Source organism: Phyllopteryx taeniolatus, chromosome 18 (genome assembly GCF_024500385.1).
Source record: "Phyllopteryx taeniolatus isolate TA_2022b chromosome 18, UOR_Ptae_1.2, whole genome shotgun sequence".
NCBI classification, from domain to species: Eukaryota; Metazoa; Chordata; class Actinopteri; order Syngnathiformes; family Syngnathidae; genus Phyllopteryx; species Phyllopteryx taeniolatus.
In genome coordinates, this window is record NC_084519.1 from 4,178,436 (window position 1) to 4,322,614 (window position 144,179).

The following is a 144,179-nucleotide window of genomic DNA, read 5'->3' on the forward strand; positions in this document are numbered from 1 at the left end:
AATTAGAAATTAACTCATCAGAGGGACAGCCAAGGTTGGACTTTTTGAAGACAAAGTTAGAGAGAGCAGACTTAGATGGTTTGGACACATCCAGAAGAGAGATAGTGAGTATATTGGTAGACGGGTAATGAGGATGGAGCTACCAGGCAAGAGAGCTAGAGGAAGACCAAAGAGAAGGTTGATGGATGTCGTGAGGGAAGACATAAGGGCAGTTGGTGTTCGAGAGGAGGATGCAGGAGATAGGCTGACATGGAAAAGGATGAGACGCTGTGGCGACCCCTAACGGGACAAGCTCAAAGGAAAAGAAGAAGTCTCTGTATTTGCCATAATAGTTTTTATTCAGTACGGAATTTTTTTCCCTTGTGATTTCCATTTCAGTTTTTGGTTTTATTCATGTTTTTATGTTGGAAGCAGGGGCGATTCTAGGATCAGAGGTTTTGAGGTGCTGAGCTGCCAAGCGGGCAAGATAAATGTCTGTTTTGTATATTTTAATGCAATTTCATTTCCACCTTGGCTTTAATATTAATATATTACATGACACAACTGCTAGCGTCTCTCATTCCATTTCCAACATAGCACAGTGGCGCTGTCTCTGACCACCTGCAACATTTCCTAGCTAGAAATAAAATGTCATATAGCTCCTACCGAACAACATGTTATGTTGTTAGTAAATTATGATTAAATGCAGCAAAAAGGAGAAATGGTAATGATAGTAGTGTGTTAGTATTGAGTCATTGAAGTTAAGAAACGTTCCACATATCCTGGTTTAAGCCATTGCCTTGACACACATAACTGTATATCACTATAAGGTGGCACATTGTAGATGGCACGCTATGAGCACAGTCAGGAATAAGTCGGAGGGACTGTGTGGGCTTAACCATTTTTGAGGCAAAGGGGTGCTGTATTTTTGTTTTTAAAATATATTTCAACCAAGTACTGAATGGTTAAACACTTTTCAAGCTTGTTTGGGGTGCTTGAGCATCCCGGAAAATGCCTATGCCTGATCTGAAGCATTGTTGTCATTTGTATGTCACTGTCCTTTTTAGTTTATTCATGGTTTAAATGATGTCTGTGTATGTGTGAGCTGCCAACTCACTGCAACCAAACCTATCCTTGGGTACAAATAAAGTTACCTCACCTACCTGGGCCTCCCCCCAGTGGGACGTGTCCGGAACATCTCACCAGGGAGGCGTCCAGGGGGCATCCTAACCAGATGCCCGACCCACCTCATCTGGCTCCTCTCAATCCGGAGGAGCAGCGGCTCGACTCTGAGACCTTGCCGGATGACCAAGTTTCTCACTCTATCTTTAAGAGCGAACACCCTGCGGCGAAAACTCATTTGGCCGCTTGTATCTGTAAGCTTGTTTTTTCAGTCACGACCCACAGCTGGTGACCATAGGTGAGGGTATCAACGTAGTTCGACTAGTAAATTGAGAGCTTCCCCTTTCGGCTCAGCTCTTTCTTCACCATGTCTGACCAATACACAGTCTGCATTACTGCAGATGCTGCACCAATCCACCTGTCGATCGCCTGCTCCATGCTTTCCTCACTCATGAACAAGACCCAGAGATACTTGAACTCCCCACGTGGGGCAGAATCTATTCCCTGTCCCCTGCCTCCCCCGGGATGTGGGCAAAGTTCTGCTGGAGGTGGCAGTTAAGCTCCTTCTGACAGGGGATTCTGCCAGACGGTCCCAAAAAACCCTAACAATACGTTTGAGTCTGCCGGCATCTTCCCCACCATCGGAGCAAACTCACCACCAAGTGGTGATTGGTGACACCTCAGCCCCTCTATTCACCTGAGTTTCCAAGACATGTGGCTGCAAGTCACAAACAGATGAAACGTCCACAAAATCGATTATCGAACTGGGAGCCTGGGGTGTCCTGGTGCCAAGTGCACGTGGACACTCTTATGTCGGAACATGGTGTTCATTATGGACAATCAATGATGAGCACAGAAGTCCAATAACAGAACACCACTTGAGTTCTGGTCGGGTAAGGGTGGGGTTCTAGGGGGGGTCGGCCAACCACACCCCTCCAGGTCTCACCTTCATTGCCCACGTGAGCATTGAAGTCCCCCAGCAGAGGGAGGGAGTCCCCAGCAGTAGTGCTCTCCAGCACCACTTCCAAGGACTCCAAAACAGGTGGGTACTCTGAACTGCTGTTTGGTGCATAGGCATAAACAACAGTCAGGACCCATCACCACACCCGAAGGTGGAGGGCATCTACCTTCGCATCCACCGGGCTAAACCCAAGTGTACAGGCAACGAGCCGAGGGGCAATAAGTATACCCACACCTGCTGGGTGCCTCTCACCGTGGGCAACTCCAGAGTGGAAGAGAGTTCAACCCTTCTCAAGCTGTGTGGAGGTCAGCCCAACTATATCTAGTTGGAACTTCTCAACCTTGCACACCAGCTCGGGCTCCTTCCCTGCCAGAGAGGTGACATTCCATGTCCTCAGAGCTAGCTTCTGTAGCCGGAGATCAGAGCACCAAGGTCCCTGTCTGTCCCTATGTTTGTGTGTTTTCATGGAAAAGGAATATTAAGCAATAAAAGAAAAATTCTATACATCCAAAAATGTATTTCGCATCTTCAGAAAACATGTTTGCAAATCATGAAACTTAATTTCGGACAACAGGAAAGACATTTTGGCATTAAAATTTTGAAAAGTATTACCTTCAGAACATTTTTTTTTCTTTTCAAAAATTATGCCGTTCTGATGCATAACAAATGCCAATAATTCAAAATCTTCTATCAGTAAAATTAATTGATTTTCAAAAGGAAATTCAGTGGGCCATGTCTTTACTGTTATTGATCAAATGACCCGTATATTCACTGTAGTCAGTCTAATTGATGCAAGTGTGCAAAACTGAATTATTTAATCAGACATAATTTAGGTATAATACCAATGCAGTGGTTTGATGGCCTCAGCTTTGTGCTACCCATTGTCACAAGATGAGATGAAATATCAGTTCATCGTGCAGCATTTAGCGATGAATTGTATGGCTGCAAACAGAACTGAAAGGTCTGCAGCTTGTTCAAGGTCGAAATGATTGAATGAAACACTCTGTCGTCACTTAACTTTTATTGCTTCTGTAAAAGAAGAATAATAAAAAAATGTCACATATCATTACACACACACACACACACACACACAGTATTGTCTCACACAGCCTGGCTGTTAAACATTTTATTACCCAATATATGTATCTTTACCAATATCAATGAACTACAATGTATAGACAAATAGTCTATGAACTCCTGGTAATTCTTCTGTTGTAAAAATTTACAACTGAATGAACATTTTAGCAAGCGAGCAGACGCAGCTGTGCATGTTGCTAGGCGGACTGTTGGGGTCTGACATCTCCCCACTGACAGTAAAAAAAAAAGAAAAATAATAATAAAAAAAAATAATAATAAAATAATAAAAATAAAAAATACAAAAATTAAAGCATTACAAAAAAAAAAAAAAAACTATCAATGAACTATACACAAATATATTGCATATAAACTTGAAATAACAGTTTGAGGCTTAATGAGTTGTAATAGCTGGCAAGGAGCATGCTAGGAGCTGGAGGGCTTAAACAAATATAGTAATAGTTTGTGCTGCTGGTGTTTGTCTTTAACATAAACCAGAGAGAGAGAGAGAGAGAGAGAGAGAGAGGGAGAGAGAGAGAGAGAGGGAGAGAGAGAGAGGGGGAGAGAGAGAGAGAGAGAGAGAGAGAGAAATGACGCATGAAAGTTTCCTCCAGTTTTCCGGCGCCCGAGGAGGAGAGTTACCAGCACTGCTACAGTTCCAACTATTGAGCAGCAGTTAAAAGTTAAAATGGACTTGACTGTCCTCAGAGGAGCTTCTCATCTTATGTCGCCATCGCTACTCAGCTGCCGATAACGGCAGTTTCTTTTTTCTTCTTTTTTTATTGTTGGTTTGTCCTTCTTGGATTAACTATACAACGAGGGACGACTGACAGGCAGCTACATCGGACTCAAGGATGGAGACGTTGTTTTACCTGCTCGCCCTCGCCTTGGCCCGGCTGTCTTGGGGTCTCGGATACGCGGAGCCCGCCGTCCACAGTGGCCAGAGGGCGGCTAGCAGACACAGGTAGGACCACACACAAGCTGTTTGTACTTCAGAGCGATTGATGGTGCATGTGGCCCCCAAGGTTCAAGTTTCTCCACAGTGGCTTGAGTGACTTATTTAGCCATACCCTATAATAATAATAATAATAATAATAATAATAATGATAATGATGATATAATAATAATAACAATACATTTGTGATTGATACTGTCAGAATAAAATATGAATTAAACAATATGGTTGGCAGTAATGTACTGTATCTGACATGGGGCAAATTATTATGTCCCTCTCATGGAGCTAAATCAGTGTTTCCCAATGTTGATCGAGACAAGGCACATATTTTCCCTTTCGAAAATGCTCACAGCACACCACCAAGCAAAAATTTCTCAAAAATGATGTATGCTGAAACAATGATCTCATCTCAGTTTACTCACAAATGTATTTAGTGTGAAATGTGTGCCTTTTTAGTTGAACAGAGGTATTTTGTTGTATGAATGTCAACAGGTGGAGCCTCAGGTTAATTGTTCTTACCGTCTACCATCTTGTGGAAGAGCATTTAATTGTTTTGCCTGTCACTATACGTTACAGGCTTACATGGGTGAACAAGGAAACACTATTTGTAGTAAATAAACAATCTACATAATAATCTTCAGAACAATTAAGTAAAACTGGCTAATTTTCCATGGCACACCCACCGATCTCTCGTTACACACAAACATCCATCCATCCATTCATTTTCAGAGCCGCTTATCCTCACAAGGGTCGCGGGAGTGCTGGAGCCTATCCCAGCCATCTTCGGGCAGGAGGAGTACACACTGAACTGGTTGCCAGCCAATCGCAGGGCACACATAAACAAACAACCATTCGCACTCACATTCACACCTACGGGGAATTTAGAGTCTTCAATTAACCTACCATGCATGTTTTTTGGGATGTGGGAGGAAAACGGAGTGCCCGGAGAAAACCCACGCAGGCACAGGAAGAACATGCAAACTCCACACAGGCGGGGCCGGGGATTGATCTCCGGTCCTCAGAACTGTGAGGCAGACGCTGTAACCAGTCATCTACTGTGCCGTCTGCACACAAACAGATCCTATTAAACTGAAATTATTATGTAGTTTCCAGTCTATTGTAGCACTGCAGTACATACATACAACCCCAATTCCAATGAAGTTGGGACATTGTGTTAAACATAAATAAAAACAGAATACAATGATTTGGAAATCATGTTTGACCTATATTTAATTGAATACACTACAAAGACAAGATATTTAATGTTCAAACTGAGAAACTTTATTGTTTTTAGCAAATAATTATTAACTTAGAATTTTATGGGTGCCACACGTTCCAAAAAAGCTGGGACAGGGTCATGTTTACCACTGTGTTTATCACCTTTTCAATAAACGTTTGGGAATTGAGGACACTAATTGTTGAAACTTTGTAGGTGGAATTCTTTCCCATTCTTGCTTGATGTACAGCTTCAGCTGTTCAACAGTCCGGGGTCGTATTTTACGCTTCATAATGCACCACACATTTTCAATGGGAGACAGATCTGGACTGCACGCAGGCCAGTCTAGTACCAGCACTCTTTTACTACGAAGCCACGCTGTTGTTACACGTGCAGAATGTGGTTGGCATTGTCTTGCTGAAATAAGCAGGGGCGTCCATGAAAAAGACATTGCTTGGATGGCAGCATATGTTTCTCCAAAACCTGTATGTACCTTTCAGCATTAATGGTGCCTTCACAGATGTGTAAGTTACCCATGCCATTGGCACTAACACAGTCCCATACCATCACAGATGCTGGCTTTTGAAATTTGCATCCATAACAGTCCGGATGGTTCTTTTCCTCATTGGCCCGGGGGACACGACGTCCACAATTTCTAAAAACAATTTGAAATGTGGACTCGTCGGACCACAGAACACTTTTCCACTTTGCATCGGTCCATCTTAGATGAGCTCGGGCCCAGAGAAGCCGACGGCGTTTCTGGGTATTGTTGATAAATGGGTTTTGCTTTGCATAGTAGAGTTTTAAGTTGCACTTACGGATGTAGCGCCGAACTGTATTTACTGACATTGGTTTTCTGAAGTGTTCCTGAGCCTACGTGGTGATATCCTTTACACGTTGATGTCGGTTTTTGATGCAGTGATCGAAGGTCACGGGCATTCAATGTTGGTTTTTGGTCTTGCTGCTTACATGCAGTGATTTCTCCAGATTCTCTGAACCTTTTGATGATATTATGGACCGTAGATGATGAAATCCCTAAATGCCTTGCAATTGTACATTGAGGAATATTGTCCTTAAACTGTTCGACTATTTTCTCACGCACTTGTTCACAAAGAGGTGAACCTCGCCCCATCTTTGCTTGTGAATGACTGAGCAATTCAGGGAAGCTCCTTTTATACCCAATCATGGCACCCACCTGTTCACCTGTGGGATGTTCCAAACAGGTGTTTGAGGAGCATTCCTCAACTTTCTCAGTCTTTTTTGCCACCTGTCCCAGCTTTTTTGGAACGTGTTGCAGACATAAAATTCGAAGTTAATGATTATTTATTAAAAACAATAAAGTTTATCAGTTTGAACATGAAATATCTTGTCTTTGTAGTGTATTCAATTAAATATAGGTTGAACATGATTTGCAAATCATTTTATTGTTTTTATTTATGTTTAACACAACGTCCCACCTTCATTGGAATTGGGGTTGTACATACATACATACATAATACAGTATGTATACTGTATGTAATGAGCTCTGGTGGGGAATCACACAAATAAATACTTAAGTGTAAAGTCATTTTTTATCATAATAGACTAATTACACCCACTTACATAATTCAAATAAATTGATAAAAATATTATTTATAATAGAGTGATGGCACAAACTACCTACCATCTGTTGGAAAATTACGGGTGCTTGTTTGCTTTCAAACACAGCTTGTAGTAAACATTGGCGACGTCTCGCCATTACAGTTTCATCTACGATCCCAGCGCGCTCATACTGGTCGTTGGAGACTTCAATCTTGCTCCTCTCTCTCATCAACTATGGTCGTTGGAGACTTCAATCTTGCGCCTCTCTCTCATCTACTAACAGCTTCACATGACGTGCAACAAGATGGAATAAAACTCTGCACTTCCTATATAATAAATGCCAATGTAAATGGAGCTCTTGTATGTTTTAATTCAAAAAGAATATTTTATTTCGTTATTTATGATTGTATTCATATTTTAATTCATGTCTTTTATGTTTTATGTACAGCAGTTTGTTACAGCTGCGGTTGTTCTGAGAGGGCTCTAGAAATAAAGTTATTGAGCTATTGGTATTGAAATGAGTTCATAGTCTTGAAACAACTTCATAGCCTTAAAACCCACCAAAGCAGGCATTGAAGAAAGAAATATGGCATCAATGCTTAATTCTCAGGAAATATCATCCATTCATCCATCCATCTTTCCATCCGTTTTGCATGCTGCTTATCCTGTTCAGTACTATGGGCAAGCTGGAGTCTAACCCTGCTGACTTAAGGTGAAAGGCAGGACTGATCACTATATCACTCACTCACAGAGCTGACAAATACAATTCACACCATCCATCCACTTTCTATACTGCTTCCTGTTGATATCATCTTCAATTAACCTAACATGCATGTTTTTTTGACTGAGTTCCAAGAGTGAATCCAGCGCAGGGAGAATATACCAACTCCACAAAGAAACTCCTTGGTGAAATTCAAACCTGGATCCCATCAGCTGGAGTGTGAAGTGCTCACCTGTCTGCCCCTGTGGTACAAAATGCCAACTTGCTGATTCATTTTTATTTACCCTAATGCTCAGGGGAGTCAGTGTGAATGTGAGAGTGAATGGTTGTCTTTCTCTGTATATACCATGCGAATGACGGGAGACCAGTCCAGGGTGTAGTCCGCCTTTCGAAGTCAGCTGGGATAGTCTTCAGCTCTCTGTGACCCTGGACAGGATAAGTGGAATAGAAAATGGCTGGATAATACACAGCGGTGCGTGATCCAGGGGACCCAGTGGAGACTTTTTATAGGGGTCATATCACTGAAATGGGCACGGTGGACAACTGCCTCACAGTTCTGGGGACCGGGGTTCAAATTCCGGCCCTGCCTGTGTGGAGTTTGCATGTTCTCCCCGTGCCTGGGGGTTTTCTCCAGGCACTCCGGTTTCTTCCCACATCCCAAAAACATGCGTGGTAGGTTGATTGGAGACTCTAAATTGCCCATAGGTGTGCATGTGAGTGTGAATGATTGCATTTCTATGTGCCCTACGATTGGCTGGTGACCGGTTCAGGGTGTACCCCTCCTCCCACCCGAAGATAGCTGAGATAGGCTCCAGCATGCCCGCGACCCTCGTGAGAAGCGGCTCAGAAAATGGATGGATGGATGTATCTTTTTTTCCCTCTAAATTAGCCGTCACTACGGCTCCCAAGAAAGTGAAAGTGCAAGTGACTGTGCTTTTCGGAAGCTCTGGAAAGTGTCGCGGGTTTTGTGGCATCCGGTGAGCTTTTCGCTGGCAGGGCTGGGCACATGTCAATGCTGGGGGAGTCATTCTATTTACATTCATTTATAATGGGAAAATTTTGGGTTCACAAACATTCCAGTTCACGAACAGTCTTGAAACAATTTATGGTATGTTTTTGAACCGAGGTGCTAATGAAATTCTATTTCTAACAGTGCAGCTTAGTGTTTATCTCAACAATTTCTTTTTTAATTCCATGGAAATACAGTGAAAACCTTGATAAAATGGACCCCGATTTAACGGATATCGGATAAAACAGACTGAACAATGTATCCAAGCATAGTTTCCATTTGTCACTTAAAATGTCGTTGATAAACTCTGTAACTTCCAGAATTGGCGGCTGTTGTTTACTGGCATTGTGGGACAATGCAGGCAGTGAATGGGACTGATGTATTTCCTGGTCACAGATATACAATATGACTAGATCCAATTCCAAAAGACGTGCCTCCCGTGCCTCCCGTGGCTACGTGGCGACCATGTTGAATGTAGGGCATTGACGTGGCGGCCATGTGATGAGGGTTCTAGCTATTGTCTACAATACATAGAGTGCCATGCAGAAAGAGAGCGGCATTGCTGCGGTGTTAACTCTGATAAATACAAAACATTGAGTCTGGAACATGCTGTTTTTGGTACAGTAATGTTTTTTTGGGGGGTTTTGTGCCACGCCGTTCGTCTTTGGCATTGGATTTGGAACTAGGAAGCACACTAATTTATTTACAATAACTTTGTACTGTACGTGTCGTTTTAGGCCACAAAAAACAACAACTACAAAACAATAATGTTGCACTGTACAGTAATATGGGTGCATTTGGCCTTATTAGTCCGATCTATCGATGTTCCACTGTAATTACAATTTTGCAGTGGCTATGGAATGTAGTTAGGCTCACACATATATGTTTTTTTGTTTTGCTGTTGAAGCCAAATAGTAATTGAGCTTAAGGTTCGGTGTGAGGACGGGAAGTCTTGGAAGTGACCTGCACATGTAGTGTGTGTGTATGTTAATGAATGAATGGCTTAATTTAACTGAGGCAGTCAAGGATTATACCGTACTACAAGTATATTCATGTGTGCGTATTTGGTAATAAAACGTATACATTCACCACAACAAAATGACAGTTTCCAGCATTACATGTGGTCTACAGCTGTGTTCATGCTTACCATATGTTTGCACTTAGTGTGTATATATGTGTGTGTCTGTACAAGCAAAGCATCAGGAGGTTGAGCTCCCGCAATATTAGCTTCTATTAGGTTTCTCTCGCCACATCATAGGAGTCAGCTGCTGCTGTTTTAACTTACTCAGTGATGCTACATGGTTGGTTGGCCTCCTTCCACAATAGCAAAATGTGTTTTTCAGGTGACTTGGAGACTCAAACCTTCCTGTAGTGAATATGAGTGCTTGTCTTTAGCTATACAGTAAGCATTGAGGAATGATGATATGAAAGGGTGAATGAAATGTTTGTGAAATCGTGAGAAAACAATGGAGATGGAGCAGGAAAAGGGAACCAGACACTAGTGCTACTACGACACTACTACTATGTTCACACTGCAGGTCAATTCAATTTTTTTTGCCCAATGTGACATGTACAGTATCTAATTTTTACATGTCAATGTGAACAGTACAATTCCGATTTTTTCATATCCGACCCAGGCCTCTTTCCTATGTGGATAAGAATCAGATATGTATCCAATGCGAGTGCAGTTAGGACGCTTACGTCGCGCTTATCCGACAAATACTGTCATCAAAAGGTGACAAATGTCACAATTGTTTGACAAAACAGATACACCACAAAAGCAACGGTGGACAAAGGAGCAGAAAACAATCATTGGCGAAAAGAGGATGCTTTAGAATTGATAAATAGAAAATGTTGGCTCTGGTTTGACAAAATCCTTGAAATTACCAAAAGTGCGTCATGATGTGACCTACACGAGGGGCCATATTTATTTCCATTAATACGGCGTCTCGTGTCTGTGTGCACGCGAATGCGACGTCCTTTTTTGTGCGCATGCGTGTGACGTCACAGACTCGTTCCATCCACAATACCATTCACATTTGTTTTGTAAGGTGAACGACTACATAAAAATATTGCATTTAACAAAAAAATCAGAATTGGGCATCACATGCAAAGTGAACATAACCTAAGATTACACTGCCAGTCCTAATGTTTAACTCAGATTTTAATTTTTTTGAGTCATTGCTCAGTTTGTGTCAGTGGGTTTCAATGACATTTTTCACATAATAAAACAGTAAGTAAGTAGTAGGACACAGCCGGAATACATAAAAAGTACAAAACCAATTTCCATTGTAGAAGAGTCCACCACCCAAAATCATAATAGCGCTGCTGGCCTGTTCGTCATCCTCCATGAACCTGCTAAATAACAAACAGAGGGACAAACTACACAGAAAATATATGCTATAATACCCACCCCCCCACCCCCCACCACCCCCCCCACACACACACACACACACACACTTATGTTAATAGTTGGTCTGCGTTGTACTGATTGATATACTCGTTTGATATGGTGACTATAGCATTGCTAAAACAAATCTAGTGATGGCATAAGAGTCATACACACTTCTATTGTACTGTAGCTCATACAGCAGAATAATATCCACTGAGTATTCTGGAACTTTTTGGAGCATACAATGAGGAGGAAAACAAAAAGCAATATTAAAAGTGTCTGCGGCTGGAGTACACAAGTCTGTGTTTTTCCCATTTTGTGTCGGGACACCTACGGACGTTGAGTTTATTTAATCAACCCGACATGCATTTGTTTGGAACGTGGCAGGAAACGGCAGCACCCATAGAAAAACGCTGTGCTGCCTTCTTCACAATCAAGACAAAAAAAATAAAAAAAAATTGTTGTGAAATGCCCAATAGTAATTTTGTGATTGTAAATAAACTTGCATTGGAGTCGCTTTGTGATAAATTAGGCAGACTGAGGTCCCAATGCAAACTATCTAACGTGTATCATATTTAGGAAGAAAAGGTAGAAGTGGACCAAATCTGATTTCTGCAGTTTGTGTTCACACTCCCAAGAAAATGCAACCGCAAAATAGAGCCTAAGAGATGAGCAAAGCATAGATAAACATTTGATCTTAGTGAGTCAGAATACAGAAGACCAAGTAGAACCCGAGGGTATGATAGGACCAAAAGAAAAATGTTGGGAAAATATTTATTAGAAGACAGGCAGGCATGACCGGAGATGCTGGAAAATTTTGTAAAATAAAAGAAAGGTCACACAGTAACAGAAAAGACTAGTCAGGACCCATCTTAGTGAAACCAGTAGGCCATGAGGGGTCTGCATGGCTGAGTCACTATGAACAAAATACACCACACGTACACTAAGATGAGAGAAAAGAATGCAATGCAGGTTGACCCACTGACATCTGTTTGAACTCAAATGATTTGTTTTGACAGATGTGTGTAGTAGGCTGTAAGTGCTAACAGTACTTGAATAAAGTGAAGATGTCCAGCAGGCGTCTGACAGGACATCTTCTTGTCAGTGCCACGGTGATGAGGTGTGCGGGTGGAGCTGCGGGATTGTTGGAATCCAGCTGTAAGAAGCCTGCTGTTCTGTTTTTGGTTCACGGACACTCATGCAAAGTAAAACGTTAGCGCACCACCAGAGGCCAGTAATTTGTAACAAGGATCCGTATAGGTTTTCATGCTGATCAACTATACACTAAACAGACTTACTATATATTATAATGATACAAAGAGAGGAAACAGATGAGAATAAAGAGAGGGTGCATATTTGAGAGGCTGTTGACTCTTCTCATGCATTTCGGTAACACAAAGACAAAGACATTTATACAGTACTACGTCAAAAGATGTACTGTACATGACAGCGACGTGGCGTAAATGTCTTTTGCGGAGCAGATCGGCGAATTATGACATTAAAGCTGATCAGCCGATCGGCTTAAAATGCTAATTATCGGGTGAGACCGATCAGGCCGATCAGATCAGTTTTAAGTCTAAAGAATATCGAATTAAAAATGTTCGCGTTCGATTGGAAGCGAACGAACTCATGTATCTTATCCTGACAGGAGCTGGAATGAATGAAGTCATCCGGCCACGTCCTTGTTTACTCCCAGCGCGTTTTGACTTACTGCGCATGTGCAGGTGTACAGTGCCCACTGTAAGCCCTAATGTATAATATGTAACATATCATGGAGCCGTCTCCGCTGAGACAAGAATCTGCGCAGAACGAAGCGTCCCATGAGGAGAAGCTGCATGAATGTTCATGGCAGACTGCGACCGCGGCAGATGAATTGGATAAAGTCATGCAAGAGTCATTCTACACATTGTGGTAGATGATTGACGAGAGGTACCGCTAGCTAGCAGCGAAGCTAACTAGCTGGTAGTAGACAAGCTTTTGCAAGGCAGTGTGGAGGACGCATTTTTCGGCACCGAGACCTGCTTTAACAGACCTTGGCCACGACGAGGGATCATGATAATTAAAATAAGCCATTTTAAACTAACAAGAAGCCTTTTGGCAAATGCTTTTTACAGATAGTTTTCAAATATTCAAATTGGATTTTTCATTTGTTGGAGTATTATTTTGGATTAATACAAGGAGTAGGAGATCGAATTGATTCAATCATCGCTCGCCAAAGACAGTACAAATACGGATTGGAATTTTAGGGGGCGAGTCCGAGCACGGGTATTTACCGAGGTTATGCCACCTGACCTTCTCACCGAAAAATGCTTCATGGCGTTCTGATGTATATGGTCCATTGCCTATCGATGCCAGAATATGTTGGCAAAGGAGTACTTTTGTCGAAATGAAGCGTTCTTGGCATCAATATGCCACCAGATGGCGCCAATAACTGCGAATAGTTGAGTTTTTCAATGAATAACGGAGCAGTGGTTCTTAAAAACATTTTTTTTTAAATCAGTGAATAGGTGAATTTGCAAATGCCAGATCAAAAATGAGCAGATCTCCACTCCACTGTACTTTTAAACTGTAGCAAGCTTTTTGACAACTAGGGTTGGTTTGCCTCAATTTTGCGTGAATCCGTCTCGTATCCATGAACAACAGGTGTAACCATTAGTCACAACCCTTGTGTTACTGTTAGGTAAGACTTTAGCAGCCATCTAAAATCAGCCATTTTTATCCATAACATTGTAGCTGCAGCATGACAGTGTTTGTGTGGGTTGATCTATTTTGCATGTCTTGCTGCAAATGTCAACATATAAGCAACTCCTCTGGCAAATATTATTCTGCTCATTTTTACATTAGCATTAAAACAGGACTTCAGAACATTCAGCGATGTGCGCTAGCCAGTCTCTTGAAAATGTGCAATTGACTGGCAGTCAGTCCAGGATGTAGCTTTGACAGGCTCCATTTACCGTCAGGAGCACAAGTGGTATTGAAAATGGTTTACAAGTAAGCCACATACAGTATGCACTCATCTGGCACTTCATTAAGCACACCTACACGAGCTAATGGTATCCAAAATATTAGAAACACACTTTTTGTATTGTGCAGTACAGTTATACACCACTATAAAGTATGTTTAAAGCTGAATTTTTGATACAGCTATTAAATTGGATGTCATTTGATTCTCCAGGTGTACGTATTAATTTTCCCTGTAAGTTGTGTAATGTACATCTATACCATTCTATGCATCAGTGCCTTGGTCTGTAAATCTTAACTTACAAATACCACAGTGCAATGTTGTGTGCTATTTTACTGACTAGTACAAGCGGGGCAGCATACCAGGAGGCACCGAAATGTTACCAGGCAATTTGAGTGTAATAGGATTTTCCTGTTCTTGGCCAAACCTTGGAAAGTATCCAAATACAGTCTGTTTGATTTTCTGCTAATTAGGTCAGTTGACAAATCTCCTTTCTAGTGAAAATGTGGGAAAAGGATCCATTCCAGCCCCAGCGATTGTAAATGAATTAGCATAGCTCCCAGCACTCCCTGCATTTTGGGCCTCATCATTTGGCTTACCTTTATATTGCGTGAATGTGGATCACTTCCGTGTGAATGTTAGGGTTTACCAGACTGCAATATGTTGTCAAACATTTATGTTAAGGTTTTTCCATAAATGGTTAAGTTAAAGCAGTCGCACTCAACCGCCCACAAATGTCTCAATGCTGACATGTGTGGACAATGCTAAAGCAAATGGCAGTATCGTGGATCATCTCTGTATAGCTTAGTGACCGCCAGGCTAAACAATCAAAGAGAAGTTTACACAGTCATGCTGTCCCTACATTTTGGAACCGGTCCAAACAAAGAATGGTGTGTGTGCGCGCGCGTGTGTGTGTGTGTGCTCGCTTAAAACCACAGTGAAGAGATTGGAAGAATGTGTATTCTGCCATTATCGTCGCCCGCATGCAATCGCTCAAGCAGGAGTGAGTGCACTCAAGTGTATAGTTCTGTGTGTACAAGGATATATACAATTACGACACTGGGGGGATGCTTGACCCCGGGGGGTGGCGGGGGGGTCATAGTTCAAACACAGAGACACACCGCTTCTCAAGGAACTCATTGAAGTTGCTTTCAGTGCTTTCCCTTGAAGGCAAATGAAAGGACTCACAACAAAAGGGACCGCTTAGTGATTTCTTTCGGTATTAAGCCTCATTCCCCCATCTTTTCCATTTCATTTATGCTCCCACTTGCCCTGTGTCACTGTTGTCACTAAACATTCTAGCTTTATCCACAATTCTCCATGCAACAGGGCTCCAACAGAGAGACTGGTATGTGTGGGTTGAGAAGTCAGACTCTGACTGTGCCATGGTGTGCTCAGCCACAGTGCTTGGCTGCAGTTTAACAAGGAGGTGGATTTTATGGATGCTCAGACAGGTGCAATTGCTCGACACATGCTGAGTTATAGCCTTGTGAATACAAGTAAGATGTCTGTCTGAGGGACATTTCACAGATCAATGTCTGCGTGAGTGTTAATTGAGCTGTTTGAATGCATAGGAGAGAAGACGTGTTTTAATGCATTATTGTGGGTCGTTTTATGTGTTGACACATTTGTTATGATACATGGTATCAGATATATGTACGTGTTAAAAAAACGGTGAAAAATGGTAGATTGGCAAAATAAACTAAATCGTAATTAGGCCTCAGTCCTGCAGTGTAAATCCAACCTTTGTGCTCATTCTTGGCCTAAACGCATGGCCTCCAAATATTTTTTGTTCATTTAACCCCTTGTTTTATATAGCGATTTGCATTTAGTATTTTTAGATGACCAATTGTATGTTTACTACGCAAATGGGTAGTATTAGCCCCTTTCCCACTACATGGTAGTTACTCGCCTTGTGACTTACTCGCTTATTGATACATATCCAGAGGCAAAATCAGGTAATACAAGATGCTACAAGTAGTAGTAGCTGCTCAGTTGGAGTTCCAAAGGTGCTGTACCCTGTACAGTAGGGTGGCGTCAACCTGACATACAGTAGGCTCCCAACTAAACTTACTGTACGAATTAGGATATGCAGGCAGTGGTCTTACAGCACTCATCATTTTATTGTTCACAAAGGATATTTTTGAATTGTCTTTTGATTTCCCAGGATTCACTCCATAGAGGAAGTTACTCAAGGGAAAACTGTAGAAAAGCTATAATGTCTGAATGACCCTTACATTTTCAGAGTAGACGAGTTGCCTCTGATTAGTCTTTAAAGATAAGACTCTCTTTCACAGTACTGTGCAAAGGTCTTATATTTGTTATTTTAGAAACTCTATAAAGGCCTTATACTGTATAACTACAGTGGAGTGCAGTCCTCCCCTAAGGCTGAAATCATAACAAATGGGAAAATAATTATGGAGTGCTGTGTTTCTGTTCGTTTGGTTGTTACAAGGCTATTTTTTGGTTCATGGAGGATGACTAAAAGAAGCGTGATTTCATCACGATTATGGAGGCTGGACTGTTCCATTGGTGCCATAGTGACTGATAACAAATAAAGCCATGCCTGTATCTGAGCTCTTAGGCAAATCCTCACCAAAATTTAACGTTGTCTTCCTTAGAGCATGCACCATCCCCCGACAAAGTTTTGTGCAAATTTGTAATTCTGCTAGGAGAGTCTGTCCTTTTATTTGTGGTTCGTTTTGTGATTCAAAATTACTGCTACGAGAAAGGTCATTAAAAAAAACAAAGCTACATGTTGTCTAAAACATTCGCACAGTAGACAGCACTGTACTTGTAAACAAATATGTGCAGAATGTACACTATTTGTGGGCAATCATTTCCTGTGTGGCTGAGGCAATAAGGGAAACAGGGCGATCAGTGGCTGAATATGCCATTCACGGGCGAACACATGCACATAAGCACACACAAACAAACACACGCACACACCAAAATCCAGCATCCGCATAGAGTAGTGGAAGCGCAGAAACGCTACGAAAGGAACATAATAGACTGGATTTTGACTTTGGATATATCAATATTTCATGCAATATTAGAATTTAGGTAGTACCAGCAAATGTTGGTGGTCAGTGCTCCTGATGGTGTTTAGGCTAGCAGGGAAAGCCTTGCTGGTCCTGACTGCTGACCACTGTTTTAAGATTCTTTCGGGGACTTTCATCAGAGCGATTTCTTTCCAGCTTTTTGCATTAACGTTGTTTTACTGGATTACTGTATGGAATGCTTGACCTCACTCTGCTAAGAGGGAAAATAAGGCCAAATCTGTCACCAACAGCAACATGCACACATGCAGGAGTGCATGTAAACAAAGTTACTGTGCTTTCTTTCTAGCAGAGGCGGTACGCTAAATGCTCAGACACACATACAGACACACTAATTTAAAGTCAGCATCGCCTAAATGCTCCTCTTGTGAATTCGGCGCCGATAAAGGGCCATGATGGAAAGATGGAAAAATACACGTCAGGGAAAAGAGTGCTCCTGCAGACGCTACAAAGATGGAAAAAATTGTGTTTGTGTCTGCTAAATGAGAAAATAAAGATGATTATTCGTATGAAAAGCAGTGTCTGTTCTCCATCAAATGGGATAACAGTGTGAACCTGATGCTTATCTTCTGCCTTTGAGCCTGAGTCAGTAATACGGGATAATAGATTTCTAGAGGCGACTCACTGAATCACAATGACCAAAACACAGTGAAACTACAGAGGGACCAGACAGAGCACTATAGATTTATGGCAGCTGTCTTATTTTAGATGGTCCCCATTCCATTCATCTGTGTTCCATTTCAACTCCTGATGGAGAAATTTCCCCTCGAAGAAAGTCCAAAACGCACAAAGTGGAACCAACCACAGAACATGAGAACAAAGTTGAGCGGCAGCTGTGTTTGTGGTGGCTGACAAAAGCTGATTATTCCAGAAGCAAGGTGGCAAACTGCTGGCTCAATACATCATAGAGTACCACCACAGAATGTGAAATTAAAATGTAATACAACTACAGCGAATAGCAAGTGACAGGCAAGTGGATTACAGTGATAAGTGGCAAATCTTCTCAACTTGAATAGTTTCTGAGTCTAACAGTATATATAATCTCCCAGTAATCTGAAAATGACCCAGACAGCCCTACGAACTCTTTTCAAGTCTGTACAGTACATTCTTATTGCTGGTGGTGTAATTTATTCACGCATCGGCACAATGATATTCAGTACAGGAGTTATATCAAAAATTCTGCTTTTAAAGAGGCAATAATGATGAATCTTGAATCTGTGTTAATTTAACAAGATTGTGATATTTTTATTAGGGCCCCCACCGATATGAATTTTTTTTAATCAGCCAAATGAAAACATAATATATATATATATATATATATATATATATACATTTATAATTGTGGAAACATAACGAAAATTGGGTATTGTTGTTTGTTTGAATGTCATTATCTTCTTCTCTCTCACACACACACCAAATCAGCTGATTTTTTTTGCAAATTTCAATGTGTAAAAAAAAAAAAAAAGGGACGATTGTTGAAAAGCACCAATATAGCTGGATTAATTGGTCGGGCACACATTTTTTATCATAGTGGGAGCTGTTTCCAAATTGTTTACTCTCATGTAACAACATGACACGACTTATTAGAAACCGTTCTCAGTATGATGTAGTATGGTTCTACACCACTGCGAAACAAAACCACAATAATAAAAACATTGTTAAGAAAATAATTTGCTTCATAGCAGAAATATGTTTACAGGCGAGTCTGTAGGTTGTGTAAATATTTCAGTTGTGTTCAGTTGCACATATAATACAGTAGGGTTTTTGGAGGAATGAAATATGATGATGCTGTGGAGAGAAAGGGAGGACGTTGTCAGCAAGAAAGGTACAATTAAAGTGTGTGAAATGATCACTATGGCCTACTAGACCATATAATGACCAAGAAAATAGATCTGAATGTAGAATTTGGAATAATATGAAGTGGCTGATAAAAAGTGATTGAATGGTGTCTGTGTTAGTTCCAGACACAGATCATTAAATGGTTTGCTTCAATTGTTCACTTCCAAGAGGCAGTTCATTTCATTCAAATGCCTACAGGTTTGTGCCATAACACTTAGAAGTGGACTTGCTCATCACAGTGATGAAATGTAGCGATTAATGACCAACACTTTAACAGTAACAGAAACATTCTGTCCTACTGTAGCTACAAAAGAGTGTGATTAGGAGACAGAAGTATACTGGTGCCTTAAGATACGAGTGACTCGACTTAAGAGTCTTTCGAAATGCGAGCCGTCGTTTGGCCGATTTTTTTGCTTTGACTTGCGAGCAACTTTTTGGAGATAAAAGCGCTGTACGGTGGGAATGAACTGCACACAGCTCATTTCACAACAAGCAGCAGTTTGGCAGATAGTCAACAATTCTTCAAAAAGAGGCTTAAAGCTGTATCACGCCTTTCCCAGTTGAATTTCCATCTATCCATCCATTTTCTGAACCGCTTCTCCTCACTAGGGTCGTGGGCGTGCTGGAGCCTATCCCAGACATCATCGGGCAGGCGGCGGGGTACACCTTGAACCGGTTGCCAGCCAATCGCAGCCCAGTTGAATTTGTTTGGGTCAAATCAAACATAAAACCAATAGAATTACACAGGAGTTTAGTTTAACGCTAACAATTAATGCAGAATGCCATAGATGGGCTAACGGAGAGCATCTACAGTATGTGTCTGTGTTATAAGGCGATAAGCAATGCATATTTGAACACAATCACATCAACAAAACAATCAAAATATAGACAGACAATATAACAGTGTTTACAGGCATATATTCTTTATCGTCTGCGACAAACAACCATCATTACTACAGATTACTGAGTCACAGTGTAAATGAGATTATTTTTTTGTGTTTTGTCTCTATGACTATTATACTGACCCCCAGTGGCCAATTTATGCACACCAGATGGAGCCGCAATGAATTCATTGTTTAATTCTTTACTCTATTTTAATTATTGTAGTTATTAGCGTATGTTTTTATGAAGTACAATATTATAAAATGCTATTTTCCTAATTAAAAAGACGTGACATACCTGTGCGTAAATTTCACACAAGGGCCGAAGCCCGGATTTGAACCCTTATCTTAATACCCTTAATAGTCTCGCCACGCTGCACTATTTGCATATCTGTTGTTGACCAATAGTGGCCACTCATGCCAGAGTAGCATCTGCTCCATTTGCACACTGATTGAGGAGTATCTGCAACATTTGCACAATCAACATTGTCCCAGATTATCGCATGACTCGCTTGAAGTCTCGGCTCCCTTTGCACAATGGTCATTGCACCGGACTATTGCTATATTATTCATTCGAACTGCTCTAAGTGGTAGAGGACTCTGCATCTTTTTGCACAATTGTCAACATTTGTACCGGCATTACCAGATAACTAGCAACCTTTTATTGCTCAGTGTTTACTCACTGTTTTTGTCAATGTCTTTATGTCTCCAAAGTGTTCTCTGTCAATTGACAGCGTTAGTAGTCTGTTGTCGGACTAGAGTGGCTCCAATTCCAAACAAATTCCTTGTGTGTTTTTTGGACATACTTGGCAAATAAAGATGATTCTGATTCTTATTATAATACCACGAAAACACCGTGCTGCCAAAACACTTTTTTATTTTTAATATTCCTGTGCTATGGCCAAGTGTCCCAATACATTTGTCCATATTACATAACCAGAAAGCAGAGTATAAACCCAGATTGTAGCGCTAAGAATTTAATAGTGTTCTTTCCAATCCAATATCATCTGATAATAATATATAAAATATATAAAAATATGCTAAACCTTATGAAATCGACCATTACTTCTTTGCGTGTGTGTGTGTTTTCTGGAGAAGGCATACAATGGTATCCATTGTTGACTTAGCAAAGTTTTCTTGATCTGATCTGACATTTTCACTAGTGCCCCTCTTGAATGTACAAAATAATAAGCATGGCTTGAGATTTGATCTCAAATTTTTCGTTTTTCAGGGAAACAAAGACTAGCCTTGTCAGCAGACCTGACTGTGTGTTTATGGTAAATAGGGCCACTCATCATTTGTCATTTCCTTCAGCCTGTGTGTTTTTGTGTGTGGTATCATAGGAACTGGTGTGCATATGTGGTGACCCGCACTGTTAGCTGTGTGATGGAGGATGGCGTGGAGACATATATCAAACCAGACTACCAACGCTGTACCTGGGGCCAGTGTCCTCGAGTGGCGTGAGTATCTATTACTCATGTACTGTACACACACACACACACACGTTTGACCTCTGAGGTCAAACATGGAATCAATTACGGGATGCCAATTTTTCTCCTAGGAATTAACGGAAATAGAAGTAATCTTTTCCAGGGCCAAAACAGTTGCCACTATTAAACCTTTGTTCACTGTACTTGCATTTTTTTAAAAGTAGGATTTGAAAAGAAAGCAAGTAAGAAACTGATGATTTTTTTTTAGGATAAATGAACTTAAAAAAAAGAAAGTTACCTTATGCCACATAATATATATTGCATTTTCTTCTCTGAACATCCAGTGTTTAAGCTTGTACTTTTTTACAATAAATGTAGCAAGAAAGTCCCAAAAACCTGGAGAAAACAAAACAAAATACGTTAACCGTTAATGTGTGCTAAAGTGAGGTCTTGTTAGGTTAATTTAGGTACTTCACGATGACACCGATACAGCTATGACAATGTGTGGCAAAAAAGAAAAAGAAAAAAGCCCCAAAAAGCCAAGGAAAAAAGCAGAACACACACCAAGTGAAGCCTGATGATGGGTCTCTTGTGACACCATGCATGAACTCAAAATTTGTGGTGCTTTAGAGCAGGAGTGTCAAACACACTGTAGTTCAGGGTGCACTTACAGCCTAATTTGATGTCAAATGGTCCAGACTATTAAAAACAGCATATCATTAACAATAATTTGATGTTTTTCCCTTTGTTTAAATGCAAAATAATACTAGTACAATGGGAAAAATGTTCATATTTAATGAACTATCCTTTTACAAAACATTAGGAGCAGCCTAAGATTAACAAAAAAAATGAGCCATTATCTTCTGTTCATCATCTACATGTGTGCATTATACCAAAACTGATCACAGAGATTGTATATTAAGGCACAAAACTTAAAGTCACAGGTATTTTGGACCTGAAAAATATTGTATTAAAATTAAATCAAGCTATCCAGATCTAGGAATTATTTAAAACTCAATTTTCTACATTTAAAATTGAAAACCTAAATGGACTGCCGAACTGTATCTACAAACTGAAGTGAGAACCTATTTAAATGCTTAAGGAAGAAAATGATCACCTGCACAGTGAATGTACTCCTTTTATACATACATGAAAAAAATAAATTTTATGGCATTGCTGAACATTAAGATTCAACCAAACCTTACTCTCTTGGAGTGAAACTATTGATTTAACATTAAATTGGATGTTTAACTATTACCACAGCAAGGATTAATTTCTCAGAACTATAGTCTTTAGAATGCAAAGAGTGTCTGAAGCTAAATTTAGTCTGGAGTACTTAATTTTTGCTCAATGTACATGAAAAGCCGAACTGTGAACAAAGTGCTCTAAGACAAACTGCTGAGGGTGTTATTGCTGAGTTCCATGTTGGGAGCCAGATGCGACATTTCTCGTGTCATCAGAGGGTTCAGCGCAGCAATCACATCCACTGTTTTGAGTCAATTCCTAGCTCAGTAGACGACAGTGCACTCTCCATTTCACCCTCAAGAGAGCATGTCTGTGCCATTAATCGGAGCAACAAAGAAAAAAGAAAAGGGAAATAGACCATCTACCATACAGTAGCCTAACTGATTGTAGGTCAAATCAGTCACCGAAAGAACCACTCAATTGGTAGGCTCTGCTCATTTACAAATTAGTATGCTAGCCTTGAGGCTAAAGCTACCATGACAAAGGTTGAGGCATTGGGGACGGGAAGAGCTTCCAGAAGACTGGACCACTGCAGCCAAGGTGATCAGAGAAGCAGGTAGGAGAGTACTTGGTGTATCTTCTGGCAGGAAAGGAGAGAAGGAGACTTGGTGGTGGAACCTCACAGTACAGGAAATCATACAAGGAAAACGGTTAGCTAAGAAGAAGTGGGACACTGAGAGGACCGAAGAGAGGCGAAAGGAATACATTGAGATGCGACACAGGGCAAAGGTAGATGTGGCAAAGGCAAAACAAGAGGCATATGATGACATGTATGGCAAGTTGGACACTAAAGAAGGAGAAAAGGATCTATACAGGCTGGCCAGACAGAGGGATAGAGATGGGAAGGATGTGCAGCAGGTTAGGGTGATTAAGGATAGAGATGGAAATATGTTGACTGGTGCCAGCAGTGTGCTAGGTAGATGGAAAGAATACTTCGAGGAGTTGATGAATGAGGAAAATGATAGAGAAGGGAGAGTAGGAGAGGCAAGTGTGGTGGACCAGGAAGTGGCAATGATTAGTAAGGGGGAAGTTAGAAAGGCATTAAAGAGAATGAAAAATGGAAAGGCAGTTGGTCCTGATGACATTCCTGTGGAGGTATGGAAGCATCTAGGAGAGGTGGCTGTGGAGTTTTTGACCAGCTTGTTCAATAGAATTCTAGTGCGTGAGAAGATGCCTGAGGAATGGAGGAAAAGTGTACTGGTGCCCATTTTTAAGAACAAAGGTGATGTGCAGAGCTGTGGCAACTATAGAGGAATAAAGTTGATGAGCCACACAATGAAGTTATGGGAAAGAGTAGTGGAGGCTAGACTCAGGACAGAAGTGAGTATTTGCGAGCAACAGTATGGTTTCATGCCTAGAAAGAGTACCACAGATGCATTATTTGCCTTGAGGATGTTGATGGAAAAGTACAGAGAAGGTCAGAAGGAGCTACATTGTGTCTTTGTAGATCTAGAGAAAGCCTATGACAGAGTACCCAGAGAGGAACTGTGGTACTGCATGCGGAAGTCTGGAGTGGCAGAGAAGTATGTTAGAATAATACAGGACATGTACGAGGGCAGCAGAACAGCGGTGAGGTGTGCTGTCGGTGTGACAGAAGAATTTAAGGTGGACGTGGGACTGCATCAGGGATCAGCCCTGAGCCCCTTCCTTTTTGCAGTGGTGATGGATAGGCTGACAGATGAGGTTAGACTGGAATCCCCGTGGACCATGATGTTTGCAGATGACATTGTGATCTGCAGTGAAAGCAGGGAGCAACTGGAGGAACAGTTAGAAAGATGGAGGCATGCACTGGAAAGAAGAGGAATGAAGATTAGCCGAAGTAAAACAGAATATATGTGCATGAATGAGAGGGGTGGTGGGGGAAGAATGAGGCTACAGGGAGAAGAGATGGCAAGGGTAGAGGACTTTAAATACTTGGGGTCAACCGTCCAGAGCAATGGTGAGTGTGGTCAGGAAGTGAAGAAACGGGTCCAAGCAGGTTGGAACGGGTGGAGGAAAGTGTCAGGTGTGTTATGTGACAGAAGAGTCTCTGCTAGGATGAAGGGGAAAGTTTATAAAACAGTGGTGAGGCCAGCCATGATGTATGGATTAGAGACAGTGGCACTGAAGGGAAAACAGGAAGCAGAGCTGGAGGTGGCGGAAATGAAGATGTTGAGGTTCGCTCTCGGAGTGACCAGGTTGGATAAAATTAGAAATGAGCTCATCAGAGGGACAGCCAAGGTTCGATGTTTTGGAGACAAAGTTAGAGAGAGCAGACTTTAATGGTTTGGACACGTCCAGAGGAGAGAGAGTGAGTATATTGGTAGAAGGATGATGAGGATGGAGCTGCCAGGCAAGAGAGCTAGAAGAAGACCAAAGAGAAGGTTGATGGATGTCGTGAGGGAAGACATGAGGGCAGTTGGTGTTCGAGAGGATGATGCAGGAGATAGGCTCTCATGGAAAAGGATGACGCGCTGTGGCGACCCCTAACGGGACAAGCCGAAAGGCAAAGAAGAAGAAGATTTATCTTAAATTAATGAGACATCCATCCATCCATTTTCTACCACTTATCTGAGGTCAGGTCGCAGGGGCAGTAGCTTTAGCAGGGACGCCCAGACTTCCCTCACCCCAGCCACTTCCTTCAGCTCTTCCGGGGGGATCCTGAGGCGTTGCCAGGCCAGCCGAAAGACGTAGTCTCTCCAGCGTGTCCTGGGAACACCTCACCAGGGAGGCGTCCGGGAGGCATTCGAATCAGATGCCCCAGCCACCTCATCTGGCTCCTCTTGATGTGGAGCAGTGGCTCTACTCTGAGATCCTCCCAGATGACAGAGCTTCTCACCCTATCTCTAAGGGAGAGCCCGGACACCCTGCAGGGGAAACTCATTTCGGCCACTTGTATCCAGGATCTTGTTCTTTCGGTCACGACCGACAACCCGTGACCATAGGTGAGGGTAGGAACGTAGATCGACCGGTAAATCGAGAGCTTCACCTTTCGGCTTAGCTCCTTCGTTACAACGGACCGATACAAAGTCTGCATCACTGCGGACGCTCCACCGATCCGACTGTTGATCTCCCGTTACATTCTTCCCTCACTTGTGAACAAGACCCCAAAATACTTGAACTCCTGGAGAGGGCCCGCCACCCTTTTTCGACTGAGGACCACAGTCTCAGATTTGGAGGTGCTGATTCTCATCCCAGCCGCTTCACACTTGGCTGCGAACCGCTCCAGTGAGAGTTGGAGATCACGGCTTGATGAAGCCAATAGAAGCACATCATCTGCAAAGACCAGAGATGCAATACTGAGGCCACCAAACCGGACCCCTTCTACGCCTCAGCTGCGCCTTGAAATTCTGTCCATAAAAGTTATGAACAGAATCGCTGACAAAGGGCAGCCTTGGCGGAGTCCAACCCTCACCGGAAATTAAATAGACAGTCCCTCAATAATCATATTAACTATGTCTAAATTTCTACCACGTCTGTTTTTGAATCAACTTACCTGTTAAAATGGAAATTACAGCTGGCATTGGTCCCCCTGTCACAGCAGTTTACCTCATATAGGATCTTCTGTATGATGGACAATTTACACTACCGGGGTAGAGAAGGCGATCAAATCAAGAGACATATACACTTGTGAATATGAGACTTCTCGTACCAGCCCACAAGGAGACATTTATTCAGGCCATTTATCATGTTTTCTCAATCGCTTTCTCGATCAAATGACACGAAGGGTTTGTTGTCTCGTGTTTCCATCGTGAAACGGTTGAACTTTTGCCACCTGGAATAATGTGTGATGTCATGGCGAATTGCCTTATGTTATAACCACCTTTTATGTTTTTTTTTTTTTTTTTTTCACTTTCAAATAATTCCTGCAGGCCAGCCAGATTGACCAATTTTGGCCCACGGGGCGTATATTTGAAACTACTGCTTTGGAGGCAAAATTTTCCGGAAAATTTCAATTTGTACGACCACAGGGCGTTGCACTGTGCACACTCCAAACAAATATCTTGCTCATTAACTTCCTGGCTTTTATTGCATTGGCTTGTATTCATTCTGTCTGTTGGCACCATCTCGCCTCTTCCTGTTTGAGGATACTCCTTTCACTCAGTGCTGTTTTATTTTCGAGCCATCTTTCAGGAGAATCTGGTCAGAGGTGCTCACTTGTGGTTATCCTGGTGTGTTGCCAGAATGTCGCTATGTGCATGCTCACACCGCAAGGGTTTGAGTTCAGTGATGAAGTGCTGAATTCGAAACCACACATGCTGTTGACACGTGTGTTGACCAGGGAATATCCGGTGACCTGAAGTAAGGAACAAATTGACTGTAGATTGGAGGGATTTGATGATTTTCTCCAAATACAGACAGTGAGAAAACATTCACCAAGCTCTCTTGATGTTTTTGCACTGTTGAAGTAATAACCATGTTGTTGTGGACCTTGGCTTCACCCCTTGATACTTGTGCCTGCCTGAATCATCTGCTTAAACCTTGACTATGACAAGAATGGAGCAGACAAGAGGTCCAGCCATTGCCATCTAGTCTGGAGCACTGGAAAACAATCTCAATCTAGCTCTCCTGTCCTTTTCTTTTTATAATTGTTCTTCCGCCTGCCACCTCTCTTAACTCTTTTTATATTTCCTCTGAGAGCATGTTGAATCCCTTTTTCTCACGCTCCCAGTGCAGCGAGCTGGAAGATGAAGATCTTTTCCATGGCGTAGCAAAGGCTGTGCATATGATACTTTGAGTGCCGCCTGTGAAGAGGCTTAAAAAGGGAGCAACCTGCTAAACAATTACAGTCGACGCTCGTTAATGTGCCTGAGTCGCTGCCATAAACCTTATTGTGACTTCTGTCCAATGCTGGCCTCATTATTGCCTGGTTATTGAGACGTGTATGGCCCTCAATCGCAAGTCTGAATGACACATTAATGAGCGGGAGAACTGGCCAAGATAAGCCTTCTACTTTCTCCTACCAGCAAGACATTGACTTTTAGTAGTGGCTAAATATAGCTGATTTCTTGGAGAATAAAACAGGACTAGCAGGCAATGTTTACAACTCTGAACTCTGAACGGTTCCACCTGTCATCTCATGTGTATATAGAGAGAACACATCACTCTTATACTGTTCTGTGCCAAAAAACCTTGCGTATTTTTATTATTCCCACTGATTTAACGATGTTTAACAGCAGTCATCTCTCAACTTATTTAAACACAATACACAATGTGTGGCTCGTACGGGTGGAGTGAGCTGTTATTAGCCTCAATCCAAACACTTATCGGTTCTCCTATTATGAACAAGAAAATCAAAGGCGAGCGAGCGGTTAAGTGTTCCAAGTGATGTCATCACGTTAAATGTCCAAATGGATTGCTGATGTTATCCCCTTAAGCGCCCGGTCACTCTGTTGCTATTGCTAATCCAATGCCGGTCACAGCATTGCATTTGGGTATTTCTATAGTATGATGTGATGTATTAACCAGTTAGTATTCAATTAATTCCAGCAATTCGTGTTTCCATTGCATGATAGTTGCTTTACACGGTCATACTGAACTGATGCTTCTCTTTGTGGGAAAACCAGGTACTACCAGGTACTGCGTGGTACTATTTCAAATACCTGGTCAGCAGGGTATCGAAGCCGATTCCATATGGTTGAGATGAAACACTGCTGTCACTCATGCTTGAGCAGATTCCTCATTGCATTATTGTAACATTTGAGAATACAAGTTACAAATGACAAACAAAAACTCATGCTAACATTAGCTTACCCTATTGCTATGACTTAGCTTTGGATGGTCCAGGACTGTAAGTCTCCACTTTTTGTCGCTGGTTGCCCAAAGTCTCCTCTAAAATAACACAGACTCTTGTTCTCCTGTTTTTTGGTGGTGATGTTTTCAGTTACCCACAGTACTATTTTGAAGGCCAGTAGAAAAAGTGTCATTAGAGGGGTTATGGGCAACTAACTACATTCATGCATTTGGCAAAACAGTTCGAACAGCTTGTCACTTCCTTCCGGCTTGGGTAAATGGCGGAGCCCTGCAAGCAGGAGACCTGAACAAAGCGCCCGTAGGAACTTTCGATGTTGATAATGTCTTTGTTTTACACGAGATGTCTTCAAGAACTACCAAAGATGACAATATCCGATGTTTAGGGTTCATTGAAGTTTATATCATACAATATTTGTATAAATAAATTGTATGTTTAACTTTTGTCCGAAGACACCAGCCAAAAAGAAAACACAATTTTCAGGTTCAAGCCATCATGACATCAACCAGTAGGTATGCTAGTTATCACAGCATATGCAGGAAGTCAACTCAACTGTTTTCCAGGTTTGGTCATGTGACTTTCTGCATGTAGCAGATTGGCATAGTATCTTGGAGGATCATTCTATTTGCAGCTCACATTTTGGTGAGCTCCAGAATTTGGTGTGCACTTAAATAACACTGGCAACAATATTTATGAGCGTACAAGTGGAATTTTTAGAATTGCAATATGTTGTAAAAATATAAAGAATATGACATTATTGTTTGACATTATTGTTGTTCATGGATCATGAGTTACAGTAATACCTCAATGCTCAGGTACCGGACATACAGGAGGCCGAGGTACAAGGTGGCTTACAAGATGGTGACAGAAATGGAGTGGAGATGTTGCCATGGATACTCAGGGGAGGACTGTCACGATGGGCCAGTCAACGCAGGCCGACCCAGTGTCACACAGGCAGGCTCCACGCAAGGTGGCGGACAGAGTGGAAATGGTAATTAGCAGCATGATGTCAAACTCATGTACAATTTAATCGCAGTCGGTCAAAAATCTAAAGAACTTTCATATTGACAATTTTCAGCAATTTTTTTAAGGATCCTGCTTGTCCTCACTAGGGTCGCGGGTATGCTGGAGCCTAATCACAGCTATCTTTTGAGTGAGAGGCAGGGTATACCCTGAACTGGTCGCCAGCCAATTACAGGGCACATATGAACAAACAACCATCCGCACTCACATTCACACACACTTAGAAATATATAAATATATATATATATATATATATAAATATATATATATATATATATATATATATATAGAGAGAGAGAGAGAGAGAGAGAGAGAGAGAGAGAGAGAGAGAGAGAGAGAAAGGGTGGCACGATGGACGACTGGTTAGAGCGTCTGCCTCACAGTTCTGAGGACCGGGGTTCAATCCCCGGCCCCGCCTGTGTGGAGTTTGCATGTTCTCCCCGTGCCTGCGTGGGTTTTCTCTGGGCACTCCGGTTTCCTCCCACATCCTAAAAACATGCATTAATTGGTGACTATAAATTGCCCGTAGGTGTGACTGTGACTGTGAGTGCGAATAGTTGTTGTGCCCTGCGATTGGCTGGCAACCAGTTCAGGGTGTACCCCGCCTCCTGCCCGATGACAGCTGGGATAGGCTCCAGCACGCCCGCGACCCTAGTGAGGAGAAGCGGCTCAGAAAATGGATGGATGGATGGATGGATATATATATATATATATAGATGAGAGAGAGAGAGAGAGAGAGATAGAAACTACTGTTTTAAAAGTTTCTACCTTTCCAGCTGAAATTTAATTTTCTTTACTACATCATATGGTTCGGTGTTCTTTAAGGGAAAAATTATTCATCGAAATGCTATAATTGTAAATTTAATGTTGTGGCTCCATGACGCACTCCTTTGTTTTGCACTTGATGCAATACTTTCCATTATCTGTAGCCTTTTTGCAAAACCAGTGGAAACCGACACATTGAGCCAGACCGCATCTATACACAGCAGAAACCACACAATCTCAACTAAAGCCCAAAATTAATTGCTGGCCTATCTTGATCTGACTTAGAAACATGAACACTTTATCATTTTGTTGAACGAGACAAAATCAAACAAACCTGGAGGGGAAAAAAAAAAATAATTTGGCTGGATGAAAAATCCCAAAGACACAAAAATCTTGCAGGAAGCCTTAGCACAAGAGTGAAAGCTATTCTAGTGGGAAAGGAGGTATTCACTCCATATTTGGATTGTTTTGCTTTTTGTAGGTGGAACTATCGAATACCTTGGCCATATAAGGTGCCTGCCAAAATCATGTTGTCATTGGATATTTAAATGACAATTTACCTCCAGACCCCTTCGAGCATCGCATTCATCGCATTCTTGATGTAGTCTATTTAGCTTGTCTGAAAACACTTGCCATCCACCAGCTGCTGTCAATCAAATCACAGACAAAAAAGGCATTTGGGTATAACGCAACCCATCTTCCAATCCCCGTTTTACTCCTTCTTTGTACACAGGTGACAGTGAAAAGGTTAGCCAGCTGGAAGAAACCATCAACGGCCTTACCAAAGACCTCCACAACATACAGACCTCCATTCATGATCTAAACCAGAAGTTGTATGTGAATGTTTTTTTAATCCATTGCATTAATGCTACGTTATTCACTCTATACCTCTTGTAATGCAAGGTAATGTCAACTGTTGTCCTGTATAGTTCAGTACTAAATGGAGCTATTGTGCCAGCTGATTCTGCCCAGCCACACATGAAGGAAACGATCAACGACATCCACACCAAACTGGACCATTTGTATAATAGGACACAGGTAAACAATATGTATTTGTCTAGTGTATTTCATCTCAGTGGGAGAGGATACAGTATGTATTTAGTCAGCAACGGAGAATACCAGGCATCTCAGAGGGGCAAGGCCTTTACCTGTAGAAATGTGTTTTTATATTATTCAATACTATTAGCTATGTAGTTTTTTAACCCCTCCACAACTCAATAGCATGCCAAACAAAGGGTTTGTCACTTTATTTAACTAAGAACAAGTACATTTTTCAAATGAAACTTTATCTATAGAGCACTTCTCATACAATGATATGCATCTCAAAGTGCATTTACATAGTTTAGGACCAGACACTGAATATTTCATGCAAGGATATACCTTGTGATTTGGTATGTTTGTTCAGGTCCATGATCAGACCCTGCACAACATTAACAACCACTTAGAGAACGGAGGCGGTAATGACCTGGACGGAGCCGTTGTAGGAGGAGGAGGACACCGGGGGAATCAGATGATCGCACTCAAGGAACAAATACTGACAGAGCTAGAGAGAAGGGTGACTCTATCCTGCTCTGCCTGCCAGGTGAAGCCTAATGTACTATACGTGAATAGATTCCAAAGATCAGATTAACATCAAGTGCTTTTTTTAGAACCTGCTTATTTATCCAGGTGCCTCTCTGCTACAGTATCAGTACTTGTTCTGGTATACGGTCGTGTAAAGTAATGTTAAGAAGTATTATCAAGGTCTGCCACGATTTTCACCAGAGGGGGAGGAGAGAATGTATAAGCCCATTTAAAGCCATAACTTTCCTCTCCATAAACACTGATTCACTTCTGGCCTCATTCACCTTTCATGGTTCCTTACAACAAGGCATGTGCCTATTAATTGCCTATGATCCCTCATAAGCAGTGTTACAGGTACATCAGTTTGAGTATTAGAGGTAATGATTTGTCCCTAAAAAGTTAAATGCATTTTCTATAGTATATATAATGTATAGTGGAAATCTACAGTATAGTGCCACTTTTCCACTGCACTGTCGTACCTGCTGAGCTTATCCTGGTTCTACTCACTATTAATGCTTTTCCAGTGGAAAACCAGATGCCATGTGTGACGCAAATCACTGCTGGCCCTTCATTTGTTGGGCACATTCATCATCTTACATAGCATTTTACTGAGAGCTACTTCTTGGGTACTGATTAATACAAAGTGCTACCAGTTTGACACACTTACTTATAATATTCATCTGTGAACTTGAAGACACTGATCACAAATAATTGACAATCATCATCATTTCATTGAGAGCTACTTCTTGGTATTTGACAGCTATGCCCAAATAACCCAAACCCCAAAAATTGTTGAATAAGTGAGGATGTCCTGCCAATAACCATTTTCCAGGAAAAATAGGGGTTACTACCCCCCAAAAAAACAAACAAACAAAAAACATTTTAAAAAAGGTGAAAAAACAAAAAAGGTCTGAATAGGTGAATCTGCAGGTGCCGAAACACGAATACGCGGGGGTCCACTGTAATGATTTAACAAGGTAGGAAACAGATAAACATGAGTATTTACATTTTCAGTGTATCCCTTCTCGAACATTTCGAGGAACTCACAAAGTCATAATTGGTAAAGCTATTTTTAGAACAGGCCCGTACGCTACTCATGTTGTCTTTAGGGGTCACTTGGTGCCTGTGGGCACCATGTTGGTGACCCCTGTGCTGGTGTTAGCTCGTCCTCTTGCTCTAACTTAGCTCTGGACACTGCGGTATTAGGTTCCACAGTCTCCACTTTGCTGCAGGATGCATTTATTTCTTGCTCTCATTCGTGCGGGATGGTTTTAACCGTTTTTAGCTGAGCTATTTTAAAGTGGAAAACCAACCAGCCCAATCTAAGCTGGTACTGTGCAGTGTAAAAGTGGCATACATTCTTTGTAAGGGTTAGCGTACATTAGTATAGTGTAGTGTAACATGAAAAGAAGCTAAACAGCACATCAAATTTAACTAAGAAATTGAGCAACAGTTACTCCATGCACAAAGTACATTCAAGTACATTCACTAATTAAAAAAGAATCTTGCATGACAAATCTCAAAGAACACATTCTGATGAAAGTCAATACTGTGAAAATAGAAGGAAAGGTTTTTGTAATTTTCTGATTTTCAGGCTGGTGTGGAGGACTTGAGGCGGCAGCAGGAGGAAGACAGAGAAAGAGTAAGAGCCCTGGAGAAGCTGATCAGCTCCATGGACCAACATTTTAGGCAGAGCCTGCAAATCATTCGCAGTGAGACAGAACAGTCCCGGGCGTGCTGCAACACAGTCACTGAGCTGGAGAAGAGATTGTCAGATCTGAATGGCCAAGTCACCTCCACTGCCAGCAAGTGTGACACCATTAAAGGGCGACTGGATAAGGAGCTGACTGGAAGCGGGGGAGGAAAGGGAAGGGTGACAGAGGACAGGATGAATGGCAAACTGAGAGAGTTGGAGAAGAGGGTGAACAACACAGTGAGAAAAACAGAGCAAAGGTGTACTAACACTGGCAACAATCTGAAGGACAGTGTCCAAAGAGATGTCACACAGCTACGAAACATGGTACTCAGTCAGCTGGATGATCATAGCTTCAAAATCGGAAAGCTAGAGCTCGATGTGGCTGTTCTTGGAGACACTGTTACCGACCACAGTCGACGATTAAGCCAGCTAGAGAACGTCACAACCTTCATTGACAGACGTTTAATAGTGACTACAAAAATGTGTAATGACACTTGTGGGCTCAACGGAAAAGACCATCAGACTGAAGACACTGTAAAAACCTTAGAATGGAGGGTTGTGGCCAACCAAGGAGAAATCCAGAAATTTAACACAAGATTAAACGATTTGTCTGTGTCAGGTGACTCACTGGCAGACAGGATCATTAACTTAACAGACGATGTCAAAAAGATAATTGCTGTCACAGGCAAGGACGGTGAGAACTTCAACAGGATAGTCACGGAAGTTGAAACACTGAGCCAAGATTGGGAGGACTGTTCTATTTGCAGCAATGTGGAGGAAGACTTACGTTTGCTGGCCAACTCCACCACAACAGGCCTCAACAAGTGTCAGACCGAGCTGAACGATGTGCGCAGAAAGGTGGACTCAGGAGAAACAGTGTGCTCTCAGGTGTGCTCAAACCTTCAAGAAGAGGTGGGGCTGCTCAGAGAGGAAGTGGAGAAGAGCAGTGAACAGTGTAAAATCAACATCAATGATGTGAGGAATCGCTTAGACGGTCACACTGACCACAATGGAAGATTAGGAGGAGATCTGAAGTCCATCCAAGGGGAACTATCTAAGGTCATGGTCGCATTCCGCTCCATTAATGACACTCTGAAGGGCATGGATACGACCATCCAGACACATGGGTACACACTAGATGATCTGACTGACACTAAGGACAAGATTCATTCTGAGGTAAGATGAATTGGTAATGACACTGACAGTGAATTTTTCTATGACTATATTTGTTCTTTGTGCCGTTTTCCCAACAACCACTGGTGCATTAGTTTCAAAATACGTAACAGGTTACACTGGCTTTTAATAGGGTTAATCACAGTCCAATTTCAAAGTCCTTATAGATAAGGTTTACTGCACTGTTAGCATACTTGTGTTGCTACCGTAGAAAAGGAATGGCGTCATAAATCGAGGACAACATTATGACGGCCGACCTGCAATGTTTGTAGACCTGAATACCTTGTCTTGTTAGCAGCAGCAAAGCTGCTATTTAAAGCTGTGTGCAGAGCTTGTACAAACTTTTCTGCACACTAAAAAGATCAGGCAATGTTTATTTAATGACATGATGCTATAACACAGATACTATATGTTATTTATGTTGTTAGTGTTTAGCTCTTTGACAACTCACCATGTCTTCCCTCTGTTAACAAATGCAAGTTTACTTTAGTTACAGTATGTATTGGGAGCTCTGGACCCTGTTGTATAGTTTTCATAAAATTAATGTAAGTGCGCCTGACAATGTAAACATCTAGACAATAACAAGACTACCAACAGTTAAGGTAAAACCTTGATGCTCTTTGCAATCTCAAATACAAATAAATATTTTCTCACCCTTTGGGGTTACAATCAGCTCTGACTTCTCAGGGTGTTAATAAAAAACATTGCATTGACAAGTCTATCTGAAATGATTGGTGTTATAGATGACCTAAATTATCCCGTGATGAACCACTGTTTTACTAAACTTTAAATGGCCTTTGAGAATGGAACAGCCGGCTACCATTTATGGCAACAGTGCCGTTGCCGCAAGGATGTTTTATGTGTAATTTCATTGAACTGTAAAGACTGAAACATGCCTTTTTTTATGGACTGTAACAGTTAAAATAGACTATGCATCATACAGAAAACACTCTTAACATGTCTGTTTTCTGTTAAAGGTGGACGATTTGAAGATTGATCTGGCTGAGCATGTAGATGATTCAAGCATTCGATTTGGCAGCCTTGGCAAAGACATTGAATTGATCAGGAGTAACTATGTGACGGAGGTCGGGGAGTGTCGGCGAGCGAGCGATGGCCTGGAACGCCGTTTTTCCAAGTTAGAGGGACTGTGTGGACGCTTCGACTCTTTTTCGGACAGTTTGCAGAGGATCAAGGAGGGTCTGAATCAACAAGTGTCTGTGCTGTGGAGCTGTGTCAATGGACTCAATGTAACTGTCACGTCCCAAGGATATCTCATCGATAATATCCAGAATGTCCAGCTGGAGAAAGTCCACTCTAGAATACACAGGCTGAACTCATCTCTGCTGGACTTGACTAAGGAGTTCCACGATTTCATAAGACAGGATTTCATGGGTAAGAGTCGGAGGATGCAGGGCATGAGATCTGACTTTCGGACAAGATATAAAGCTTGGTTAATGGGAGGCAAAGTTAGAGAATGTAAAAAATAGACCAAAGAAAGAATCTGGCCTGTCACGCAGTCACTTAAGAGCCTATAAAGTCTGCAGTCTGTGTGAAAGGGGAGTTTCAGTAAACATCAGGGTGAATGACTCAGTCACACCAGGTTAAAGGCCACAGCTTTCTTTTCTTACCAACACAACTTTTAGGAATCTTCCTTGAGACATCGCTTATCAGTGAACATTCTCAGAAGAGGGTTTGTCTTCTTTCACTTTACGAGGGAGTTTGCAATCTTAAAACTGCTAGCAAGATTTGAATATAGCTTCACCTCACGAATCCCCCCGTCGAGTCTCTGACGAAAGCTGCACCCCTCACTAACAGGCCACTCATAAAGGCATGCCGTTATGAAAGGGCAAAGTTGTGATAAATCCCCAACATATTCAACTTTAAAAAAAAATAGCAATAGGAATATTAAGCTAGCACTGGAACTGTAACAAGCCAACATTAGCCACAGCTGCTACATCAGTAGCATGCCTTTTTGGTAAGGGAGTGGTACTATAACACTAAATGTTATCGGATTGAAGTTTTTTGGGGGGGAATGTACAATCAATTAAACATCAAAAAGGTGATGAACATACTTCTCGGACAGAAATTTGGCTTATTCCGCATCGTTCCTGAATCCTGATCTGTCCCTTCGCTCTGCTTCTGTTTGCTAGTCTTATGCCAGTTGTTAGCAAACAAGGGATGGGCATTTTTTTTTAAATATATTCCAGAGGTGGTTATTGTCAGTTTCAGCAAAGCTCCTGAAACCCAAGGTAACAGGTATTTTTCTTTGAAAATTGGAACCTCTTCTTTTAAGCTGGGTTCATACTGCAAAAGTGCAGTATTTTCAACTGGCCAATTTTCAATATACTTTTACTTTTACTAAACGCATGTCCATTCAAGCGTTGTCAAGATATCTGTCAGATTTGAATCCACATTTGGAAGAAGCCTGATCCTGATCAAAATACATGAGTCAGTGTTGTTTTCCTTCTTTTCTGCGGTGCCATGATCATCAATTTTCTACCATTAATCCTGTTCAGGGTTACTGGTGAGCTCGAGCTGGTCACAAGTCACTTTGTGGACTAGTTACCAGTCACTCACCAATCATGCATTCACTCACGTTGACAGCAATGGTCAGTTTAGATTATTCAATTAATCTAACAGAAGTACAGTACGTGGGAAAAAATCCTCAAATGCAAAACGTTGCCTTGACCCATATCTGAAACTGAGCCACGGGGGAGAAAAAGAAACTGAAATGTGTCACTGGAACAATGTAGTGTGAATCCAGACTAAGTGTTTCTCTGCTCCAGGTCCACCTGGTCTACCAGGCCCCAAAGGAGAGCGAGGGCTGCCTGGACCCCAGGGAGCTGTGGGACCCCAAGGAAAGGTGGGGCCTCAGGGGGAACAGGGCAAGCAAGGACCATCTGGACCCCCAGGTAGACAACCAAATTCTTATCACTTGTGTAGTAGGCTATGGATACAAGAACTGATTTGCAAATTAAATTCTTTGTCTTTTAAAAGTTTTTTCTTGTTGATTAAAAAAAAAGGAGGCTGATGAGTAACTCGCTATTTTTGTTTTTCATCTCATTTTCCAGGCCTCAGAGGTGAACAGGGTATGTGTTGTGCTTAACTAAATATCACATAAACACTCCATTACTGTTTCATCTGCGTAAGCTTAAACTCTTGCTTCTTGCCCCACCATCAGGTCTTGCAGGCTCTGACGCCCATGTGCCACGACTTTCGTTTTCCGCAGCACTCACTCGGCCGATGAGGGGCGTAGGAACCATTGCATTCAATGAAGTATTTGTCAATGAAAATGGTGTCTATAACCCTCGAACAGGTTTGTATGAGCAACTTTTCTTTTTTTATGTGACTACATTAGTTTGAACATCGCAAGTGGAACATAATCACAAAACCTTTAACTGCATAAAAAATGTTTTAAGAACCATTTAACGACTGTAAACATTGTTATGTGACAGGGGGGTGGCCTTAATTCACCTTTGTAGTGTAGATTTCATTCTTTTTTTTATGATTTGTGAATTATTTTTAAGTTAGCAATAATGTACTGAGCAGCCCAGGCAGACATGCTTGTGCCAACCAAGTTAATTGACAAGAGTTGCTCATATGCATAAAGGATAACTGGAAAAGCAGCGCTAGCGCAAACCTACTTGTAAACCTCTTGACTTTGTTGAGTGCGAAATACACATTCCTTCGCATCATTAGAGGAAGTGGGTCAGGCCACACCTGCCACCATTTAAAGTGGCTCTGTATGTACAATTCTCCCAAGGACTCAAAGCAGCGCCCATCAAATATCAAAACACTTTGTTGGAATTGATGAGAATGGGTAATTTTTCCTTTTTTAAAAAATATTGATGAAGAAACAGGGTGCAGAAAAAAGGGCACTTTTTTCATCCACTTTTTTGGGTGCTTGAGCACCACTTGGGGTCTATGTGTGCACGTGGCTGTGGTATGGAATGATTTATATATATATTTTTAAACCAGCCTGTTGAATGTACCCCTAACATGAGCAATTGTGTTGTATATGTTCATTTTAAGTGACTAGTTCCCTGTCTTGTCCCGCAGGTTATTTCACAGCTCCAGTGAGAGGGAGGTACTTTTTCAGTGCAATCCTGACCGGCCATAAGAACTTGAAGATCGAGGCGGTGCTGTCCAAATCCAACACCGGTGTGGCTCGTGTTGACTCAGCAGGATATCAACCAGAAGGCCTGGAAAAGCCTATGGCGGAAGCAAAGCACATCCCTGGAGCTCTGGCGGTCTTCAACATCATCCTGCCCATGGAGGCGGGGGATACGGTCTGTGTCGACCTGGTCACCGGCAAGCTGGCCTACTCGTCGGAACCCTTGACCATCTTCAGTGGGATGTTGCTGTATGAGACCATCTGATTGGATGGACATTGGTGGCTTTTCCAGAACTCTTTTATTCCTGTTGTTTGTTTAAAGACATGCAATCAGGCATGGAGACAAAAATAATCCAAGAAGGTCTCTTGAGAGGATACAAGGGTTCTTTCAGGGAATTGCATATTTTCATAACTTAAATAAACATGCTTCCCCTTTTAAACCAATCGTTTGTGCTTTGCAGCTTTAAAGAGACACTGTTTTTCAAAAAGACATTGTGGTCTTGATCTCAATTACAAAAGTCACTTCTTGGTTATCTAACAAATCCATTTTTCTTGCCGGAAACTTGAATATTAGTTTGTGATATCGTAGCCCTCAGGTGCTTAAAATGAAAAGAAAGAGTGGGGGATAAAATATTAAGCACATGGGGTTCTTTGAGTTTCTGTGTTTGAGGTAGCATATCATTGTTCAGGTTTTTACCATGTTCACAGACATTTTTCTTTCTAATGACTGCTATTTTTTCAGTGCTGACATTTTTGGTTTAACCACAAGCTGATTCCGAGAAACATGACGCAAGGAAGCCCACTGTCCTCGAAAAATGCAGAGAGAAATAAGTGGGAATGTGACAGTTTAAACCACTATTCTTTGTGGGAAGAGCAAAAGTAATGTTGTCCACAGTTCATGTGGTGGAGACCACAGGATAAGACATGGAGGAAAGAGCAGGCCAGCCGGGGGCAAACATGGGAATTGTTTCTGTGTTCTAGTGAGGAATTTGGTGCGCATCATCTAATCATTCAAACAAAATAAAACATTCAAAAAAGTAATTAAGTTACCCAAAAATACATTTAACAACTACTAAAACATGCTTTCATAATTTGTTTATGCATAAATAAGATGTCATTATGGGTAAGCTATTGTATGAGCATTAAAAGTATTCATGCCAATCAATGCATTCTGTTGCAAATGAATATTTTCCCTTGATAGAAACACCCTCTTATTATTCATTGTTGACAATGGGATTATTATTTTTTTTTTATATAGAATTGTACACTCTAGAAGGAATGTAAATATTTTTAAACATTTTATCATGTAATATTTTAACATGCTTCCACTTCACCTTGCAAGGTACTGTATATGTTTGTGTATGTTTTGTAATATGTTTGGCAAATACAAGATACACACTTTGAACAGGGACTCTGGCAGTATGGGTTTATTTGGATTCGGTCACTTTGATTGTATGTGCAGTTATCATTTTGGACCTGTTGTTGGGATGGAAAATCCCAATTGTTGGTGGAAGCGGGGGTCACCATTACGAAGGTTACAAATGACAATGAATGAATGTAATGTGGTTACAGTGTTCATTCGGTTACCGCCGTACTTCCTCTTTTTCATTTCTTCCATACTGATGGCCTGGAAGGGTTTATCTTAAACTGAGGGTGGTTCTCGGTTTAAGGAAAGCACAGGGGCCCTGAGATAAGTTACATTGAATGTCCTTGTGACTTTCAGCTTATCCCATCGCCACTCGCCTCAGCGAGTCGCTCACTTGATTAAGTAGCGTTCACCAAAATGGTGCCATACGAGTAGCCCGTGGGCCTGTTATGAAATTAGCTCACCGTTGATGGGGCATTGTGATTTCCTAGGTATGTTGTAGAAGTGATCATTAGACAAATGTAAATGATTACAGAGATTTATAAAAAAGGGACTATTACTGTCATTGATACAGCTGTTGTTGTGCCTATTGTTCTCTCATCCCTTTAACTTGAGTTAAAGTGTTGCATATTGATATTTATAGGTTAAATCATTGCTGATAAATATTGTGAAAACATTAAAAGGATCTGTCTTCACATAGATTAATATACTTTGTAATAATATATCATTAAAGGCAATTTGAGCATTTTTTTTATTTGTATTATTTCAAAAGTGTGTATCAAACCTTCGCATTAATCAGCACCGAAAAAGTAGTTCTAAGTTTCACAAAAGGTCGGCGACTCCGGTGTTCAAGCGCAGACAATGTGCGTCTCTTACTCTGCACTATGGTGCCATCGTGTGGTCAGAGACGGAAGTACAGATAGTGACGCGTGACCGCAGTAGTCAAGCAAAATGGACTGGATGGTTTCGGGACAATTTATTGTATTGGAGGGACGAGGGCGTATCGGAAACAAAAAAGGTGCGAGACAACATGAGAAGATCATGTGCATAATGTATAACTGACATTAAACATGCATCTTTACTTTGAAATAGTTATTATAAGTAGGCTACAAGAATTGAATCGATTCAAATGATCACTACTTCAGGTTTTACCGGTCGTTTTCTTCCACAAGTACTTCTTAAAAGCACGTCTCGCAACATTGCACTGCCGGGATTTCGTTGCCATGGAAGCGAGGAAACAAAAGTCCGGCGGCGCTTTGACATAGGACAATAGCCTCCCGCATGCTATTACGGACTCACGAGAACATCTCATCTTTATATTTCTTTAGCCTTCTTTCATGGTCGTAATGGCTAAAGATGTTGGCGGTTATTTTTGAGGACAGCGGTCATTTGAAGTGGACGTGTGAATTCATAGTGCAGGTGAGTGCAGTCGTGATTGAAGCTTACCTTTTGTTGTTAGAATTGCATGCCAGTATGTTTATATATATATACATATATATATATATATGTGCCGATTACATACATATGCATGCGCATCGAAGCAGAGAAACTAGTTTATCAGTAAATTGGTATCGGTACAGGTAGTTGAACATTCTGGGTGACGTCACGTTGCTATTACTTACAGCCGAAACAGCGTCATAGAGGTTTATGAATATGACGTCACCTTCTCATGTAACATGACCTCGCGTCTGAACCTCCATACAACAGCTGTGCAGAAATGTCTGTTCAACCAGTAAATCATTTTATTAAGGTGGAAATCTAACCCCCCCCCCCCCACCCCCACCTCCCATCCTAAATGATCCTCATACCATCAAAATGAAATCCACTCATGTGAACAAATAAGCCGAAATGACGTTTGTCTTCTTTACAAGTGGATCAGTGCCACTTCATCAGGTCGAGGTTGACTTACACTATATAGATGTGCGTAATGCTTGAACAGTCTACTAACCGATCAGATGTTGTGCATTGTGCTCTTTAAAATCAGCTGAGTAATCAGTAGTCATTCGTTTTATGAGTTAGACAATATTAGTATGGAGAAGTACATTTGTATATATGTACTACTCAGAGAACGAGCTCATGGAATGTAAACGAAGATCACAAAAGCAGGGTACACTCAAAAGATTTGTAACACGAGAGACCCCACACATGACAAGGAAAAAATACGCCAGTGTGTGCTTACTGTGGTTTACTCGAAATGACCAACACAGTCAGCTAAACCACACACATAACGATGCTGTATTTCCACTGACAATCCTGAGTCTCCTCAAGCAAATCAGATGTCTGTTGTAGTACCAAGACTGACCTGCAAAAGGCAACATGGTGCCACAAGGCACCCAGACTGCCAAAATGTACAAAGAAGAAGGTATAATCGTGGTAGCCGTAGTAGCAGAAGTAGCAGTAGTAGTAGTCGTTAAAGTCGAACAAGAAATAGAAGAAACTAAGATAACTGTTATCGAGTACATTGCCCTTACAACACTCATTGTAACTAATAACTTTTACATTGACATTTTATGCAAACACTCAGCACAACTCGTTGCTCCTCTACAGCGCAAGCTTCAGGTTGTTTCCCAATTGACTATTGTGACCATCACGTAGACTGTGGCTCGGCCAAACTCGGTTTTGACCACACAAGCAATGATTTGCGAACTGAAATATTGGTAGAAAATAGGGACGGGCACGTACGGATATCAGGTATCGGTATCGGCCGATACCGACCTTATTTCGAGGTATCGGGTAGTCGTGAAGGCTGCCGACACCAGCCGGCGATACTTTAGGCAAAAAAATCATTTTTTAAACAACTTTGAGTTAGTCCTCCTCGCCAGTAGTTGGCGCTACACTGTGGCAGTTTGACACATCAGTAAACCATCATGTTCGTCAGAAAAAAATGGTCTTTGTTCACAATTATCTGTCATTGTGTTAATTAAAATTTGATGTATCCAAAGTACTTGTGGTATTGGTGATTACTCAAGATTGAGTACTCCTATCGGTATCGGTCTGACAAAAATGGTATTGAAGATGCCTGATGGACAAATTCAACATTTACGATTGTCGGTCCTGAGCGGTTTCCGAACAGATTAAGGAGGAAAAATAACACTTCGAACTAAGGATAATCACGTTTTAGAGAAGTTACGTAAACTGGCCTTTGCAGATGGGAAAAAAAAAATGCTCAAATTGTGCCCATTTGTCAGAATGTGTGTACCCTGCTAAATGCTCACCAATGGGGCAAAGTGAAACAAAAAACCCAACCTTGTATCGCAATGTGTGATCTCCTTATCCGGAAGATTCTGGATTGATATGAGCTCATTATTATTATTATTTTAAAACTGCATCTCGTCAACAGGTTGTGAGGCTCTTCGTCATTCCCAGTCATCTGTGTTCAACGCAACCATGACTGGCAGGGAGGTGGACAACCGGCTCCAGGTGCTGCAGATCTACCGCTTGTTGCAGTACATCCATGAAAACGATGAGGCGCAGATTGAGGAGATGGTCCACCTCGGGGTGGCAAATCTCATTAATCTCACAGAGCCGCAGAATGGAACGGGCGCACTTCACATGGCAGTTGCAGCCAACAATCAGGGTGATGACATCTTCCTTGTTCTGTCATAGCGAACCGTAACATAACATACGGTGCCACTTGGTCACAATCTTGGATTTTTCTGGAGTGCTCGTCCTCATTTGGGTTGCAGCCTATCGCAGCTGACTTTGGGCAAGATACATCCTGGTCGCCAGCCAATCACAGGGCACATAGACAAACAATCGTTCGCACACATATTGACACCTATAGACAGTTTCGAGTCTTCGATTAACCTAACGTGTGTTTTTAACTCCACATGATGGCCGTAGCCGAGATTGCAACAACAAAATGCCTCTTTCTTAAGAATTGCTGGTTGTCTTATGAAAACAATCACAAGCCAAGAAACGTTGAAAACAAAATGCCCTCTGTGCCTTGATTGCATTTTGTTCAATGTGTTCCTCCTTCTTATATTTATTGGTGGGTTGAACGTGGCTGACGTAGCAAAAGGCATTCAGCAGTTTACCCGGAGCGGTGTAAACACAATCCCTATCAGGGTTTATCTTTCCAAACTGTGCAGGAGCGAACTGAACTGACATAAATCTGAACTAAGTCCGACAGTTCCTTACAATCTGTCGTTTGACGGCTTCGATCTCCAACACTTCCTCAGACCTGACCAGGTTTCTTCTGTCCTTGAGAGCGCACCCTGACATCCAGAATAAGAGGGGCCACACGCCGGTCATGTTAGCAACTGAACTGGGTAATGACGGCATTGTGAAAATGTTGGCAGACCACGACGCTGATATGAGCATCCAAGACAATGAGGGCAAAGGTGAGTAGTGTACTCCTTTACTTCCGTTTGCTGTACACTGGTGCATATCCAGAAGCTGTGGGGTATCATGGTAGAGTTGATACAGCCGAACTGTTTTTCTTTGCCTTTGAACTACTTTTTCAATTGAAAATGTTTTAAACCAAAATTCAATTGATCGAAGTTCACTTCCAGAAGCGTTGAATTTTTATGTGTACAACTTCAGAGGCACTGAACTTCCAGAGGTGACTCGTCGGACTAAAAATGGCAAGGAGAACAGAAAGGAGATGACCCTGAAAGTCCTACAGGAATAGATTACACTTTACTGCAGCTGTCTGGTTTCTGTTTGCTAACCACGGCAGTGACCGATGCTTGGTAACAAATAACAGAGGTGAAACAAAGAAAGCAGAAACCTTTTCTTGACATACAGTGGTCATTTTGTTGTTACTGTTGTTGAATATTACCTGTAACGCGAGTCTTTAGCAATTAAATGATAAGAGATCAGGGTGACGCCACTGCATTTCAATTCAAGCTTGATAGCAAAGGAGCGCTTCCTTAAATGAATGAATTTTCCATCTTAAATGAGATCAATGAGGTTTATTTGAAGGCACAGCTCATGAAAATGCATGGCGAGTCTTTGAGAGTCATTGGGCAATGTCAGATTGAAGCAGAAAGGCGCAGAGAAAGCAGCCAAAAGGGAATGTGGGTAGATATAATTACAGATCAACCTCTTATTAAGTAACCTGATAGCAAGGCCTGTATTTCTCCAGGATGAATTTGTGGAGTCCTCTATTTGTCGGCATCATGTTGCACTTTCACTCGACTAAGAGTGTGTTTTTCTTGGATGTCGAACACAACCTTTCATTATAATTTTTTAAACCATATTTTTTGTCAAAATCAGGATTATTGGTTGTTGATGATGATTGATACTCTTGTATTGCTATCTGATTTATCGGGTGTGCCTCACACAGTGGTGAGTCTAAGATAAGATACTATGAAATAATCCTTATGTGTTCCATTGTGGAGCACACCAGAGAGAAGAGCGTTGTTAACAACTCTGCCAAATATGAATGATTAAAAAAATAAATATGAGGCTTTAAAACTGTGAAAAAGGAACACGTTCTTGAAATATAAGATTAATCACAGCATGAGGAGCCATTATCAGTGACAAAAATGTGTTTTGTAATTTTAGCATTCAAAGAGCTAACATGACAGTTAAATGAATGGGACATATACAATACAGCTGAAAAGTGACCAAGTCAGAAAATGAAAATGCTGAACCTGTTCATGTCTCTCCCTCCACTTTAGGGGTTCTGTTCTACTGCATCTACCCGACAAAGCGCCACACACGTTGCCTGCAGGCGGTGCTCGAGTACCAGGCAGACGTGAACAACGTGTCATCGCAGGGGACTCACGTCTTCCAATTGATGTGTCAGCATGCCAAAGACTGCGCTCCCATGTGTCACATGATGCTGGCTAAAGGGGCCGACCCAAATGCAACAGATGAGGTTCATATTTAGATGGAGGTTGAGGAGGAGAGAGAATGTTTTGTGTACTCACCATTATTTGTTGATGGTACCATGTAGCGCCGTTTATCTTGGGGGATATGTTCCAAACTACCCCACGATACGTGAAAATACGATAAAAAGATGATATTAAAAATGTTTTAACAGTTTTATCCCTCCCAGATTCTGTAAACACATAGAAACTTATTCAAACACACTTAAACATATTTTTTTTAAAACTTAAAAGTATTCCTCAGCACCTGTTCTACCTCTCGTTCAGACAATTCTCTAAATAAGAGCACAGCGTGCTTGCTTCAACCTGTGTATTTGTCACTTCCAGTTGACGTTTGCCGTAGAACTGACACATACGGTAAAAGAAGAAAAGAGAGTTAACCATTGTATCTTTAAACACCAAATTGTTCAACCAAACCATATCATTTCATTTAACAAAAAGTCTGCTAGTATAATGCTAACATAATGCAAAACACCATCGACGGTCTAAAAGAAATGAGCATAGATGTTACAGCAATTATAAACTAAAGTGCTTCCTCTTACAAATCCCACGCCATAGCACCAAACAAAAATGTCACAAAAATACTGAAATAATGATGATCTCAATTTACTCACAAATGGACTTAAAAAAAAAAATACAGTGTAGCTCAGCTCAGGCCTTTGGCACTACAGGAAACGCATTTAAAAAAAATAAAATAAATAAAATATATATATATACACTGTGCTGTACATGTGTTTTCATGGGCTATTTTTGACCCTCCCTTGCCCCCCGCCCCCCAAAAAAAACAAAAACCTGTTAACTTCTTCAAAATTGTGTCGCAACTTTGCAACAGTAAGAAAATGCATGTCGCATGTCCCAGGGTGACAACAGCTGAGAACCGCTGCTGTATATGCAACTAATAAATAAGAATTGCCTAACAAATAAAGTTTAATCAGATAATTTCCCAAGCCACCCTGGATGATCTCTCCCGCATGCCATGACGCCGTCGTTGGGAATCACTGCTTTAAACAACTGCTGCTTAAACACACAAACACCTTACAACAATAGTCACAGGCTCACAGCAACGTGCTACACTGAAGGTGTTGCAACTGAATCCAGATTGCCTGTGTACTATAAAAACCCATAAAAAAAAGGCATGCTTAAAAATCTGCAATATACAGTAGCTGGGGTGCAAATAACGAACCATGATTTATTGGCATTAATATTTGTTCTGTTATCCTTAGAAAACTGGTGTGACAGCGTTGATGGAGGCTGCCAAGGCTGGATCCCTGGAGCTTGTCCGAGACATCTTAAAAAGAGGGGGAAACCCCAATGCCCTGGACCAGAAACGCATGTCAGCTGTGCACTACGCTGCCATGGGGGGCTTCTTTGAGGTGAAACAACTGCAGCAGTCATAGTACTACTACATCGGTGTGGAAAGATGTGTTCAACTGTAACTCAGATGATTCGTGACCTCTGCCCTTTGTTTTTATATGGCGTTGTTTCTCCCAGGTGATTGTGTTGCTGTCTGCATTCTCAGCAGACATGAGTGTGATTAATGTGGACGAGTGCACGGCCCTCCACTTTGCCGCGACGACAGGCGACATCAACTGCTGCAAGTTCCTGGCTCAGAGAGGTATAGAGAAATATTTCACACATTTGATACATTTTTCGCAATTTAAAACAGGCTTAGGTGTAGGTAGTGCTGGCACTCCAAAGACCCAACAAATACCCAAACACAAAATGCAAGCCATTAAAATGTACATTTTTAATAATATGTCTACTTTTTCTACTTGTACTGCCTGCAATTTAAGCACTCTACATCAATCATTGAAAATTTCTTTCTCCCACAAACCTACAAAAAAAAAAAAAAAGTACATATCGGTGATCGAGGTTCATTGCATACTTACACTCAGTGTTGTAGCCATCAAGTGGGGTGGAGAAATTATTCAGGTGTAAACCAACTTTTATGAGCAAATTATCCTCTTTCATTAAACTGGTCTTAGTAGCCAGATAACTAAATAACCAAACAGTCAAACTCTGGTTGAGTTGAAACAATGATGGTAAATCATATGTAGCCAGATAATTAAATGCCCAATGGCAACACTGAACGGAACAATTCGGTAAAATATTATTCTTGGCGGCAACCTTACTGCACACAATATGGAAAAGAAAGGCAGTAAAAAAAAAAAAAAAAGTGTGAACCTTTTTTATCATTATTTAAAAAAAATCAAAATCCTTTCAGCCTCTCGAGTGTGATTTCTGATGTCTGATTTCCTTGGTCCTTCATGAAAGCCAACTTGCCTTTGTGTTTTAGAGGGGGGAAAATGACATTCGAACTGATCAACATTTTTGCCTTTTGTCAGAGATGTTTGGAATCAAACACTAACCAAATCATTCCAAAATTTAGATGGTCCAATTTGAAATCTGACACATAGCATATCGAAATGCTCCTCACTTTTGACCTGAGTTGGCTTGTGGGTGATGCTGAACCTTGAAGTCCGACTTCTCCCTGTATGATAAACCCACTCCGCATTATCTCAGAAAAGTGTTATGACGTGTTAAAAAGGAATTTAATTGTTTTGAAGGCTGTCAAAGTATGTGTAAAGGGAGGTGCCACGGGGCAAATTACAGTTACAGTAAAACTCCATAATGCTGTGTTTCATGTTCAGGTTGCAATGCCAAAGTGAAGAACTGTGAAGGTTTCCTACCGCGTCAGATTGCCAAAGATGCTGGTCACAAAGCGGCTGTCAAGGAGCTGAGGAAAGCAGAGCAACAGAGGGGCAAAGAGAACACCGATGAGAGTGTCTTGACAGACGTGTGGGCTCTGACCCTCCACGACTGGTCTAACGAATACGAGCGCGATCTGCTGCAAGCCTTTGATCGCGAAAAGGTTCCCTCTGAAAAATTTGCCTCCGTTTTAACAACATTAGGTGCTCCGGTCACCCAAGAGCAGCTCGAGTTAGTCATCTCGTTCCATGTGATTGGAAGAGACCCTACTATAAACGTTAATGACTTCATCAAAGGTGCCAGCTACATCAAGAAACCATACCTTCTCCTCTCCTATATCCCCAAGAAGAAAAAAGGTGGGAAGGGAGGGAAGGGGAAGAAGAAACCCAAATTTGTCCTCCCTATGCCTATTTGTACCCTCCCACCGGAGTTCAAGCCCAGACGAGAGGATGGAGGCCCACCGGAATACATGATGGAGACAATAAATACCGCAGACACCCGGCGACTGGACCAAGATCTTCCACCAGAACATCCTGTAGTTGATGACACTGCATGGTACACAGAGAAACCAGACAAGATCTACCTCAATATAAACTACCTTGTGAAGAATGGCGATCTTGAGGCTCTGGGACTGGCTTTTAGTCAAAGGATTCCTGTGGATGTTCAAGATCCGTTTTACAAGACCCCGCTGATGGTGGCCTGCGCCATCGGAAACTACGAGGTGACTAAATACCTCCTCGACAAGAGGTAAGGAACATCCGTCCTCTCGCTTTGGTCAAACCTCTTACTTTATCACTGCCAAGTTAGGAGTTTTTATACAGTATATTTTCATGGCGTTTTGCTCAGCGCATTATCCTTGTGGTTAGCCCTTCTGCTTCACAGTCGAGGTACTGGGTTTGATTCTCGGCTCAAGTCTTGTTTGTCTGGGTTGTGTTCAGCCCACTTTTCAAAATATGCCTCTTAGGTTCATTGAACACGGAATGCTTATTTGTCTTTTTGAGTCCTGCGATTGGCTGGAAACCAGTTCAGGGTTTACCCCGCTCCTCGAATAAAGTCGACTGGATAAGCTCCATCTCACCCGTGACCTTAATGAGGACAAGCAGTATAGACAATTTCAGGACGGTTGAGTGCATATAGGATTTTGGTAACTGCCGTGTTAATGCCGCAAATTGAAAATACCGTTTTCTAGGGCTCCTGTACATTACCGACCCTTAAAAACATCATCACTCCCCATCTCCTAACCCCCCAGCACCCTTTATGACGCCAAATGATGGTCTGATTTTCATTCAATTTGTAAGGGTGAACAAGTGCCAAAAGAATGCAAGTAGTTTGAGTAGTCAGATCTGTTTAACATGCCTTGGTTCAATTTAATGATATAACATTTTTTCAAGCCAAATTTCTTTCCTGTAATCTGAGCGCATTCGCCCCCTCTGCATTGTTAAATAAAAGAGCTTTTTCTCAGATTCTGTTCTAACTTCCATTTTTTTTAAAATTTTTATGGTCAGAATGTAGGTAATAACAACAAATATTAACATGATTTCAGCCAAATTTTAACATTCCTAACCCTAAATGTCTTTTAACACATTCACTGCCATTGACGGCTTTAGAAGTCAAATATCCACGTTAACTGGGAAGGCTGGCAGTGTTAAGTGTAAAAATGAAACAAACAAAATGAAAAACTAAATTAAATTAAATACATCAGCTTTTAATGATGCATGACATTGACACATGCAGTTTAAAGGCAGGCTGGCACACAGCTTTAATGTTGTTAGCTAGTTAGTGTAACATTCCTAACAGTAGATAAGTTAACTGCTATATATTAAAACGTAATATGATAATTTGTGAACTCCAGCTCGCTACTGTCGATGGCATACACTTATTATGACGTTGAAACATAATTAGGCTTGAGAAAAGCAACTTCTAGTGCTTTTCTAGCCAAACACAAGTCTACTGAGCTTTACATGTGCCTGATATGCTTACAATTGAACCTCAAAGTCCCCATACAACTTTTGAGGGATATTTTAACCTAAATCTTACCTAAACTCGTTGGTTTACAAACAGTACAACCATTCACATTTGTTTCACTTCATCTCAACGTGTGAGTTGAAAATAATTTTCAAATGTGTGGTAAAGTCTTAGTATGGTTGTGTTCTGAACAGTGCAGCAGTGGATATCTGTGACCAGTTCTGCTGGACGCCGCTTCACCATGCTGCACAAGCTGGCAAAGTGGAAATACTGGAACTTCTGCTGGAGGCTGGAGCCAACATAGATGCTCAGACCATCACGGGGACCACACCCCTCATGGTGGCCATCCAGAGCACTCACATCTCCTGTGTTGAGTTCTTCTTTACAGCCGGTGCCAATGTCTTAATGGAGAACAAGAAAGGTACTGCATGACTCTCACTCCTACATTATAAATCACAATCATAAATACAATGAGAAAAGTTCTGTTCTCGTGTTTATTTCAATTTCCCATTATTTCACAAATGTAACATTATTCAACTTTTAGCTAAAATTCAACTAACAAGCAACAACAGTGGAGTGGACCCTCAAAAGCAGGGGTGTCAAACACATTTTTGTCTCAGGCCGCATTGTAGTTATGATTTCCCTCAGAGGGCTGTTAGAACAGTGAAATGTTTCATCACCAAATCATATTATTACCATTACACAACAAATTGAGGGATAACTAGTTTTGAAATCAGAAGACAGGGATAATAGTTTGTTCAAGTATTGTTTAAATTACTGTAGAACAAGGGTTTGGTCACAGAAAAGTGCAATATCACAACATTATTGTTTATTATTATGACAATTTTGAATTTGGGTACAGATTTTAGCAAAAATCACGAAACGAGCATGATTTGCTTTCGCGGGCCACATAAAATGATGTGGCGGGCCGCATCTGGCCCCCCGGGCCTTGAGTTTGACACCGATGCTCTTAAGGGAAACATATTTGTTCTAGGATGGTGTTTGACCTCAATGTGTTAATATTTTAAATTTATTTGCTCAATAGGAAAAAATTGAAATACAACTCATATGTTGCACGGGTTGAACTTTTGCCATCACAAAGTCTTTAAATACTCTGCTTGTAATGTTTTAATTGCCATTTTAGTATACTTCATTTTTATGTAAGCGCAAAATTAAGAAAAACAGATAACCGTTGTTTAGATCAAAACTTAAAATTCATTATAACTGCCGAACATTAATAGTACCTCGAAGGTCAACCATTGTAAACATGCATAATGACAGTTTGTTCGTTCAATTTTTTGTTTTATTTTTTTTCATTTAAGATAATTCTTTTCTGGAAAATTTGGGTTGAAAGAGATTTTATAACCTTTAAAAGAGGTTTATGCACCCCCCCCCCCCCCACACACACACACACACAATATAAATCAGTTTGTAAGTGGGTTATTGAAAATACACAAAGGACAACGAATGATAGCAGACTTAATATCCACGGTCACTGTCATGCTATCCAATAATGGGTGGAGAAACTGTTAAATTTACTTTGGTAAATTTGCCAAATTCGCTCAAACTTTAAATTCTGATTTCTCACACAAATGTTTAGAAATGGATGACACAAGTTTGTAGTTGGTTGTTTAATTCCATACTTTCCAGAGACCCACCTATTTGTATAAAAACAATTAAAAATGGTGGCCGACTGGTTAGCACATCTGCCTCACAGTTCTGAGTACCGGGGTTCAAATCCTGCGTGGATTTTGTCCGGGTACTCCAGTTTCCTCCCACATCCCAAAAACATGCGTGGTAGTTTGCTTGAAGACTCTAAATTGCCCGTAGGTATGAATGTGAGTGCGAATGGTTGTTTGTTTCTATGTGCCCTGCGATTGGCCGGCGACCGGCTCAGGGTGTACCCCGCCTCCCGCCCGAAGATAGCTGTGATAAGCTGCAAGCACGCCCGTGACCCTCGTGGGGCTAAGCGGTACAGAAAATGGATGGATGGGCAATTAAAAAGTTAGTTTTCCATAATACAAAGGCAATCAACCTTCAAGGTACCACTGGACATGGAGCAACCTTTGATGATTTCTTAGCACCACCACCACCACCATTGTTAGAACAAAAACCCCAAAATCCATGTGAATGCAGTGTTAACTCAAGGAGCATTTTGCTTCCCCTTTTAGAACAAAACTGCCTTGACGTAGCCACTGCATTTGGCGACGGTGCGATATATCAGTTGGTCAAAGACAAGTTCGAATCCATGCCTAAACCAAAAAACAAAGGGAAGGGTAAATGAAAGGTATGCAATTAACACCTTTAAACTCATAACCTCACATCTCAAGTGATGGTGTTAAAAGCTCTAAACTTGTTTTGTTCTGTGTTCTGTTTGTGTGACAGGGATAACTCTACATCTGCCACTCTTGGAACTTCTTCACCCTAAATGTGTTTCCCTTTCTCATCTCTTTCTTTGTCTTGGTCCACTGCCAGCTGTGTGTGATGCCATACATACATTTACCTTCAGAGACTTTGTCCTTAATTCAAATAAACACACATTTTTACAACCTATCGTCTCACCCATCCTCTCAGCCAATGGGACTAGGTTAACTGCAATTAATCCTCTAATTAGAGGCAAAGTGGAGGATCATGTTACAACAAGTTACACTCCAATGTACATTTCATATAATGTAATGATTTTGTAACTAGGGCTTTTAAAATACCTGGTGGTATTGTGGCCTCAATAACAGCGACAACAGCTATTTTAATAGTTTTGACAAGTCAATTAAGATATGTACATATATATATATATATATATCCGGGTACTCTGGTTTCCTCCCACATCCCAAAAACATGCATGGTAGGTTGATTGAAGACTGTAAATTGCCCGTAGGTGTGAATGTGAGTGCGGATGGTTGTTTGTTTATATGTGCCCTGCGATTGGCTGCCGACCAGTTCAGGTTGTACCCCGCCCCTCGCCCCGAATATAGCTGGGATAGGCTCCAGCACGCCCTAGTGAGGATAAGCGGTACAAAAAATGGACGGATGGATGGATATTTTTTGTTGTTGTTTTGAGGACATGCAACGAACAACTAACCAATAGGACAAAATGAGAGAGGACAGAAAAGGGCTGGGCAGGGAAAGGCGATAGATAAAAAAGATAAAATATTTACAGAAGTACAATAAGCGGACGATAAAACATTCACTTCCATCAATTGTGAAACAAATTTAATCACAGTGGAAAGCAGTGTTTTTTTTTTTAAATTCATCAAATTGAACTGATGTGAAAACACTTACTTTATCATTTTATGTTGTCCTTCATTGCCTTGTGTGATTGCTTACAATAAGACAGACTGAAACAATTATTAGTTCAGTACTACATGAACAACCCACATTTTACAATTGTTCAAAGCGTTTGCTATACACTCGACTGCGCCAAGAAAAAGGTGCTGCAACGTTTACACCAACGTATGGCGCTGTTTGACAAATTTACCATCGCACGGATTCAGTTAGTCACCTGAAAACTTTGAGGAGTCTGCTGGTGTCTCGCTCGCGCTGAAAGACAAAAATGGCTGTGCAGCATTCAACATGAATCTTGCATAATAATAATAATAATAATAATAATAATAATAATAATTGCTTCTTTCTTTACTTGATTTATGTCTCATAAGTTGTGCCACTCTGGCTGACTTAACATTATTCGGGACATCTTATGTGCCCATGTCTCTATTGGAACGCATCAGAGATGATCGGTGATATTTCTTTGTTACATGCAGCATCCACACACTCGCCCATCATCACTATCGCCAGATAAAATTAGATTGCAGTGTCCTCAAGGTCCATGGGGGTGCAGTTATATAATAGAATACAAGCAGTGGGGGGAGTGGGGATTGGTTGGCTTTGAGGTTTGCGATACAGGCCTTGGGCTTTTTAAAAATACATCCTCACAATATCATTGATGACAGGTAAGCGAATGTGGCGGGGTGGGGTGAAAAACGACAAGAACACGAGAGAGGGAGATGGACGGGGGGGGGGAGCGGCGGCGATGAAGCAGCCGAGGGTGACTCAGAGGAAATGGCGGGCACGGAGAAGTGGGCGGGTTGAGAGCGTGGGGGCCTTTGCAGCACACAGGTCAGAGCGAGACTGCTGGGCCTGTGGCTGGCCGTGACGCAGTGGCCTGCGACTTACATAGTCATGCAGTGTGTGCGTGGTTGTCAAGTGTACAGGGCACGATTGCATGTGATATCCTAATGTGTCTGTTAATGCATACTTACAGTATGTCCATGTTCTGTTCAAAATGAGACTGCATCTTCCTCCCCCCCCCCCCCCCACCCCAGCCCCTCCTGCTGAGCATCAGCGTGAGCTCCCATCACTGTGTGTTGCTGCTAAAAGCATTGCAGTCTCCCAGCACTCGCCCCTGCGCCGCTTACTCAGCACTCCATCTCAGCACCACCAAAAATCACTCATTGGCTCTTGTGCACGACAACGCACTATGCGTGTATTATGCTGTTCACTACATACTGTAACTATATTTTGTTGTATTGACAGCATTGTACTGAGTCAGTGGTTTTATGTTGACCCACCGCGAGTGAGTTACTTGCTGCCCTGCTGCTATGTCACGCATTTAGACGGCTCAAGCAGTTATCAGGGTCCTGCCTACCCACCCAAATGGAAATGCTAACCTAATCCGGGTATAAAATATCGAACTGAGCTGTACCACCTGGTGAAAAAGTAATTTCAGCGACCTTGTAATTTCCCTGAGGGGGAAAAAGGCATCTATTTGGAGTGAGTTCTTAATCGGCCACTATTTGAAGACATGCAAGGCATTTAATTCGACCCAAAGCATGAAAACAATACTGAATATGTTTGTTTATTTATTATGGAATAATGTATAGAATGTATGTTATAGAATATATAATGTATATGTGGTATTTTTATACTTAAATACATGGCTGAGGGGCCAGAGCCACTGGCTAGCGGCTTCCACAGCCACAATTTTGTTGTTGGATAATTATGTTTAAAATATGACATTCTGTGTCAGGGGTTTGGGGGTTTTCATTATGGTGGTGTGGAGGCAACGGTGGACCCAAGTGCAATATATACAGTATATATCGATCGTGAATGTGGTCTTAATTTTGTTTATTCATTATTGGGACAAATGCTCGTAGAACGGGTTCTAATCGGGGTGGGGGGGTGGGCGTTCGTCCCAATCATTCCCAAAATCAGGAGACACACTCACAGTGAGGCACCGTTCTATTTTCACGGACCGCGTCTGTGGAACATCCTGCCGGAGGACCTCAGGGCTGCAGAGAACATTCATGTTTTTAAGAATAGCATCAAGACCCAACGTTTTAATTTAGCCTTGAACTAATATTTCATTTAACTTTTAACTTACATTCAAAATGTATTTTGAATGTTGTCTTATTATTTATCATATATTATCTCTATTTTGTACGCTTGTTTTGACAGTCTTAGGTCTTCGTTTTAGTTTTCATTGAATGTGGGGTGTTAGATAGATACATGTGATTATTTTTCTTATCTTGCAGCATTTCCTCAGAGAGAGCCCTCTCCATTGGGAGTTGTAATGGACCGTAGCCTCATGCCTCATGGGGTCCTCAGTCACCACATGGAGTTCCCCTTACGCCACTACACCGGGGTGTCCTATGGCTGCGGTCTGCTCTTGGTGCAGACGGCTCCCTGAGATGGTGTTTCCTCACTTGGATTCCCTTGTGCCTATAACACTGCAATAATAATAATTTTTAAAAAAAACATATGTGAACTTAATACTGCAAAACCTTAATCCTGTCTTTTTTCTCCATCTAGTTTGTGTTCCTCACCCAACTCTTGTACATCCCCCTTTCTTGACCCCGCTCTCTTTCATCTCCTCCATCATGCATCACGCCCCAGGTTATGGATCAGCATTCCTGTCCTCGAGTTCCCCATCCCCACGTTCTCATCTCATACTCCTGTCCGCCTTTTTGTTTAAATCATTACCTTCCTCCTTTCTCTGAATACCTTTAATCACCAAGCTTTTCTCCTTCAATGATACATTCATTTCATCAACTTTGTCTTCCTCTACGTATCACATAGCCCTGCCTGCCTTTGTGCGTGCGTGCTGCACTGTGATGTGCATGTAAATGTTTCACCTCCGCAGATCGAAAGCTACACCGACTCCCAGTGTCTTTCTTGCACCTGCCTGTTGCTATGGAAACTGCGGATCCTCTTTGCGTCACCTGTGCCCATGTTTGGTCTGGTTTCCGGCTCCCATCCATCAGCCTGACGCTCACTCTTGCTCCCTGCTCAACGCGCACGAATCAGCTCCTATGCATCAGGAATTAATGAGTATTTCCATATGTGAACACTAAACAGGGGCGGCACAGTGTGGACTGGTTAGCACATCTGCCTCACAGTTCTGAGTACCCGTGTTCAAATCCCGGCCTCGCCTGTGTGAAGCGATTAGGCACATGGAGACAACATGGGAACAAGTTTTCATTACTTGGGAAGAGTCAATGACCTATGTTTTGAGACTAAAAAAAAAAATGCTTATTTTGCTAGTGAAGTCCACGAATGAACGATAAATATGCACAGTGCACACTCTGAAAGTAATTCGTTGTTGCAGAACCTTTGGCTTTTTTTCACAGCTGGGTAGGACGAAAACATCATGATGTGGCAATATTTGTCCACTCTTATATGCAAAAATGCTCCAAATCTTTGTAATTTTGATTGCAACTGTATCTTCTGTGCACAGCCCTCTCCAGATCGCCCCAAACAGGAGCAACTGGATTCAGGTCTGGACTCTGGCTGGGCCATTCCTAAACCTTAATCCTATTCTTGTGAAGCCAATTTTTTTGTTGGTTTGGATGTGTACTATGGGTCACGCTGTCATGCTGAAGATGAAGTTCCTCTACATCCCAGTTACAGCTGTATAAAAACAGCCACAAATCATCATGCTGACACCATCACAAGAGATACTGCATGTCTGCGACAAGATGGACGCTCCGGCGCAGCGAGGGTGTGTCCTTGGAGATACGTCTGGCGGAGTGACAATTTGGTGGCAAAAACTCTGTCTAAACTTAAGCTTGCTCAGACCACACATAGATCGCTGGTCTAATGCGATTTTGGTCAATTTGATCGTGCACAGTCAGACAGATACTGAGCTCCTGCATTGTGCATACCCACTTACATTGTGTGCTGCCTTACTACGGCCAAAGAAATGACAATGCTTCAATCATGCACGGATCACTGCAATTATGCATCATCTTCTTCCGCTCTTCCGTGATGTCTCCATCGAGGCTGCCATGTCACTTTTGTGCCATTTTTCGCCACTTGATGGGGACCGTCTTCACTGTGTTCTTTTACACCCTTCTCCTGACTGATACCTTTGAACATGAGATCCCTCTGATGCTTTGGAAACTCTGCGGATCATGGCTGTAAGATGTGACCAAAAAAAAAAAAAGTCAGGAAAAGCCTACTAGAAAAGCTGGGGTTAATCAATGACCAATGTGATTGGTTTATTCTGGACTCGGCCACACCCCCAGTTATAAGAACACGTTATTATAGTTTGTTTTTTTACCTCACCTCGCTAAAACAGTACTGTTTTTTTTTTTGTTTTATGTTTTTTAATTGAGTTGTATAGGTTGGTCACATTCTTCATCTTTTCCTTTCGGCTTGTCCCGTTAGGGGTCGCCACAGCGTGTCATCACTTTCCATGCATCCTCCTCAACTGGCCTCATGTCTTCCCTCACTACATCGATCAACCTCTTTGGTCTACCTCGAGGTCTCTTGCCTGGCAGCTCCATCCTCATCCAGCATCCTGGTGTTGGACCTGCCAGGTAAGACTGTAGATGCACTCATAAGTAATCTAGTTGCTTGTTAACTCAACACACGTTCAGGTTAAAATGTTTTAGCTTCAATGCATACTTGCGCTGTGCTGTTTCTGTTGAACCGGAAATCAAAGAGGCAGAAACTCGTGTGGCTTTTTCGACTAATACAATCCTCCAGGTTTTCATGATCTGTGGGAGCAACACGAATGAGCAGTTTGGGGGCAGAGGAGACTACACCTCCGAAAAATTAGAGAAAGGAAAGAAATCAGTCAGTCTAGTTAGTTAGACTGCAACACAATGCAGATTGTAGTGTTGATTAATTGCTAAATATGTTTTGTTGTTGAACATGTAAAAACATTGGTGGTGAATACATCGGCACTGAATGCATTTATACCAAAATGTCTGGAATCCAGTATTTATAAAGGAAGTGCAGGCAGCTGTAATGTAGCCAGTGAAATATTTATTGCATCTGTTTTTGGATGCAGGAGTTGGTCTGCTCATCTGAGCCAAGATTCAGTCGCCCATGTTTCCCACCCAGCATGATTGGTCTCACTATGAAATTCAAATCAATATCCTCATAAAAAAAAGTCTCAGACCTGCAGCAAATTGGAATCTGTGGCATGGAAAGCTAAAGAAATCTATGACGCCGCCAAGGCCGCGCTAATGAATGATGAATCGCTGCAACAAACAAACACACACTGCTGCGTCACAAAGAATCAGTCAGGCTGCTGTGAAGCACGACTCCTTCGTGGATGGATGGCAAACCCAGATCCATCCAAGCCCACCATTGTAGCACCAGACACAGCATTTCACCACTGCTACAACTGTGTTTACAGTACAGTAAGCTCTCTGGCAACTACAGACACATAGTGGGTACTGTGAACGTCTTATCATGAAATTACAGGAAATGGATTTTCTTCAAAGGATGGCGAGATATTGAGCATTTGTGGTCGTGTCATCGGAACGTTGCACTGGAGCAGTTCGCAGCCGAGTGTGAAGCGGCTGGGATGAGAATCAGTACCTCCAAATCAAATATCCATTGGAAAAATACCATTCAAAATAACAGTTAGTGCAACCAGTTTTCAAGGAATGTACAATGTTGTTTACATTTATGCTCCTCCAACAGTACCATTAACAAGTATTTACCAGTGATGTTGTAGCGTTGCTGCAGTTACAGTAACCTTCATTTCAGACAGTTTTAGTGTAGCGTTTCTAAAGGCACTTTTGTCATACAAAAAACTCGGGAACCTGTTTGATCTCGGAGCGCATGTATGACGGTGGTTATCCGGCGTGGCCCTGCTTGAGGCTCAAACCCACATTACCATCATTCCCTGGATTGCGAGTTGAGTGCGCTAACTAGTGCGCTGCTAACCCACAGGCTGCTGCTACTCTTAAGGCTCTCGAGTAGTGAGGTTTGACTAATGTACTGCTGGTGGCATCTTATATACACTGCACAGACTCCACTTACTAAACTCACCTCACAAGTGGTCAGTGTAATGCCAGGATCAGACCACAGGATTTTAGCCCCATTATTGGCCCAGTATGCTATCGCAGGTGATTTCCCGGATCGGGCCCGACAAATTTTGTCAGGAATGGCAAAATGCCTTGCAGTGTGACATATTGTAATCCACGACCAACGATTTGGCCCGACGATAGCACTATGACACCAAAATGAAAAGTCTCGCATGTTTGGTTTTTTGGGGATATCTTCTATGTAGTGTGACACAACAAAGAAAACCCGGCGACATTTCACCTAGATATCGACCAATGGGAATGCGTCCTTCAACACATCGCCTCTCTTGCTTGCCGTTGTCATCATTTATTTGCACGCACAAACCAATGTTAAGTGAAGCGATAGAGCTTGAATCAACAGAACGCTGGCATAATGTTTAAGTAAAAACGTTAGTGCTAGTGCTAGCTAGCTAGTTAAATAACGTTATGTTCTCTGCTTGCAAGCGGTATTACAATTGCTCGAGGCTAAGTGACTCTTCGTAGTGTGTTTTTATGTTTTCATGTCAAAATGGCTATTTATTGTTGTACTTAGTTGTTGTACAACTACCGGAGACAAGTTCCTTGTGTGCTTTTGACATACTTGGCAAATGAAAGAGGATTCTGATTCCGATTCGGATTACCTTACTGTGATTATTTTTGCATTTGTATGTCAATTAAGAACGAATCTGGTAAACAACTAGTGTCCTGGAACAGATTGTGTTTGACTTTAAAGTTCTACTGTGTTCCTCCTAGCATAAAAATAAACTCCACAAATTATGAGGGTGCTTTATTCTATTCAGCAGGCAAGTCTCAGCTGTTCAAACATTCAAACAGACACATGTTCATGAACAATTTTATACACGCGTGTGTGCACATATGGAAGATGGAGAGTATGCACATTTTGAGTTCATTCAGCAGTAATGTGCATTGGCCAGGAGGGATGTTAGATTCTGGGCCAGTGCACCGCCACAACTTCTTTTCAGTTTGCCCTGCTCCTCACTGTTACGTGTAACTAGATTAGGCGTTACCTGCGTGTTACTAGAGTTACATCGCTCACAGCTGGTAATTGCCCAATAGGTTTCTCAGCATGATAACTTACATGAGCCCATGTTACATCATGCAATGCAGCTTTCCTCCACCTGCTCTGTTCTTCACCACTCTGCTGGGCTCAGATGTTTAAATGCAATCACTCCATCCTTTCTGTCCTATTTAGGCTCCGGCCAAGGTCCCAAGGTTAATGTTCCCCAATTGCTATTGAGCCTCTCATGTGGAAAGTGAACCAAAGAGGGAATGAAAGCAAAGATGGGAATGCGTGCAAATGAGCAGAGAGAGAGAGAGAATGTGGAAAAGACAAAGAAGGGAAGGGGGGATTTGAAGTTTAGCGCTGCAGGTCGATGTGGATCAATGTTCCCCCTCAAACAACCAGTCTCATCACACCAAAGGGTCATTTGCACACTTATCAATGTCACCGCTCGCTGCCAATCTATTGATAGCTCAATTATGGGACTGAATAGCCTTAGTGGGCTGCATGCTCCTCAGAGCTATTCTTCATGCAAGTCTATGCTCAGGTTCATTGCCTTACACTTCAGCAGACATGAGAAGACTAAACAACACAATTGGCCTGCAGGGGAATGGACGGTGATGCGCACAGTTGTGACAGGAGGGACGGAGAGTCGGGCCCGGCCGATACCAATTCCGATATTTGGAAGAATCAAATTCCGATAACCGATTGATTATGTAAAAAATACGTAATGAATTAAATAACTTCTTTTTTGGGTCGCTAAACACTTACAACAATCAAAATATGAATTACAGGCAGAACATTTGACTGTTTTACAATATTTGGTCCTTGAGTATTTGTTTAACTTTATAACAGAGAGAAAAAAATCAGCAAAATTCGGACTATTTTGTGCCGATTTGTTTGAATGTCATTAACTTTGTCTTATGTTGTCATGTGTTAATGTGCAAAACATTTAATTTGAAAAGAGCTACTATCAGTCGGGCCCTAATGGAGAGATACTGCGTTTGTTTAATACCTACTGTGGGGTGTGTCGACACAAACACGGGTATTTTTCAATATTTTCTTGCTCTCAGCTTTTGTGGACATAGGGAAAATAGATGTTTTTGGCTTGCCCACTTTAAATGATGCTATAATTTGACTAATTTATCAAATTTTTCTAAACAATAAATTATTTGACAGCAGGACATAAAATTGTTTTATTCGGTGCAATGACAAAATGAAAGACCGCCAAAATGTAAATCTGTGTTTTGTTTCTAAAATACATTCAATATGTTTGATGACAAGTGCTGAAAACTTGTGTAAAGACTGAGAAGAATATAACCCTGAATTGTTGAGCTATTGATTCAAACTCTTTTTCACCATCTAAAGTTTCCTGACTTTGTGGGCGGGCCTAAAAAGTATCCTCGTGACATCAACAGGATCAGACGACGATGCGGGTAGTGCCCTTATTCCATGCAGTGGCCATTCGGCGCAATTGCAACTTCCTTCTTCATAAACCCACTTCTACCAGTAGAGGGTGAAATTGGCCATGAAACTACGCCCACAACTCGAAAAAAATACATCTTCCCTGAAGTGTAATGTGTTTTGTGTGATTTTTTGTGCGACGCGTCTTGCATCTGGCACATTGTGCTGCGAGGCAATTGCAATTTTCGTGAATTTGATCGGTGCGCGTGCAGGCAGACAGACACGTGAGCTGCAGTTCCTTATGAACGTACTTTGCGTACTTAGATCTCCTGCCATGTCAAAGACTATCAATGCGCTACTGCGACACCACACTTAAAGGGAATGAGAGAAGCCGCTTTGTTTTGGACAGAATTAAAGTCGGCTGTGATGACGCCCACGCCAGCGCACATGTCCCACTTTTAAATGCGCTTCGCTACGCCGGTCCACGAAATTAACACTCAGTCTAAACCGCCTCCTCGCAGAGTTACGACTGGCGCAGTGCTGGATTTACGCCGGTCAAGAAAATGGAGCCCTAAGTTACCAAATGTGGTTCCTTGTTGGACAATGGATGCAATATGTCTGAATTGCTCTGATAGATTACTTTTACGTATGTGACTACACCGTCGTGACAAGCTCTCCAAAGTGAGGAGAAATAGGTTTAATTTGGAATGACTAAGCACTGATATTTTGAGAGAGAGCGAGAGAGAGAGAGAGAGAGAGGCAGATTTTAGAGCTGAGTCACTGCAAGGCTGTTACTTCTGCAGCACCCTCCCCCACATGAATTCCTGCAGCTTGGCTCCATCTCTTCATTCCCTTCGCTTTTTACATCATTGTGTTCATCTTTAAGCCGCTATGTGTTTGTTTTTTGCTGTCGTTTTTAGATGTTTTATTTTCTACCATCCTTCACTACCCTTGTGAAGGATTTATTCATGACTTATGATTTTGTTTTGATTAATTACATTATACACACCTTATAAAACCTTAGTGAACTGCTACATGTTTTTAGATAAGCAGAGTGACCTACTGTTTGCAGAATAATGAGCCTGTATTTATTTCCACAGCTTTACTGTTTAGTTCCTTTTAAGCTCTTTAAATAATCATCTGTAAAGTGTATTCGATTCATCTTCCACGCCCCTGCTCCAGGTCAGATTTTGAAGTGATCGTTTTTTTTTAAATTTTATTATTATTCTTTTTTTATGCCAGTTATCTGGGATAGGCTCCAGCACGCCCGCGACCCTAGTGAGGATAAGCGGTACAGAAAATGGATGAATGGATCAATGGGTGAAAATTTTACAGTATATAGACAAGTCTGATTTTAGATTCAGGCTCGGTGGAGACTGGTTAGCACATCTGCCTCACAGTTCTGGGGCCGGGGTTAAAATCCCGGCCCCACCTGTGGGGAGTTTGCATGTTCTCCCCGTGCCTGCGTGGGTTTTCTCCGGGCGCTCCGGTTTCCTCCCACATCCCAAAAACGTGTGTGGTAGGTTGATTGAAGTCTCAAAATTGCACGTAGGTGTGAATGTGAGTGCGAATGGTTGTTTGTTTGTATGTGCCCTGCGATTGTCTGGCGACCGGTTCAGGGTGTACCCCGCCTGCCGCCCGAAGATAGATGGGATAGGCTCCAGCAGCCCGCAACCCAAGTGAGGATAAGCGGTCAAGAAAATGGATGGATGGATGATTTTAGAGTGGCACAGCTTCAGTGTAGTACCACCATTTGCCACAATATACGGGACAGCACTGAGCTCTACTAGATGCAAACGCAGAATAATTAAGAGCAGGAAGAAGAGGCAGAGCAGCTCCCCAACTAAGCTCCAGTAATAGTCATCGTTCCCATAAAATAGAGAAAATATATTTTGTCTGTGAGTATTGTTGTATGCTCTGTTAGAATGTGTGTGTGTGTGTGTATATATATAAATATATGTATATATATATATATATATATATATATATATATATATATATATATATATATATATATATATATGTTAAAATAGGTATCAGTTGTTTGAAGGTTTATAATTACTATAATATGTATGCTAATTTACATTAGCCCATCTATGGCATTTCAAATTCAATGTTAGCATTACACTAGTAGCCTTTGAACAGTTTGGTGTTAAAATACACAATGTTTGATTCTGTTTTGTTTTATTATCAGATTTATGGTAAACTTCAACAGGAAGTGACAAATAAACAACTTGAAGCAAGCACATTTGGCGAACTGGGCCAGCAAGTTTGAGAGCAAGGATTACCTTAAAAAGTGTGTTTTAATAAGATTAAGTGTGTTTTGATAGATTAAAATGTGCTTCATGCTTGTGTGTGTGGGGGGTAATACTAAAAAATAATAATAATGATGCCTGCATAACTGCCGAAGGTTACTGACCTTGGCTTTACAGTGCTGCTTTAACAACTGGCTTGAGATTGTTTGAAAAGCCGGTAGTCAGAACATGCAGGAAAGTTGATCAGTCAGCCACACGTGAGAGTCGTGTCACCCATGATTGCAGCGACTCTCTCCTCAAACGGGGCGAGGCCCACTGCGCTGGTTCCTCCGCCTGTTTTGGCCACACTTTGGCAGTGTGGGCAGCTGTCCTCCGCTTCACATCCACCTTAATGTCTGACCACTACTTTTTTATTTCAGCGCGTGTGCGCTGTTCCGACCCCACAGCATTGACAGCCGCACACACGCTGTCCCATTCGCTCCTCTTTCACGTGTTGTTAATGCCGGAGGACAGCGTGTCAAAGAGGATTTTCTTGCGTGCCTCCACTTCATTGAGCAGCGTCTCAACTGCGCATTCAGAATTGTTTTTTTTCTTCATTACCTTGACCATTTTCTTTTTATTTTCTGATTATGCAGAGATTGGGATCGCAGGTGTAGGGTTCATTTAAATATGATTTGCATATTTAAATGTGGGCGTGGACAGGGAGGGGTCGGCTACTCCAACACGTGCGATTGGGCTGTACGAAGGAAATGTGCTTAGATTCATGCGTACCCACAGATTCATACACCTGTATATTTTGAGGCTTACGACGTTTTCTGTTTCAGTAGGAAATCCACGCAGGTCTTTGTACATGAGGCCCCAGGTCACCAGGAGGTTAAAATGCATCGTAACCTTGGCAACAGGTAGGCTATATTACCAATGTGTTATCCCTAATTCTGCGTTACAGCTGTGTTCTTTATTTATCTGATTTTTAAATGTGTTTTCATTTAAAAACACTCCCAACACTGACAAATGAATGACTAGTGGTAGTTTATGTCACTCATAGGGTATTAGCTCTGCATTCTTGGAACTTTGGCTGTACAAGTACTACAGAATAGTAGCAGGTAGTACCTGGTTTTGCTAAAGAAAAGGAAAAAACAGTTGGAACAGAGCCAATATTAAGTTTGGGCTAAACTGGCCCGAGAAACATTTCACATACAGATACATACAGTATCTTTTTTGTGTTTTACCCACTGTATGGCCGCCGTAAAAGTGAAACGTGCCTTTGATAGTGTTATTAGGAAGGCCTGGAAAGCGTTGCGGTCCCAGCGGTATCTGGTGAGCTATTGCGACACCGCCGTCTGTCCCTCCCTGCTGGAGCTGCTGCGTGGGAGCCTCCCAGGGACCCTGCAAACACAAAAACTGAAGAGGGTGAGACTGGAGCCGTGGCTAATTTGGTAGCTCCGGTATAGCCCCTCACTTATCAGCAGCAAACGTCCTAAACCGCAGTGGTGGTTCAAGACCGATTATAGAGGGGTGGCCAGACTGGGCCCAAGGATTTTTTCAGAGAAGCCGGACTACAGTGGTCAACGGGGGTTGCTGACAGAAAATTTTGCCGGACAAGTCCAGGCAGAAAATAACATTTGTACCATCCAATCCAATCAGTCAATGGCCGGGGTGTCACAAAAATATTTGACAGACAAGTAAGTCACCAAACAATTCCATTCGTACATCGTAATCCATTCATGGGGAGGGCACGGTGGGGAAGCACAATGTTAGGAGGGCACTTGGATTTATTTGGAGCGGGAGAGAGGAAGTTCATTTGGATTTAACTTTTAAGTACAATACATTTGCATTTTATTTTACATGTGCAATACATTTATATTGAATCGATATTTAAGTAAAGTTGTTTTTTTCTTTCATTTTCCTATATGTAAGCACAGTGTTAAATGTAATGTTCTAACTGTGCATAATGTTACAGTGGTTTGCAATACTATTAAATAATAAATAATAATTTCATAATAAAACCACTGTCTCATTTTTAATAAACAGTTAGGCCTACCAACTACTTGATTGTGTTTCAATATTGGTCGGTGGTGCATGTAGAGCTAATTACATTTCTAGATGGTACTTGGTGTAAAAAGTTCAAAAGTTCACTGTATTAGACCATAAAAGAGTGGCAGCGAGGCTGTACTTATTGCTTGAAGCCAGTTTTTGATGTTGTTGTTTTTTTTTTTCATTTTTGCTCAGTCACGCTTTCACAGTTCACCGCTATTCTGTTCTCCTGCGGCCTCCCACCTTCCCTGTGAAGTCTAATTCAGAATGAAATACAGTGACTCAGCAAGAAGAGAGAGCGACAACAGCGTCTGCTGCCGCTAAGCTTCTCCTCCGCTTGCTTGCGTTTTGCTCGTCGAAGCGCCGCTAAAGCCGAGCTCCCCATCCTCTCACTTCCCCCTGACACCTTTCTCACACACACGCGTACGCCCCACAGTGCAAATACCTCTGGGACTTCAAAGGCCTACCCTAAAAATGTAGACATTCTCCTCAATTTCTACAAAATGGGAAAATGTAGCCAACAGTTCTGTTGGCTGAAAAGTCAAGGGGGTTGTGAAGAAACTATAAAGTTTATAAACATAAATGTTTGAGTGATTACCTTGAGTAATTGCCTCGGATTAGTTGTACTGTATAATGGTTACCGTGTCTGCCTCACAGTCAGCAGATCTGGGTTCAAATACTTTCTTTCGCAAAGCTTGAGCATTTGTACTTTTGCTGTTCATGACTTTCACACCCACTCTACTATAATTATACTACAATGTTCAAATAAATCACACTAGAGGTACTGTGACATTACGGTGACATACTCCAATGCATAAGACAGTGGCACACTGTTAAATACATTACGATAGATGCTGTTAAATTACGGTGGCGATGCTGTAATCCAAAATGCGGTACTATACGAATAAATACATTCTATCACCGTGGGACACGTTATTCAATCTATCAAACACACATAAGGCATTTTTGCTCTTTGCTTTAATTTGACATGTAAAAAAATAACAGAAAATCATGCTTTATTGCGCTGCTAAAAAATGCTGCATAGTTTAAAAAACATCTGACTCTAAAGTAATTCTGTAGGTTTTTCTGTCTCCTATTAAACCGAGTGAACAATTTGTCTGCAGTCTGGTCCCTACTGCAATAGGGAGAATGAGCAATGGTAGATCCCGGAGATCCATTCTCCGCACACTCCCCCAGGCTTACCCTAACCAATGCACTCAGACACCCACACACAAAGCCAATACCCCCATCGTCACATTTCTTCTCCTCTCGCTCCCCTCGCCAAATAGATTTTTCATGCTGTGTTATCATAACCATTAATTTAGAAGGCAGTCTCACTTCAGAGCAATTGAAGACACATTTGCTACGGTTCCAAGTGGCGACAGCCGCTGGAGAAGAGGAGGGGGGGAGCAGGGCACCGCCTCGCTGCTGAGTCCACATTCAAAGATCAATATAATGCTGATGAACTGAGCAAAAATCTGTCAGTGTTTGCTGAAGGTTTTTATGTTGTCACCCCACACAAGTCCTTGTGCCTCAATGGGGACAACCTTCCCTCCCATCCCTGATGTGGTGTGACAAGAGGGAGATCAGTGATGAAGAGTCTGATACCACAACAAAACTTAACCACATAAGCGGAATCCAAGTTATCTCAAGTTATTGGATGTCGTTCTTCCTTCGTGCTTTCTTTATGGATTAAACATGAAACGTTTTCAACAAGGCAGCATGGTGGGGCAATGGTTAGAACATCTTCCTCACAGTCGAGAGGTTCTCAAGTTGAATCTGGCTAGCTAGCCCACATTCCAAAACCGATCATGTTAGGTTAATGAGAGACTTTAAATCATCTATAGATATGGTTGTGAGCGTAAATGGTTGCTCTGTCAGTCTACTGTATACTGTACCCATGTATGCATTACAATATGCTGTGATATTCGAATGATAATTTATTATTATTATATGCACACACACACACACAGGGCCATGGGTAACCTCGAGTCTATCCAAATCGATTGTGCGAGACGCGGGGTACACCCCGGATTAATTATATACGGCATTGCTGAAACGCTAAATTTAATGGTAGCCAATGACTTTGGCACAGTAATGTGTGCTGCTGCATCTGCTAGATACTTCGAGTTTTATTTCAGTCGTGAACTTTTACAATTAATCACATACACTATTTGTTGTTTTATAACTTTGGCATTGGGAGTGAAATTTGAATGGAGAAAAAAGCAACATCATATAGTAAGAGAAAGTATTGGAGTTATCCTGCTATGTTGTATTCCTAAGAGAGACTATTGGAGACTAACAACAAACCCAAATTCCAATAAAGTTGGGACATTGTGTAAATCATAAATAAAAACAGAATACAATGATTTGCAAATCCTTTTCAGCCTATATTCAATTTAATACACTACAAAGACAATATATTTAATGTTCAAGCTGCTAAACTTTTTTTGGGGGGGGGGGTAAATATTCATTCATTTTAAAATTTAATGCCTGCAACACATTCCAAAGAAGCCAGGACAGGGGCATGTTTACCGCTGTTACATCGCCTTTCCTTTTAATAACACATAATAGGCATTTGGGAACTGAGGGCACTAATTGTTGAAGCTTTGTAGGTGAAATTCTTTTCCATTCTTGCTTGATGTACAACTTTATTTGCTCAACAGTCTGGGGTCTCCGTTGTCGTATTTTGCGCTTTATAATGTGCCACCCCTTTTCAATGGGAGACAGGTCTCGACTGCTCGCAGGCAAGTCTAGTACTCGCTCTCTTTTACTAGGAAGCCACGCTGCTGTAACACATTCAGAATGTGACTTGGCATTGTACAGAAATAAGCAGGGACGTCCCTGAAAAGGACAGTGCTTGGATGGCACTGTTTCTCCAAAACCTGTATGTAACTTTCAGAATTAGTGGTGCCCTCACAGATGTGCACGTTACCCATGCCACGGGCACTCACACAGCCCCATACCATCACAGAGGCTGGCTTTTGAACTTTGTGCCGATAACAATCCGGATGGTCCTTTTCCTCTTTGGCCTGGAGGACACGACGTTCATGAGTTCCAAAAACAGTTTGAAATGTGTACTCGTCAGACCACAGCTGACTTTTCCGCTTTACGTCAGTCCATCACACATGCACTCTGGCCCAGAGAAGCTAGTGGCCTTTGAGGGTGTTGTTGATATATGACTTTTGCTTTGCATGGTCGAGTTTTAACTTGCATTTGTAGATGTAGTGATGAATTGTGTTAAATGTCAATGGTTTTCTGAAGTGTTCCTGAGCCCACGTGCCAATATCCTTTGCAGAATCTTGTTCCGCCGAACTGTTTTTCAAAGGTGAGTGATGCAATCAACCCAAGGAACAGCTCACAGAACTTCAAAATAGGTGGAAATGGGTCACTTACCTCAGGTGGCTGCTCTCTGCAAGGAGATTAATTTCAACAAAACAAGCCTACACAATTTTATCTAACCTCCCTATTTTCAATTGTTATTGACTTTAAAAAAAAAATCGAGACTTTGAATATAGGCCACGACTATGGAGTGCTTGTGAGCCAACCAAGGCCGTGATTTAGCATGGGAACATCAGATCGGCTTGCGCTGACGTCACAGCTCAAGTCACGTTTCGACCGAAATGTGGGCAAGTCAAGATTTGTTAAAACCCATCAGAAAATAAGCCTAAAATAAATACTGAGTCTTTTTTGAGGTGGGAATGCTTTCTGGAGACATCATTTCTAAGTCCAGAACTATAAAATAAGTGCAAATGTTCACAGCATCATAGAGACCTTTATTCAATCACTACTGGTTGTTAAGAGTACACAGTGCAGGTGTACCTAATGAGGTGTCCCATCGAGAGATGCTCTGTGCACATTATAAATATAAAAAATAGATAAATAGTTTTTTTTGTTTTTTTTTTTAAAGAAAACACCGCCCCCTCTTTTCTTTTCTATTAAACGCTGCTGCTGCTGACGTCAGAGACTCCGCCATCTTTTGACGAGAGCTTCACCGCTTCCCTCCATTGAAGAAGTGACTAAGACTCGGCGCAGTGCCTTTGCAGCATCGCCGTCACAGCGTCAACACACACTCATACACACACAGAGAGCCAGAGGGGGGCTCCCAAAAAAAAAAAAAGCGACCGCATTTCCTCCAGTGCTGACTGCAGGCCGACGACAACAAGCTCGGGTGAGTCTGCTCCCCTTTTCTCTTTTATTAGCGCCGCAACTTGCGTATTGGACAGCAATTGGTTATTGGTCGCTTGCGAATGAATAGCTGTGATTGATAGATGTATTTGTGGATGATTCGGCTTATTTTATCGGCCGCGCGCGTGAGGAAGGAACAGTGCGTGACCTCCCGAGCGCAAGCGCGCAGTGAGTTGGATGGATAAGATGCGCAATAATGCGTCGATGCGATGTGGGCGTTTTCGCTCTTTCAGCACCTCGGATAGCGACGCAAGGTTGTCAAATAGGAGAAAAGAGAGCAAGCGTCCGTATGTTGTTATTGAGCTGCACATAGTTCTGGTTTGTTTGTGAATCCGCAGCAGGTAGACTGATGCTGTAGCAATCATAGCACGACAGCGTTTTTGATTTAAAAAAAAAAAAAAAAAAAAAGGAAGTAAGAAGTAAGTAAGAAAGAAAAAAAAACGGGAAGACTGCATACAAGGTGATTGCGGCGGATGTGCAATAGTAAAGTGCGCCATGGTGAAGTTGAGAGGAGGAGGGTAGCCCGTATAAACAGAAAGGAGGGGGCTGGGGTGGGTGGAGGAGCTTCGAATGTATGTGCGCCGTGACACTCTTGTCGCCATCAAAGAGGCCACCACGCGTGTTCCGTCAATCACGAGCGGGGGGCGCGGGTGGCCATTAACGCTCTGCCGTTTGAGGTGTGTGAGGCACAATGAAAAAGAGTCACTGCAATGCACGTCACATTTCAGAGTTATGGGTCACCGGTGGGCCACTGTTGCATTATAGAGTGCGCAAGAGGTGGGTGATCGAGGTGCGCCCCTCTAGACAGACAGATACTTAGAGTGGAGAAGTAGGTAGGTAGATCCGTCAAAAATAGTCAAATCATATGTTTCCATTAAGTACATTCAAATGACTTACTGCATTTTCCCAGTCTATGTTTATTACTGTGGTTTTGGTTTCCATTGCACTGCATCATGCTGACAAAAAAAAGAACTAAATTAGAGCATCTATAAAACTAAAGCTTAAGTACCTTTGTAAAAACAGTAATGTTGTCTAGCATTGGGTAAGCAGGTGAGAAAACAACAGATATTGTGACCAAAGGGCTGATTGAGTGTTTACTGTGGTGTGTGCCTGCGGTGTAAAAACAGTGCATTCGTGTCGCACTTGCAGTCACTATAGCAGCCTATAGCATCAAACGTATTGTAAGGTCCTGCATTCCCACCAATGGCAGATTAGAGCTGGTGACTCACTGATATCATCACCGCGGGTTGGCTTCTCAGAAACAGCCTGGTACTGTTACACGCTTACTGTACTGCTGCTGAAATGAAGCTTGTATGAACAATATGATAGATGCTGGTCAATATGAGCTGACTGCGGAGCTGCATTTCCTTTTTGGTGCAGGCTGGTGAATATTTTATGACATGCAATATAATTCTGTTTCCTACTCTGGGTGGATAGATGGATGGGCAGTGGGTGGATGTATTGCTTAAGAACGTATCGTGACGATAAATATGCGCCATAAAAAAAAGGAATTAATCAATAAAAAATTGTGCAGTTTTAATATACAAACCTCAAATCCAATGAAGTTGGGTCGTGCTGTGAAATGTAAATACAGGCAGAATACAATGATTTGCAAATTCTTTTCAACCTATATTGGATTGAATACACTACAAAGGCAAGATATTTTAATGTTACAACTGATGAACGCTATATTTGTTTTTTGCACAAAAAAAAAAACATCTCTAATTTTGCTTTTGAGGCCTGCAACACATTGCAAAAAAGATGGGACGGGCAACAATAGACTGTGAAAGTTGAAGAATGCTCAAAAATCACGTGTTTGGAACATTCCACAGGTGAACAGGTTAATTAGAAACAGGGGAGTGTCATGAATAAGTGTAAAAGAAGCGTCCACAAAAGGCTCAGTTGTTATCAAGCAATGATACCATCTGTGATGGGATGGGATGTGTTAGTGCCCATTGCACGGGTAACTTGAACATCTGTGAAGGCACCATAAATACGAAAAGGTATAGAGGTTTTGGAGCAACATATGCTGCCATCCAAGCAGTCCCTGCTTATTTCAGCAAGACAATGCCAAGCCATATTCTGCATGTTTTACTACAGTGTGGCTTTGTAGTAAAGTAAAAGATTACTGGACTGAAAAGGATTTGCAAATCATTGTATTCTGTTTTTATTCATGTTTTGCACAACGACTTCATTTGTATTGGGGTTTGTAAGAATACAGTAAAAAAATTAAAATAAAATAAAATAATAATTAAAAAAAGCTCATATTTCCAATCGAAAAATGCTTGTATTTCCAACAAAAAGACCACATCATTAGGCACACGGCACAATCTAATGAGATCCAATACAAGGGTTGCTGAGGGATGTTTCATTATTGCCTCCATCCAGCTTGAAAGTATTGTTGTGACCACTGTCATTCTTTTTCCAACAGTTGGGCAGCTTGTGTAAGAAAGAACCCACAAGGTGCAGACATGGGAATTTCTTTTCAGTTTTTACTATTTTGACTCACTTGGGGATTTACCATCTAACCCCAGAATGCAGTCCTGTCAGTCCATTCGACAGCATTCTAAGAGTATAATCGCCACAAATCAGGAAGATGCTAGTGAACTAACAGCAATTGACAGACATCCATCCATCCATTTATTATATACTACTTGTCCTCATTAGGGCCACTGGAAAGCTAAGTTTAGACAAAAGGAGGGGTACCCTGGACTGGCCGCCAGCCAATCACAGGGCGCATATCGACAAACAACCTTCCACAATTACATTTAGAGTCTTCAATTAACCCAACATGCATGTTTTTGGAATGTGGGGGAAAACCCACGCAAGAAGATGCAAACCCCTCACAGGAAGACCGCAGCAGAGAGTCGAACACTGTACATCAGAATTATGATGCAGACGTGCTTACCACTATTGTACCATGCTGTCTCCAGAAAGAACACAAATTGCTTTTAAACCTTGGCAGAGGTCTGCGTTTCATCGGCTGCCATTCGCAGTAAAAGGGCTTTTCATTCAGCTATTGTATTCCATTAGATGTGCAATGTAGCTGAATTATTAATAATACATGTTACTTGTCATTGATTTCATTGCATTCCACTGGCAGGACCAAGATAGTTATTGTGTTTCTTTTTACATAATGCAAACACGATTTAGGAGTGAGCATCTTTTTTTTACTCTTGCCGCATGGAAAGCAGCATATGGATGTCTGGCAATACCGATGCCAGGGGTGAAAAGCAAACAAGAGCTTTTTAAAGTGCCCTCGTGCAAAGAACTTGACCGCTGGCCACTTTTGTAAAGTGCTGCGACTGAGCTTGTGAACCACAAACTGCAACCGTTCGGGTTTTGGAAGCATGACGAACATAATCATGCTAATGAATTCAGCGTGGTATGTACAGTTTCTTTCATATTGTCTACCTGAATTAGTTGAAAAATTGCCCGTTTTACTCTCAAACAACCATTCGCCCTCTTATTTACACCTAAGGACAATTTAGAGTCTTCAATGAACCTTCAGTGTTTTTAGAATGCGGGAGGAAACTGGGCACCCTGACAAAACCCGCACAATCACAGGGACAACATGCGACGCTACACAGGAAGGCCAGAGCCATAATTTGAAATCCAAACCTCAGAAATGTGAGGCAGACGTGCTATGAGGCCAAAAACTCCAGATAGCAATACAAAGTAAGTCTAAAAACAAAAACAGACAATAAAATGCTGACTTACCTCAAAACATGGAAAAGGTAGAAATACATTCATCTCAGGACAAGGAGAAATATTTTGTTCCATATTGAGCTAAGATTTATTTCAATCGGCAGAGTGATGACAGAGACAGTAGATGAAGAAATGCTGCTTTATCACAATCAACTGTAAATAATGTCAGTGTAACGTGTGGTTTGTCAAACAGATAACTGTTTTTGACTTTATCTAAGAATTTCCAGTATTAGTCAGTGTACATAATGTACACTCTAATTCAAAGTGGCATCAATAGATGTATTAAATTCTTGGGCAAAGTCTTTTTCTTTTGCAAAGAAGCTTTGGTGAGGGCAAACGCTGAGAGGCTGCAAAAATGTCATGTCCGCATGGAAGACAGTTAGAGCTTTTTTTTTTTTTTTTTCGTGTCCAGTCAGCCCTCTGAGGACAGCCTCTCGCTCTCTCGCAGACACGCTCGGCATGTAAACAAAAACAGAAAAAAACAAAATGGCTGCTCCCGAGGCACCAACGCTGCAGAAGTCCAAAGACAGAAAGGAGACACAATGGCGCTTTCTAAGCCTCGCCAGTCAGACAACAGTCTACTTTCTTAGTTCTTAGAAAGGAGCTGGCCAATGAAGATTTAGTAATAGAAATACAGTGGATGTAGTTAAATAAAAAATTGTCCGGTTTTCCTCGTCAGACATGATTGTTTTGTTGACTTCTTATGAGATTGTTCTTAAAATGTCTTATTGTTTACTACAGTGTTCACACAAAAAGGTTGTGAAAATATGTTGTTGTTGTATTTTTTAAACACAAACAATCTGAGACTATGCACATTGCATTTATCTGCAGTTATCGGTGAGCAGGGGCGGACTTATTATTAGCAAATACAGGCAATTGCCTGGGGCCCCAAGATTTCCAGAGGTCCCCAAACATCTCATTAACACTGTTTAATAAAGAGTTTTTTTAGTTAAAGCGATTGTTATTGTAGTAGTATTAATTCACGGAGTTAAAAACACTTAATGCTTAAGCTTAAAATGCTTAAGCTATCATGATTGTTTTGACTGCCCCCCCCCCCCCCCCTTCTCATGCAATGGACTATTCCATCTGCTTACTGCACATGTGCAGAAATGATTCAGGAAAATAAGCAGTTATTATGAAGTGGAGACGATGAAAGGAAAACAACCATTTCAAAAAATCTAAACTAACAAAAGTGTGTCACCGAATGTGTTTTACTCTACTCAACTTTATTTTTAAAGCACTTTAACTCCAACCACATCTGAAAACAAAGTACTGTACACAGGTACCAATCAAAATTAAGAAAAACAAAATAAGATAAACAATTAAAACAATAAAACAGAAAAACAGAAAAAGAATCAAAACACTAAAACAGGTGCTGAGTCTTAAGCCAAGTTGAAAGTCAAAGAATAGAAATGCGTTTTAAGATGGGTTTTAAAGATGGACAACAATGTGCAGAGGGACGTCATTCCACAGCGAGGGACCAGCAACGGAAAAGGCCCTACCCCCTCTGATTTTCAGCCGAGACCTCGGTACCTCGAGAAGCAGCTGCTCAGCGGACATGAGGCACTGTAGGGGATGGAATCAATGTAAATGACAACAGCAAGAACCAGACGCTCTTGCCAGTAGCACTAACACCGCTGTGACTGTTAGTGTCAGCCGAGGAGATTGCAGTAGAGATGACTGGAATGTGACAGGAGTGACGCTTTTCATTCGGGAGTGTTGAAGCGACCAAAATGGTAAACTTTATTAAATGTCAATTAATGTACTAATTCACTCTTTGTAGTTGATGATAAACATTAATATTCAAAATCTTTTCAGTGCACAGATGCGGTGGGCCCCATGACTGGCTTTGCCTTGGGCCCCCAAATGAGTAAATACTGTACACCCCTTTGAGGAAGATCCAGTGTGATGTCGTCCATCCTACTTTCTGTCCTCTCTTCAGCTGTGCTTTCGATTATTATATATTTGAATAATGAAAGGATTTTTTTTTTTTTAGAGAATATTAGAAATGGGAGTGAGAGAACGGAGTGAAAGCAAGGCAGACAGTTAACACGGTCTACATCCATGGTGCGGGCAGCTGTTTTGCATCAGCTGTGTACCTTGGCCTCCAGTGGGGACTTACCCGACTTAATCCACCTCTTAATGCTAACACTCTCACGATGCATTTACAGAAACCATCAATACTATACCAAAACCCAACATAACAGTGTGCAACTGTGCCACGTACATCTCCAGCAGTTCAGAACTAATATTTATCTAATAAGATGAAAAAAATTAAATAAACTACATCCCCTACTCACCGGAGACATTATTATTATTATTATTATTATTATTATTACTATTATTATTACTATTATTATTACTATTATTATTATTATTATTATTATTATTATTGTTAGTCCGTTCTCTCCACTGTAAATGGATCGTTTTCTTTTATTTTAAAAAACAATAACAGTAAAGAAAAAAAATCTAATTTAGCCTTTATTTATTTATGTTGGGTTTTTTTGTATGCAAAAACAACACCAGTGACTGTCGGTTTAGCCAGTCAACAGCGAGCCAAGTCTACCTCTCATTTGCTGACTCCGACGACTTTTAAAGTCACACGCATTCAATCACTGATAGGCACAGATACTACAGTCGTGTAGAACGTGAGGATGGCGACCCCAGTTTTGTCAAAAATAATACCTGCACCTCACATGCATATATTTTGGTATTATATGCATAAAGCTTTAAAATATACAGTATACGGACAAGGCTTGACATTAACATCCACCAATTTACCAAGAAGATTGTATTATGTCAGTGGCAAGCTACGTATTCGGTACCTTGACTATCAGCGGGTACTTACCAGACTTAATACACCGCTTAATGCCACCACTATTATGGCACAATTATAAAAACCATTAATGGTTAACTAATGTAAGAAAACGCAAGATGAGCTGTGCCACGCACATCATTTGTACCAGTCCAGAATCAATACACACCCAATTACATGACAAAAAAAGAAAAGAAAAGAAAAGAAATCATACTCACTTGGAAGTATAACACAAATGACGGCTTTAGCATAAAAAAATAATGTTTTTCTTTATCATTACAAAGTGTATAGTGTTGTGTATATTTATTCTTTTATTATTATTATTATTATTATTATTTTTAAAGCAGACTTGCACTTTATAATGGTCGTAATCCTGTTTATGCTACTACCAGCTTTTAATAACAGTGCCTCTGCTGGCGCAGTCAAGAAGCGCGCTCAATTTTGTTTCAATTTCTTCAAAATATGTTTAATCATGTCAGCTCCACACAATTGTCAAAGTTCGATCAATTACTAGATAAATAATAATAATAAATTGAATTTGCATCTCTAAAACAACTCAGCCTTATGTTTCTTCAGCATACATCATTTTGTTGATGGAATTTATAGTTTGGTAACTTATTGTTATTCACTTGCTCAGAGGCATTTAAAAAAAGGCAGTCAAGGTGTAATTTGATCTTTTTGAGTAAGTAGTTCTAGCCTAATTGCTTTTAATGTCTCTGTTTTTATGACCTCTCAAATATTTAACAGGCTCTGAAGTGGCCTGGCTACTTGAAGGCTGGGATTTAGGTCGACAACCCATCCAGTTGAGTTGTGATATAGATCGCCCAAATTACTGCTTGTAGATTTAAAAAAAAAACATTTTTGATTTATTTATTTTGTATTTCTTTTTTGCTTGATTTGGAATAATATTTTTTTTTTATCATCTTCCCCAGATGTTCCAGAAGGGTAATGGAAGGCATCAGTATCGATTATGTCTCAAAAGATCCAGTATGTGGAGCCTTTTACACGTCTGAGCTCTGACTTTTATGGCATCGTAAAACAAGAGCGGTGGTACTCAATTCAAAACAGGCTGCAGACATGTAGAGGGATTGCTCTAGTGATTTTTGGTCACATGCTAATCTCGGGCCGCCTCCCCCAGCGTGTTTTCAACGTTCCGGCGCCTGAGCACCTCCCCTCCCAAGCACATTTCCCTTGTCGTTCCCTTACAGCCCTCTAGCAGCTTAAACATTAACTGTAATAGTACGCAGTAATAAATGTGGCTCAGCGTGTTCCTCTGAATGGGCAAATGATTCGCTTTTAATAACAACATATAACTACTACTGGTGTAGTTGCCGTACATTTGGGTATTTATTGTTGCATATGCCTCTCTTTATGCCTCTCTCCTCTCAAGAAAAGGGAGTTGGATCAGGAGCAGGCATCTCGGTGCCAGTAATGAGACTGACATCATCAGAAACGCCCTTGAGTTCACCTTCCATCTGCCTTTTACTAGCAGCCACATTCCCTTTGAGATGAAATCAAATTAATGATAAAACTGTGTTTTTACAAAAATACACTTCAAATAAATCCACAGCAGGCCTGAACGGTGCCCCTTTTCTGTCTTCTCTTTGCAAAACCTTGAATTAACCCCAAAATGCTTGAGGTTGCTGCGATGTTGTCTTGTGAGATTCAAATGCGCATTGTGTAACGTGTCCTGACGAAAAGATTATGTTGAAATATTTGTTTTCTGTTCATACCGACTGAATTGTATTGGTTTTTAGTATCTTAATAGGTAGGATTATTTGGTGATAAGCAAACAAAGCACAACGGGAAATTCATTCACGTATCCCTCCCCACGATGATCACTTCATCTCTGCACTACTCGACTGCCTTGGCATCAAACACAATATTTCATTAAAATGTTTTGCATTTTCTTTAGCCTTTTATTACTTTTTTGCAACAATTTTACTTCAAAAGAAGCATCAGCCTCAACATCTAACTTGTATGACCATTCACAATGTTAAATTTTAACTTTTTATAATGGTGAGATTTGTACACTTTAACAGATTTCAATTTCCATCATTTTATAGTGGACAATTTGTCCAAATCCGAACAAGTCAGAGGTCCCCTGGCATCCAGGAATGCATTGTGTTTGTGTTTTTGTCCTAAATTATTGCATCCATCCATCCATTTTCTGTACCGCTTTATCCTCACCAGGGTCGCGGGCGTGCCGCAGCCTATCCCAGCTATCTTCGGGCGAGAGGCGGGGTAGGGTCCAATCTGTCCTTGTTACCTCGTGGTGCGAGGTGGGGCTTTCTGGCTGAGCCAGTCTTTGGCAAGTTGGTCGAACGAGAGCCAGCACACAACAAAGGGGGCTCCAGCCTTTAAGCCGGCCCAAAAGGGGTGGCATCAGACATTCAAATTTGCAGAAATACAATCACTAGTGGCGCTATTGCGATGGTAACACTAAGGCGTTCATGCAAAGTTCTTAAATTTTCATATAACATCAATTCCAGTGAAGATGAAGTGATTTGTTCCTCCGGAGTTGCAGTAGATTTCTGACACCTGTGGGTGTCGCTAGTGCTCCATCCATTGTCCCAGACAGAAGGAACAAATGTTACTGAAAACAGCGGGTTTCTCACCTTCTTGGTCATCAAGCCAGTGTCCCAAAAAAAGCAAAGTCTTTGTCGGTGAAACTGTTCAGGCTGGCTGGGTGTGAAAGTTAATGAACTTAGCGTCCGAGTGAGAAACCATTGTCCGTTTCTCAGCTTTGATGAGCTCCTTGGGACGGGCTGGTAATGAATTTAGCGTGCCAAGTTAAACCTCCCGTGCTTCTTCTTTGATAAACAGACAAGTCTTTCCATTGATGTCTTGTGTACGCAGACTGGGTCAGTGGGGCAGCCGAGGCAGGTATGCGGAAAAGCACAAGACTGGGGGTGCTCATCTTTACTGGCGTGTCCGTTATATCTACCTATAGAATTATGGTATAGTATATTTTCAGCAAAACTTACACATAACCAGTAATAAAATTATAATTACTTATTAGGATTTCTAAGGAGAAAAAATGTCTAGTAAGAAGAAATATCTTGCCAGACAAAGAATAAGCATATTTTACTTAGATATTTAATTTTGGTTAGGTTTTACTTCACTTTTTACTTTTCATTAATTCTCCAACACTATTTATTTGTTTTGTCTCTTGACTCTTCCATTTAAAAGACAATAAGCTTTCCTTATTTGTAAACCACAAATGTTGCGCACAAAAGCTGCAGACATTTTGCTTGACTTTCGGACTTTCCTTCTGGTTACCATGGGCAAGGCTGAACAAGCTGTCAATCACCAAGCATTCTCCAGTCGACTCCCATGCCTCCCGACTAAAGCATGTCACGAGTGTTCATTTGAAGACTTTTTTTTCCAGACACAATATTTTAACAGCAATTAACAGCTGCCCCTCCCATTGCCTCTCGTGCCGCGCTCAAAGTCAGCTGGAATTGGCTCCAGCTCACCCATGACCCAAATGAGGACAAGTGCTGTAGAAAATTGATAGATTGATAGGAGCTCCTTTTTTTCGCTTACTATAACACATACGCAGTGTTTTACAAACTACTTCTTAGCTTAGAAGTGATTTACTGCTCCTGTAAAGTTTTTTTTTTTTTTTTTTTTTGTGCCGGTGGTTGAACTTGCAGCTCGGACACGTCTGTAACTAAAGAATTAGGAAGCTAAAAAGGTTATTTTCTTTTGAAAATGAAAATGTCCTAGAATCCTGTTTCTTTATCTTGATTTGAATATCATAACCAACAAAAATACATGCACAATCCTTCCCCTTACCTTACATTGTTTTCTCTCTGTTCTCACCCTTCATATCCCAGTCGTCAGATGCGTGTGCGTGTGTGAGAGCTAAATAAGGGATGGATGGGGTTGGGGGGGCTCTGGGTTCAATAATGCATGGCGCTCTCTGTCGAGCGGGCCGCTGGGATGTTGCTCCAGCACTTAATGCTAGTCCCTCTCTGGAGAGAGAGCTCCAGCTGAAGTGACACTCAAGTGTATTGTGTCATGTTACATCACTGTTATTATGCAGGCTTGTTATGATTCTTGCAAATATAGCATCGTCTTAATATTATATATTGTCGTTGAGTGTAGTAACAAATGCTTTCAGCGCAAAGCACTTAGGTGAAGGCTGTTACTGATTATCTAAGGCGCCCCACCAAAATACCCATTTGATATGAATTCATATCGAATTTATTCTGTATGCAAAAGTGAGATGCATCTGTTAATCATCAGTCACTATTGTAATTCACCCCAAATATGACCTTTACATTCAATTAATTGAGTATTGTATTTGCTATGTAATGGAGCATATCCATTTTTACAGCCTGAATTTTGAAGTACTGTATTATCTTAGTTGTACTTTTTGTACTGAGGAACAAATTAAGAATTTGACCCCCCAAAAAGTCCTAATATGAAGAGAAAAGTTGGATGCGAATGAAGTCAAAATACTGATAAATGAAGCCATAATTGTTTTGATGAGAAACATATAAAACAATATGACAATATAATATAATATATTCTAATATTTCAAGAAAATAGTTGTCATTTTACAAGGAAGTCACAATATTGAGTTCATAGCTGTAATGGTATGCAAATAAAGATGTCATTTTGCATTTCAAAACACCCAAGATTAAGATGAGAACTGTTGAGGATCAATTTACACTTTAGTAAAGATTTAACAAATGTTGAACAAGTTAATATTTTAGCGCATCAACATGATTGCGTAAATGTTCATTACACACATGGAAGTCAATGGTTTTGGTTGATTGGTTCGTTCCGGGTCAAACAAAATCAAACTGCAACCCAAAAGAACCAACAAAATCGTTTTTCTCATTGCCGTTTCTAATAACATATCTAAAATTTGTATGCAGCGTTGCTGAAAATCGTTATTTAAAATCGATATGTAAGGATGGGCACAGTGTTCAGCCTTAACCCAATAATTCCCTTAAAGCGTGAGGTCTGCCATTCATCACTTTTACTGGCCCTTCTCTGGTGCCATAAATTCAATCCCGCCGCTAATCGGCAAACCACACCCCAACGTGCTCGCAGAGGCAACAAGGCTCTAATGATGTGTGGGAACACACACACACACAAACACACACGCACACACAGGGCTCGACAGCTTTGTGTGTTTAAAGGCCAGTTGTGTATTTTAATAAAAGTGAGCACGGTTCTTTGCCTTTAAGCTCGTTATTGCCTCGCTGTTGACTTGGGGTCACCTTGGTTACCATTCATTGCCATGGATGTGCGTAATCTGTGCCGTGTGAAGGTGGGAGAACACTTAGGGGGAGAACACTGTCCTTTTGTATGGGCACACGTGCACACGTTTCTGTCCCATGATGTGTGGATTGTGTGAATGCTGAGAGACAAACATTCATATACTTGGAGGAAAATATTGAACTTTTCATTGAGGATGAAATCATGTAAAAGAAGAAAAATAAAGGCACATGTTTGGATTATGTTTGGGAATTGCTATATGTTGTGATGTTTTAATCCATACTTATCAAATTATTTGTACATTTCAAAAAATAATAATAATAAATAAATAAAAGAGCCAGAAAATCCATGTTGTACATTAGGTGGCTTTTTATGTTAGTGATATGATCAAAATGTGCACTATTAATCATTCCATTTATGATGAAGATATATCAGTACCATATATTAGTACAATATTAATTTCTATCATTATATGTCATTAGACAGTTTCCATTGGTTTATTGACCAGGAGTAAAAAAAACACATGGTTTGACTGCCTGATAGTGAGGTAGGTGTGTTGCGTCTATTTCCACACAAGTATATGTTACCGCATATGGTTGCTTGCCCTTTAAGTGATGCTAGGAAAAAGTTCTGAGGGATTGCTTAGTGTAAATGAGCGGCCCTCAAACGGTCCCCCCCAGGCCGCGTAAGGCAGACCCACCGCCTGTTTGTGGCCCCCAAATGGGTAAAGCCTTGCATTTAGCGGATATGTGCCACTGAGGCTCAACGGCACGAGGTCGGCGCGTTTTGATGAGGTCAGCACATGTCAACTGGGACTTGTGTCCCAGACACAAACAACAAGGGCTTGAACAACAATCGATTTTTTTGTAGTGTTCAAAAGTAGCCTTTGTAAACATATGAATATCATATTTTTAGACATAACTACTCATCCTTACATGTTTAAAGTGCCTTCCAGAGCACCTTATTAGGAACTTGCGGATGAACATAACTGCATGAATAAAATTGTATATCTTAGCACTGATCTATTCTTTTTAGGAAACGAAGGCTTCACACCGAAGCAACTAAATGTTTTAACGGTCTGAATTATTCATTCTTATTCACATTTTTTTTACTACCTGTCCGCGACCAACCCAAAATGGCTCCGCGACCCAATTTTGCACTTTTCCTCTACCCACCAGTAGAGAACCACTGGTCTTGTCACCTAATAGGTTCAACCCACTGGTTTCTTGAGTCTGTCAACTGCTGCAAGGGAAAGTTTCAGCTTTCACTTTTACTTTTGGAGCAGTGTGTCAACTGTGCAAATGGTTGACACGTTGCCAGCTGCAGGAGCCTAAATTATATGAAAATAAGCGGCAGTAAAAATCAGCAATAAAACGGCATTTTTAAAAGAGATTTCCTCAAAATCCAGAGGCAAGAACAACAAAAATAAATGCACTGAAATTGTCATATCGAGCTGCAAGCAGGATTCTTGTCACATTGGTGGCACAACAACAAAAAGAAACATGCTGACTCAGAGTGGCCTGGATTTGGGGGAAGCACGAAAAGGCGTTTTTAGATCCCCCAAAAATTAAAAGTATCCCTGAAGTGATTTACACAATCTTTTAAGGCAAACCAAAAGAGGAAAACCAACTCTCAGATGTATTTAACTATTTATTTAAATGTATGTCAAAATGCAAATTACATTTATTTTAGTTGGTATCTTTGTTGTTGTTTTGAATGAAAAGGACATTTTGTTTGGAATATTACAGTGTTATGACATGTGGTCTGACTGACCTCAGTAAGGGGATCTTGAACACATTTAGAAAAAATCTTTGTGGCTCTTAAGATTTGTATTTGGGTAGACCTGGTTTTCCAAGTAGTATATCATCTTCCCATTAAATCAACCACCTGATATGCAATTTTTTTTCTTATTCTTTTCAATTTATCATGCAAAATGCACAGTGGAACTAACATTGCGATCAGGTTTTCTTGAAGGCTTCTTAATCTATAGCACACTGATTTATTTTTTATTTTTTGCATACTTTCACAAAAACTGACTAAGTGTACTTGCAAAGCTAAGGCGCTGGGAAATCAAGTCAAATTATGATTGTTTTTGATTTTGCCAAAGTAGCATGGGGAACAGGTGGTTAACATGTCTGTCACAGTCGTGCTTGTGTGGGTTTTTCCCAGGTCCCACATTCCAAAAACATGCTTCTTACATAAAGAGAAGACTCTAAATTGCCCATAGGTGTGAATAAGAGCATGAATGGTCCGTTGTCTATAGGTGCCCTGCCATTGGCTGGTGACCTGGCCACGGTATACCCTCTCAATGCCAATGTCAGTTGGGATAGACTCCAGCTCACCGACGATTCTATGAGGAGAAGTACTGTAAAAAAAAAAAAAAAAAAAGTAATGAATAGATGGATGGATTTTGCAGATATTACTCATATATGATATTACTCATTACTCTGGGATGTAAACTGATTATGTCTATGTAAATACATTATGCGAATATGATGCTTCAATTTATCATCAGATTAAACATAAAGGCTCCATGTCGGCCTACTGTATGTGTTTTACTGCATATTTAGTTTCAAGTTGCACTTACGGATGTAGCGCCGAATTGTATTTCCTGACAATGGTTTTCTGAAGTGTTCCTAAGCCCATGTGGTGATATCCTTTACACATTAATGCCGGTTTTTGATGCAGTGCCGCCTGAGGGATCGAAGGTCACGGGCATTCGATGTTGGTTTTCGGCCTTGCCGCTTCCATGCAGTGATTTCTCCAGATTCTCTGAACCTTTTGATGATATTATGGACCGTACATGATGAAATCCCTAAATTCTTTGCAATTGTATGTTGAGGAACATTGTCCTTAAACCGTTCGACTATTTTCTCACGCACTTGTTCACAAAGAGGTGAACCTCGCCCCATCTTTGCTTGTGAATGACTGAGCAATTCAGGGAAGCTCCTTTTCTACCCAATCATGGCACCCACCTGTTCCCAATTCGCCTATTCACCTGTGGGATGTTCCAAACAGGTGTTTGATGAGCATTCCTCAACTTTCTCAGTCTTTTTTGCCACCTGTCCCAGCTTTTTGCAGCCATAAAATTCTAAATTAATGATTATTTGCTAAAAACAATCAAGTTTATCAGTTCGAACATTAAATATCTTATCTTTGGAGTGTATTCAATTAAATATAGGTTGAACATGATTTGCAAATCATCGTATTCTGTTTTTATTTATGTTTAACACAACGTCCCAACTTCATTGGAATTGGGGTTTTAATAGTAATTGAGATTCTGACTACAAAATTAAAAAAAGTGCAGCACCAAATTCATTGAGAAGCTGTCTCCTCAACAGAATGTAGCCAAACATTCTACTCAAGTAAGAGTGCTGTGACTTTGGAACTATATGTAAGTAGAAGTCAAAATTAGTACTGCTGTACTCTAAATAATTGCTTGCGTAAGAGTAAGTACTCAGTGAAAAAACAATTCATGTACTGAGTAACTTCAGATTATTTTTTTTTTAATCAGAGCATGAATGTCAAATAGAATAAAATATCAAATAGGAATGAGTGACTTCAGATATTGCCCAACAATATCACTTTAAATACAACAATAATAAATGAAAGCTTTATAAACAAACACATGAAGACAAATTCAGCCACAGCGTATGACATAGCTGTTCTTTGTCGCATTGTGCAAGGTAAACATAGATTGATCTTCTGACTGCCAGTTGCAAGCCTTTGTGTCTCCTCTATGGTTTCTGCCGTTCTTCACACAGATTCACTTTGAAAACATGGCTTCAGTGTGGGGCCACTTGGCTCCATTTGATTGGTGAAATGGAGTCAAACATTGCTAGTGGTTATGTTGGCTTCGTGGAACAGAGTCACGTGACTGCGCCAGAGGCACGAGTCTCTTTGGGGAAGCAAAACAAATAGATTGTGCAAGCGATAATGATACAAATAAAAGTGGTGAATGGAATGTATAGCGCTGCTTCTTAAGAAAGATACTCATGTAAAACTAAAAAGTAGGCTCCGGCGAACAGATAACAGCACACCAACTGAACAGGATAAGCGGTGTTGAGAATGGATGGATGGATGGACGGATGAAAGTAAAAAGAATCTTGCATTAAACTAAACTGACAAGGTACAATTTATCCCATCCATCCATTTTCTACCGCTTATCCGAGGTCGGGTAGCGGGGGCAGTAGCTTTAGCAGGGACGCCCAGACTTCCCTCTCCCCAGCCACTTCATCCAGCTCTTCCAGGGGGATCCCGAGGCGTTCCCAGGCCAGCCGAAGGACATAGTCTCTCCAGCGTGTCCTGGGTCGCCCCGGGGTCTCCTCCCGGTGGGACGTGCCCGGAACATCTCACCGGGGAGGCGTCCGTGAGGCATCCGAATCAGATGCCCCAGCCACCTCATCTTGCTCCTCTCGATGTGGAGGAGCAGCGGCTCTACTCTGAGATCCTCCCGGATGACCGAGCTTCTCACCCTATCTCTAAGGGAGAGCCCGGACACCCTGCGGAGGAAATTCATTTCGGCCACTTGTATCCGGGATCTTGTTCTTTCGGTCACGACCCACAGCTCGTGACCATAGGTGAAGGTAGGAACGTAGATTGGCGGGTAAATTGAAAGCTTCGCCTTTCGGCTTAGCTCCTTCTTTATCACAACGGACCGATACAAAGTCCACATCACTGCAGACGCTGCACCGATCCACCTGTCCATCTCCCGTTCCATTCTTCCCTCACTCGTGAACAAGACCCCAAGATACTTGAACTCCTCCACTCGGGGCAGGATCTCATCCCCGACCTGGAGAGGGCACGCCACCCTTTTCCGACTGAGGACCATGGACTCAGATTTGGAGGTGCTGATTCTCATCTCAGCCCCTTCACACTTGGCTGTGAACCACTCCAGTGAGAATTGGAGATCACGGCTTGATGAAGCCAACAGAACCACATCATCTGCAAAAAGCAGAGATGCAATACTGAGTCCACCAAACCGGACCCCCTCTACGCCTCGGCTGCGCCTTGAAGTTCTGTCCATAAAAGTTATGAACAGAATCGGTGACAAAGGGCAGCTTTGGCGGAGTCCAACCCTCACCGGGAACGAGTCCGACTTCCTGCCGGATATGCGGACCAAACTCTGACAGCCCGTATCAGGAGGTTCGGTACCCCATACTCCCGAAGCACCCCCCACAGGACTCCCCGAGGGACACGGTCGAACCCCTGCTCCAAGTCCACAAAACACATGTAGACTGGTTGGGCAAACTCCCATGCACCCTCGAGGACACTGCCGAGGGTGTAGAGCTGGTCCACTGTTCCACGGCCAGGACGAAAACCACACTGCTCCTCCTGGATCTGAGTTTCGACTTCCCGACGGACCCTCCTCTCCAGCACCCCTGAATAGACCTTACCAGGGAGGCTGAGGAGTGTGATCCCCCTGTAGTTGTACTTCTTAAAAAGGGGGACTACCACCCCAGTCTGCCAATCCAGAGGCACTGTCCCCGATGTCCACGTGATGTTGCAGAAGCATGTCAACCAGGACAGCCCCACAACATGCAGAGCCTTCAGGAACTCCGGGTCTCAACCCCAGATATAGGAAAGCCCGCCTCAGAGACCCCAGACTCTGCTTCCTCATGGGAAGGCGTGTCGGTGGAATTGAGGAGGTCTTCGAAGTATTCTCCCCACCGACTCAAAACGTCCCAAGTCGAGGTCAGCAGCGCCCCATCCCCACTATACACAGTGTTGTTGGTGCACTGCTTCCCCCTCCTGAGACGCCGGATGGTGGACCAGAATTTCCTCGAAGCCGTCCGGAAGTCTTTCTCCATGGCCTCACCGAACTCGTCCCATGCCCGGGTTTTTGCTTCAGCTACCACCAAAGCTGCATTCCGCTTGGCCAGCCGGTACCCATCAGCTGCCAGGAGTCCCACAGGCCAAAAAGGCCCGATAGGACTCCTTCAGCTTGACGGCATCCCTCACCATTGGTGTCCACCAACGGTTTCGGGGATTTGCCGCCACGACAGGCACCGACCACCTTACGGCCACAACTCCGGTCGGCCGCCTCAGCAATGGAGGCGTGGAACATGGTCCACTCGGACTCGATGTCCCCCGCCTCCCACAGAACGTGAGCAAAGTTCTGTCGGAGGTGGGAGTTAATACTCCTTCTGACAATTTACCCCAAAATTACTTAATTGTAATGGATGTTAACAACATTTCCCAAATACGTGGAGGAAAATGTGTTATAGTCCGATGAAATCAAGGCTCACCTTTTTGGCCCAGAATTCTAAAAGGTATCTTTGGCACAAACACAAACTGCTCATCAACAAAAGAACACCCAAACCTATCGTGAAGAATGGCGGTGACGGCATCATGCTTCGGGGCTGGTTTTCTAGGGTTAGAGGCATTTCAAATGGTTGCAGGTGTGCTGGCTGCCATTTAAAATGAGTTTGAATGTGAATGTTTTTTTGTTTTTGTTTTTTTTTAAAACAAAGCAACTTCACACCTCACAGAGACTTACCAGCTCTGTTCCTACTATCGCTCACTAGACCACGCCCCTTAAAGGCACACACACAACACTACAGCTGTCGTTTCGGATTGTCCCAACGTACAGTAATTACATATTATAAAACCAGTTTATTTCTTTACATTATAATATACATTATAATATACATTAAAACAGAACAAAACAATGTGGGGGGACTGGAACGGATTAATAGCATTTCAATTCATTTCAATGGGGAATATTGATTCGATATACAAGTAAAAGTTACGAGCTTGGTCATAGAACCGAATAAAGTCGTAAATAAGGAAAAACCCACAAAGAATACTCTGCGTTATATAATGACTGCAATGCCTCTTCTGCATGTGTTTGTTAAAAAACAAAAAGATCAAGAGAAGTTGCAGTGCCAGCGAAGAAATGCTGAGGCAGGCCACAGTTCAAAATGTGACGCTTGTAATTGAGCCATAAAATAAAAGGTCAGTGTAGCCTGTTAAAACTTAATTGCTCAAATTTGGTTACATAAAGCAGGAGGGAGGCGATAATCCGTCGCCCCTCGGCATGTGGCTTCCAAGTCTGCTGTAAATCGTCCTTGATTTAGAGGCCAAGCACTGCGGTGCGCTGTCCACTTTTGAGGTTTATGTAAGCCAACATGGCTCCTGTTGGCGAGCGATGCAGCGGTGCGAGAGGGAGGGAAAGAAATGAGGGCAGGGGAGAGCTGAAATAACATTATAAATCGTTTTACATACACCGTACAAACCATCCGTGGGTTTCTGAATTGATCTGTGATTTAATGGAGAACTGGATAAAGCACCATGAAATGTGACAGAAATGCAAGGCTGATGGGGGCGGCTTTCATGAGTCACACCCTGCTATGTTGTGATATCGCTGTGGCTGTAAACAGGAATTTATACGTGGTTACTCTGGACTCACAAGGGGATGGAAAGCGTATGGGTCATTTTCTCGTAATTTGATCAAAACTAGGCGGCACGGTGGCCGTCTGGTTAGAGTGTCAGCCTCACAGTTCTGAGGACCGGGGTTCAAATCCTGGCCCCGCCTGTGTGGAGTTTGCATGTTCTCCCCGTACCTGCGTGGGTTTTCTCCGGGCACTCCGGTTTCCTCCCACATCCCAAAAACATGCATGGTAGGTTAATTGACGACTCTAAATTGCCCGTAGGTGTGAATGTGACTGGGAATGGTTGTTTGTTTCTATGTGCCCTGCGATTGGCCGGCGATCGGTTCAGCGTGTACCCCGCCTCCCGCCCGAAGATAGCTGGGATGGGCTCCAGCACGCCCGCGACCCCAGTGAGGAGAAGCGGCTCAGAAAATGGATGGATGAACTCAGGAGAAATGTCCAGCTGGAAAGCTGCCTCCAAAACCTTTTGACATGTTTACACCAAGTGTGAAGGCTGCGTCAAGTCAACTACATAGTGTGACATCATATCAGCTTATCAAAGTATCCAGCCCAAAAAATATCATAAACAGTACAATACTGTTTGCTGATAATAGAGTACACGTTTTTGATCCTACTTTGGTCTGTATTTTTATTTTTATTTTTTTGGTGCTTTTTGTGGTGGACTAGCGGTTAGCATATTTATCCCACAGTTCTGAGGTTTGGGTTTGAATCTCAGATCTGGCCTTCCTGTGTGGAGTCTGGATGTTCTGTGGGTCCTCCGCCTTCCTCCGATATTCCAAAAAACAAGCACGTTAGCTTCATTGAAGACTGTATTGAGGTGCTATCGAAAATGTTTTTTCCCATAGTCAATTCATGTGATTATTACACGGAAGAAGACTGACAATTCTCCGTCAAAGTGTCAGTGGAGTTTCTAGCACAGAGGAGAGCTAAAAATTAAGAACACATTCAGATTTATTTTACAAGATGTCCCTCAGACAGAGACATCTCAGACAGCCAAGCCAGCATTAAGTCATTGCAATCCATGACCAAACAGTTGAAAAATACCTAAAACGGAATGAAACTGACACACGTGGTGAATGTAACATGCAAAACAGTATCACAGTGGAATGGGGATGAAAGTCAGCTTTGGTCTCAGGATATTTATCTCCAGAACACAACAACAATTGCAAATCAGCTCAACACGGAATCAGTGCATTTTTGTCTGTAAAAATGACATAAATCACAGTCTCGACTGTGATTAGTAATAATTAGTGGAAGTTGCATTTTGTTTAACCTTCACATCCATCCAGCCATTCATTTTCTATACTGGCTGCCCTTATGAAGGGTCACAGGTGAGCTAGAGCCTATTCCAGGTGGCTGGGCGGGTGGTGTGCTACACCCTGGACTGGTTGCCAGTCAATCAAAGGGTGCATGTACTGTAGCAGAACAACCACTCACACTAACATACAATTTAGAGTTTTCAATTCGCCCTACAGTTTTGGGGAGAAAAGTCAGACAATACCCTGACAATGTCTAGGACCGGTGTCACAAACGATATATGTCATACCCAAACGACCTGTGTCCCCCTCCAATGTGGGCCAGACCATCAAAGTCTGTGCAGATGTATTGCATAGCTGACATGAAGCTGTGCTTCTTCGGGCTGCCGACTAATTGAAACGGAATCAACAGCACCTGCTGGTTGCTGTTGAGTGGCACCTTCCACGTTACCTTTAAGGCTTCAGGAGACAATCAAAAAGAGATGTCTAAATAAATGGTCAAATTCAACCAGAATATACAGTGCATTGTGATGACATTCTGTTTTTTGAAGCATGATAAAATCATCACCAAATTGACGTCTGGAAAAGATTCCTATTCTTATTCCAGCTCGCTTTTTACACACACACACATATATATATATATATATATATATATATATATGAAGGTCACCATAGCATATTTACAAATATGATGTTATGGCTGTCATTCCTTCACGCTACACTTTGCGGCTGAATAACAAGTGTAACATTCAATTACTCATGTCTATCTCAATGGCGTGTGGGCGCAACCGTGATGTCGCGGTACGGTTCAGTCTCCAAATGGTCAACCTTGTCTATCTGAATCACTGACTTGCTCTCGTCCCACTGACTCCCTTTACTAAGAACGTCCACAGTTTCAGAGCATTCTCCATGTAAATGCCTATCATGAGCCAATTAGCAATCGTAAGTACGTCTGTGGTGTGAGTGCTCTCTGTGGCTAGTCCTTTTATTTCTGGTTAACCTCAGTACATCTGAGCCTGACAAACTCTGGTCACCAAGCTCTCGATGCGATCTAACCTTCCATTTACTGGGCGGAGAGCTTAGCCTACCATAACTGCAACTGTAAGGCAAGTGTCATGTTTTCAAAATTTTACATCAAGTACCACCCAAAAAAATACTTGGCTCTTCAAGTACTACTATAGGCCTAAGGTTCTTGTTTGTTTGTTTTATGCAGTTGGGTTAAATCCCCAATTTCTGATCTAATCGTCTTTCTTCCAGCTCTTCCCGGATTCCCTTTCGGATCTTTTCTTCCCTGTTGGAGACCTTCTCCACCCCCCGCACCCAACAGCCATGGCAGATGACGCGGACATGCGCAATGAGCTGTCAGACATGCAGCAACGTGCGGACCAACTCGCCGATGAGGTGAGACCAAGGACTTACTGTACATTTATCGATGTCCAACGATACCTTGATTTAGCAACATTAAAGATATCTATATTTTTTTTGCTAGTAATGTTAATGAAGATGCTCGCACCAACACAACACAAGCAAGGGTCCCACCACTGTTATGAAACTCTAAAGTAGGTCATCCAGAGTTGCCATGGCAATGACATAGCATATTGTCCTCATCACAAGCCAGTGTAGCCAAAAAATGGAATGCAAAATTATTACATAATGTTCCTGTCTCACTGCTCGAATTGCACGACTGGGCGGAATGCCGGTCCCCTTTCAAGTTGCAACGTTTACATTTTTCCATATAAAAAACTAAGATTGTTTTCCGATTCATGGGTCAGATATTCATGTATGCGCTCGACCTTGTGAGTGGCTGAACGTGGGTGGTTGTTTCATGAGAACAAGAAAAAGGCCACAGTGAAGGCCTGGAGCAGGCCACCACTCCCCCACTTCCACACATGACTCACACTGACAAACATGGGCAGAATATTGAACATTCTCGAGAATTGACCGCGCACAAAATGGTGGCATCGCGATGATGACCAGTTTCAGCGCAAGTTGCTTTTGCACCCGCAGAGGCAACATGTCTATTTCACATTTAGAAAAAAAGAAAAGACGACATCATTCAGTCATTATTTCTTGATGTTGTCACTGCAATGATCAACAGGGCGAAGAGGGAGCCCAGCGAGATGAAGCTATGTCATTGTAAGACAGAGGAGATGTCACTGAGTGTCCCTGCTGGGAGGTTGCGCTGCCTCACACTTCTTAGGAACTAGAGCATGTCGTGTAAGAATGACATCCAGTTGCAATGGAAATCCACACCATCGGCTACACCTCAAAATATAAAAGCAAATGTAAAAGCCGAAAAAGAAATTAGGGCTTAGAAATAAGGATAATAATGTTCAATATTGCCGGACAGAGTCGGTGAGGTAATAATTTATTTATTGTGGCAGATGTCGTTTAGTTTACAGTGGATTGCGTCATGCTCAGAGATGAATTTATATTTTGCCACTTTTATAATAGGTCACCAAAATACCTATACTGTACCTCTCAGAATAACAAAACTAGAGTTACCAATAAAAATACACAGTAGTTAAATTCTACTCGGTTACAAGAAAAAAAAAAAAAAAAAGATGTTTTTGTTTTGTCAACTTAGGACAACTTTGCATCGCTGAATCTGAAAATGACATTTGTTTCTCTTGTTCAGGTCCGGTTGAAAAAGTTGACCTGATAGAGCAAAACCAATCTGATATTTGGATTACGCACATCAAAATTGAATTAAATCAGCTAAAAAAAAAAAATCTTAGACAATAAATTGTTATTGTTACCAATCAAAACTGAGTACTGCATTCTAATGGTTCGCATACTACAACTCTTTTGTTCACAGCTTATGTGAGTGTTCACAGTTATTGCTTATTTAGGTAACTTGTAAATAATATCTCAAACATGTTACGTAGTTGTCCAAATTATGTTCTCCAGTATTTGTGCGTCAAATTTGTAAGTAAGACTATTGCTTAATTATTACATTGATTTTGTGTAACACACAAGTCGTAGGATATTCCTTCTTCTTTATTCTAAACTCTTCTGTTTATGATGACATCATGTCTTAATGTGTCTTACATTATGAAATGTAACACTGAACTGTAATTTTTTTCCCCCCCTCCCACAGTCTCTGGAGAGCACCCGTCGTATGTTGCAGCTGGTGGAAGAGGTAAACCCGAGCTTTCATTGATTTTATTTTATTTTATTTGTTTACTTTGTGATTCTACAGTTACACACAGTGGGTTCATTATTTTTGCCTTACCGACGTGTCTATGCTCGAGCTAACATACCGCAGCTCGGGGCAGCGAATCCTGAAATTGTCTTTTAATTGTCAGCTCATTAAAAAGAGAAAAAATAAGCATATGCGCATTCAGTTATTTGCTCATGCAACATTCATGGCCTGTAAATGACACTGTGACAAATTAGAAGGAAAGGACGGCAGATGGAGATGAAGGATAAATGAGAGATGGGCATCATGGGAAGGCGGACGATCGGACAAGTTGCTGGTGCAGATCTCAAGGTCATATTGATCGTCTACTGTATCTACATCTCACCAGCCTATGACATACGAACCCCGTATATCAACATACAGTAACTCATTTTGTATGCCATTAACTATGTAGAATTATTACAAATATAAACTGCAGGTGTATGTGATATTTGAAACCACCCTGCTATAATGGGATGTCCATTTACAACAAAAATAAACAACAACAAAATCACAAGGCATTGTCGTACAATTAAACACATTTTAAAGTGCACAATTAAAACGTAAACCTCTGTGCTGAAAGACTAATAAAAGAAGATTTATTTGGAATATACAGTATAATAATACCGGCTTAAATGGTTGCTTTCCAGAGCTGGATGTTAACATTTACTAACATTAGGGGGCGTTCATTCAACACAGCAGAAATCTAATTTAGCAATTTTAAAATGCGTATATCTCTGCACCTGATCTAAAAATGAGCAAGCTGGGTTAAGCCATTTCTTTGCCTACTTGGGATCATGATTGCTCCTAGCTTGGGAGTTCCCCAAGAGGCACATGTTCACTACTTTGGGATTTATCCAGGCTGTAAACATGCTGAATTACAGAATAAATGATATGCCAGTGTTCCCTTATTGCTGCCTACTCGCCTCTCAAACGTCAATGTGGCTTTCGTCCCAAACTGCTGAGGAGGCAGCTGGGGTGGGGTCCACGCATGCTAGATGACTTGTGTGCGTATACACCGACACACTGTACACTATAATCGTATTTATGCCTATCGGGCCGAGCCAGGTGCCGTGTACCGGTATGGTGCTGAAGCATTTCTCAGGAGCAGGCAGAAAGCAGGATTGCGGACAATCAAGTTTCAGTATCCTCCTTTCCAGCACGCACTTTATACCAGTTTCAAAACATGAAGCCAGCCCAGGCTATCAGTCTCTCGTAGTTGTATTGTATTGATGGATGCTCGTGCTGGCTCGGCAGTTCGGATGCACTATCGTCAAGGAGGAGTCCAAATCAACAAAGATAAAGGAAACCTTTGAATAATCATTTGGAAAATGCTGGGGGGGGGAAAATGGGTTAATACTATAGTTTACAAGGAAAACATCCCGTTCCTACGGTTAAGACAAAAAGAGCGCATGCTGTTGGGATTCCACATTGATAACTGTGTAATTTGTTTCCATAGAAATCCATTGACAGGGGTCTCACGGCATTACCCTCCAGGGGGCCATTTTTGTGTTTCCTTCTTAAATGACCTCTCCTCCTCATAATCGATACCAGCCCAATGATGTTGGGGAAGCAAATACTGTCATTTGTTTCTCGAGGATAACATGCTAAAATATGAAGGAACAGAGCAGAAATAAACCCTGTAAAAGTGCTGATTACTTTTTAATTGTATGACACATATAATGTCACATTCAATACAAGGGTGTGAGACTCACAGGTAGGAGGTCCTCTATTGTTGTAAGCGGTGGTTATTGTCAAAAATGATCTTTTATCTGACAATGACACAACAAAGGGGTGGGAGATATCATGAAAATCCTTTTAATTGAATTTTTTTTTACATTTTTACAGAAAATCTGGCTAAATAGATGAATTCATAGCTGATTAGAATGGTGATTCGCAAACTGTGGTACGAGTACCACTAGTCGTACGCAGGCACCCTCTAGTGAAACATGAAGGAATCACTGAATTAAATGTTCAAACTGTGCATAATGTTACAGTGTCTTAAAGTATTTTTTTCTAATCTAATATAGTATTTTTTTTCCATACAGTTCAGTAGTATTAACTTTTAAGTACACTCTAACTACAAAACTACAGTACAGCTTTAATACTCAAGCTGTGCATTATGTTAAAATGGCTTACAACACTATTAAATATAAGTTTTAGGAATGAAAGCTCTGTCTGATTTTGGATGAAACCTTGGACCTACTGCACTACTGTATTTTCATGTTGGTTCACTATGGTGGTCCTTGGAGGGCTAACTATATTTTGAGGTGGTACTTGGTGTAAAAGGTTTGAGAACCACCGGTCGAATTCTAATTACTTATGAGTACAGTTAAATTACCACAAATATTTTAAGCAATTATAACAAAGGCTGCAGCGCAGTTTTGAGGTTCTGGGTTCAAATCTTCCTAAGTGGAGTTTGCATGTTCTCCAAATTCTTGCGTGGGTTTTCACCAGGTGCCTCCCACATTCCAAAAACATGCATTAGGTCAATTGAAGACTTTAAATTGCCCATAGGTGTGAATGTGAGTGTCAATTGTTGTTTTTCTACTGTATATGTGCCCTTTGATTGGCCGGCGACCAGTCGAAGGTGTATCCTGCCTCTCGCCCGAAGTTAGCTGGGATAGGTTCCAGCCCGCCCGCAACCTTAGTGAGTAGTGAAGAAAATGAATGGATAGAATTCTAATCCTTTTCAATGATAATTCTGATTGAATGCATCAACAGGACCTTTGGATAGTCCGTCGAAAAAAGTGGATCAAAACCATATATGATTATTTTGGAATTAACCACATATTTGTTCTTGACACAAATAATAAACTGATAACAAAATATGATGAAATGTAAATACATAAAAAAATGTTGCATTATACGTATATAAATATACAAAAACATACATGATATATGTATACAGCAAGTGGAAAACATGAACATGTAGACCTAATGACAAATGTGCCCAATTTAGACAGTGGCGCTTCTTATGAGAAACCAGTTAAGTGAATGTTCCTTAAAAAAAAGTCCAAACTGTGAAACTGTTCAAAAGGCAATTTTCTTTTTTGTGTTCAAAACTGTGAGTCCAACCTTTTCAAAATCTCAAACACACTAATAGATTGCACCACAAGGTGGCGTTTCGTCTTCATATTTGGGAAAATATGTCACGTTTGACTACAGCAGGGTGACACATGACCAGAGAGAGCCAATCACAAGCAGCGGCTTTAGAATGAGGAAGTGATATGAAAAAAACCCAAAAAAAAGCTTTTGCAGTCATTTTCAAACGGAACTCAAATTATAATCATGGAAATTACCAAAATCTTACATTTTTTTCCCCAGAAATGTAAAACATTTTAAATTTAATTACGTAGTCTCGTTCCATGTAATTAGTTACTCCCCAACACTGCCTTTAATAGATATCATTACACTCGACACGTGTTGCTTGACAGTTGCTTGCGTTTGACTCTGGTTACCAAGGTAACCCTTACAAGCTGTCAGTCGCCATCCGCCAGTCATTCCTACTCCGCTCCCCAGTCGCCCTAGTAAATCATGACACAATTGTTCATTTTGAGACTTAATAAGATTGGTGAGTGGTTTCAGTACTTCGAAAGAGTTTCCTAGAGAGAAATAGCCGTCGAAGAAAATTGGCAATTTCCTACCCTGCACTAAAAAAAATAGCAAAGAAAAATGAGAAGCAGTGAGGGCAAATGAAATGTGGGAATGGCTTATGGCAGCAAATTTCTTTCAGTTCCCACTAACTCACCAAGGCGATATGGCCTCATTACTGACCTCTACTTCATTTATTTTTTCCCCCCTTCCTCACACTACCTTGCTACCTGGCCGCCCTTGGGGAGTAGAGCAAAGATGCCGGCATTAGGACTTTGGTCATGTTGGATGAACAAGGAGGTAAGTGTGCAAGCGGACAGATGGCGGTGTAATGTTAAGCCATTTATGAATAAAAATGGAAAAATTCTGTAACTATAGTCACATACTCCGAACACCTCGAGTGAAATTAATATTCATGTATGTGAATGTATTGTTTAATTGTGCCAAAAAAAAAACCAAAAAAAAAAGACTTTCATGTGTAGAGTAGTTGCTTGATTGATGTAAATGTATTTCTAAACTAATCCAATTTCTCCACATTTTACATTATTTTTGCAAGGGGTTTTATTTTTGCTGGTTTATTTGGCATTCATTTGCTCTTTGGCAGTGGTGTCCAACTCATTTTGGTCACGGGCCACATTGTTGGTACATTTTTCCTCAAATGACAGTGAAACTGTATCGATACAGGAAATGTTTCATCGCCTCATCATATTCATATGATGATATCATATTCATATACATATTCAATAGACAAATCTATAATTTGAAATCACAAGTTAAGGATAATAGTTTGTTCAACTATTGTTTGTTACTGTTAAAAGGGCTTTGGGTAACAAAAAAAAAATGCTTGCAATAACCAAACATTATTACATGTGATGATTTCAAATTTTGGTTCAGATTTGAGCAAGAATTATGGCAGTTGACACGAATGGTGTGCTTTCGTGGGCCGCATAAAATGATGTGGCAGGCCGGATGTGGCTGGGGGGCCTTGAGTTTGACACCTGTGCTCTAGGGAATTCTAATTTTCAGCTTCTTTTAACCTTTGTTTCTGTTAAGCAATTTTCTTTTAATGCTTTCTTTGCTATGTGCCAAGAGCTTTTGTTTATTTCCATTAGCCAACACCGACAGCAGCTGGACATCTTGAAAGTGCCAAAACACGAAAACATGATTAGCTAAAAGCCAACCACCACAGTGACAAAAACCTGTCTTAACATCAGCATATATTATCCCTTTTCATCCAAAATGTATTTAATTGGTGGCAGCATCCCTTGAAACGTGATCTCAGTTTGTTTGTTTTCCAATCTAACACAATCACACAATTCTTTATGGTTTTGGTAAAAAAAAAAAAAAAAAAAATAAGAATATTTTTTGGTTACTCTTGTTTAAAGTAAGAGCAGTTAAAACATTGCAAACAGCTCTGAGATCAGTTTAAAGGCTCTGACATTCCAGAACTGTAAAAGGAACGGTTGAAGAGAAACGATCGATTTAGCTGGTAATGACAAAATATTACACCACTTCTCAGTCAACCCATTCACTGCTTTGTAAAATCCCTGGTTAGATGTGGCTTGTGATTCATATTAAAACCATGTAAAAGTATCTCTTAAAGGCCCTTGTATGGGCACAGGCTCTGAGCTTCCCTGAAAGGCTCATAAAACATTTAATGTGCCCTGTGAAAGACCATTAATTGCACCAACAGGGGCATTCGTGCTGCCATTGGTCCTCTGACCCTTCGTTTGTATCGGCGTGCACCCACGGGACTCATCTTTACACTGCGTGCAACACTCTAGAATGAGCCTAACATGCTCTATACCGTCACTAATCAAAACACTGGATTATTTCACAAGCACTATAGAGAATGGATGGACGGACGGATGGACTGCATATGTCGGTGTACCAACCGGCGATTTTACAAATCTGAATATAGTTAATTGATGAATATGCTCCATAATTCACGTGCTGTCTTTAATCACTAGTCAGGCTGGAAAGCCTTCGCTATGAACAGTCACCAAACCACCATCCACCACATCGGCATGACCGAGGCCCTGAAATTCATACACCAAAGCTCAGTAACTTCCATAAATTTCGCATTATGAAAGTGTCCCTCGACAACACCTGACAGCAGCCTAGAGATTTGCAGCGAAGGGGTCTCTTCAGTTCTTCATCGTAACAGGAACATTCATTATTAAACGTATGAGACACTAGCTACATGGCCACGCTGTATGGACTAAAGTATCAGGTTATCTGTCTTTAAAAATGAGTAGGTTGCCTATTAGCAGTTTTAAAAGATGCAACTCTAAATGCAAGACTTTCTGCAATGTGGCAAGAGCGCTTACTAATTTGGTATCGTTCTGTTTCACGTCGAAATCAAGGTGTCCGTGACTCCTGCCGAACTCGGTGTTGACCACACATATAAGAATTTGAACGTTTAACATTTACGATTGTCGGCCTCGACCATTTTCCAAGCAGATGGGTGATAATTGATCAGGATAATATTTTAGAGACATCCGATAATCTGGCCTTTGCTGACTTTGATCTGAAGGTGGGGGGTGCGCAAATTCAGCCCTATTATTGGGATTTGTGTACCCCGCTTTACTCCTCCTTCCAAAGGTGGAAGCATAGAATTCTCCAAAAATGAAATGGAAACATGAAGAGTTTTAAGATTTAGGTTGAAAGAAAGGCTTCCAACCCCTAATCGATTAATTAAGAGTTGCAGCCCAATACTTATGTCCATACAGTGTAAACCTTATGGATGGGGCAGCACACAGGAAAACGAAACCAAAATTTGGGAGGAATCCATATAGAAAATGATAATATTGTGGTCACCCCAATGGCAAACATGTCATCTTCCTCTCCATTCAGTGTGTGATTTGCATTACCTCCACCTACAGAACTGGAGAGGAACATTGCCAAAACCATACTGTTACACAGACTGGGAAAAATCTGGATCTGCACCTTTATCTAGATCTGTTGTCAGATCTTTTTTTTCCCCATTGGTCTATGCCCCCGACCACTCCATGACTTCGGGGGACTTTGGTTAATAGTTTTTGTATAATCCTGCCGGCACACATGTCAACGCAGAGTATTTTGATTCGAGACTATTCCTTTAAACAAATTTGCCTCGATGGAAGTCTGTGATCTCTGATAGTTTGGTAAGTGGGACTCCAACCAAACTACTCCCAAAAAATCAAATTAGACAATTGCATTTCCTGTGACAGATTTACGTTCTGCTGCAAATTGCTTCATTTGTATTAATGCTATTGTACAGTAATTAAAGAGTGGATCGCCTAACTCTAACCAAGAACGCGCAGCCATCCGCCGCAAAATGCAGTCCACCAATTGAATTTTCCTGACCACCAATAACATTCAGTATAGGTTTAGGTGAGACCTCCCCTGTGATACAGATACACACACACACACACACACACACACATTTACCCAGCTGACTCAGTTGCTGCTCATCATATTTGTGTCAATCAGCCAATGACATTCATTCCACTACTGTCATCCCTTTGTCCTGACCAGAGCAACTCGATCGTGTCGAAGATGGCATGAACCATATCAACCAAGACATGAAGGAAGCCGAGAAAAATTTAAAAGATTTAGGGAAATGCTGTGGGCTTTTCATATGTCCATGTAACAAGTAGGTACTGACAACGTGCCTCAAAGGTTGTCACATATGTGGTGGCGTCCAGTTTTTCCTCTTTTTTATTTTTGATTTTATTCATTTATTTATTTTTTTGTTCTTACTTTCTTTCGTCACAGTGAGTGTCTGAAGTTATTGTCTTCTCTCTTTTGTCCTCTATCTCTCTCTTCTTTTGTATATCTCTCTCTTGCTCGCTCTTTCTCCCTCTCTCTCTCTCCTCGTGCTACGTTCTGTGGGGGATAAATGACTTGCGTTTAATCAGAACAACTGGAGCGCATCGAGGAGGGAATGGACCAAATCAATAAGGACATGAAGGATGCAGAAAAGAATTTGAACGATCTAGGAAAATTCTGTGGTCTTTGCTCCTGTCCATGTAACAAGTAGGTGCTGCTTGCCTGCCTGCCTGCCTGCCATAACAATAATTTGAATTTTTCCATAAGAAACAATAAAACCGCTGGCATGATTAGGGCCGTCAGCTAACAGTCTGCTCTGCTCCAGCTGCAAAAAGGCATCAGTGCCTTCCACATCCATAAACACAGCAAGCCACGATGACGTTTCGAAGACCTTCCCAGACACACTCATACAAGGCAGTAACATACAGTCGCAGGCCAATTAATTTGGTACACCTGAACTATCAAATGCAATTTCATAAAAGCGCTGCCATCATTGGGGTTGCAGATGATGCAAATGGAGTGGCGTAGGTTTCTGCACTACTCTCTGAGCTGTTTCTAATATTTAGCCCGTCGTGTCACATACAGTGAGGTACCCAAAGAATTAGAACCCTTCTCCGTATGACGAAGGGACGTTCCGCAAGCACAATAATAAAACACAATCATTATTCATTATTATTATAAATTGACAGTGTCAAATCAAAACTGAAGATTATTCTATTTGTAAATTCAGAATTTAGAAATGGATTAACAGTTCGCAATTGTCATTGGATTGCGCAGGTGTACCCAGTGAAGTGAAAATGAGGCTTATGACCATTTTTTTTTTTTTTTTTTTTTTAATTGATGGGAAAAGGAGGGAGATTTTTTTGCACATATATGCAGATAAGGGCCCTTGCCATCGAGGGAAAATAATACAATATGTACGTATATAATTGTGATCCATTTATCTGATCAGCCTTTCAGAAGCAAGACCTGATTTCAAAGGGCAAGAAACCATATTTGGTCACCAAGTTATAAAAAATTCCACATGCCTCAATATAAGGCGGTAGAAACGTGATTTTAGCCAGCCAGCAAAAGGAAGGCCATGATGGATGGATATTTATCTGAGATCAAATTTCAACAGGGGGCCCAATAAAAAGGGTTATGTTACCTTTCATCACATTGCTGAATCATAAGCAGTTATTTTCAAATTGAGGACATTGTTTTTATTACCAGGATGAGTGGTTAACTCATTCATCGGGGTCATGGGGAAGCTGAAGCATGTAGACAGAATAGCCGCTGGAATGATCAACAGTCAATTGCGGGGTAAATTTATGACATTACATATAGGAAGACTTGTTTGGAAAGCACTGTGTGCAATTCCAGTAGTACAATAGTAAACAAATAAACAAATTGGTTCCTTCGCCACAGGACTGGATTTAGATATACAATACACCATCCCTGAATCCGTCACTTGGAGGCCACTATGAGAACCATGGAAGGCTCTAAGGCTGCCTTTTACATTGATGAAGCAGACAGTTTAAGAAGATACAAGGGGATGTCAAAAAGCAATGAGACCAATTTAATTCAACCTGCTCATAATTGCGTTTATTTTCTGAAATTTCCACAGTTTGTAGTTTATTTGTTTGAAGGTTTATTTTTTCAAAAGTTTTGTTTAAGCCTGTCCTCTTCCTGTCAGCCATTTTGGAGAGATGAGGTCATCGTTGGACTCGTGTCAGAAGCAGAAAGCTGTGATTGAATTTCTTGCTTTCGGAAGGGGAAACCACCACTAAATATTTTGAAAAGGTTGCATATGCGTAATGTGTATGAGGGCATGCTGCAATAGGCTACAATACAGTCAAAAAGTGGGTGTCCAGGATTAAAGGCGAAGGACAAGAGCCTGCCTTGAGTGACCTCCGTGACAAGCAAAGGAGCAGCAGGATTAACCATTTTCAACGGTTAATCCTGGGAATAATGTAAGGGTCGACGCACTGATCAGAGAAGATCGTAGCGTCACCATCGATGGCATCACCATTGTGTGTCATCATTGCTGACATACCCCTAGCCCCATTAACATTTTGTCAACCTTTTGAAAATATTTTAGTGGCGGTTTCAGTCACAGCTCTCTGCTTCTGACGGGCATCCAACAATGAATTCATTTCCAAAATGGCTGACTGGAAGAGAAAAGGTTTAAGTAAAACGTCAATCAAAATCAATTATTAGTAGCTTACATTCAAATTGGGCCCATCACCTTTTGACTGTCCATCGTAGAATACCAACCTGCAAGACTTTAGTCCTCCACATAAGATCCCTTCCATTCAGCCAAGGTCTATCATCAAGTGCCTTTATTTAAATATCCTTGTGCTAAGTACCCTTTTCTCTCAACTTCTACTTGGGAATCATCTACATGCAAGTCTAGCCATTCCCAACAGTTGTACTTATTCCTTTCAGGAAAATATTTTTTTTCAGCACTGATGCAGAGTGATAAAAGCAGGAGACTAGTATTTAGTTGAATCATAAGAGCAGGGCTAAACCATTTTGCTACTCAGATCTTTTGAATATGTTGAACTCAGTGATGTTGGTGCCAAAATGTCCAGGATAGCGTTTGACTGTTTCAAGCTTCTCATCTGCATGATCTTTACCACCGCCACACCACTCAAACATTCACCAGATGCTCACCTTTTGCAGGCAACAAAACCTTTTATTTTTTATTTTTTATTTTTTCCCCCTTAACACCCCCCCGTCCCACCCACTATGACTACTACAATGACTTGGAATGACTTGCGAGCATGACCCTTGGAATGCTCATGCATGCATGGCAATGCAACTCATAGTAGCATTGCTGCACGTGATGATGCTAAGACCATGATGCCGACAATGATGTTGATGTATATGATGATGATAGTGATGTACATGTATGTACATTTACGGTGTTATATAGAGTATAAAAAGTGATGGAGCGCCTGGAGAGGTAATTGGTTTGTAATGAGACAGAGCCAAACATTATTACATATTAATATAAACAAAAATATTAACCAATAATTAAGGCCCGACCGATTAATTAGCCCTTTCAGATTGGGGAAAAAAAATCGTCCATACACATAAGAGAAAGATAATGACATTCAAACAAACAAACAAAAATAGGAAGATAAAATAGTGTCAATTTTAGCAAAAAAATAAATAAATACAAATCGGCTGATTTTTGCAGGATTTACTAGTACTAAGGACAAAGTATTGTAAAGCAGTCAAATGTTCTGTCTGTAATTCATAGCTGTATTGTTGTAAGCGTTAAGGAACCCCAAAAAGTTTTTTTTTTTTAATAAATCGGCCCATTCATCGGGTATCATAATTTGATTCTGCCAAATATCAGAATCGGCATCAACCTAAAAAAAAATCCATATCGGTCGGGCCCTAATAATAACTAATAACTTTGCAGCTATAATGCCTTCCATTCTTCTGGAAAGATTTTACATGATTTTGGAGATTGTCTGGGGGAAATTATTGTTCAGTTAACCAGAATAACATTGATGAGATTATAGAGATTTTGATCATGAGGGCCTAGCTCCATTGTAGTTTTCTGTTTAGCCCTAACGTCTTTGCTGAGGTTGAAGTCGAGGTTCAAAAGTTAATTTATGCCAAACTCATCCAAGCAAGCCATTATGGAGCTTGCTTTGTGCACTGGGGCACAGTCATGCTGGAACAAAAAAAAAAAAGGTTCTTCCCAAACTGTTCCCAGAATTGAAGTTCAAGTAAGCCTATACATTGAAATTCCGATAGAAACTAAAGGGTCTCGTACAACTCCTAGTTGATTAATTCATTAAGAGGCAACTCTCAGTATTTCTGTCCCTAAAATATAGAAGTGCTTATCTAGGTCAAATAATCTTACAAGGGAGAGGGGGGGTAAAAAGATAACGAGACTGTTGATGCACCTTAAAGCACTGGTATGAATTTTGCTCCCGTCACATTTTTCCTGCACTAGATGTTCAACGCTATTGTTTTACACCATCTCTGACAGGTTACCTGCACAGATGTAGGTCAGCCGTCTCGAAGAGTGATAGTAGGATGATTGACTGTTACTGGGAAACGAAATTCAAAGATGGGGGCTGCTTTCCATTACTTCAAAACACAGCAGGCTCACCTTATTTCCTAATTCCTAATAAATCAGCTTTTATATTACAACCCCAATTCCAATGAAGTAGGGACGTTGTGTTAAACATAAATAAAAACAGAATACAATCATTTGCAAATCATGTTCAATTTATATTTATTTAATACACTACAAAGACAAGATATGTAATGTTCAAACTGATAAACTTTACTGTTCTTAGCAAATAATCATTAACTTAGAGTTTTATGGCTGCAACACGTTCCAAAAAGGCTGGGACAGGTGGCAAAAAAGACTGAGAAAGTTGAGGAATGCTCATCAAACACCTGTTTGGAACATCCCACAAGTGAACAGGCTAATTGGGAACAGGTGGGTGCCATGATTGGGTAGAAAAGGAGCTTTCCTGAATTGCTCGGTCATTCACAAGCAAAGATGGGGCGAGGTTCACCTTTTTGTGAAAAAGTGCGTGAGAAAGTAGGAACAGTTTAAGGACAATGTTCCTCAATGTACAATTGGAAGGAATTTAGGGATTTCATCATCTACGGTCCATAATATCATCAAAAGGTTCAGAGAATCTGGAGAAATCACTGCATGGAAGCGGCAAGGCCGAAAACCAACATTGAATGCCCGTGACCTTCGATCCCTCAGGCGGCACTGGTTCAAAAAACTACATCAATGTGTAAAGGATATCACCACATGGACTCAGGAACACTTCAGAAAACCAATGTCAGTAAATACAGTTCGGCGCTACATCCGTAAGTGCAACTTGAAACTCTGCTATGCAAAGCAAAAGCCATTTAGCAACAACACCCAGAAACGCCGCCGGCTTCTCTGGGCCCGACCTCATCTAAGATGGACTGATGCAAAGTGGAAAAGTGTTCTGTGGTCCGACAAGTCCACATTTCAAATTGGTTTTGGAAATTGTGGACGTCGGTGTCCTCTGGGCCAAAGAGGAAAAGAACCATCCGGACTGTTATGGGCGCAAAGTTCAAAAGCCAGAATCTAGGATGGTATGGGGCTGTGTTAGTGCCAATGGCATGGGTAACTTACACATCTGTGAAAGCACCATTAATGCTGAAAGGTACATACAGGTTTTGGAGAAACATATGCTGCCATCCAAGCAACGTCTTTTTCACGGACACCCCTGCTTATTTCAGCAAGACAATGCCAAACCACATTCTGCACGTGTTACAACAGCGTGGCTTCGTAGTAAAAGAGTACTAGACTGGCCTGCCTGCAGTCCAGACCTGTCTCCCATTGAAAATGTGTGGCGCATTGTGAAGCGTAAAATACGACAACGGAGACCCCGGACTGTTGAACAGCTGAAGCTGTACATCAAGCAAGAATGGGAAAGAATTCCATCTACAAAGCTTCAACAATTAGTGTCCTCAGTTCCCAAACGTTTATTGAATGTTGTTAAAAGAAAAGGTGATGTAACACCGTGGTAAACATGACCCTGTCCCAGCTTTTTTGAAAGGTGTTGCAGCCATAAAATTCTAAGTTAATAATTATTTGCTAAAAACAATAAAGCTTACCAGTTTGAACATTAAATATCTTGTCTTTGTAGTGTATTCAATTAAATATAGGTCGAACATGATTTGCAAATCATTGTATTCTGTTTCTATTTATGGTTAACACAACGTCACAACTTCATTGGAATTGGGGTTGTACAATTGACTGTCCTTTTAGTTTTATAATACCCTCAGATTCTGACTGTCTACATGTCATTGGTGATAGATTTTGACCAATTGCTGCGAAGCTTATTAGCGCCGTTTGTTGAATCCATTCGACAGCGGAGAAGAGGAAAGTGCATTTTGGAATAAAATGAGAAGATGAAGAAAAGTAGACAGATGGGAAACAATGAGTACAAAAACAAAGTGCGTGTCAGCAGGGACTGGCAGCTAAGTGAAGCTTTGCCTCAGTCCAGTTCTATTAATAAATGTCAAGTAGGAAGCTGAGCATTCGGCATCCCGCTTACTGATACAATGCTTTCACATATCACACACAATAACCCAGGTACTGGGGCTAAAATTATTGGGAAGCATAATGCTTAATACTTTGTGTTGTTTAGCTGTTTGAGCTATTATTGGGAGTCTTAAGTAGTAGCGATGGCCATTTATCAAAATTTTGAAATTGAGGAATATTAACAATTGTTTGTCAACTTTTTTTAGGCGCGGTGCACTAGTTGTTGAATTTTATTTCCATTTTATTTAAATAGATAGATATCTATATTTACTGTAGATTGCTAGATATCTAATAATCATCTTACAACAACTGTTTTATCACTGAGATATTATTACTTTTAAATAAATTTTAAAAAACAATGCAGTCCAGCCTGAGGCCCTAGCTAGCTAACACCCAACAGCAAAATTACAGATATAAAGTTTTCTTACTGAGAAACATGAACATGTCAATATGAACGGTCAGTCCAACAAATGCAAAGACAAAGTTGAGCTAATGCAGAGATACTGACATGCTAACTTGGTATTAGCCTGCGTGTTAACTAGACTAACTTGTGTAAACTCACTGGATTCACTCTCAATAGGTACAAGACTTACGTGCCAATTCCAAGTTCTTAACGATTAATTCGTGGACTCATCTGTTAATAAGCCCATCTCCAACTACCCGTGCACTATTTAAGAAGAACGTGGTATTCTGGTGGTGCAGACAGATCGTGGATAAGAAAACTTTGAGGAACAGGAAGTACTTCCTCAAGTAACGGCAATTGCTTAACGCAAAATGAATCTGATGAAATGTGTTTTTATAAGCTTTCAAAAAAACAAGCTTAATACAAAACAAGCCAGAAGGTAAATGAGGCCAAATACGGTTGTGTTGTATAGTGACAATGACAAAACCGTGTGCGTCTTTCTTTCATTGCTTAGGCTAAAATAGAATATGAATGCCGAAATACAGTGAGGCAACACTGACAAAGGCGTTCTAATTGCGCATCTTGTTTGCACAGCTCTATTTGTCAGTCATCTTCCTGTTCAGACAGACACAGGGTAAGCATTGATATCGTTATCACACGCCTCCGTGCTAATGAGGGACATCAAGCTTTTGCAAAGGTCAGAGCAGCAAAACCAGTGGTGGCTGATAAAAAGAGGGAGTGTCGGGGTGTGAAGTCCAAGAATAGTACATGGAACGTCATGTGTTACTCTGTTGACTTCCTTCAGTTTCTGTTATTTTTTTATTTATTTTTTATTATTGTTTTTTCCTCTAGTTTGTTCTTCGCATTAATTGTTGTCCCTCCTCTAAAGATGTGACAGTCCTGTCCACTCTATGTTGTTTGTTTCCCAGGAGCTCGTCTCCTCTCTGTTTTCTGTCACATTGGGACAACCATCTGTGGGACTGTGGGAGGGATTGTTTTTATTGCAGTTTATAACAGTTACAACAGGTTGTTGCTGTTAAAATGCATGCCATATAATACAAAACTGCAGATGGCACTTAGAGGTCTTAATAGCATGTTATACACCTGCAAGATATAATATCACTCACATTGCTATTGTATAAACAGAAGCCTGCACCTTCCAACCCTACCAGTCCATGCCTGCTATGCTTTGCTTGACTTAGTGTAGACCCCACTAGTACTCATACATGTATGTGCTGGATGCATGAAATCAAGTAATTTGATACTGATTGATATATAAATCCACCCTCGAAGCCACGGCTCTCTGTGTTGATTGATTTGACTAATGGGAAGCCGGCCTGGTTGAGGGAAATGTTTGCCGCACGCCATCAATTGAGTAACTGTTCTTCCTCGACGCCAGGATGAAGAGCGGAGCCAGCAAGGCCTGGGGGAACAACCAGGATGGGGTGGTGGCCAGTCAGCCAGCCCGTGTTGTAGATGAACGTGAACAGATGGCGATCAGTGGAGGCTTCATTCGCAGGTAAGAGGGGTTAGTCACAGAAAGGACATTTTACTTTACGAACATTTGCTGCACGTGCGTAAAAACATTAGTTTCACATGACGGTGCAGGGCACTAGGGTACCAAAGTTTCATGAATTGATGGATAGTTGTCATAACCAAAATAATGATAATAATAATAATAATAATTCATTACACTTACGCTTTTTCAAAGCGTTCAAAGCGCTTTACAATTGCACACACTATTCATTCACTCCACAGTCACACCCTAGTGGTGGTAAGCATCTTGTGGAGCCACGGCTGCCCTGGGGCAGTCTGACGGAAGCTTGGCTGCCATTCTGTGCCTACGGCCCCTCCGACCACCACCAAAGATCCAACCACAGCCAGCCACATTCATTCCAATCAGCAAATCCTCATGATTATCGGTATGATCACAATATTAATAAAAGAAATATAAACCAGCAACCCTATTTACTTTTTGAAATTATTTGTGGTTAAAAAAAAAAAAAAAAAAAAAAAAAAAAGATATGTGGTGCCTTTAAACATTGCTTGCAGATAAGAACACCAGCACAGATATTCCATTACAGCAAATTGGTATGTGTGCAAGGGTCACTCGCCAGGTGTATGAGTGTGATTGGCCAAGTGTAATTTGTTTACGATTGTTCAGTTCAGTTGTGTTCCGCCGTGTCACTCACTGTGACACTGTGTCCCTTGTACAGCATGTGTGCACAGTACATCGGTCGCGATCTACCAGTCAATCGCAAAGACAGTTCGAGTAAATCACATGGCGTTTAAAAAGATATTTGAAGGCTTAAACTATATAAATATTTTTAAAAATATATCACAGATTCTTCAAGTTCTCACCTTTGTTTGTACGAGTCAATTTAGGTATTGAGAATTATTATGTACATGTTGAATATGGAGTGAAAATAATTGCTAGAGCTTCATAGGTTGGTTTAATTTTAAAGCGCATTGCTGTATTTTTAATTTCCAAATACTTGTGACTTCAAGTTTTGTCCCTTTTTAAACATCCACTGTGATTCGTTATAATGCAAACATGTAGATGATAACCTGACCCAAATTGCACATTTTTCTTAATAATTCTTAGGTTGCTCTGTCTTGTAAAAGTATGGTTCGTTAGCTAGAAATACTGTCCTAAAGTTCTTACTTGTATTGCTTTCCATTAAAACAAAGGGAAAACACATCAAATTTGGCTGTATTTGGCCTCTGAGCTACAATGAGTTTGACACCCTTGCTTAACTCCTAAATTCAAGTTGGCCCCATGCACACGGAAACAAAGCAAGTTTTGTTTTTGTTTTTTCCCATAATTCTGACATTTTGTCCACACAGAGTTTTGGGTGGCTTTTTTAAACCGGGTCCCAGAATGGATACCTCTCCTCGCATTACAACACACGCATCTTTCCTGAAATGATGACACGGTTGTCCCAGTCTTCACGTAACCCTGCATGAACACTGCCAACAACAAACACATGGTCCTTGGTGTTTGCAGAGTTTGGGAAGGAGTGTGGTGATGGAGAAGGTTAGATATCGAGGGCCGTTGGGTTTTTGAGGGCCTTGTGGGTGTTCAGAAGTGTTTTCAAGTGGATATGTAATCTCCCTGGGAAGATGATCATGTAGGACTGATGCAATGGAATTTCTGGCTGTTGCTCTTGATTGAAAACCTTTCCTTTGGAACCAAAGAGGAGGTTGTTGCAGAAGTCTTGCCTGGAGTTGGTTGACAAAGGGCCGGAAGGACAGGGTTAGTTGGAAAAAAACTTTTAGCGGGATATGCTCTACATTGCAATCAGAGGAAAACATCGTACGGGGAACAGAGGGAGGTCAACAAAGCAAATCACAGCATATCAGATGCAATGTCTAATTGTTACTTGTTTTTTTGTCGTCAGGGTAACAGACGATGCTCGGGAAAATGAGATGGACGAGAACCTGGAGCAAGTGGGTGGTATCATTGGAAACCTGCGCCACATGGCTCTGGACATGGGCAACGAGATCGACACCCAGAACCGCCAGATCGACAGGATCATGGAGAAGGTAAAGAAAACACTGGAGGAAAAAATATTTGAGCCTATTGCTTGTCCAACAAATATTATATCTTGGGATCACAAGGTCTATTGTAGTTCATTCCAAAGATGTTCAATGGGGTTTAGGGGGTCCTTTTTCATGTGACAATCACGGAGCTCCTGGCTCGGCAGAACTTGATGTTGATGACAAACAATTGTAAATAGTGAAACGTTTTCAAGGAGATCCGGAGAGAAAAAAAAATATCATGATTTTCTCAGGATATTCTTTTAGAGACATGGACAAGCCGCGAAATATGGAATGCCACGTGATCCAACCTGAAATACAAAATTAGTGTACTTTCTGTGTATGCGTCAAACAAGAGCATAACTACGGGTTGATGCCATGATGGTTTGAACCCAATCTTGTTCAAATTTTGTTTTCTTCATGGGAAAACCGCTTATCCTCACAAGGGTCGAGGGGGTTCTGGAGCCAATCCCAGCTATCATCGGGCAGGAGGCGGGGTACACCCTGAACTGGTTGCCAGCCAATCGCAGGGCACATATAAACAAACACATTCACACCTACACGCAATTTAGAGTGTTCAATTAACCAGGCACTCTAACCAGTCGGCCACCGTCTCTTGAAGACATCTTTTGGAAAACGAAAGACATTGTTGACGTTTAAAGTTCCAACGGTTGCTTTGTCCTGGTCTCCTGCTGCCATTTACCAACGTTGGAATGAAATGCTCTGACATGTTTTGCCTAATGCGGAAATTGGCTGCGCATAATCCTTATTTGGGCCAACACTGACTTTGATCAGAAGAGAGAGAAAATGCTCAAATTAGGTCCAATTATTTGTTTGTCCATCCATCCATTCTCTACCGCTTATCCGGGTCGGGTCGCGGGGGCAGTAGCTTCAGCAGGGACGCCCAGACTTCCCTCTCCCCAGCCACTTCATCCAGCTCTTCCGGGGGGATCCCGAGGCGTTCCCAGGCCAGCCGAAGGATGTAGTCTCTCCAGCGTGTCCTGGGTCGTCCCCGGGGTCTCCTCCCGGTGGGACATGCCCGGAACACCTCACCAGGGAGGCGTCCGGGAGGCATCCGAATCAAATGCCCCAGCCACCTCATCTGGCTCCTCTCAATGCGGAGGAGCAGCGGCTCTACTCTGAGATCCTCTCGGATGACCGAGCTTCTCACCCTATCTCTAAGGGAGAGCCCGGACACCCTGCGGAGGAAACTCATTTCGGCCGCTTGTATCCGGGATCTTGTTCTTTCGGTCACGACCCACAGCTCATGACCATAGGTGAGGGTAGGAACGAAGATCGACCGGTAAATTGAGAGCTTCGCCTTTCGGCTTAGCTCTTTCTTTACCACAACGAACCGATACAAAGTCCGCATCACTGCAGACGCTGCACCAATCTGCCTGTCGATCTCCCGTTCCATTCTTCCCTCACTCGTGAACAAGACCCCAAGATACTTGAATTCCTCCACTTGGGGCAGGATCTCATCCCCGACCTGGAGATGGCATGCCACCCTTTTCCGACTGAGGACCATGGTCTCAGATTTGGAGGTGCTGATTCTCATCCCAGCCGCTTCACACTCGGCCGCGAACTGCTCCAATGAGAGTTGGAGGTCACGGCTTGATGAGGCCAACAGAACCACATCATCTGCAAAAAGCAGAGATGCAATACTGAGGCCACCAAACCGGACCCCCTCTACGCCTCGGCTGCGCCTAGAAATTCTGTCCATAAATGTTATGAACAGAATCGGCGACAAAGGGCAGCCTTGGCGGAGTCCAACCCTCACCGGGAACGAGTTCGACTTACTGCCGGATATGCGGACCAAACTCTGACTCCGGTCGTACAGGGACCGAACAGCCCGTATCAGGGTGTTCGGTACCCCATATTCCCGAAGCACTCTCCACAGGACTCCCCGAGGGACATGGTCGAACGCTTTCTCCAAGTCCACAAAGCACATGTAGACTGGTTGGGCGAACTCCCATGCACCCTTGAGGACCCTGCCGAGGGTGTAGAGCTGGTCCACTGTTCCACGGCCAGGACGAAAACCACACTGCTCCTCCTGAATCTGAGATTCGACTTCCCGACGGACCCTCCTCTCCAGCACCCCTGAATAGACCTTACCAGGGAGGCTGAGCAGTGTGATCCCCCTGTAGTTGGAACACACCCTCCGGTCCCCCTTCTTAAAAAGGGGGACCACCAACCCAGTCTGCCAATCCAGAGGCACTGTCCCCGATGTCCACGCGATGTTGCAGAGGCGTGTCAACCAGGACAGCCCCACAACATCCAGAGCCTTTAGGAACTCCGGGCGAATCTCATCCACCCCCGGGGCCCTGCCACCGAGGAGCTTTTTAACTACCTCGGTGACCTCAAACCCAGAGATAGGAGAGCCCGCCTCAGAGAACCCACACTCTGCTTCCCCATGGGAAGGCGTGTCGGTGGAATTGAGGAGGTCTTCGAAGTATTCTCCCCACCGACTCACAACGTCCCGAGTCAGCAGCGCCCCATCCCCACTATACACAGTGTTGGTGGTGCATTGCTTTCCTCTCCTGAGACGTCGGATGGTGGACCAGAATTTCCTCGAAGCCGTCTTTCTCCATGGCCTCACCGAACTCCTCCCATGCCCGGGTTTTTGCTTCAGCGACCACCAGAGCTGCATTCCGCTTGGCCAGCCGGTACCCATCAGCTGCCTCAGGAGTCCCACAGGCCAAAAAGGCCCGATAGGACTCCTTCTTCAGCTTGACGGCATCCCTCACCGTTGGTGTCCACCAATGGGTTCGGGGATTGCCGCCACGACAGGTACCGACCACCTTACGGCCACAGCACCGGTCGGCCGCCTCAGCAATGGAGGCGCGGAACATGGTCCACTCGGACTCGATGTCCCCCGCCTCCCCCGGAACATGAGCAAAGTTCTGTCGGAGGTGGGAGTTGAAACTCTTTCTGACAGGGGATTCTGCCAGACGTTCCCAGCAGACCCTCACAATACGTTTGGGCCTGTCACGTCGGACCGGCATCTTCCCCCACCATCGGAGCCAACTCACCACCAGGTGGTGATCAGTTGACAGCTCCGCCCCTCTCTTCACCCGAGTGTCCAAGACATGCGGCCGCAAGTCCGATGACACGACCACAAAGTTGATCATCGAACTGCGACCTAGGGTCTCCTGGTGCCAAGTGCACGTGTGGACACCCTTATGCTTGAACATGGTGTTCGTTATGGACAATCCGTGACGAGCACAGAAGTCCAATAACAGAACACCGCTCGGGTTCTGATCGGGGGGGGGGCGTTCCTCCCAATCGCGCCCTTCCAGGTATCACTGTCATTGCCCACGTGAGCATTGAACTCCCCCAACAGAACAATGGAGTCCCCAGCGGGAGCGCTCTCCAGCACCCCCTCCAAGGACTCCAAAAAGGGTGGGTACTCTGAACTGATGTTTGGTGCATAGGCACAAACAACAGTCAGGAACCGTCCCCCCACCCGAAGGCGGAGGGAGGCTACCCTCTCGTCCACCGGGGTGAACCCCAACGTACAGGCGCCGAGCCGGGGGGCAATAAGTATACCCACACCTGCTCGGCGACTCTCACCATGGGCAACTCCAGAGTGGAAGAGAGTCCAACCCCTCTCGAGAGGACTAGTACCAGAGCCCAAGGTGTGTGTGGAGGCGAGTCCGACTATATCGAGTCGGAACTTCTCGACCTCACACACCAGCTCGGGCTCCTTCCCTGCCACAGAGGTGACATTCCACGTCCCTAGAGCCAGCTTCTGTAGCCGGGGATCGGATCGCCAAGGTCCCCGCCTTCGGCCACCGCCCAGCTCACACTGCACCCGACCCCTATGGCCCCTCCCACAGGTGGTGAGCCCATGGGAAGGGGGACCCACGTTACCCTTTCGGGCTGTGCCCGGCTGGGCCCCATGGGTGCAGGCCCGGCCACCAGGCGCTCGCCTTCGAGCCCCCCCACCAGGCCTGGGTCCAGTGGGGGGCCCCAGTGGCCCGCGTCCGGGCAAGGGAAAACGAAGTCCATTGTTTGTCGTCATCATTAGGTGTCTTTGAGCCGTGCTTTGTCTGGTCCCTCACCTAGGACCTGTTTGTCATGGGTAACCCTGCCAGGGGCATAAAGCCCCAGACAACTTAGCTCCTAGGATCACTGGGACACACAAACCCCTCCACCACGACAAGGTGACGGCTCAAGGAGGGGTTATTTGTTTGTGTGTACCATTATTAAGAGGTTTATTCCCCTGACCAGTTGTCTTATAAAGAGGTGTTAGGTCAAAAATGTGAGCTGTTCTGCTATCTTACTTTTAGTTTAAGATCAGACATTTAAAAAAAAAAGCCTCGAGTCTCATGAAATAAAAGTAGACTCATGTTTCAGGATGTTAGCCCATGTCTGCTCCCCAAGTGGGCTTTCCCTCAAGGCAAAATTTGTTGCGCATTGACCAAACCATCACAAACCCTCTCTTTGCTCTTTCCACTCAACCAGACTGATTCCAACAAGACCAGGATTGATGAGGCCAACCAGAGGGCCACAAAGATGCTGGGCAGTGGCTAAACACCCCGGTCCTTGGCGAGCATGACCTGCCCTGGTGTACGGCGCCGCACGTCATCGGACGCCGACATGCTTTCATCATGATATTGACCTTCTAGGTTTGCACACATGCACATATCACCTCCCCTCCCCATTGTAAATGTTGTTCCGTGTGTTGTTTGTCAAGCTTTTTCAAGATGATTGTCCTCGTAAAATGATGATTTCTTATACTCCGTACATCATTTTTTCCGAAGGTTGTATATAGTGCTGAGTTAATGGCACTCTGGCTCACCTGTGAAGTTTTTATTATCTTCATCAATACATATATCATATATTATTCTATACTACATATGAGATATAGATAGATAGATAGATAGATAGATAGATAGATAGATAGATAGATAGATAGATAGATAGATAGATAGATAGATAGATAGATAAAACTGCTATGGATGGCAAGTATATCATAAGAATGCAATACAAGCTGTTTGTTTTAATTCTTCCTTCTTTTACAGTATCTCAGTATCGTCGTAGTAAAACGGTTTCATGGCTAGGCTACTGTCACGCCCCTTATTTTAGTGTTTCGTCACAGCAAAAGCGAGAAGGCCGATGACAAGTCAGCACTTTCAATCATAAAAGGCAGTCGCTGGTCCATCTTCCTCCATTGCAATCATACTGAGTTTACTGTTGAGACAATGTGCAACTAGATTCTCTGTAGCTGTATTAGGCATTTGCATTCCAAGTGATGTGAATTGTGCGTTCTCTGCATGACAAATGGTAGATTTTAGTCTTCTAAATAAAACCTGTCTAAAAAAAATATATAAAAAACGACAACATGGCAGTAGCGACTTGACAAAACGCATGCTCAGTATTAGGACGCAGTTGATCGTTCCATTCTTCCCTGCAAGTTTGCAATATTGCCACTCTTCCTGTCTTGATATATTTACCGACTGTGACCATCTTGTTGTAAAATAATGCAAAAGGTATCAAAAAGTGAGATGAACATGACAAAATATGAAGATTTGTGGTTGTATTGCAAAAAAAAAAGAAAAAAAAGAAAAAAAAAGACCTGTTTTCTAAACGATTATGCAGTTCTGTGATGATGTTGATTAAGTGCTGAAAGAGGAGGACTGGTTGTGTACTGTAACATAGGTTTTGGATGCTCTGAAAAAAAAATAAACATTTGCAATGTAAAGCAAAGACACATATTTCTGAGAGACCTTACTTTTATAAGAAGACCGTACCTGTAAGTTTATTCTCCCCGTGTGGTTTGTTATTGGTAAAAAAAAAAAAATCTATATAATAATGAGAATGTTGATGATAACTATACACTGAAACAAAAAAGAAAACATCAAGGGTTTTTGTTGCTTCTGTACTTTAGAGCTATGCATACCAAATCTCCAAAATGTCCCTTAGTTAGAGTAAGGTGATGAAATACCCAAACCTGAATGAGTCAATAGATTCAACTGTGAGATTGATGTCCTCAACGCATGTTATATTAAAAGACTCCCTCTCTGTATCTTGTCAGTGTGTAAAGTGGTGGACATTTTGTAGCTAGCTGAATTGATTAAAAGTAATCAACCCGAGATGTACTTGTGTTTGTCTTTATTGCTGTCATTGATGCCCTCAATAGACAAACAACAATATTTCTATTAAATGTTTAAAACTGCGTGCATCTCAATAAATTGGAATGTTGTGGAAAACAATATGTTGCAGTGGTTGAATTCAAAAAGTGAAACCCATGTAGAGCATTACAGTATCGTATATTCAGTAGAGTAATTTCACAGTGAAATATTTCAATATTGTACATATACAGTATATGTAATTTTAATTAGTATAACCACAATTCACCACCTCAAGAAATTTGAATATACAACCAATTCCCAATATAACTCAAAAGTAACAATTCGCCACCAACCAATCAACAGACAGCAGTATGTCTAGCTTCGCCCTTACATCAGCATCCATACAAATAAAGGCCTCTTCAATAGACTTCATATAAATGCCAGTTACTTTCTGCAGCTCAGTAGGTAACCACAACTAGGCGCTGGGTCTAAGGCAGTAACAGCAGGTGGAAATTTCAAAATCACTATCTTCATTCCCACTCTGATTGTCCACCATCTAATTTGGATGCCTGGGGTCACGCCCTGTCGGCCCTGCCTTCTGCACGCCCCTGCGGCTAACCTCCTTGTTTGTGTAGTGTGATGAAAAAAAAATGATCCATCGTGTTCGATGCATGGTCCATACACATACAGTAGGGAACACCCTACACAATAATAACTAGATACACTGATAATGAGAACACCAAAATATGAAGAAAGAAAAAGAGGTCTTAATATAATATAATCTCGTCAATCTAACTTTGTACTGAAAACCCACTGACTGTGTTAAAATATTGTAAAGTACATACACCAGACACTTCACTGTATCAAAAATTGTCTTTTACAAAGACGATAATGCTTAGTTTTGACTGATATTCTCAAAATGTAGTGTATCTCACTGATATTTGTATTAAATGTTTATTAAATACAATTACCATAATTTCTCGTGTGTAATGTGCACCCATGTATAATACGCACCCCCTAAGTTGTCCTCAAAATTCTGGAAAACCCTTCTACCTATGTATAATGCATTTTTACAATCCATGACTTTGCTTCTACCCATATGATCAAAACATGAAGTATGATCTGTATTTTGTTAGTTTTTTTCAAAGAATTATTCTGAAGTTAAGCACTTTATTTAAACACATAATACTTTTTTTCTAATTTACCTGCTCTTATTTTGAAATGCACAGCCCTACTTTTATTTAGTAAATTAGAAAACACACAGTTGTGCTCATATATTTGATTACCCAGGTAGAATTTGTAAGATGCATTTCAAGCATTTCAGAAAAACATTATTATTAAACAAAACATAACCATAAATTAATTAATGATGGTTGTTGTTCAGTCATCAGTCATAATTAAAAATACAAACAAACTATATTTTACAAATTCTGCCAGGGTATGTAAACTTATGAGCACAAATGTACATATATGCAGTCATACGTACCCCTGTCATATTGGAATGAAAGTGTAGGCTACACCTTTTTTATAACCACTAGGTGGTGGTGGCATATTAGAATGAAAGTTTACACCTTTCTCATAACCTTTTTATTATTATTATTATGCGACCATGTACTCTTGCGCCACTACGCAAACTAATTAATAACCTTGGCTCAAAACGTATGTCGGTATCATCCAGGACCCCCTGTAACTTTTTACTATCTGTCCACGACCCACTTTTGGGTCCCGACCCACCAGTTGAGAATCCTTTTTTTACGTTATATCGGGCAGCACTACTGATTTTGAAGGCCCTGGCAAATTGATCGATTGACTTGGCAATATACTGTATAGAGGTTGAAATCTGATAGTACAAAAAAATCTAAAATCAACATACAGTAGCTACTGGATTAATACAATTTCATGGAACGAATATTAGAATTTAGGTTGTAAATGTAGGTCAGTGTTTGTGATTGTGAATTGCATTGCTCATTGTGTACTCAGAAAGTCGCAGTAAATTCCATTTCTGATCGTATGGCCATCATCACTCAAATCACATGACATGACACAAGCGTACATCCCCACACATTTTCTTCGTCATTACCAGTATCTTTTGGTGGCATACTGTGGAGTTAAACTTTTAGATGCTGAGCTCAAGTCTCACAAGTTTGATTTGACTTGTGAGGCATGTTTTCCCAGAAAATGTTGCTTGTACAAAGCCTAGTGTGCTCCATTCAATTACAAGGTGAACACAGGTAAGGTACTGTGTCCTGCCCTTAATGCAGTCACCACTGGCCAGCACAATGCTGAGTGAATATTGATGTGTCAATACAATAGAACAGTTATCAATCCATGATGACATTTTTTCTTTCTAAATCCCCTATTAAGTGATTACTTCATTCTAATTGAAACTGCCATCCTCCTGAATTGCTGTCCAGAGGGTTTCGGGGGTCCATACCCTCCAAAGGACTGTACCATCGGGTTTCAGTGAGGCGTGATTGCGAAAAAGAGGAAGAAATTACATAACTATCAGCAGAGCCACAATGGCGGACTGTGGGCAGGCAGTAAGGGTGGGGCTGCTCTCTGCCCCTCCCGGGGAAACCACTGCAATATCTCACCTTCGCATCAACACTACAGCTTCTTATCACACAAGCTTTGTGTCGCAGGAACCACCCTACTGACATGTTCTGTCTTCACAACCACTGTTTGGATGGTGTTTACTGGAGCGGTGCTGACAGCTGCCGGATGGGAAGCAGATGAGAAACGGAGATGGTTCACACAGTGACTCACAACATCAGAAAGAGAATGGGGCTGCCAAATATTTCCTTCCAATAACCGCTGCCTCAGTCTAGTGGTTGTAAAAAGTGATTATCTCCAGAGAGCTTTCAGGGTGACCCGCTGTCACTCAACATCCTGCCTCCGCATCCTCAGAGGCATGAAATGACCTCTACTGTCATGGCAGGATATGGAGGGTCATCATTCATCGGGGGGAAGGGGCAATACTGACGCTTCCTGGCAATGTAGGTGAAGTACAACTGAAGACAATGACACATTGAGGTTGTTTATTTTTACTAAAATCTGATTTTCTCCTTTGAAAAACAAACACAAATTTGGATATACGGTTCTGATTTATTTTCTACATTTTCAACGCGCATACATAAAGAGGCAGCACAGTGAACTAGTGATTAGTATGTCTGCCTCACATCCAGAGGGTCCTGACCTTCCTGTCTGGAGTTTGCATGTTGCTTGTCCTTGTATATAATATATATATATGAAATTGACCATATTTTGGATATAGGTTTCGTCCTGACGCCAGCGATCTGTAATTAATCAATTATTTATGACACAATTGAACATATAATAATGATCACATGAACAGCAATTTTACTTGTTTCATGAATGTATTCACATGACATAGACAGCGATTAGTCAAGATGACATTTGGGGGGGGGAGCGCATTTTTATTCTAATCTCCAAATGCTTATCAATACTTCAAAAAAGATTGTATTCATTACAACATAACTACTCAAAGACATTTCAGTCATGCATAACAATGGTGTTGTTTTTAAGTTAAATATGATTTACTATTTTACAGCATAAATGCAAAATTGTCCTGAATTAAAACATCAAGCCTTGCTGCACTGACTCAAGACAGTGTATATATACAAGTGTGTATATATACAGTGTGCATAAATACTGTAGCTGCAAAGAAAACCTCTAAATTCTTCCTCAAACAAATATTAACAAATCTTAATTTATAAGTGCAAGTATTATATTTCTTCCAACACTGACTGAAAGAAGAGCTTGCAAAGGCACAGCTGGCTCCAGTAGTCCGCGTGAGTGGACTACTGGAATCACTTTCAGGATTCAGGTTTACAGCTATAATCTCTTTTTGACAGGTCCAGCAGAACACACAAACAATAGAGTGCCTATGGTTTAGCGGGTTCCTCATACTTTCTCACGGAGAACTTGAAGCCGTGGTTATGAAGGCGGTCGATGAGATTGGTTTTGTTGAAGGCACTTCCTGGTGTGTACACTCCTCCCCTGTCAAAATCCCATTGAGTTGGAGAGATACCAGTCAAAAATTGGGGCAAACACATACACTATGAGGTTGTTTTTTTTGTTTAGTAAGGTGGGTCAGGTAGTGTGAAGGAGACATTACTAACCTCCTGGGAAGGGAGTGTCTTTCTTTCAGCACGGTTACTGCTGCCTGTACCATAGCAATCACTGTGGCCACATAACCAGGCTCTAAAAAATAACGTAAAATAAAATACATTAAAAACGGCAGTTAATGTTGAAACAATCACACGTGTCCATTTAGCATTAGTTTAATATTGTTGCAAATAAAACTGATAACAACAGGATATACAATTAGTAAAAATGCAATACAGGTATATTGGAATTAGGGACACAACAGACTAAGAGTGGGTACAGTGGTACTTTACTCCTATAGAAGCTCCAGACACAAACATTCTGTCCCAAGACGTTGGTCGCCTTTCGATTTGCTTGACTTTTGAAACAATTTTACCCACTGGAAATAATGGAAATGTAACTATTGCCAGCCTCAAACCTTTGTGAATGTTATAGGCAATGTTTCAAGTAACACTATAACTGGGGATGCACCGATACCACTTTTTTCAGACCAAGTATGAGTAAAATTACTTACATTTGAGTACTTGTCGATACAGAGTACGGATACCATATAATTGCATTGAAATTTTGATGAAAATGTGTTTTAATTAAATATTGTTCAAAACACAACTTTTTACTGAATATGGCATATATTTCACTCAAATATAATACTTATTATACACGCAATCAAAATGATTAAAAAACACAAACTTTTATTTAACATGGAATAAATTTCACTCAAATATAATGCTTCTTTCTACACGTGCCCAGGAGGTACAGTACCCTCCAAAAGTATTGGAACTGCAAAGTCAATTCCTTTGTTTTGAGGTAAAATGCATGCTCTATTGGTTTAAGGTCAGGTGATTGACTTTGCCAGTCTAAGACCTTCCACTTTTTTCCGCTGAAGAAGTCCTTTGTTGTGTTGGCAGTGTGTTTTGGGTCATCGTCTTGTTGCATGATGAAGCGTCTCCTAATTAGTTTGGATGCATTTTTCTGTAAACTGCCAGACAAAATGGTTTTGTAGACTTCAGTAAAGACTAGTGAGTCCGCTCCAGAAGCAGCCATGGAAGTCCAAGCCATGACATTACCTCCACCATGCTTCACAGATGAGCTTGTGTGTTTTGGATCAGAAGCAGATCCTTTCTTTCTCCATACTTGGGCCTTTCCATTACTTTGGTAGAGGTTGGTCTCATCCGTTCAGAAAACTTTGTTCCCAAACATTTGTGGCTGATATCTGCACTTCTTTGCAAAATCCAAACGGGCCTTCCGATTCGTTTTGCTGATGAGTGGTTTGCATCTTGTGGTATATTATATTTCTTCTCTCGAGGTCTTCTTCGAACAGTGGATTGTGATACCTTCACACCTGCCATGTGTAGGTTGGCAAACAATTTTGTCTGGAAATTTAAAGACAAATGCATTCAAACTAATCGGGAGAAGCTTGATCGTACAACAAGACAATGACCCAAAACAAACTGCCAACACAACAAAGGACTTCATCAGGGGGGAAAAGTGGAAGGTCTTAGACTGGTCAAGTCAATCACCAGATCTTAACCAAATAGAGCTTGCATTTTACCTCCTGAAGAGGAGACTGAAGGGAGAAAACCCCAGAAACAAACAAGAAAAAGAGGGTGCAGTCAAGGCCTGGAAAAACATTTAAAATGAAGAATGTAACAGTCTAGTGAAGTCACTGGGGCGCAGGCTTGATGCAGTTATTGCAAGCAAGGGTTACGCCACCAAATAAATTATATTCACTTTAAGTTAATTTAATAATGTGTGTTCCAATACCTTTGCTCACTTGAAAATTGAGTGGCTTCAAACAAAAGGTGCCCGGTCCTGAGTTGTTTAACACATCTAGATGAAAATACCATGAAATGAAAGCTGGAATTCTGAACTTTTGTCTCATATTCATCTTCTGATCTGAAACCCAAATGTCTTCAGTATACAACAAAAACAAAGGAATTGACCTTGCCGTTCCAATACTTTTGGCGGGGACTATATATGTGATGCTTCTGTTGTGTGCCTTGGCCTCCAAGAAGAATTTTGTGGCAAAGCTGCAGTAATATAACTAGTAGAGTAGAAAGAATATATGCCTGTGAGGATAGTAATATAATCATTCTGTATATGTTGCTAAATCGTTTCTGTTGGAATATTCACTATTTAAAGGTATACTGCGACATTAATGACGTTGACGTTAATTGTTAGCCTAAACTAGCTGTTCTTTGCAAGACGAAGCTATGTGCTTAAATATACAGTAATTCTCTTTATTTTGAGTTGATTTGACTGTAAACTTCAAATTGGAGTATCAATTTAACAGCTTGAAGCAATCAGACATTGACTCTTTTTGAAGAAATGTATGGTATCTGCTGAACTGCACACCACACGCTCAGGGAGGACAAAGCAGCATAGTATGACAGGATGGATTGGGTGTCACAGTGTCAGAGTGTTTTGACAAGTATGAGTACAGATTAACAATATCCAGCACTGATACCGAGTGGTGAGTATCTTCACATTAAGACAAAACAACGCTGAGTTATATATGCATTTTTTAGTATTTATGTTGACTAATTGTGCCTTCAACCATATTGTACTGAGCAGCCAGGACAGTAACATGAAGTCGCACAAAAAAAAGCCAAAGAAAAAGCTAAATATTTGTGGCTTTATTCCTTTTTTTCTGAGTTTTCTTTTTTTTTTTTTATTTAGATTATTTTCCTGAAAATTATGATTTCCCTCCAAATGTTGTGACTTTGTCAATCTGAAAATGAACCTGAATTGGAAATATCCATCGAAACATCCATCAATGTTTTTATACCACTTCTCATCATTATGGTCACGCGTGAGCTAGTCAGTCAATCTCAGTGCACCTATAGACAAGTGGTTCTCAACTGTTGTCACCCTGGGACCCGCCATTTCCTATTGTTGCCAAATCGCGACCCACCTTTTTGGAAATTAAGAACATTCATTCAATAAATAATTTTTTTTGTTAAAGAAAAATAGCTTCTAAGCACACATGTACAGTAGATTATATTTTTAAACGCCTTTTCAAATTAGTTGTTGTACCACCAAAAGCGTATTGTTTGGCATGACATCTGCCTATGAAAGCTTTTACAACTTGTATGTTCCATGTGGGAATTTGGTACGCCTCTGTACTGTAGCGGAAAAATCTGAATAAGAAAACCTAAACATTTTTACTAGCTGTCGGCGACCCACCCAAAATGGTTCCACGACCCACTTTTGAGAATCACTGCTATAACCACTCACACTTTTCACGTTTGGGCAATTTAGAGCCGTTAAATACCTAACATGCATGATTTTGTATGTGGGAGGAAGCCAGAGTACCCGGAGAAAAGCCACATAAACACGGGGACAATATGCCAACTACACACAGGAAGACCCACAGAGTAAAACCCAAGACCTCTTGACTCTGAGGCAGACTTACTAACCACTCGGGCACCAAGCTGCCAAACTTGAAATAGTTCAACAGAATTCTGCCACATTGCTTTACATCATTTACAAGTACTGATAATGGAAGATCACATGAGCACTGCACGCCTACCTGCTCCCATGACCTCAGTGCAGATCTTGGCATTGGGTGGTCCCTGTAGGGGTTCTGTACCCTCTGAGTATCCCTCTCCAAAAAATGTGATGTTGAAGCAGGTGTCTTCAATCTGGTAGGAGAGAGTCCAACGTGAGAGATGGACTAAAAGCGACTGAACTCCAGAAGTTGACAACGAGCAAAATGCTTCAAAATGTAAAATGAGATACTTGAGTCAAGTCAAGTGTTTACGACTGAAGATGAAAGTGGCTACTTGTAGATATCTATTCGTGAAACAATAAACATTCACCAAGACTGGTGTCAAATATATATTTCAAACCCAAACTACAAACTACCAGTTTTCCCCTTCAATGTGGGTGAGACGTTCAACCAGCACATCTAACAAAGAGAACCTGTGGAGTTTGCTTTGTTCAGTGCAAAAGAGGCAGCGAGCGTTGCGGCAAAACAACCCGTTACATGTAGAAGGTACCAGGGTCAAAGGTTTGGACACACAATTACATTCCATAACCTTTGACTGGTACTTTATATTAACCTATTTTATTTTGCTAGCGTTTACTTTTTAACTAACCTAGGTGAAAGAAGCATACATAGCCTCCAATTAACTTGGATTTATAGAGATCATTCATGAATTCAACTCTTACCTGTTTAATTGTTGGACCAGCCTTACTGAATAAGCCAAAGGAAAAAAACCTGGGAAACTTTGGAATAGACAGACACCAAACATCAACATACAGTACAAATCAGTTCCCCATTTATCTGGGCTCAATATTCCAACACCATGCAGTACAGTTCACTTCGGCTCACCACAATTTGGAAAAGTAAACCCCACTAAACAGAGTTTGTAAGCGAGATGGCGATGGGTAAATAATGTGACATCACAGGAACACAACAGGATACAAGCCAGTTTGTGGCTAAGCTTTGCCTTGTTGTGTGTTCTTCCATTCATGTAGTTGCAACACTAAACAATTTCCTGTCACCCAATCACTAGACTACTGTCTTACACCACCCTTTCAGTGGTGTACCACTTCAGTTGGCAAACCCCATAGGGCGGTGCCAAGAAGTGGTGTTGGAAATCTGTTTTTGTACCCTTCATAAATGTTGACCATGGAAACCTGGAGAAATCAAATTGGTTAAAACAAGGTTACAAAGCAATGCTCTCTGTACCGTGGTGAGGAGTTTCCTGCCCATGCCGAATTTGACCAAGATCCAGAAAAGCAGTCCACCACAGAAGAGCTTGGCAACTGAGCAGAGGCCACCTACCCCGACATATGCAAAATACTGGATCTGTCATGGGAGGATGGTGGGGGGGTTGGAAGAAAGTAAAACAATAAAGGGGAGATTAGTGTGTAAACAGAATTGGGGGGAGTAGTACTGCCCATAACATACAGGTCCCATCTGGTCAAGTGGTGAGCACAGCACAAAATATTTTTTTGTCTTTGAGGAGCACTTTTGCTAAACATTTCTTCATCTGAGGAGCAACTTTCTAATTTTGAGAAGCATTTTTTTGCAGCTTAAACTTATCGTGTATTTTAATAGGATTTTATTTTAGACATTCTCACAGTGCAGTGTAGTGCTTGTAAGAGTGACTTTAACCATGTGCCCTTTGAACTATCTACCTCAAAAAGAGTAATTGCCTTCTGGGGGACAGTTTGCTTACCCAGCAGGTTCTCCCCCAGCTGTTTACAGGACAATATGTCCTCTGGGTAAGCTAGGAGGCGAGCTATAAAACGGGACTGCCATTGTGATATCACAGATAACCATCGCCATTTGGTGGTTCAAAACCAGTCTCAGTGCTATCGTGCGTGCGGATGATTCATGGACAGAGAGAGAGCCAGCCACCTTGTGGAGAAAAGTTACATTGTCTATTGGTAAGGGGAGTAGCCTGTTATTCAAACACACTCATTGAGCCAATCGGGCCTAGGGGCGGTCCTTAAGAGTACACCCACAGATGCGAGACTTTATAAGTTTGTGACCGAGAATTTCGGGGGAGCTTTGGCTAATCTGACTTTGAAAACAGGGTGAACGGGTGCTCGCCTTGCATTTCCCTATTAAATGGTTCCACACTTTGGCCATTTTCTGTCTTTTTTTGTCTCTTCTCAATTTGGCGTTGCGTCACATCTTGCGACTACTGTCTTCAAACTCCTCAAATGAATAGATTCACTTCTGTGTCCACGCTTCGGTGACGTAAGCGCGTCGAGTTACATACGCCCCTGCGTGCTTCCATCTTCTCGACCATTTCCGCGACTGAACTGATTTGCACTTTTGCTTTTGAAGGTGGTTTTTGAGTCGCAAAATGCTAATTTTGACTCACAAACTGCGATGCGAGACCGCTTAATTCGAGCCATGGGTGAGGATTCCTGGTTTTTACACATGCGGCCCAGATTCGTCTTGCAGACTGGATATATTTTTCTACAGGTATATCTTATTACATAAAGAAGCAGACCACCACACTAGAATTGTTTTAATTCCTTAATGTCCATGAGAGGCGTAATTACTATAAATATATATATCCAAAAACTAGACTTTACACCGATCTGATCGGCTTGATCGGTATTGGCCGATAATTAGCATTTTATGCTGATCGGCTTTAATGTCACAATACGCTGATCCAATCAATGACATCATTGATCGGCTCCGCAAAAGACATTTACTCCGCGTCGCCAGCGTGTATAGTATATTTGAATCCAAAAGCTAGTTTTTTTTTAGCCTTGTCGCATGTCTTTTGACGTACTACTGGAAATATCTGACATTTAAAAAAATAATAATAATAAATGTCTGTGGTGTGGGACAGACAACACGTAATGCCTGGATTAGACGACAAGACAAATTTGGTCTTTCAGGATTGCACTATGTGAGGCTACTGCAATAAAATCTTGTATTCCGATAGCACCGGGCTTTATCTTGTCAACTCAAACATGACCGGATACGCTCCTTACCATGGCGACGACATCGCGATGCGTGTATTATAAGAACAAAATGGGGGGGAAACGTGTGGTGGTGGTCACCGGTGAAATTACGTTAATTTAAGGACTGCTTGAGGTATGTTCACGTACTTTTAATACAATGCAGCTCGCAAGGAGGCAACAAAACGTTCTGTTGCCTAGCAAGCTAGTACTAGCACTCACAGTTGTACGTAAATATCCGGCGTTATGGCGAATCATGCTCTAAAGCATAGGTGTCAAACACAAGGCCCGTGGCCCAGATGCAACCCGCCACATCATTTTATGTGGCCCATGAAAGCAAATCATGCTCGTCAACGTCCGTAATTTTTGCTACAATCTGTACCCAAATTGCATTTTTCTGTTACCAAACGCTTCTTCTACAGTAACTTAAACAATACTTTAACAAACTATTATCCTTGTTTTCTGATTTCAAAACTAGTTATCCCTCAATTTGTTGTGTAATGGTAATAATGTTTTGGTGATGATTAAACATTTATATGGTTTCACTGTTCTAACAGCCCTCTGAGGGAAATCATAACTACAATGTGGCCCGAGACAAAAAAGAGTTTGACACCCCTGCGCTAAAGTTTTGGTGTGTGTGAAGTAATTTAATTACAATAAAGAAATTAAACTCGAGTAAGTTAGTGCCCATTATTTCTGTCATGTTGGTTTGACCTGAATAGAGAATACTTTTGAAGATACTCAGTATACAGTACACAAGTATGTACAGTAAATGAACAAGTCATTTAAATAGACACGAGACAATAGACGCTGCATCTTGTGATCGGATCGGTGGTCAGTTTTTTAAACTCGCTGATGGGCCCCAAAAATCCTGATCGTGTAAAGCCTACTAAAAACAAGTTAAAAAAACAAGTCCACAATGATGGTGATGTAGGAGGTAAAAACAGAGAGAAATTGTAATGGAAATATTTGTATACGGCGGCACGGTGGCCGACTGGTTAGAGCGTCAGCCTCACAGTTCTGAGGACCCGGGTTCAATCCCTGGCCCCACCTGTGTGGAGTTTGCATGTTCTCCCTGTGCCTGCGTGGGTTTTCTCCGGGTACTCCGGTTTCCTCCCACATCCCAAAAACATGCATTAATTGGAGACTCTAAATTGCCCGTAGGCATGACTGTGAGTGCGAATGGTTGTTTGTTCGTATGTGCCCTGCGATTGGCTGGCAACCAGTTCAGGGTGTACCCCGCCTCCTGCCCGATGACAGCTGGGATAGGCTCCAGCACGCCCGCGACCCTAGTGAGGAGAAGCGGCTCAGAAAATGGATGGATGGATATTTGTATACATATTTATCAGACTGGTTTGCTTATCATACTGTTTCATGTTATCAAGTATTATATTATTACCGGTAATTATTAATATTAAATTATTATTAAACTAAGACTGAATTTACATGGTGACACAATTGAGATTTTTTTGCTCCCAAGTGGAACATGGCAGAAAAGCTCAGAAGGGGATGTGGGGAGAAAAAAAATAAACAAAAAAAAAAGAAATAGGATATCCTCATAGAAGAATGCATCCTCTTCCAAATGTGGTTAAAAATCTATTATGTATCAGGTATCTGCCAATGCGACTGCAGCATAAATGCACAGATATAAGCAAGATGGCGCCTACCAGTGTGGTCGCCTCGGTAACGCACTCTCTAGTATTGTCTTTGTTTTTGTGTTTTTCGTCCGTCTTTGGAGACCTTACACGACTCACTTACACAAGGGGAGACCTGCTAACCATCAAGGAGTCTACTCCGGACTTTCTGTCACCAACTTTCGAATATCCGCTCAGTTTTTTCCCCGAGCTACTCACCGGAGCGGCGTCGGCGGTTTTCAGCGCATGGAGACGGAAGCGCCGCCACAGAGGGAAGCGAGCCGGCATTCAGGTGAAACTCCGCAAGAGAGGACACAGATTGGCGTTCCCGTCGATCCACCTCGCGAATGTACGCTCCCTACCCAACAAAATGGACGAGCTTCATCTTCTGTTAAAGACCAGGAAAGACTTCGGACGTTCCGCGGCCATGTGCTTCACGGAGACCTGGCTCTGCGACGCTGTACCCGATGGCGCCGTTATGCTTCCCGGTTTCCACATTCATCGAGCGGACCGCGACATGGAATTATCGGGGAAAACAAAGGGCGGCGGGATATGCCTCTATATCAACGAAAAATGGTGTACGGACGTCACGGTGCTCAGCACACACTGCAGCCCGCATTTGGAGTCGCTATTCTTAAACTGTAAACCATTCTACTCGCCACGTGAGTTCGCATCATTCATACTGGCTGGAGTCTATATTCCGCCTCAAGCTAACACGAACGCCGCATTGCTAACGCTCGCCGATCAAGTCAACGAAATTGAAAAAAAACACCCCGACTCACCCCTCATTATTCTCGGGGACTTTAACAAAGCTAAACTCAACCACGAACTCCCTAAATACAAGCAGCACATCGACTGTCCTACCAGGGAAAATAATACTTTAGACCACTGCTACACTACGGTAAAAAACGCATACCGCGCTATTCCTCGTGCAGCCTTGGGCTCGTCTGATCACTGCTTAATTCACTTAATACCGACGTACAGGCAAGAACTTAAATGTGCGAAGCCTACAGTGAAAACAGTCAAAAAGTGGACAAATGAAGCCAAGATGGAACTTCAAAGCTGTTTAGACTGCACAGACTGGAGTGTCTTTGAAAATTCAGCTGGCAGCCTGGATGAATATACGGACACTGTCACATCCTATATCAGTTTCTGTGAAGAGGTCTGTGTACCAACAAAATCATTTCGCACATTCAACAACAATAAGCCGTGGTTCACTGCTAAACTTAAGCAGCTTCGGCAAGCTAAGGAGGACGCATATCAGAGCGGGGACAGGGCCCTGTATAATCGAGCTAGAAACCAGCTGACCAAAGAAATTAACATTGCAAAGAGGATCTATACAGCAAAGTTGGAAAAACAGTTTAGCGCAAACGACTCTAAATCAGTCTGGCATGCATTCCAATCGCCGACTAATTACAAGCGACGATCCCCCCAAGCTGAGAACAATAGCACACTAGCCAACGACTTGAATACCTTCTACTGCAGATTTGAAAAGGACAGTTTCACACCACACACCAACCCGGCCGCACCCGCGACCACAATCACACCTCTGACCTCTGCGTTAACCATCCATGAACAGGATGTGAGACACATCTTCAAACAACAAAAGATTAACAAAGCGGCAGGCCCGGACCACGTGTCCCCATCCTGCCTCAAAGTCTGCGCGGACCAGCTCGCTCCGGTCTTCACTCAGATCTTCAACAGATCTCTGGAACTGTGCGAAGTTCCATCCTGTTTCAAACGCTCCACCATCATCCCAGTCCCCAAGAAACCTGCAATCTCGGGTCTGAATGACTACAGGCCTGTCGCTTTGACATCTGTGGTCATGAAGTCCTTTGAACGTCTTGTGCTGGACCACCTCAAGAGTGTCACAGGTCCCCTGCTGGACCCCCTGCAGTTTGCCTACCAAGCGAACAGATCTGCGGATGATGGAGTCAACATGGGACTGCACTTCATCCTAGAACACCTCGACAGTGCAGGGACCTACGCGAGGATCCTGTTCGTGGAGTTCAGCTCAGCGTTCAACACCATCATCCCTGAACTCCTTTCATCCAAGCTTCTCCAGCTCAGCGTCTCACCTGCCATCTGCCAGTGGATTTACAGCTTTCTGACGGGCAGGACACAGCAGGTCAGGCTGGGGGAGGCCACCTCATCCACACGCAGCATCAGCACTGGGGCGCCCCAAGGTTGTGTCCTCTCTCCGCTGCTCTTCTCTCTCTACACGAACGACTGCACCTCAGCGAACCCGACTGTCAAACTCCTGAAGTTTACAGATGACACCACTGTCATCGGCCTCATCAAGGACGGTGACGAGTCTGTATATCGACAGGAAGCGGAGCGGCTGGAGCTGTGGTGCGGCCGACACAACCTGGAGCTGAACACGCTCAAGACTGTAGAGATGATCGTGGACTTCAGGAGGCATCCTTCGCCACAGCTGCCCCTCACGTTGTCCAGCTGCCTTGTGTCAACCGTCGAGACCTTCAAGTTCCTGGGAATTACAATCTCCCAGGACCTGAAGTGGGCGACCAACATCAACTCCGTCCTCAAAAAGGCCCAGCAGAGGATGTACTTCCTGCGGCTTCTGAGAAAGCACGGCCTGCCACCGGAGCTGTTGAGGCAGTTCTACACAGCAGTCATCGAATCAGTCCTGTGTTCTTCCATCACAGTCTGGTTTGGTGCTGCTACAAAAAAGGACAAACTCCGACTGCAACGGACAATCAAAACTGCTGAAAGGATTGTCGGTACCCCCCTACCCACCCTTGAGGACTTGCACGCTGCCAGCACCAAGACAAGGGCGTGCAAAATCCTCTCGGACCCTCCCCACCCCGGTCACCAGCTCTTCCAGCTCCTTCCCTCAGGTAGGCGCTACCGATCAATGCAAACTAGAACTAGTAGACATTCCAACAGCTTCTTCCCTCTTGCAATCAACTTCTTAAACAGCTAATTTATAATTCCATTACAACAAGCTGGCAATTTTTTGACTTGAGTTCGTTGTCACATTTCTGTGGGGCCAATTATGTATTACTCGTGCACTCACTGTAGTTGTCTCGCCGTGCTGCACTATTTGCATATACTGGCCACTCATGCCAGAGTAGCATCTGCTCCATTTGCACACTGATTGAGGAGTATCTGTAACATTTGCACAACCATTGTCCCAGATTATCGCACTACTCGTCACTTTAAACCGCATACACTCGTTGAAGTCTCAGTGCCCTTTGCACAATGGTCATTGCACCGGACTATTCCGATATTAGCCATTCGAACTGCTCTAAGTGCTAGAGGACTCTGCATCTTTTTGCACAATTGTTTTTTGTCAATGTCTTTATGTCTCCAAAGTGTTCTGTAAATTGACTGTCTGTTGTACTAGAGCGGCTCCAACTACCAGAGACAAATTCCTTGTGTGTTTTGGACATACTTGGCAAATAAAGATGATTCTGATTCTGATTCCGATAGGATATAACACGTCAATGCAAACCTGACATAATTGTAATCTGCCCTTCAGTGACTTTTACACACACACACACACACATGCATCTAACCTAACAAACACAATCCTCGGCTCCCTCTCCAGTTTTAATTGTAATTTTCTCACATTTGTTGACAAGCTGACACAATGAAGTCAGTTGAATAATGGAAGGACATAACTACTAAAAGTGCTAAGTAATATATTACATAGAACAGTGTGCCATTATGAAACCCTAACATTTCAATATACAGTAGCTACTGTTCTATTCTAAAGGTAACAATTTCACAAAGCATCTCTGTAATCGAGACATCTCCAATAGCTAACCTAGTACTAAATACATATTTGGAAGAAAAAAAAAGTTTAATGTCTGCAGCGTTTACATGCTCAAAGAAAATGCAAGCATACGTTATTGTACAGGTATACAAATTCAGCAATGAAACTTAGGTGGGGATGTGAGGCAGTGCAGAGATATTAGCTTGTAAAATGTTTCCTGGGGCACGTTCAAGCAGAAAAGGACGCTTCGTAACATACCGTTTGTTTGCTGTCTGGTGTAAGGCATGCTAAATTATTGATTGGAAGGATATGTTGTTAAGTTTAGTTTCTACCCCTCTGGCTTCGCAAGCATAATGAATGCTATGAGAAATATTCACAATTCGAGGGAGGTTGGGTGAAAATAACATTTGGCTAATAGTCTCAGAAAAGGGATATCATGTCCAAATGATACATTCATAATATTGCACCATTTATGAATGCAAATACCTACTGTATTTATACTCCTGAATCATAAGTCTTGTTAATAAATTCCAGGGTGTGTAGTGGAGACTCTACAACGCTACACTGTCAGAGATAGGCACGTGGGAGTCCATTTCTGCCCCTCATGGTCAAATATACACTAACTTTATAACATCAACAAAACCAAGTCATACACAAAGAAATAGTATTCAAATATTTGTAAGTTACAGCCACCAAAAATAACTGCATTAAATTTGGTGGATTAGAACTGACATGAGTACTACTTACTGGTGACCGACGTTCCTCCTGGTAAAGGAAACGCTGTGTTCTCTTGACTACAGAGGGGTCCGAACCCATGAAAGGGATGGCATACTGCACAATCTCCTTGCTAAAAAACACAAAGCCTCTAGACAAACATATACAGACAGACAGACAGACTATAAGCTCAAATCCATCTATGTATCAACTGCAATGGTACAGTGGTAGTAAAAGTGGGGCGCTAGACTCACTAATTACTATTCTCCATTGATTGGCCAACAAATATGTTGTCTAATAATGCAATTACAGTTAAACATAGAGCTTGTTGAGAACAGTAGTAACGATATTCTTATGACAAAACATGACAAATGGATGAGATTAAATACAGTAGTCCACTAAAATAAATGTAAAATACTTTTCTGTAACTGCTGAAAATCTTCAGTTAGTATGTTAGTTAATTTTTAAAAGAAGAGAGGAAAAATCCATTTCTCCTGCTCTTGGGGGAAATAAATCCGCCATTTGGATTTAGCACAGCTCAGCATTACATTCCAATTAAGATATAATTACTGGAAATAAGGAGAATTTCCCGAGAGTAATTGCTCTTCTATCACCTTACCTCGGGCGGACTTTGGTTCCCACCAGAGGTAGCGGCTTGTGGCCAAACTTCCTCCTCAGCTTGCGAAGGGCGCTACTATCTGCGAAGCCGTGCACGGCCGACTGCCAAGTTGCATCATGACCGCATGAGCCCTGCGAGGGTTAATAACACTTGTAAGTCTGTGGTGATCATATCTTTTCAAATTGGCCGACATTACTTCTCAAAGAATCTTTCATGGACAGATTTATTGTCTGATATTAGACTTCTTTCCATGCAGTGCTTTGAACTTGGGTTTTGTATTGTTTTATTCACTGAAAATGACACTGTTGTCATGTACATTGCTTATGATGCTAAGAAAGCTATTTCATCAAAACACACCAATTATGTAAATACTTCAAGCAAATGCAATTTCTTTCCTTTACTAGTATGGATAATTTAATATAGATTACCTCAGGGCCACTGCTTATTGTTAGGAAGCTTTCCACGGCCGTCAGCGTCCCTACAATCATGACAGTACAAAATCATTTCTAAAATGCAATAGGGAAGTTGAACTACAGCGGACCCCCGCATATTAGCGGTTCGGTGCCCACCGATTCACCTGTCCACAGATTTTTTTTTCCCCCAATTTTTTTTCCATTTCTTTTTTCTTGTTTTTGGGGGTAACCAACCCCAAACACAAATTGGTGGAATAGCCCGGCATATTCAAGAATTTGGGTTGTTTAAAATATATATGTATATATCGCTTTCATTCAATTACAATAGGGTCAGCACGGTCGTTATCCGCCACAAATAGCGGTGTTCCACTGTATATTAGTTTATATTTTAATTATGGCATATTTTACAAAACCAACCTGTTCTAGTATTTGGGATGTAATATTGTCTCTACAGTGCCACAGTAAACATGTAAAATATGAATTAAAATCATCCACGCATTCCTGACTTCCAGATGTTTTTCTGCCGAGAGGCCTGCAATCAGGTCATTCGCATTTCTCTAGCTTATCTTCACCTACCTCTCCGCTCCCGAGCCAGCGCTGTCAACATTACAAACACGTGTGCTCTCACACGTGAGTCTTCTACACGGAGGCAATCATTCAGCGGAAAGGGAGCGGTTTTAGCCAAATATGGGCAAAGCGGATACAAAACTGGATCAAACAGATGTAACTGGCAGAGGGGCCTTATCTGGAGACTTGTATGACAGAACCAAGGTTTTTTTTTATGAAATTGACCAAAACCAGGTTTGATGCCCATGCCATCACACTGCTTGACCGGCCAGCCAACTTGCTGGATCTAAGCCGATTGAGAATCGATGGGGTAACATCAAGAGGAAAATGAGGGGCACCAGACCCACAAACAAAGAAGAACTGACAGCAAGCATCAAGGAAATCTGGGCTTCCATAACTCCCAGGCAATGCCAAAGGCTGATTGCTTCAATGGCACGGCGCATCGAGGGGGTCCCTGCAGCCTCTTCTGGATGGCCGGTTGTCGGGGCGCCTCGGTGGGGCTAGCGGACCACCCTGGGTCCCTCGGTGTGGGACGTGTCCCATCCGCCAGGCTGCTCTCGGGTGGACTCCTGGGCCCGATCCCGCCTCTCGGTTGATTGGGTGGTGTCCTCAGCCTCCGCGGTGCAGGCACAGCAATTATGGGACACTTCTGTCCGTGATTGTGCATGCGAAACAGTGTCAATTCACTTGAATGTGTCCACAGGGACACACCCCTGGGACTTTTACGCTGGGTGTTGGGCCACGCACTCATTGCGACAAATAACTCATGAATATGCGAATTGCCTGGGTATCCCCTCACTCACACTCCCCTCCTATAGACTTTTATAATTTACATAGTCATAGTCCCACCACACTTCAATTGTACCGCCGGGTTCATGACCCTTGTCCTGCATGCTTCTTCTCCTGTCCTTGTCCTCTCCTATCTTGTCCTGTCCTTCCCTCACAGGGTGCAGCACTACTGCACAATACAACATTCATATCTAATGTTCCATTGTTTTAAATATGTAATGATTTACTTTTCTCATCTTGTTTACAATTAGTGCTTTGTCTTTTGTTTTGTCTTCGTCTCTCACTCCCCTCTTGAAACTTTGTTCCGTTCGACTGATCGACTCTGATTCTACAGCGACAGGTTAAAAACTGCACTGTGACACAGAAAAACTGTTCCGGCATAAAAGGGAAACAGAGCCTCCATTCTGCTTGACCTAACACCCGAACAGGACAAAAAATAATAATAATAATAAAATAAATTTTAAAAAATACAAAATTGTGGGCCATGAATCTATAACATATGAAAGTGTAACTTTTTGAATGCAATTATGGAAATAAATAAACTTTTCCATGATATTCAAATTTTTTCGGAAAGGGTCTATAAATAGTTGTCTATGGAATGCCTTCCCACCCATCAAATGTGAAATTAAACAACAAAGTACAGGAAATCTATTGTTATCTGCCTATTTCTGAAAATGTCTCAGTGATCGAGCCATTCTGTATTTCCTTGTCACGACCTCTCACCGGAGTACCCAGAAGCACTACGATGCCAAAGCCATTAGACAGTAGATGGGTCAGAAAAGTCCCTAAATATAAACTCTAGATACAGTATAATATGCAATCGCTAAAGCTACTGTTGCCTATAGTTACTTGTATTACTTCTTTTTGCACTTACGTGACTTCTGAGGGTCCACTGTATCAAACCTGTCATAATAATAAGTCTTACCTTTAAAGTGGCTCTGAGTATAGAGAATTCCCAGATCTGCTGGGATGGAGTCAAAGCCGCAGCTGCCAATTACGTACACTCCTCTCTCCATGGCCTTAGTGTGGTACTCCAGCTGCATGCGCTCCAGAAACTGCCAAGTTTTATTTTATTTTTTAGCACAGTAGCATTAGTGTGAATGTTTGCCTCTCAATATTCACATAACTACACACAGAAATGTCCCATTACCTGAGGTTCTCCACAGATGTCAATATAGTGAGCTCCGTTCTCCACACATGCTGCAACCACTGGCTCTCCATAAAACCTGTACTGCAACAATGACACAGACAACATGGTGCACCAGTCAGTCTATACCAATTTCAACATGGTCTGTTTTGATTCCTTCCTCAATAACAGCAGCATTCAATACTTACTGGACCCACACAGTTGAGAATAACCAGAGCCTGTTGGCACATGATGGCCAGAGATTCTTCGCTGGACACATCTGCTACTATGATGTCAATGTCTGTACTCAACTCGGGCATGCCTGGAATATATAGGCATCTTTAGAGTTATCATTGAGTTAAATAGAATAAACAATAAATAAACATGAGCAGGCGGCACGGTGGCCGACTGGTTAGAGCGTCAGCCTCACAGTTCTGAGGACCCGGGTTCAATCCCCGGCCCCACCTGTGTGGAGTTTGCATGTTCTCCCCGTGCCTGCGTGGGTTTTCTCCGGGCACTCCGGTTTCCTCCCACATCCCAAAAACATGCATTAATTGGAGACTCTAAATTGCCCGTAGGCATGACTGTGAGTGCGAATGGTTGTTTGTTTGTATGTGCCCTGCGATTGGCCGGCAACCAGTCCAGGGTGTACCCCGCCTCCTGCCCGATGACAGCTGGGATAGGCTCCAGCACGCCCGCGACCCTAGTGAGGAGAAGCGGCTCAGAAAATGGATGGATGGATGGATAAACATGAGCATTCTGACAACATAAGCATCATATTTGATTATGCTTTGAAACTTGCTGTTACTTTCCTTTTCCAAACTAAAAGTTGACCTTGGCTTCAGCTGTCTAAGGTCAGGTATACACGTAGCAATAATCGAGCCAATTTCCGCTTCCGACCAAAGTCAGAAAAGACCAGATAATCCGATGTCTCTAAAGATGATACTGAACAATGATCCTGTGCTGTGGGCTGTGTTAACAGTAACTTTTCTTTCCTCAACAATCTACTCAGTGCTGACAATCGTACACGCTAAAAATGTTCAATATTTACGGTAACAAATCCTTGTTTGTGTGGTCAGCAATGATTATGGATGAGCCAATGTTCAACAGACAATTGTGGCAATTGTGATGTGAAAGACCGATAGCCATATAGAAAGCGAAATGAAGTTTGCACTGCTGTTACCAATATAGAGCAACTGGTTGTGTTAAGTCTTTGTATTGTAGAACCTTTCCCAAGTCATTCAGCACAGGGACAAGAGTTTGTCCTTGTGAGTATAACAACAACATGGGCAACGTTTGAATTTGAGAGATTCCGGTTCCGATTCCAAACGGTTCTCGGTTCCGATTCTTTTAGGGTGCTGGGTCAAAAAAGTTTGCATGGTTTAAATAAAGGGTGTCCAAATTATGAAGGGCCAATTTCTTTGCAGAGTGCAGCATAGACTAAAATGAACATTTGGCTCGGGGTTCTTTATAACCAGTATCACTATCAAACCTATAAACTAAAAGACAATATGTGTAGAACCAATCCAATTGACTTAATATTCATTAATTAATGTTTCAGCTACAAGTTAAATATAGCATTAGTGAAACTCGTTATTTGGGACCGTTTTATCACATCAAATGGTTTATATGTGCAAGTTTTAAGATGACTTCCTGTTTTAAGCTTGTAGCATTTTATTTTGAAAAGTTACACAGTAGAACTCAGCATTTTGGTTAAGTTAAGACACATTTTTGTTCGCCGCCATTGGGCACCAACATGTCTTTGTGCCCGTTCTTCTTCTTTGTTGGTTTTCGTCGTTTCTTCATTGGTTTTCGCCACTTCTTATTAGAGGTGGGCAAACTAGGCATGGAAACTGGGAACCGAAATTTTTAAATTTGAATGATTCCGGGTGAACCGGAACGTTAGTCCTGGTTCCAATCGGTTCTCGATGCCCAACCCTAGAAGCTGTACATGGAGCAACGTGACCGAACGCGAGTTCAATCAAACAGAACTAGGCAGTCAAATGACCACACAAAAAGTTTCCCCCCACATCCTAAAAACATGCATAGTAGGTTGACTGAAGACTCTAAATGGCCCTTAGGTGTGAATGTGTGCACGAATGCTTGTTGGTTTATATGTGCCCTGCGATTGGCTGGCGACCAGTTCAGGGTGTACCCTGCCTCATGCCCGAAGATAGCTGGGATAGGCTCAAGCACGCCCGCGACCCTAGTGAGGATAAAGCGGTACACAAAATGGATGGATGATTTGATTCAATAACTAAAAAAAATCACGAATCAGAAGTTACTCACCAGTTTCTCAGGACCGCGCTATTCTTGGCAGGACCAACGCCACTGCAACATGATTGGCTCCTGTATCACGGGAAGGGCAGGCTTTGCAGATGTAACGAGATGACCATCTCAAATAACAACAAAGGAGTTTTATTATGGTTAGATTTAGGGCTAGGGTTGGTTCTTATGGCGGTTTAGTATGGGTTAAGGTTAGGATTAGGGTGGGTTAGGGTTAGTGGGGACACATATCAACGCCGCATACTTCTTTCGCCTGGAAGCAGTAGTGCGTGTTCTACAGTGATACAACAGCCAATCATAGTGCCGCGGGGCTTGTCCCAGAGCCAGTAATATTTGAGCAGGGCGTGTCCTGCCTAGAAACTATGTGGGAATTCAAATAACGCCTCAGTACCAGTACTTGAGTAGTTTTTACACTGCATCGAGCAAACTTACTCTTACGCAAATAAATATTTGGAGGACAACATTGTACTTTTACTTGACTCATACTATTGTAAAATAACAGCAGGGTGCGCTTATTTGAGTACAATTTTTGCCTACGCGACCCAATTCTGACTGTATGTATACACACCCAGCCTGTCGGCGGCCTGCTTTAACACCCCCTTCAGACGCTGCCTGCTTCTCCCGGCCACGGCCCATGTTAGACAGTTGTCTCCGGTACTGTCAGCGGCGTAGCGGGCCACTTCTTCAACGACAAACTTCCCGGTGAAGCCCGAAGCACCGAATATTACAATGTGGTAAGGTCTGCTGGTTGTGACCGCCTCCATTGTTTGTGTGCTTGTACAATGTCGCTCCGGGTAACGTTACTTCCGGCCGGTTCTCACGCTTTACACTAAAAATACATAATTATTTTCTTTTCTCTCATTTTTTATTTATTTTTATGCGATAGCAGGGAAATAAATGTAGTCAAAGAACTCTGATAGTAACCAACTTCACTATGAAATTAGACTCATTAAACATGCATAGATACCACCTCGAGCGGGTTGTTCCTTGCTGTGATACGTTTGTGCGTCCGCCATATTGAATGTGTCATGTCTACCACATAAGTAATGCAAGTCAATCGAATGAACTTCATAAAGCGACTTCCTACCAAGTGCACAAAGTGTGCACACACACAAATACATTTGGAAAACACCACAAACGACGTACTTCACCTTTGATATTTTTATAAATGTTGACCCCATATATGTTTCAGTATGCATCCTCACACTAACTGATATACGTTGTTAGCTGTAAACGGTCATTTATTACCACTGGAAAGATATATCAATTGGTTTGGTGCTAACTTTCTCTATATCCTAAACATGTAAGAAGTAAAAATGAATCATCAGATTGTTACATACGTTATTTATTCCGATCTGTTTCCAAAATATGTTTAGGATCTAGATAAGCACCAAATTAATGTACGTTTTTGTTTTCCCATGCGATCTGAGATTAAATGTAAAACGTAGACGTCTCAGAGCATCTTAAATGCTCCACCTTTCCACATTCAATATGGCGGCGACCTTTACGTACGATTCCTTGTTAAACTCCGACTATATTATGTCTATGGTAAGCAAAAAAATGGAGAAGAAATGTACACTGACCTCTTGTGGCAAAGCTCAGGAAAGACTTTGTCCATTCTATCAAACATTAAAAGACAATTTCTTCCACAATTTAAAACACTTTGTCAATTACTGTGCAAAACTTACCCTCACCTCACTTCACTAAGGAATTAGTGCCACTTATCAGAAGCTAACACTTCACTAACACTAATCTGTGCTTCCAAGAAAAGTTGGTGCGGCCCTGCTTACCTTTTGGCCTTGATGTAATCAAAGTTTCGCTTCCAAGCGCAGAATAACAATTAATGCTGCTGGCAAAGCCACCAGCGGCTAATTTAAACATATCCTTAATACACATTGATCACACAATTGATGGGTGAGCAAGCATCCCAACTATTTATACACCCAAAAAAGAAATATTTTGTATATCCCCTTTAATCACAATACAGTACAGTATAAATATCAATTCAGTGTTCATTATGATCATATTCATCCATGCTGCCAACTTTGTTAAAGAAAAAAAAAAAAAATTCCTGTACTAGTCATATACTCCCTTGTGGACATACCAAATAAAAGGCAGATCGCATAATGCAATACTTGATGGTCAACATTATCCATATTGACAAGTGGGTAAAGGAATATGCTGGCAATATTTTTCACATTACCCATTGCGATAAAATGTGCAATCCAGGTGAAATATCATTTTCAACCCCTAAATTGTAGATTTTAATTATCCAAACCATGTTGAGGTCATATAAATATACTTTACAGTCCTTCATTTCAGTGTTATTTAGTCATGTGTATAAGTAAACATGATTTAATTTTACATCTTTGCATTTACGATCGCCCTGCATTGGTCCTTTGGTATTCTGATGTAAACCGGACATGCTCATTAATCTAAACACATGAACATGAATTTCAAGGATAAACCTGAAAATCTTGGGCACCTACGAGAACTAAAGAGTACAAATATAAGTACCTGAGTGTGAAGCGGCTGTGAAATGGAAAATATTGCATACATGAAAATTACTTTTGTAGAATGAGGCTTGCTATCAAAATCCTACGGGATGTACGCACTGCAGCACTCATGCAGATTGTCTGACCCCGATTTCCAGTATTTAATGGGTAAATATGTACATTATCCCATACTTTATTGCCTTTGTAATAACATGTATTTGAGTCCAGGCTTGAGGTAAAACTAATCCAGCCATCCATGTTCTATACCATTGTCTTATCGCAGCGGTCTTTGGGCGAGAGGCGCGGTACAGTCTGGATCGGTCACCAGCCAATCACAGGGCACATCGAGACAAAAAACTATTCTCACAATTCCATTTAGCAAGAATTACGATGTAGACGCATAATTTGCGTGAGCAAAATGTGTCGGGCCAGATGGCAGGTGTTTTAGCGTCTTCAATTGACCTAACATGCATGTTTTGGGTATGTGGAAGTACCTGAAGAAAACCAACACAAGCATGGAGAGAACATGCAAATTCCTCACAGCGGGGCCTGAGCCGAGATTTGAACCCAGAACCTGACAACTTTGAGGCAGACGTGCTAAGAGATGACAACCAAATTTGTATGAGTTCAATTGTTGGTTAAACTATAATACAAGGTCAATTTTGTCACTCGGGTTCATGCAGCCAGCACTGTCTAGATTCCTGGCCAGCATAGGAGTTTCTTGTCCATTTTGGGCAGTGCTGAAGCACCCCGAAAATGAATCCCAGCACTCCTAAACTTCTGATCCTAGAATTGCCCATACTGGCCAGTAACCGAATACCGTGCCACTGCCGGTATAGGGGTTGTGTCAGAAAGGCCAGCAGGCATTATGACTGTGTGTAACAAAACATGCAAGTGACTTGCTGTGCTTACCCCTGATGGGTGCTGAAAGTCACAACAACAAAAAGCTGCATTTTATCACAGGTCAGCGTTTTTTTCTCTTAAGAAATTCTTTCTAGAAAGCCAATCTAATGTGTCTGATGCAGATATGCAGCCCTGTGCTCGAGCATAAGAACAGAACAGTAAAATGGGTTACAATGGATTAATGACCCATCGTTCTTAAAAAACAAACTCATGCAATCGTGAAAGTGACAACTTCCTTATTGTATCAATACAGATCAAATCATAACACAGGCCAAAAGTAATTGGAACAAAGGACGAAAAGAAAAATCCCAAAACTGCTACAAATGACGGAAACAAGTATTTGTTCAAATATGCACACACGTGAAAGTTGCAAGAACCCTTCTGAGGTCAAGGTTTTGTCTACGATAAACGATTCACATAGGCAAGCAATCACCTTTGGACTCGAAAATGTTTACAGCTCTGTGTTTCTCTGACAAATTCAAACTCAAATTCTTGAGTCTCAACAAGCTCACAACTGTTTGTCTTTGTCTATGACTTCGACCCCAAACGGCTTCAAGTGATGCGTCTTATGTCCAGCGAGACAGCCATTGTCTGAGCCCTTCGGAGAAACTCCGCACGTTTGTCACGTAGAAGTTGAAGTTGAGAGCGAAGTCGGTGCAAATGTTGGAGGACGTGTCCACCAAGGAGCAGTAGAGCCCGG

At 41.8% G+C, this 144,179-nt stretch overlaps 5 protein-coding genes and 1 long non-coding RNA gene across 16 annotated transcripts in view; 4 read left to right on the plus strand and 2 right to left on the minus strand.

Moving 5' to 3' along the window:
- The first annotated feature begins 3,664 nt into the window (after positions 1-3,664).
- emilin1a (elastin microfibril interfacer 1a) lies at positions 3,665-40,605 on the plus strand. Its single transcript, XM_061754434.1, has 12 exons — positions 3,665-4,100; positions 21,095-21,211; positions 28,973-29,148; positions 30,679-30,778; positions 30,875-30,983; positions 31,351-31,527; positions 33,103-34,380; positions 35,355-35,769; positions 37,164-37,289; positions 37,449-37,466; positions 37,559-37,693; positions 38,437-40,605. The coding sequence occupies exons 1-12, from the start codon at positions 3,991-3,993 to the stop codon at positions 38,754-38,756; spliced, it is 3,081 nt and encodes a 1,026-aa protein (XP_061610418.1). The 5' UTR covers positions 3,665-3,990; the 3' UTR covers positions 38,757-40,605.
- A 431-nt stretch (positions 40,606-41,036) lies between these two features.
- ankef1a (ankyrin repeat and EF-hand domain containing 1a) lies at positions 41,037-53,035 on the plus strand. The gene is made up of 10 exons (XM_061754323.1): positions 41,037-41,276; positions 43,198-43,434; positions 44,039-44,200; positions 45,485-45,684; positions 46,918-47,067; positions 47,186-47,309; positions 48,346-49,150; positions 50,563-50,789; positions 52,540-52,655; positions 52,754-53,035. The coding sequence occupies exons 2-9, from the start codon at positions 43,245-43,247 to the stop codon at positions 52,650-52,652; spliced, it is 1,971 nt and encodes a 656-aa protein (XP_061610307.1). The 5' UTR covers positions 41,037-41,276; positions 43,198-43,244; the 3' UTR covers positions 52,653-52,655; positions 52,754-53,035.
- Positions 53,036-64,907: 11,872 nt separating this feature from the next.
- Positions 64,908-66,374, plus strand: LOC133468665 (uncharacterized). Its single transcript, XR_009785547.1, has 2 exons — positions 64,908-65,246; positions 65,616-66,374. It is a non-coding gene; the product is annotated as an uncharacterized LOC133468665 (long non-coding RNA).
- Positions 66,375-70,354: 3,980 nt separating this feature from the next.
- On the plus strand, positions 70,355-117,652 carry snap25a (synaptosome associated protein 25a). 2 transcript variants are annotated; one of them, XM_061754393.1, is made up of 8 exons: positions 70,355-70,549; positions 92,235-92,378; positions 94,078-94,119; positions 98,004-98,052; positions 101,272-101,389; positions 109,414-109,533; positions 111,416-111,560; positions 116,022-117,652. In XM_061754393.1, exons 2-8 carry the CDS (start codon positions 92,307-92,309, stop codon positions 116,088-116,090), a joined length of 615 nt encoding a protein of 204 aa, XP_061610377.1. In that variant the 5' UTR covers positions 70,355-70,549; positions 92,235-92,306; the 3' UTR covers positions 116,091-117,652. The 2 variants fall into 2 exon arrangements, with proteins under 2 accessions (XP_061610377.1, XP_061610376.1); XM_061754392.1 differs by lacking the exon at positions 101,272-101,389 and adding an exon at positions 101,655-101,772 and having other exon boundaries at positions 70,360-70,549.
- Positions 117,653-120,659: 3,007 nt separating this feature from the next.
- Positions 120,660-140,876, minus strand: sccpdhb (saccharopine dehydrogenase b). 5 transcript variants are annotated; one of them, XM_061754343.1, is made up of 13 exons: positions 140,650-140,789; positions 140,085-140,191; positions 138,005-138,117; positions 137,820-137,895; positions 137,595-137,724; positions 135,329-135,378; positions 134,901-135,031; positions 134,315-134,432; positions 126,456-126,575; positions 125,933-125,989; positions 125,292-125,403; positions 121,774-121,855; positions 120,660-121,651 (listed from the first exon to the last, which is right to left on the minus strand). In XM_061754343.1, the coding sequence occupies exons 3-13, from the start codon at positions 138,073-138,075 to the stop codon at positions 121,537-121,539; spliced, it is 1,062 nt and encodes a 353-aa protein (XP_061610327.1). In that variant the 5' UTR covers positions 138,076-138,117; positions 140,085-140,191; positions 140,650-140,789; the 3' UTR covers positions 120,660-121,536. The 5 variants fall into 5 exon arrangements, with proteins under 5 accessions (XP_061610327.1, XP_061610324.1, XP_061610322.1 ...); XM_061754340.1 differs by having other exon boundaries at positions 137,820-137,900; XM_061754338.1 differs by lacking the exon at positions 140,085-140,191 and having other exon boundaries at positions 137,820-137,900; positions 140,650-140,875.
- Positions 140,877-142,038: 1,162 nt separating this feature from the next.
- Positions 142,039-144,179, minus strand: part of cnstb (consortin, connexin sorting protein b) — a 26,481-nt gene continuing 24,340 nt past the window's right edge. For all 6 annotated transcript variants that reach the window (XM_061754065.1, XM_061754071.1, XM_061754069.1 and 3 more), the window contains one exon: positions 142,039-144,179. This exon is cut by the window's right edge and continues 75 nt beyond it. In XM_061754065.1, coding sequence (XP_061610049.1) covers positions 144,046-144,179 — 134 coding nt within the window. In that variant the 3' untranslated portion in view covers positions 142,039-144,045.

Coding starts and splice junctions, on each gene's coding strand:
- ankef1a (XM_061754323.1), top strand. CDS start 43,245: ATGACTGGCAGGGAGGTGGACAACCGGCTCCAGGTGCTGCAGATCTAC. Junction 43,435..44,038: donor AGTTGCAGCCAACAATCAGG/GTGATGACATCT, acceptor ACACTTCCTCAG/ACCTGACCAGGTTTCTTCTG. Junction 50,790..52,539: donor CTTAATGGAGAACAAGAAAG/GTACTGCATGAC, acceptor TTCCCCTTTTAG/AACAAAACTGCCTTGACGTA.
- snap25a (XM_061754393.1), top strand. CDS start 92,307: ATGGCAGATGACGCGGACATGCGCAATGAGCTGTCAGACATGCAGCAA. Junction 94,120..98,003: donor TGTTGCAGCTGGTGGAAGAG/GTAAACCCGAGC, acceptor CTTGGGGAGTAG/AGCAAAGATGCCGGCATTAG. Junction 101,390..109,413: donor TTCATATGTCCATGTAACAA/GTAGGTACTGAC, acceptor CCTCGACGCCAG/GATGAAGAGCGGAGCCAGCA.
- sccpdhb (XM_061754338.1), bottom strand. CDS start 140,845: ATGGAGGCGGTCACAACCAGCAGACCTTACCACATTGTAATATTCGGT. Junction 135,379..137,594: donor TACTCAGAGCCACTTTAAAG/GTAAGACTTATT, acceptor TCATGATTGTAG/GGACGCTGACGGCCGTGGAA. Junction 121,856..125,291: donor CACTGAGGTCATGGGAGCAG/GTAGGCGTGCAG, acceptor GTTATTTTTTAG/AGCCTGGTTATGTGGCCACA.
- emilin1a (XM_061754434.1), top strand. CDS start 3,991: ATGGAGACGTTGTTTTACCTGCTCGCCCTCGCCTTGGCCCGGCTGTCT. Junction 21,212..28,972: donor GGCCAGTGTCCTCGAGTGGC/GTGAGTATCTAT, acceptor CTCAATGCTCAG/GTACCGGACATACAGGAGGC. Junction 35,770..37,163: donor CATAAGACAGGATTTCATGG/GTAAGAGTCGGA, acceptor TCTCTGCTCCAG/GTCCACCTGGTCTACCAGGC.